This window comes from Lepidochelys kempii, chromosome 6 (genome assembly GCF_965140265.1).
Source record: "Lepidochelys kempii isolate rLepKem1 chromosome 6, rLepKem1.hap2, whole genome shotgun sequence".
NCBI lineage: Eukaryota > Metazoa > Chordata > Testudines > Cheloniidae > Lepidochelys > Lepidochelys kempii.
The window spans coordinates 117,413,331-117,557,509 of NC_133261.1; the positions used below are offsets into that span (position 1 = coordinate 117,413,331).

Here is a 144,179-nt window from a genome sequence, read left to right on the forward strand (position 1 = left end):
TGATAGAACTTGAAACTAGAAGGATTCAAATTGGGTAATAAGACACCAGGTTTAAGTAGAGAGTATAATTAACCATTAGAATAGCTTGCCAAGGGATGAGGTAAATATTCCATTGCTTGAAGTCTTTAAATCAAAGCAAGGGCTTGTCTACCCAAACAATTAGACCATGACAAGCTGGGGTAGGCATCTACCCAGCACCCAGCACTAGCTTTCCATGAACTAACTGTGTGTGGACCCTGCTGACATTAACAGTTTGTTAACGCATTTTGAACTGGTCCCATTTCAGAGGACTAGATCAGACAATATCAACTAACTGGCGGTGTGGGTCAGCAGGGTCCACCTAGGCAGTCCATAGCAGGCTAGTGCAGGGAGATTCACATTCCAGCTTCCCATGAACTAAATGTTTGTGTAGCCAAACCCTGTAGTTCTGCCACAATGCCAAGTCAGGGTGAGTTGAGGACACGAAGCACCTATCAGGTTTAGGCTCAAAATTACATAGATTACCGAACAAGTGAAAACAGATCTGGAGCTGAAAGGGAAAGAGCCAAATTTCTCCTAGTGTAACCACTGAAGTCATTGGACCACCACCAATTTATACCATCAGAGAATCTGGCCCAAACGATGGAAAAGAAAAATTTCTCGTGAGGAAGCACTATTTATAGACAATTCAAATGGATAATTTTTAATACATATAATCAACTGTGAGAAAGGGCATAGCATGTTGGAAGTGAGATAAGTGACAGAAATGAAGCAGAACAAAGTGATCTTAGAAGTGGATTAGGAGCCTGATTTGAAGCCCACTGAAAGCTTTTGACTTCAGTGTGTTTTGGATTAGACCCTATCAGAAGAAAAAAGAGGCATTTTCAGATACAGGTCTAGGCATTTACAGCTTCTTTAAAACCAACCTAAAAATCAGGTGTGGGGTTTAAAGACATAACTAATGCATCATCACAAAAGGATGCCTGTGCCGGAAAGCAACACGGAGGTCTACATTATTCCTCTTTTCACGATTCAAATAACCCTTTCATCACTATCAAAAGAGAGTAATTTTGGGGAGGTGACATTTTTATATCAGAAAGCACATTACTTACGGTAACTGTGGTTCTTTGAGATGTGTTGTCCAAATGGATTCCATTCTTGGCGTACACATATGCCTGTGCGCAAAACTGGATTCTTTTGGCCAGCAGCGTCCACTGTACCTGCCCTTTAGATGCCCTCATGCCCCTCACCTGAGGGAAAGGTGGAGCAGGCCCAACCATCGCTCAGTTCCTTTGCCAATATACAATTCCAGAGGAGTCGGACTCCATAAAAGAAGAGAGGACGGGTCATGAAATCCACATGGACATCTTAAAGAATCAGTTGCTGTGGGGTAACTAACTGTTCTTTCTTCTTCGAGTGATTGTCCACATGGATTCCACTCTTAGTGGGGAATAAGCCGTTGTTGGGTTTGTTTGGAGGTGAGTAGTAGGAGTCCTACTTAAACAATGACTACATGACATCCAATCTGGAAGCCTCTGCCAAAGAGCAGTGTCTTGTGATGGCATGGAGTGAGCTGCACATAGCTGCCATAGAGAGTTCAGAAATAGAGACCTTCTTTATAGTGGAATGAGCTCTAATATGGCTATATGGATCTAACTTGGCTAGATCCATAGCATGTTATGCAGTTGGAGACCCACTTAGATAATCTATTTGCCCCAAAATTCTCTCTGCAAAGGGCAAAATGTAAAAAGACATTGCTGGTTCTATATCAAGTGTAGTTTCCCTGAGGTTGAGTGAGGTGTCGGGAAGAATATTGGGGGATGAACAAATTGATTCAGATGGAATTCTGAAACAACTTTGAGCGTGCACTTGGAATGAGGTCTGAGAGTGACTGTGTCCTTATGAAACACTACGTAAGGGGACCCAAGGTGAGGGCCTGAATCACCCCTATCTTTTGAGCTGGGGTAATGGCCACTCAAAAGGTCTTGCTGCCACGGGTGGCCAGAAGGAACTGAGGGATGGCCCATCCCCTCCGCCCTTTATGCCCTCAGGTGAAGGGGCGATGAGGGCATCTAGGGTGCAAAGGCAGCCCCAACAAATACTGCTGGCCACAATAACCCAATCTCCCATGTATATAGCACATGTGCACCAAAAATGGAATCTATGTGGACAATCACGAAGAAAACTTTATAATTTTGAATTTGTCCCTACAATGGGGACATGCAAACGTAATGGAAGAATTTTATAGCTAGTTTATTAAAGTAGGTGAAAGCTTTAGTTATGAAAAACAACTCTCTCAACAATTTGATGCACCATATATATTCAGTAACAAGTCCAATTACTATAAGTGTATGTTAAGCCTAAGACTTGCCGTGCAACCATCACCAAAGTGACTGAGTTATCTGATCAAACTTATTTGTCAGTATTGGTTGGTGTACAAATATGCCTCATGTGCGCAAGACTGGATTCTTTTGGCCAGCAGCGTCCACTGTACCTTCCCTTTAGATGCCCTCATGCCCCTCACCTGAGGGAAGGGTGGAGCAGGCACAGCCATCGCTCGGTTCCTTTGCCAATATACAATTCCAGAGGAGTTGGACTCCATAATAGTGGGAAAAGAGAACGGGTATTATTCAACATTTATTAAAATTGAGAGAAAACTTTAGTAAACACGTTCACTTTCAGGTGGATACAATGAACAGCTGCTTGCTAAGATGGTTTACAGTATCTTTACTTTCATGCAGAAACTATTAATTTGCATAAAACGTATAGCCTCTGGATTCATGGCCACTCTAGATGCTTTATAGTCTTTCGTTTGTTGACTTTTCTTTTTCCATTTTCATGTAATAGGCTCTTTAGAAAAGTCCTTAATATGCAAGTTCCAGTTTCCTGAGCAATCACATTAACCAATAAATTTGACCCTGAGACACTTAGGGTCAAATCCCAGCCCCACTGAAGTCAACGGGAGTTTTGCGATGGATTTCATGGGGGGGGCCAGGATTTCACGCTACATTTTAATTTTAAAATCTAGAGAGTCTATGATCAGTTTTTTTGTATGCAACTCCCCCTCCTGCTTCCCTACCCATATCAGTGATCCATAGAACAAAGAGGAAGTCATTTGTCAAGTTAGAAAATCATGGTGCTCATTTTATTTTTTCAGCGGCCCCAGGGCAACATTGCTTTGGAACCACATGAAGCTGAAGATAACGCCCATTGTCTTAGGGAAATGCTCATCAAAAGCAAATTTCATGGAGTCTTGTAAAGGTACTTCTACAACTTCAATCAGCTCTCCCTCTTCAGGCTGGCCTCCACCTTCTCCAGTTTTCATCTGATCTGTTACCTCTGCATAAAATAAGGTTTGCTTAGAACCAGTCACACCAACTCCGGACCTGGAAAAAAAATAGAAGAGGAAAAACTTCACATTTATTTAAGAAAAATGTTATTTTGTACCTATGAAACTGGGTCCCTGGTCCTCAATTAGTGCCCCTGAGCAATACCAAAATAAAAATAATTAATTATTAATGAATTTTAAGTATTCAAAATGACAATTAGAATCTCTTTTTATTCATAAAAAGTCAACTAAAATTGTCAGTTAACTAAAATTGAGTTCAGTTCCATTTTAGCACAGATATATCTACAACTACATTCTGTGGCTGCACCAAATGTTTATTTTGAAAGGAGATGGAATAATTGATCTAACAAATGGAAGATTCTTCAATTTACTTCAGTGGGAGTTGGTATGGGCCCTGATCTATAGAAACCTGCAAACAATAGGATGAAGCTCCCCAGGGTATCTGAATGTTACATTTGTTTGCTTATTTTTATAAGAAATTTTAGATTTCTGTTGCTTAAGAAGATTAGGTCTATTCACAGCTGGAGACCTCTATTCACATCCTGGATAGGTGCAAGAATGGAGTGGCAGCGTGAGATTCTTTTCTCTACCCCGCCTAACCCTTTTGCCTTGACCCAGATGGACCACCCTAAGAATGAATGCATCTGAAGTAATTCAGCCTCTCAGCTAAATTTGTTATCATGGATTTACTTTAGGATATCTTAGATTATGCAGTCTTTCTTCAGCTAGACCACTTGCTGTGTGTTATACTTCTTATTTGTTAATCCTCTATTTCTTAAGAACTATTTCATTTAGATTTTTTAAAAATAAGAGATAAGTACATAATCCACTCACTTGGTCCTTCCAGGAAAATAGTCACATTGCAATTGCAACTTCTGCATTTCCTGTTTTAACAAATTACTTTTAAGGCATATTGGGGGCTGATCCAAAACCCACTAAACTCTAGATCAGGCCATGAATGCTGAAGAATTAGTCTCAATATTACTGTACATAGGATTCAAAGATTTGTAGTAGATTAAAAATTATTTATTCAATATATATAGTTTCTAATAAAATAAAAATCTTATAGCATATAAACCCTTTTTACTCAATCTCTAGATAACTAAATCTCCCAGTTAATCCAAGGTAAATCAGATCCCCAGCAGGAATTCAAGCCAGGCTGTATTCTTTCAATCTTCTCAAACAAATCTATTTATTTTGGCTGGACAACGAATATTAATTAGTCAGTTTGTTGCTATATCAATAGCCACAATCTTTTTTCTTTCTGAAAACAGAATTGGGAGTCAGCAAGCTGCATTCTCTTCCTAACTCTCCCACTGATGTACTGCGTGACCTTGGCCAAGGCACTTCTGTGCCTCAGTTTCTGAATCTGTACGAAGTGGACAATGAAACTTACTTATCTTTGTGAAGAGCTTACGAGAGACTAGGATGAAGGGTGCTATGTATGTATTCTATCTATTCTCTGCTTTCTCTGTGATTGTACTATTCTTCTGATACATTCCTTGGCCAAAGATAATGTGACCTAGTGGGAGGCAGCAAGAGAACAGGCTAAGGGGCTTCCCATTTTCTCTCCTCCCTCTTGCTGAAGGATGTGACCTGCTTTCTCAGTAAAACTGAATTACTGTCTCTAATGACCTGGTTTTTGCAGCCACTGTCCTCAGCGTTTGTATCCTATTATGGTGGCTATCACTGCAGGCTTGTCAATAAAAACGCTATCCAGCACTGACAATGATTCACAGACTTGATGCACCACTGGCACAAGATCAAATGCCTTCTCTGGACTCCCCCCTGCCCTTTGCATCCTTTCCCCTTCTCTAATGGGAAGCTGCTCGGAAGAATAACCCCATCAGGCATGCTGCCACTCATCTCAGTTGCAAGTGACGATCCAACTGGCAGAAGACACAATAGAAACGCAGTCTTTGAAAGCAGCAGGATTTACACACTGAGCCCACCATGCTGGTTTAATCATTCTAATCTCATTATAAAGTAAGGTAGACCCATTTTTCACAAAGTTGCTACCAGTACCCGGTTTTCTAAAGTTGGAATGTCATTTTTTATGCTAATATGCTATCAGTGTGCTTTCTGCTGTAATGACGACAACACACTTCTATATATTTTCTTGGTACTAATAAGCAATAATGCATGGTACTAAAAAGGAACACAGGAGATGAATCACTGATTAAGAACAAACAGGGTTATTTCAGAATCCATCACAGGAAAGTCCTTTAAATCCTAGGAGGAGTCCAAGTTGTTCTGTAAACATGCTGGCCCCAGTTTATTCACCTTGTTTCATAGGTGTAGCTTTGGGAGGGAAAGTAAGAGGGTTGTTGCCCCCCCACCCCCAACAACAAGCCTCGGGCAAGCATGGAATTTGCACCCGCCATGCGCAGCCCCATTGGCCTGACTGGAGCGGTCTCCCCAAATACAGAAGTCAAACTATGCCTTGGCTTGCTTTCCACCACTGAGCTCCACCCTGAGTGCTATCAACTTTTCCCAATCCTACCTCAGTCTAACAAAATTGTAACTTAAAAGACTTATTTGCCATGGAATATTACATTGTTTTTATATAACATTTATTTTAATTCTTGGCCCTCATTTTCCTATCCCTTTCTATTTGTGATCTGTGTGTTGTTTGTATGAGGGGCACTCTGTTTTTCACAGTCTATAAGAGGTGGGGATATTCTTTTTTCTTGCTGTTCTTTATATAGGGTAGGATTTGTTCTTCATCGATTTTTTTTGAGAAATTGTGTTTTTAAAAATTACAAAAGCACATAGAGCCTGGGATTTGGTATTTTTAAGTAGAAACCTAAAGAAATTAAAATAAATGTTGGATTTATTTAGCCCGCATGCTAATCTCTGTATGTGCCATGGTAAATTACAGAACTACATAGGGGTTTAATAATAAATGAATAAATAAATAATAAAATATTGCTGGTTGCTCTCTCACCTTCTGATCTTGATTTGCTCTCACCTCAACTTGATTTACACACATTCTTTTTAGGACCAGTTCTAGCAATTTGTATCATATTATATTTCACCCAAAAAATAACAAGTGGGAAAAACAGTTTTGAGTATTAAAACATATCCCCTTCCCTTTTAACCTGTTTCTGAAGTTCATGACCTTTTTCAAGAAACCAAATTGGTGCAGATCTGTAGTTAGACAATTAAAACATTAGATGTAACCTAGTCAGTTTGATATTATGCAAAGGATCAGTCTGCAATCCAGCAAGTTTAAAAACATATAACCCTTATGTAAAAGACCCTTCCATACAAACTCTCTGCCTTAATTATTTACAAGGTAATCTCTTCCTATGCTATCCATGACCTTTTACTTTTGAAACAGCTGCAGCTGTGGAAATCACTGAGTTCTCCCACCATGTATCTTTTCTTTAGCATAAAAGAAAATTGTTTCCTGAGTCACAGCATCATGAGAGATTCAGTTTCTTGCCTCAGGATCTCAAATAGCTTATTGGTTTCACTTCAGGATATTATTACTTATATGTTTCAGAGTGTTAGCAGCCGTGTTAGTCTGTATTTGCAAAAAGAAAAAGGAGGACTTGTGGCACCTTAGAGACTAACAAATTTATTTGAGCATGAGCTTTCGTGAGCTACAGCTCACTTCATCGGATGGATTCCTTACTCAACATATCAAGACTGGCTGTTATTCTTAAACTTAAAATGTTTTTAAATGATGTTTGGCCTGGATCTCATATCTTTCCTATTCTATAGTACCTGGAATTGCATGCAGTTTGGGTCATATCTTGCCATCTAACTATGCATAGAACTTGCCACTGAAATCAGTGGAACGTTTGGGATAAAAAAAATTGTGGTAGGATATGGCCACAGGTTCATTTTGTTTGTTCTTTTATTTGTATTCTCTCCATTCCGTTTTAAGACAACCTTAAATTGCATGTTGAGCTATTAGTTTTAAAATAAATATCTGCCTCCAAATAAGCTATATACAAGAACAAAGGGTCTGATAAATGCTTTTCACTGCAGTTTATTTTACTCCTCTCTCTAAGACTTTATATTTGTAAATCTATTTATATTCTAATTCAACAGCACGTCTCAATCTTAAATTGGATAACTTTGCACACTTAGTATAACATTACATTATCTACTGTATAACAAATTGACTAGGTTATGCCTAATGCTTTCATTGTTAAACTATAGATCTGTCTCACTTTGGTTTCCAAAAAACATCATCTACTTCAGGAAGAGATCAAAAGAGAAAGCAATATATTTTGCTGCACAAAAAGGATCTATTTCCAGTATTTTCCCACTTGCTACTTTTTGTCTAGATCAGTGGTGCCCAAACTTTTCTTGCCGCGCCCTCCCTTACCAGTAATAGAATCTGTCCACATCTTCTTCCCCTCCCCCTGCTCCCATCACTGCATACAGTTGGCTCAGCAGAGGAGCTTGGGCTAAAAGCAGAGCTGACCTAGAGGCAGAGAGGGAATGAGGGCAAAACTGGACTAGGGGTGGAGCAGGGGGAGGAGTGGAGCTGAGGCTGTGGCTGGAGTGGAGCTGAGGCTGGGGCCAGACCTGGGCTGGGCGGCGCTTCCTCTCCATCCCCCAGCGGGGGCTGGCCTGGGTCCTGCCCCTCGAATGTTCCTCTCTGCCCCTCTAAGGGGGGAGTGCCCGATAGTTTGGGGACGACTGATCTAGATGATTTGGCTTTTTTATCTTCTGCTTCAGTTAAGTGTCATCATCTTCTCATGGATGTATGCCGATTGCCCTTTACTAAAACAGATATTCCTGAATATTGACCACTGCCATCTTTTACAATATTTCCAACCTGTCTTGCATCCTCTTGTACTCTCCCCTTCCTTAGAGAACTATCAAAAAATCACCACCAAAAATGTTTTATTTGCCTTGCTATTTCCTACAGAATTCCTAAATGCAACTCACATGGGCCTGTTATTTTGAAGCAGTTTTAACTGCCTCTTCTGCTCTGATGAAGTCATAAAGCATTTTAACATTCCCCTTTGAAAATGTATATTAGTCTCAGGGATGTGACCTTCAGCAGTTGTTTGTTTTTTTGTTTCTTTGGGGAGAGGTTCCAGTAAATAAGGAAAGACTTCTTTAGGTTTCTAGTAATATCAAACTTCAGTCATTAAACACTTTCCTTTTATCCGCTTGCATGGTTGTTTGCACTTCCTATACAAAATATTCCAATAATTTTGGTGTGCCTTTATTCTCTTTGATATTTTTATTTCAGTGACCTCTGCCACCTTCCTGCTCTATATACTGTCTACACATTGTTTTCTTCTTAGCCTTTTCCTATAATTTCAAATAAAAAAAATTGCTTTCCTCACAATCACACAGTGAGCCTCCTAAGAACAGAGATAAAAGCTGTATTTATTACTGACACACACAAGCATATATCTTAACTTGCCAAGCACTAACATGCTGTACAATGTGAGACAAGTGCAAAGTGAGGGGGATACAAAAATTATGAATGCAGGAAACTTATAATGCTGCAGGATTTGTTCTTTTGGTGTAAATTAGTCTGTAACATCAATTTCATAATTCTTTATTCCAATCTTAATAATTTTTTACAATAAAAGTGATATGACACCAAATGTGTGTAGAATTGAAGAGACTAGGACTAAAAAGAATGCAGTCCCTTAAAATGAGCTCTATGTACACAGATATAATCCTTTTTTTTGGACAACCAGTGTGGATGCTTGTATGTAGTAATGACACTATGTACATAGGTTGTGTATATCAGTTCACAAGAACCCTGGGAAATCCAAGCAACCCTTCACGGGCTCTTTCTTAACCATCTAAGTAAGTGAACAGCTCTGGATAAAGAGGTGGCTGAAAAGGAACTTTCAGGTTTTCATACATTCCTTTTAGGTTGTGTCTACACTTACAGTGGCATATGGGGTACAGGAGCTACGTGCTGTAGTGAAAGGCAGGCTGTAGCTACATTTATCGCTGCCGTGTGTCCTGCTGCTGGAGCCTTTCCTGGCTGCCTCCCCCCTGCCAGAGCCTTTCACTAGGGGAGAGGACGGGGAAAGGCTCCAGCAGCAGGGTGGCAGCGAGACACTGCACTGCTAAAAATAACGGTGTAGATGTGGGAGGTGTTGCTTAGGCATGTAGAGCCGTGTAGGGTATATACCTTGGAGGTTCAGGCATGCAGAGCCTGTACTCACCTAGACCACGTCTCACTGTCTACACTGCTATTTATACGTGTGCTAGCTGGGTATTCAGTGTCTGACCTCTACATGTGACCATAAGTGTAAACGTAGCGTTAGTTAGAGCTGTCATTTTCTTGAGTTTTTAAATCTTACTATGCAATATGTCACTTTCCACTTGTTCTATTTCTACTCTGCATGGAGACACTTTCTGGGTTATTTTTCACTAATTCTACCACCTCTCCTGGAAATCAAGGAAAACTTATCCACAATGCTTTCATAAACTTCCCAGTTCTGAGAAGAAACAGCAATCACCAGATGCTAGAGCCAATCATGCCAGCAGATCTTAGAAATGTAATTTTGGCTATATTTCAGCCACATCTTGTCTATGCTTCTTATTAGCATGTTGACATCTAATAGTTTCATCTATACTTGTCAAAGGAGCCAAAGTGAAGTAGGCATCCAGCACTCAGTGAACTTCAGTGGGATTTGGGTGCCTAAATCCCTTATGATCCTTTGAAAATCCCACTCATGTATCACTATGGGACAAATTCAGCAAAGACATAAGTGGGTGGAGCTCTTGGATGTCAATGGGAGCTGCATCCACTTTTGATGAGGGATGAATTTCTCCTGTAGAGTTTATAATCATTGCAACTGAATGTTATGGAGCTTACAAGCTCTGTTGGTCATCAAGTCACTAGTACTTGAAAAGCACATAAGAACATAAAAGTGGCCATTCTGGGTCAGACCAAAGGTCCACCTAGGCCAGTATCCTATCTCCTGACAGTAGCCAATGCCAGGTGCTTCAAAGGGAATGAACAGAATAAGTAATCATCAAGTGATCCATGCCCTGTCGTCCATTCCAAGCTTCTGGCAAACAGAGGCTATTGACACCATCCCTGCCCAACAGCCATTGATGATGTATCCATGAATGTATCTAGTTCTTTTTTGAACCGTGTTAGCCTTGGCCTTCACAGCAGTCTCTGCAGAAGAGTTTCACAGATTGTGCATTGTGTGAAGAAATACTTCCTTTTTTTTGTTTTAAACCTGCTGCCTATTAATTTCATTTGGTGACCCCTAGTTCTTGTGTTATGAGGAGTAAATAACACTTCCTTATTTACTTCCTCCACACCAGTCATGATTTTAATAGATCTCTATCATATTCCCCCCTTAGTTGTCTCCTTTCCAAGCCGAAAAATCCCAGTGTTTTATTAATCTCTCCTCATATGGGAGCTATTCCATACCCCTAAATTACATAAAACCCAATAATTTCCAGACAAAGAGCTTGTAAGATCTTCAAGTCCACTAGCCCCAAATTTTTCCTGTTTTGTTTCAGAGAAAATTAAAATACAGAAACCTATGTTACTTGTGGTAACATTAAAGTTCTGAATGCAAACACTTTCAAGTCAGGAAATTAAAAAAGTTGTGATTTTCACAGTAATGTTACCTTGGCACATGGCAAAAATGTTGTATTTTCTATTCCAAACCTGCATTTTAAGTGTGAACATTAGCATACTTGGGTCAAATAATGGCCTGGCCTCTACAGCCTGCAGGTGAATAAAGGTACGCAAGGCACCCTCTTATACCCATCTGTGGGTTACCCATACTATAGGGAACAGCACAGCGGGAGAGGAAGCTTCTGCAAATCCAGTTCATTCTCCCCACACATGGGCATGAGTGCGCTGCGAGGGTAGGGAATGTGTGAGGCCATAGCTAGAGAGTGTTACACATACTTCCCTCTCAGAGCAACAGCGAACACAGTAGGCATATTGCAAATCTAGTCTTCTCTTGGAACAGTGCAATGTCATGCCGCCCCTTGCTTAAGGCTTGTGGCAAAGCCACAACTGAGTCCTGAATATTTAGGTTGTTAAGTAATTCCATAAAATATACATGATGTGTATTGGAGCTGTCAGTGTTTCTCTGAGAAATGGGACTTTTCATTTTGTGACTTTTGTTTTTTTAAATAATTAAGCCTATATTAAATAAGTGTTATATTTTATTATACTCTATAACTAGGGAAATAGTATGTGATCACCTTTAAAAAATTTTTTAACATCGTGCTTGGAGACTGCAACTAAGATTGGGCCCAGTTGCTCTAGGTGCTGTACGCACACATAGTAAGAGTAAGTCTCTGCTCTGAACAGCTTATCATGATACATATATATATGGGGTCAGAATTCAAGATGTATGTTCACAGTTAACTTTCACATTTCCTGACTTTTAGGCATATGCAAACTTATTGCATTAACGTATTTTAATGCAACATATAAATCATAGCATCATAGAATATCAGGGTTGGAAGGGACCTCAGGAGGTCATCTAGTCCAACCCCCTGCTCAAAGCAGGACCGATCCCCAGTTAAATCATCCCAGCCAGGGCTTTGTCAAGCCTGACCTTAAAAACGTCTAAGGAAGGAGATTCCACCCCCCCGCTAGGTAACGCATTCCAGTGTTTCATCACCCTCCTAGTGAAAAATTTTTTCCTAATATCCAACCTAAATCTCCCCCACTGCAACTTGAGACCATTACTCCTTGTTCTGTCATCTGCTACCACTGAGAACAATCTAGAGCCATCCTCTTTGGAACCCCCCTTCAGGTAGTTGAAAGCAGCTATCAAATCCCCACTCATTATTCTCTTCCGTAGACTAAACATCCCCAGTTCCCTCAATCTCTCCTCATAAGTCATGTGTTCCAGTCCCCTAATCATTTTTGTTGCCCTCCACTGGACTCTTTCCAATTTTTCCACATCCTTCTTGTAGTATGGGGCCCAAAACTGGACACAGTACTCCAGATGAGGCCTCACCAGTGTTGAATAGAGGGGAATGATCACGTCCCTCAATCTGCTGGCAATGCCCCTACTTATACATCCCAAAATGCCATTGGCCTTCTTGGCAATAAGGGCACACTGTCGACTCATATCCAGCTTCTCGTCCACTGTCACCCCTAGGTCCTTTTCTGCAGAACTGCTGCCGAGCCATTCGGTACCGAGTCTGTAGCGGTGCATTGGATTCTTCCGTCCTAAGTGCAGGACTCTGCACTTGTCCTTGTTGAACCTCATCAGATTTCTTTTGGCCCAATCCTCTAATTTGTTGAGGTCCCTCTGTATCCTATCCCTACCCTCCAGCGTATCTACCACTCCTCCCAGTTTAGTGTCATCTGCATATTTGCTGAGGGTGCAATCCACACCATCCTCCAGATCATTTATGAAGATATTGAACAAAACCGGCCCCAGGACCGACCCTTGGGGCTCTCCACTTGATACTGGCTGCCAACTAGACATGGAGCCATTGATCATTACCCGTTGAGCCCGACAATCTAGCCAGCTTTCTATCCACCTTATAGTCCATTCATCCAGCCCATACTTCTTTCACTTGCTAATCATCTAATCATTATAATTTAGTCATAATTTTAAACTTTCCCTGTTGAGGAATTTGCAGCACTGCACAATAAATGTAAACTGGCTTTGTTAGCAACGATGAGATTCTGTATACAATTTCATTCATAAATCTGGTATGCAGTATATAAAAGCCGAACTACTACTTTCTTAAACAGTGATTCATTTTAATTTTACAATCATTCAAAGTGCTACATGTTCACATTTAAAGCTGGCACACATTGACTTCTTTGTACTTTAAATGTACATAATTAAGGTGAAGTTCTCTACGTGGAACGTATCTATTTATAAAATGCAACTTTTATTTGGATGCAGAATCTGGTATGTAGAGAATACATACCGTCATGTTTACAAGTAAATACAGTATCTCAGTGGCCTTTCTACTGCATTCCAAATCTACTCAGATAAACTTTGTGCAGTTTCCACTGTAATGTCTTAAGACCTTTATACAGTTCTAATGTTATAAGCAGCAGGTGCAGGAAAGAAAAAGAATAGACGCAATTAACACAAAATTATATTACACAGTACCGTCCACAAACAGGTGCACTAGCAGGTGATCCTTCTAATCATAATACATTTTATTGTACCACAGCTATTCATCACAATGCAATAAGGTAAAAATGGATTGTATGCATAGGTTACTATGTAGAAGGAATAATGCCTTTGAAAATACTATAATGCACAATACTAGCTCCATAGGATAAGGGCTATGTTCTTTCCTTTACTCCTTCTATTTACTGGTTTCAGAGTAGCCCACGAAAGCTTATACGCTAATAAATTGGTTAGTCTCTAAGGTGCCACAAGTACTCCTGTTCTTCTATTTACTGTAAATGTTCACATTTGGGAGGAACGTGGGGTGGGAGCAAACTTGTACCTGGTCCTTAAAGAACATTATATATGGGGATTCTGATGTAAGGGCCCAAACTTCTGAGACCCTCCAGGCCGAGGTAATCGCTACCAGAAAGGTGACCTTTCAGAGGGCATGATGCCAGCAGGTCAAAAGGAGGGCCCGTGAGCCTTGACAGGACCAGCTGAGGTCCCATGGGGGAATGGGTTCATAAATTTGAGGGTAAAGTCTCTCTAAGTCCTTGAGGAAACAAATGGACATTTAGTGTGAAAAGACTGACCTACCATCCATCAGAGGGTAGAAGGCTGAAATTGCCACTAGGTGCACCTTGATCGATGAAATGACTAGGCCCTATTGTTTCAGATGGAGTAAGTAGTCCAGCACATACTAGAGAGGTGACTGTGTTGGTGAGAGGCCTTTTTGGGATGACCTTCCAGAGAAACACTTCCACTTGGGAACTTAAGTAGCTCTAGTAGGTTTCCTACTACCTAGCAAGACCTGGCAGACTTGTTCTGAAAAAGCCAGCTCTGCCAGATTTAATCATGGAGCTTCCACACAGTCAGGTGGAGGGCCTTGAGGTTCAGGTGGAGCAATCAGCCATGATCTTGCAAGATCAGGTCCGGGAGGGGAGGGAGTGGCAACAGGATCGCTACTAATAGGTCCAATAACAGGCCGAATCAGTGTTGATTCAGCCATGCAGGGGCTATAAGAATAATCTTTGCTTTGTCTTGCTTGACTTTCAGTAGGACCTTGTGCATAAGAGGAATTGGGGGGAAACGTGTACAACAGGTACTTTGCCTGTGGGAGTAGGAAGGCATCTGTTCAGTGAGCCCAGGCTGCAACCGCGGAGTGAGCAAAACTGCTGAGATTTCCTGTTCTGCGGTCTACAAAGGGACACCCCCACCTCTGGAAGATGGACCTTGTTATATTATGAAGGGACCACTCATGGTGAGAAGAGAAAGATCTGCTGAGATGATCTGCCAAAATGTTCCAGGCTCCCGGAAGATGAGAAGCTTCAAGGTAGATGGGGTGCTTTGTGCAGCAATCCCACAAGCCAATGACCTCTTGACGCAGGATGGATGTGTGTGCTCCTCCCTGCCTGTTGATGTAAAACATGGCTACCATATTGTCCATAAGTACTCGCACAACCTTGCCTACAATCTAGGGTAGAAACACCTGGCATGCTAGGTGGACCGCTCTGAGCTCTCTGATGTTTATATGCAAGGAGAACTCCTCCTGGGACCACAGCCTTGAGTCCTGAGGTGCTCCAGGTAAACTCCCCAACCTAGATTGGATGCATCCGAGATTAGGACTACTGCTGTCTGGGGAGTGATACATGGAATGTCTGATCCCACCAACTGGCTTACATTCTGTCAGATTGGGGAGTGAAAAATGGTGACGGTTCACTGAGTACACCGAGGCCAGCCAAGCTTGAAAGGATCTGAGGCCCAATCTCGCATGCTGCACCATGTAAGTGCATGCCACCATATGACCTAAAAGTTTGAGGCAGAAACAGGCTGTTGTAATGGGGTGGGTCTTCACTTGATCTATCAGAGCCAACACTGTCTGGAAGCAAGCTAATGGGAGGAAGGCTCTGGCCCAGGTGTGATAAAGCACCACACTGATAAAAATCTATCCTCTGGACAGGGATAAGAGTTGACTTCTGCTCACTTATTAATAGGCCCAGGCCTCAGAAGGTAGCTTGTAACAGACCAATGCTGGCTCTCACCTAGGCTTGGACCAGCCCTTGATCAGCCAGTCATGGAGATAAGGGTAGACTCACACCCGGCGCCTTCTGAGGAAGGCCACCACCACTGCCATGCATTTTGCTGACAGGCCGAAGGGGAGGACAGTGAATTGGGAGTGTGCCTGCTTCACTAGGAACCTGAGGAACCTTCTGTGGCCCCAGAAAATGGAGATGTGGAAATAGGCCTCTTTCAAGTCGAGGGAGGCACATCTGTACCCTGGATCCAGGCAGGGAATAATGGAAGCCAGGGAGACCATGTGGAACGTCAGCTTCTTGAGATAACTGTGAGGCAATGCAAGATGCAAGAGGCGTCAGAGATCCCTTTGGCCTTCAGGATTAGGAAACAGCGGGATTAAAACCCTTTCCCTCTCAAGTTCTGATGCACCTCCTTCACAGCCCCTATCCAAAGGGGGGCTTGCACCTCCTGGACTAGAAGTTGCTCATAAGAAGGGTCCCTGAAGAGGGATGGGGATGAGGGGGAGGGTGGGTGAAGAAAACTGAAAGATGTAACCTTCCTCCACTGTACTCAGCACCCAATGGTCTGAGGTGATGAGGGACAATACTGGCTGAAGTAGGAGAGTCAGTCTGAAAACAAAAAGGGGATCAGGATCCGGTATGGGAACCGATATAGTGCTCTTGGGCACCCCTTCAAAAGTTCTGCTTGGGGCTGCCCGGATATCTGTGCAGACCCAGTAGAGAGGCTGAGGCAGAAGAGGGAGATTGCCTGCACTTATAACCCCTGCTTTGTTTCTTAAACAGGTCTTGGCGTGGTGGCAGAGCTGAGAAGCAGACTGGTTGTTGAGGTCTGAAGTGCTTCCTCAAGGAATCAGGGCACAGAGGCCCAGGGACTTGAGGGTGGCGTTAGAATCCTTCAGGTGATGGAGGTTTGCTTCCATCTGTTTGGAGAAGAGGGAAGTTCCCTTAAACAGAAAGTCCTGAATGGACTGCTGAACCTCCGGTGGTAGTCCTGCAGATTGGAGCCAACAGCACCTTTGCATGACTACCACCAACACCATTATTCTAGCAACTATATCAGTTGCATCCAGAGCAACCTAGAGAAAAGCCCTGCCTATAGTCTTCCCTTCCTCCACCAGAGCGGAGAATTCCTGTCTGGACTCCTGCGCCAGTGAGTTCTTGAATTTTGACAGAGAGTCCCAGACATTATAATCATACCTCCCAAGCAAGGCCTGCTGGTTGGAGATGCAGAGCTGCAACCCACCAGTAGAATAACTCTTTCTACCAAATAGATCCAGCTTCTTTGAGTCCTTCGCTTTGAGGGTCATGTCCTGCAGCCCTTGCCTGTCTCTTTCATTGGCCACTGAGACCACAAGGGACCTGGGAGGGGGATGGGAATATAGGTACTCATACCCTTTGGTGGGACAAAATACTTTTTCTCTGGTCTTTTTGAAGTGAGGGGCAGAGAGGATGGCATCTGACATAGGGATCTGCCTGGACACATAACAGCCTAATTGAGGGGTAGGCCCACCTTTGACAGGGCTGCTGCAGCCAAGATGTTGATCAGGCTGTGAGAGGATTCTTTAAGCACCTTAACTTCCAGCCCTAGGTTAGATGCCACCCTTTTCCATAGCTCCTGATGAGCGCTAAAGTCACCGAGCTCCTCAACCCCCACATAGCTTCATCTCAGGAGGAGGAGGCCTGCACAAGGGGGTCTTCCTCCTCTTCTTCTGCACCGCCCACATCACATAGCCTCAAGTCCTGAGTATTGGTACTGGGTTGAGTACTAGAGTCAGGGTCAGGTGTTGGATGGTGTGGTGGAGGGGCCTCTCTCTCAGACACCATCGAGTATGAATGGCTGGAAGTTGGTCCCAGTACCGTGGGAAAACCCCACAGATTCTGAAAAGGCCACTGGACCTGCATAGGCTACAGCCCACTGGGCCAAACGCCTGGAGGGGTACCCACACCAGGATGTGACAGAATGTAGGCCTGAAGCACCTGGCATTGGCCACTATTGGAAGACTGGATACTAGGCTACATGGATCTTTGGTCTGACCCAGTATGGCCATTTTTATGTTCTTATGGGTATCGGTATCAGGCCCATGGCTGGATGCATGACTCCATCTCAGACTCCGATGACAAGTCAGGTTGTGGGGACCTGGGGATCATTAATGATCTGGAGGATGGCGTGGACTGCACTCTCAGCAAGTTTGCAGATGACACTAAACTGGGAGGAGTGGTAGATACGCTGGAGGGTAGGGATAGGATACAGAGGGACCTCAACAAATTAGAGGATTGGGCCAAAAGAAATCTAATGAGATTCAACAAGGACAAGTGCAGAGTCCTGCACTTAGGACGGAAGAACCCAATGCACAGCTACAGACTAGGGACTGAATGGCTAGGCAGCAGTTCTGCCTAAAAGGACCTGGGGATTACAGTGGACGAGAAGCTGGATATGAGTCAACAGTGTGCCCTTGTTGCCAAGAAGGCTAACGGCATTTTGGACTGTATAAGTAGGGGCATTGCCAGCAGATTTAGGGACGTGATCATTCCCGTCTATTCAACATTGGTGAGGCCTCATCTGGAGTACTGTGTCCAGTTTTGGGCCCCACACTACAAGAAGGATGTGGAAAAATAGGAAAGAGTCCAGTGGAGGGCAACAAAAATGATTAGGGGGCTGGAGCACATGACTTATGAGGAGAGGCTGAGGGAACTGGGGATGTTTAGTCTACGGAAGAGAATAATGAGTGGGGATTTGATAGCTGCTTTCAACTACCTGAAGGGGGGTTCCAAAGAGGATGGGTCTAGACTGTTCTCAGTGGTAGCAGATGACAGAACAAGGAGTAATGGTCTAAAGTTGCAGTGGGGGAGGTTTAGGTTGGATGTTGGAAAAACTTTTTCACTAGGAGGGTGGTGAAGCACTGGAATGGGTTACCTAGGGAGGTGGTGGAATCTCCTTCCTTAGAGATTTTCAAGGTCAGGCTTAACAAAGCCCTGGCTGGGATGATTTAACTGGGGATCGGTCCTGCTTTGAGCAGGGGGTTGGACTAGATGACCTCCTGAGGTCCCTTCCAACCCTGATATTCTATGATTCTATGACCACAGGGAGGTAGTACCCCTTAATTCCACTGGCTGGTGTCGAGGGTCCAGGGAATGGTGCCAGAATGGGGAAGCCTTTGCTGACATCATCAGGGTCGGTTTCCCTCCAGAGGACGCGGTGCTGGATAGGATCTCAGGGCAACATGCTCCCTTCTGCTTGCCATCCTCACCACTCTGGGATCTCGCCCTGCCGTGGTCAGTAGTACCAGGAGTGCCATCAGATCCCTGGCTGTGGCAAATGCCTCTGGGGTGGACGGCACCATGATCCCACTGGTGCCACACTGTCCCCCCGGTGTCAGCAGTTGGTCCTGCACCAGATTAACGGCACCTGTGAGCAGGTCAGTGTTGACACTTTTGGGGCAGAGGCAGAGAAGTGGCCTGACACAGGTCTCACCCTGCTTCACTCCCCATGCTTGTCCTTCCTCAGTTCCCTCTTGAACTGCTGCTTTTTGTACTTCTTCCTCAGCACCGGTGAAGGGGAATGGTGCCAAGAGACCCGTGCTGCTGGAGGAGCACTCCGCACCAATGCTAAGGTACTCGGTGCAGAGTCTGACTGGCTTGGCTCCGACGATGGTCTGACTGCGGATTCCATCAGGATGGACCTTAGCCTAGCCTCACTGTCCTTCACTGTTCAAGGCTTGAACTGGTGGCAGATCTGGCAATGCTCTCACATATGAGCTTCCTCCAGACACTTCAGACAGCTGGAGTGTTGGTCACTCACTGGCATGGACTTGCCGCAGGAGGCACTGGCTTTGGAGCCCGGAGACCAGGGGCATGCCAGGCCTCAGGGCAGAGGATGCCCTCTAAACAAATGTGAGGGTCCAACTATTTACACAACTACTAAAAGAAATAAACAGAAGACAAGAAAACTTGAAAAGAAAGAAAGGAGGGAATAATAAGAACCACTGATGAACGCCTTGCCAAAGCAAGAGAAGATGTTCCAGTGACCATCACGGGCTGGAAGAAGGAACTGAGAGGGTGTGGGGCCAGTCGGGCCCCTTATACCAGCACATGAGCATGCAGCAATATAGGATGCTAGAGACAGCCTGACGGATACCACGGAGGGAAAAATCTCCAGTGACTGTGCATGCGGTGTGTACGCACACCTACGATGGAATGGACATGAGCAAGCACTCAAAGAAGAACAACCAGTAATTTGTATCTTGTTCTGCTGAATTATTAAAATCTAAAAAGCACTCTACAAATATTCTTGGAAGACTTTGAAAATTTTAAAACTCCTGGGAGTGGTAGAACTTAATAGATACCTTGCAATCAGGAAGAAAAATTCCATTATTTTTTCTTCAGTAGTGCAATAAAACAAGGCTTGAGCATGGCACTGAGGGTGTTGCAGCCTAAAAAGCTAGTTCACAGGTGAACTTCATACAAGTTCAAATTTGAAACCATAGCCACCCACGTGGGGACTGGGAGGAAACTTGTCACCATCTAATAAAAGGGAAAACACAAAAGACCTGGTCACTCATAGGACACAGAAAAACTTATTTCTTTTATAAGATTATCATCATAATTTTTTCTGCATCCAATGGAATACAGGTCTTATTCTCTTACACGCCTCTAAAGTACCTAGCACAATGATGGAGCTATAAATAATGATACACAAAAACACCACCATGTTAAAACACCATTTTTAAATTGCAAAGCCAAGCACCCAAAAATTAGTAAATGAGTGGGATGAGACACTTTGCGAGTGGGTTTCATAGGAATGCATAGGAATGGTGAAACTCAGACATCATGGGTTTCGTTCAAGGCTCTGGAGGGGACTGCATTCTAGTGCTCCAAAGCATCGGGGTGCTAAAGTTTCTCAAAGAAGAGGGCACCAGAATGTTTTTGAACATAGTCAAAGCAAAATTGTTTCACTAGCCTGGTTCTCAGAAATGGTTGAACCATTTTGGCTGGAAAAAAAAAATCAGCCTGATGCAGACACTCAGCATATAAAATTTCAGCCCAAATGCTTAAATTTTGGCAAAATTATAAGCAACCAAAAACAGAATCTTTATAATGGGAACTGTCAGGCAGTCTTAGTAATAGGTGCGGCTACCAGCCCCAACTATAATACAGATAGCATAAAGCTAGACTGACTATGCAAGCTGCCCTGAGTAAGAGATGATACATAACTCCAAAGCCCCCAGAGCAGAGCAAACCAGACAATACATTTTGTCTCTAAGAGCCATAATTCACTTCCTGTTACACTCATGCTCCTGGACTATAACAACAGCAGATTACTTTCTCCTCTGTTCTGTATCAGCTGTGATGGTCAGCATATCAGGAGGGGCAGAGTAAAAGCTCTGCTCACAACCCCACCCCCCACCCTCCTACTCCCCTCCCACCTGCGCAAGTGTGGGAAGCCCAGGCAGGGGATTGATCTTAAAACTTTATAACCTCTGACTGCCTATGTAGGCCCATAGGGCAAGCTGCAGTCTCACCCACAATAGCTGTCATACTGTTGGGCAAGAAGGTGTACTGATTGCATAGTTACTTTTCTAGTCATAACTTTAAAATGTTCCTAATTTTATTGTACTAAAATAGTGGCTTCACTTATGAAAACAAATAAAAACTAGATTAGATTACTGTTCACTGCTTAAATTCAAACTTCCACAAGAAGGAAATTCAGAATGAGCACTGACATGCTACTGTTTACTATATGTCCAGACACCTTCCTCTTAGTTCACATCAAACTGATTTCACAAGTGCAAGTCTGTTGAGATCCTTCCAGGAACAAAGCAGTGGGGACTGAAAATGCAAGGCTGTACAATGTGAAGAACTCTGCACAATACTGACCTGCAATATTGGGTCAATAAATACTTAATGGAAAAATTGTTATATAGATCACTGCGATGATATACTATAATAATGGATCTGATTAATGTACTATATGTTAATCCAGAAATCACTGAACGAACACATACTAGCCATTATAATGTCTTATGTCAGCATTTTATATTGGCTATTAGAGGGTTGATAAAGATACTATCTAGAATGCATTTCAACAATCTAAAGAACACTATTTTTTCAGACATTGATATTGGTATGTTTAGTGTTCTCCCCACTTCCTCCGGAGGTACTCAATGTCCCTGACAGAGGGGACCAGTTCTCATATTCTGCCTTTACAGCCAATACTCAAGGCCCATGTTGGACCACCACACTGCAAGCTGAGGAAGAGTGAACAGGACCCAGACACAAATGATGCAAAAGCCCTTCTCCCTAACAGGAGCTGAACATATTCCTTCTAAGGGAGCAGGAACACAGGATTTGGAATCAATTCTGTCTCCCATGTGGCAGTGCAGCGTTATAAAAAATCCAACAACAGGTGACCTAAATACATTAGTTTTTAATTGAAACAAACCACCAACACCCTATTCCAAGGTGAAAAATAAATGCCAGAAAAATATCATTTTAGAGCCACAATCCTGCATTTTGATTTAAAAAAGTGAATCACTCCATCTGCCTGGAGCCCCATTCGATAGACCTTTGCACAGGCTAACTGCTGTGCCCATAGGGACCACAATGCAGGACAGGGGCCTTAAAAATTAAATCACCACACTAAGTGTATTTTATCTGGGAGTCACACTGCAAGTAAAACCTGTGTAACTCAACTAAAAAAATATTCTGTAAAATGAAAAGACATTTGTTAACTGAGAATGTATGTTGTTTCAGCTCAATGGGAATTCTTACTATTGAGTCATAAACCCTAAAAATGGAGGGTTTACAATGGAAATAGGGTCACAACTTATTTTTTGAAAGATTTTTTTTAGGTATCTGTGTCGGTACAGCACATCAATGTCACACAAAATACAAAATACTATGAACAGCTTTTGTTATTAATTCTAGAAAGCACGGTTTCTTTCAGTAGAACAAACCACTAATCTAGTTTCAAGGAGTTGCAAGAGACAACTCCTATGATTCACCCCTCACACCCTCCTCCATCAGAAGCGTTGCTTGTTAATCCAGCAGGAAATAACATTTGCCAGGATTGACAGCTGTGGATTTGTATTCAATTCCCAAATTAAAAACCAATGACAGGGTCTAGTTCAATAGAGCTGTCAAGTAAAAATGAAGTAAAAAAACCTGCAGCCATTCTCTGTTAATTTGTACATGTATTTTGGATAATGGTAACAGATGTCTTTAACAATGCTACAGCCTGGTAAGGAGATATAATGGCAATAAGGCTGTGAAAACATTTTCTTCTGAAATTATTTAATTCTTGACATTTCTTTAATTCCAAACAGCACAAATATTATTCTCCTCTTATTTCTGATGTAATTTATTGAAATATTTTACACTGAAATTAAAAACGTTCATAACAGCGTCAGCAATAAAGTGATATAAAATGTATCCTAATACATATTTCATATAAGCTTCAGTTATGGCCCTGATCCTGCGAACAAATCCAGTGGCACAAACCCTGATGCTGCGGTCCCATCAATGTAGGCTCAAAGCCCATGTTGTGCGGCTCAGTTTTTAATTAGAACAATGGAAATCAGAGATGGAAAAGATCTAATAGGTCAGCTAGCCTATCATCCTGTGAGTATAGGATTGTTTCTTACAATACACTTTCTAGCACTTCAACCACTCAATGTTTAAGAGCCCCAAGCAATGGGTTTTCCACCAATTCCCTTGGGGTTTTCTATTCCCCACTCTAATAGTTTTTACTAGCCCAATTTTCCTCAGTTTGAATTTCATCTCATTAATCTCAGGTCTATTGCCCTTTATATCTCCCTAAATTATTCCTCCTCTTCTTGGCGTTTACACCCTTAAGCAATCGTGGATGGCTGTTTCTCCCAGCTCATTGCTTTGGCAAGGAAATTAATTTACCCCTAGGCAATTCTAACAATTGTCATTTGAAAAAGGTTAAATACAAAGCATCAACTTGGCTGCTATTTACCTGAACGAAGTGATTTTCTTCAGGTTTGTAATGGGAACGTCATAACCACATTCTTCTAAGACTTCGTTGCATGCAATTTCCTCCAAAGAAAGTCCTGGCTTGTCTACTATGCCAGCGCAGAGTTCATAGGTCACGCCTTCTGTAGCTGGTAAGGGATCCAATAGAGGACACCAGCTATCCTGGTCTTTACTTTGAAAGTCTTGAGGCCGGTGCCGTTCCATTTCACACATGTAAACAGCTTTAAAAAAATGCAAAAGAAAAAACAACTGTGCTTGGAAAAATCTACTCTTACCATATCATTTCAAGTGGCATAAAAAGACCCCTTACTCACAGGGAATTTCACCATGCAATTTAAAACAAATCCAACTAATAGACACAATAAATCATGTAGGGCTACATTCTAAAAGGTGCCTGCATTGGTGTGTGTGCAAAAATCACATTCACACACAACTTTTGCACATTATTACTTTTACACACCAACGATGGGTTTTGTGTGGATAAATTCTATGATTTGCATACCAAAGTGACAGGCCACAATAACTACCCACAAAAGCGACTGGAGCATGCAATATTTCACACCTTGGAAAATCTGTTTCCACAATATATCATAAAGGTACACAAGTGCTTAATTGTGAAGCATTTACTACTGATGGGGCAATCAATAGTTGATTTTTAGTAAAATTGAGAAAAATTAAAACAGCAGTGGAATTTTTGTTTTCTATTTCATTTCTGTGAAATGGTCCTTTGAATATTAGTTCTGCTTATATTGATATGGAAGTCTCATACATGCTACCAAAACTAAGCGCAGCTGGTTGAACCTAAAAATCTATTGTTCAAAACAGCTTCCATTTGTTGGCCAATGTACATATCAGGGTTTATTTTAATCTATGCATTTATCTCTGCTGGGAAGTTGGTCTGTACATTCTGTACCATGTGCACAATGATGAATCTTTCAGCCTGTCAACTCAGCTGTTATTTGAACAGGGTTATGAAAAGCATGTATGTTTGTTTGAAAAATCCTCTTTTGAACATATAGTTCCTTGCACAGATTCTTGAGTGGAATTTGCAAAGGACCTTTTGCATTAATCTAGAAACAGCTGTCACTGTAATAGACTCCTAAAGGAAATACTAAGGGCCAGATTCTACAGTCTTTAGTCAAAACTCTCACTGATCTCAGTGGACATTTTTCCTAAGTAAAGTCTGCAGGATTGGGTCCTAAAACACAGAGAAGCACTACCAAAAATATAGAGCCATTCAAACTTTCTTTTACAGATGTAGCTCCGTTTGTCTCTTCTTTGCAAAGTTTCCCATTTTCACCCCCTTTATTTTATTAACAAATCTGATACTAATATATGAAAAACATGTTACAAGATGCCCAGCATGAAAACTGCTGTTTTATCTAATAATCTGTGACAGTTATACCTTAATAACGTTTAAAATATACTATATAAGTGTAACATGGGTTTCATGTAGAAAAAAAAGTGCATATTTATTGTTTAAGTCTCATTCCAAATATTAAAACTCTGTTACATAAGAGAGTACAAATTTAATGGACAAATTTAATGTTAGCAACTGAACTTTGTCCAGTGTTTCATTGTCCCTTTTTATCGTTGGTTATAAAGGAATATTACTCCCAAAGAAGTAGCCCACTACTGAGGGTACTTGGTTTAAGTCAAGGAGATCCTGAAGACACATCCTTAACTGGTGTAAATTGCCATAGCACCGAGAAGTATGACAATTTACCGAAGCTGAGGATCTGGCATTATTTGTTGGATCTTACTGAGCAAATCCGGGAGAATTTTTAATGTGTTTGCTCTAACATCCAAAATCTGAGTTTGTCTCAGATGGTTAATATGGGAAAATATCCAAAACGTTTCTTTCTTTAATTGGGAAAATGCCATGATGTGGTTATTGAGGTCAGATTCCACCAGTCTTGACTTCAGACAAGGCAGCTAAATACCTCCAATACACACAACCGCAGTTCAGCTCAGAATTACTCTAACAAATTTCGCAGGTCCGTGATGCGTTTTTCATGGCAGTGAATTTGGTAGGGCCCTAATCATGAATCTTGACTAATGATCCAGCATGTAGGCAAAATCTGTGGATTCTCATAGTGGAAAGTCCTAACTATGCGAGTTCTTTCCTGTGCAGCTGTGGCACAGGGAAGAGAGTTGAACTGCCTTAGTCAAACCAGGTGATATTGTTACCCAAAACAAGCCCGTTCAAGTAACTGAAACAAAAGCTTTGCTTGCGCTCCAAGGAAAAAGAATGGGGAGTCAGTAGTACAGATTTGGAGAGGCTTCTGGAATTTAGCAGCTCAGGGAGGGAACTGGTTTGCTGTTTAAACTTTTGATTTCTTTTTGTTTTCACCAATTGTTTTGGGAGCCCTCTGAGGTAAAACCTGGCTGGTGACAAGCCTTGTGTGCAATGTATTTTGAGTCACTGGAACAGCAAATACGTACAATCCAATTAAAGGCTGTTATACGTTAACTTGAAAATCCCATGGTGTATGTTTAGTGTTACTAACCCAAGTCTTCTCCAGTTACATACTGTTTAATCGTATTTGGAAAGATGTGGTCCGTTGACTATCAAATTAATGATATCTAGAGTCTCTCAATGGGGCATCTGTAAGGGACTAAAGTGGAAACTACTGCAATATTCTTTTAGATTTTCATTTTAGCAGAAGAGTTAATTAGTCCTAACCTCTTGTCTGTCTGAGGAGGGGCAGACACAGGTATACAACAGTCACACTTGTAGTAGATACACCTAGTGATTTAAACTGCTGCTTATCATCCAAATACTCAAATATCCATAGAAATGTTCCCTTCCCCTATCCTCTTTCTGTTGGGATTCTGACAGGGGAGCAAATAGGACACAGAGAGAGAACCATCACTTAATTTATGCATTTTTACAGACAGTATGGCAGATCATCCCCAGGCAATGGAAAGCTAACCCTATCACAAATACTCTGGTGGGAGTGGGTATGAGCAGTAGCTGCACTGGAAACTTTGACTGCCCATTTGCAGAGAAGGCCAGTCATTCTGAGCTCAGTCAGGGCCCTCTCTGATCTCTGTGAACAGAACACCAAAACAGAAGGCTTTTTGGAAGACTAGGCCTTCTAGAGCCAGCAGAATCTGAGATTTCCATGGAGATGGCACATTGGAGGTATCCACTTGGCCAGAACACTTAGAGTATTACATTTAGTCAATTTTCTCTATTCCCTTTGCTTATGGACCAACCTAATTTCATATTATCTAGCAGCTTAATGTGTTTCTCTTGTCATGAGAAAGTCATCCTGAAAATAATCTATTTTATTACACTATATATTACAGTATTTTATTTGCAAAAACAATTAACTTTATTATGCATTAGACCTGATTCAAAGACAAAATGTGCCCAGCTCTGTCTTGCATAGTACTAAAAGGCTAATGTGTGCACTGAGCCTTGTGCCCTCTGCACAAGAGTGAATTTCGTAAAGTTGTTAAAAAAAAGGCATCATGAAAGATATTTGCAGTTAGAGCCGCCTAAGAATGCCTCAAAGAGAGTATTAGCCACACTAGCAGTTTCTATTTGGTTGCAAATAAAAGACATAAGGATTTTAAATAAGCATATAAATAAATCCTATTCCTTACAATAGGCAACAGAGTGCTGAATGAAAACATGAGCTACAAGTTACAATATTATTGCTTTCCACTGAACTGCCTGTCAATCACTATAGGCAAGTGCGAATGGTAAGACACTGCACCAGAAAGTTTCCAGTGACATCTACCAGAATGGTCTTGAAACAGTCTCTTAGCAACAGAGATAAAAAGAGAGAGAAATATCTTTTAGATTCTCTCTCTCTCTTTTTTTTTGGTTAAAACCAACATGCTGAGGAAAAATACATCTTATTTTTAACCTCCAAAAAATAAATAACTGTCAGAAGTTATAACAATCGACACAAAAACATTAAAATTAATTTAGATAGATTCTTTCTTAAGGTATCAACCCCTCTTACAAGTAAGAGAGCCAATAGTCTACCTATTACATTGCAGAATACAATAAAGCAAAAATATATTTGTGCACAGTGTATCAATAGCCCCTAATTTTGAGGTCTGTTTTAAATTCCCAAGCATATACTGCCTCACATTAGATAAGATTTTTTTTTTTAAATAAGGAACATAACACTAAATGATTCAGGGCATAAGCCATCTGCTAATTACCATAGGTCAAGAAGAAACTTCCTAAAGGAGCAGCTTATTCCATAATTGCTCACTACAGGGCTGTTTGGAAATTCCCCTGAAGCATAGCAGTAGCTAAAGCCAAAGACAGACTAATGGACTATCTGGATCACTGGTTTCATCTAGTAAGGCAATTCCTATTCTGTGGAATGCTGATCTAGAGAATAGAGTGGGCTATAGTACAAAGGAATAGAATATGGAACAAAGATTTTATCACAACTATCTGTACACCCCCCAACTTTTAACTGCTAAACCCTTAATAGCTTGCTTCACTTGAGAGCAAAAGTAAAGCTAAAGAAGAGGATTACCTGGGCGGAACTGCTTCACCATAACAAAGCATTGCCGAGAGGAATTAAATATCAGGATTGAGACACTAAGGAAGAGGGGGAAAAAAACAAATCAATGCACTCTGAATAAACCAGTATGGATTAATGCAGTATTATTAACCTTACATCCCATGACTTTTATTTTTGACTATATAGACATGTATGATGTTCATTAACAGTTCAATGCAACAAGGGCCTGATACAAAATCCATTGATTTCAGTGGATTTAGAATCAGGCCCCAAAACACGGGTGACTTTATCCACTCTTAAGTCACTTTGCAGAAAAAAAAAAAGACTAAGAACACAGTTATTAATTGTAACAGCAGGAAGAGCTTCCAAAATCAAGTTATTTCTGATATCAGGGACACATATAAGCTATAAACCTGGAATCAAATCTTCATGTGTGCACCCTAGCACTCAGAAGGAGCCCCATTGAAGTCATGGACTAAAAAGTCTATCTATTTGCAAAATCAAGTCATAAATAGTTTCAGCTACTACCAGTTTTTTGTGGTTTCACAAATTTTTTTAAAGATTTTTCTCCGGTTTCTATACGAAAGACTCACATATAACTGACTAACTCACCATACTGGGGAAACAAACTGATACTTCACAGAGTACCGAAAAAGTAGAGAATTATTTTTCTGTCTCTAATTTCTTTCCATTGTAGTAATCTTGGGTTTTATTTGTAACACACAACAAGTTAACATTTTCAGATGAAACTGTGATTGCTAATTGGTGTCCCTTTAAAACTCACAAAAGCAAGTTTATACCACTCTCATCATCATGGTGTCAGCCCTTCATCTGCAATGCCTAGGTGCAGGTACATATCACTGGAAAGATCATTTATTATTCAATGAATCATACAGTTCTTCAATCCAGTGGGTTAAGTTAATGATGGAATATTTGCAGAAGTATTCAACAATATTTGAAATATAATGATGATGTCTATAGATTTTTACTATGGATTTACTAACAAACAGTTGCTACTAGGTTTTTTTTTTTTAAACTATTACGAATATAAATAACTGAAGGGACAACTAAGATACAAAATCTTTATGAAACTTTAGCAGTATTTTAAAATTCTATCTAATGTCAAAATCATTATTCAGAGCATTTCTATACCAGGAGTAAGTTATCTATATAGAAATCTATTTTAAACTAGACCCTAATGTACATATTGGGGCACTAGGTGCTGGAATTTGGCTGACCCCTGTGCAAGGACATAAGAGGGCAAAAACAACTCCGCACCCACACTGATTTTAATCCCATTTGGAAAGATAACGTAACTCCAGCAACTAATGCGCACCTCCAAATCTACAATGTTGTGCAACAAAGAAAAAAAAATCGCCTTATACTCCCAGTCAAGAAGTCCAAATCTGGGCAAAATGCACCTTTTTCACTGCTCTTGAAGTCTGTAACTGTGCAAACCCACCTGAAACATGCAAGCGCCTATAGTGCAACCATAATGTAAACGCACACTTACAGGACGTAAGTAGAAATGTTCAGTTGTCACTGGAGAAAGTTGATGGTAGGCTATAAAGAGGGACTACCCGCAGTGAGTGCTGCTGCTCCCACTAGAAACCTGCGCTTGGCTCAGCTGAGGCGATACACAGAGACCTCTGTTGGATACTGATGGCTCCTGCCCCAGATGTCATTTGCAGGGTAATTTAAACTGAGGGACACAGCTTTTTTGGGCTATTGTGCAGGGCTGGATATTTTTTTTCTGTTTACAGATAGAGATTCTCTCTCTGGTTGAATATTAGGCTATCAGCCAAATATTGTGTAAAGAGAGAAGGACTGAATTTAAGTCTGAAGCCGTAAAATATTTCAGTTTGCTGGACTGCGGTATATTATGTGATCTTCCACAGCATTGTTCTTTGACTATGTTTAATTTCTCTTTCTTTTTTTCTGGATACTATTCTGTCCCTATAAGAGTAATTTTTTGTTTGTTGCTCTATTGAACTTCTGTGATGTACTGTACCTCAAATAGCACCCTAAACCCCAATATTCACCACTATTATATGATTATGTATGTGTTACGATATGTTTTGTACAAAGTATGTCTTATGAGGTATCATTTGGAAAGTTATAATCTGTTGAACATCACTGTTTGGTGCAAATGTATCACTGTATATGAAGTCATGAAATTTTACTATATGTTTGTTACTGAAACACATTGTAAGACTGGGAAATGCCCACAGACTAGCTCTTCAGTAGCAACAAAGGAGTGACCAACATCCAGCCAGGTGTTAAGCAGCCATCACCGGGCCTTCACCAGCACGGGAATTGTAAACAAGAGATTTACAATTCACATGAAAGACAGTTGCTTGAGCACATACACCATGGGGCTGCCTAACCACCATGACACAGCAAGGATGTTTCCAGCACCTGGAAGAAAGTATAAAATAAGAGACAATGACATCACCACTTCACCTCTCTTCCCTCACCTACACTGAAGGCAGAACAACAAACTAATTAATGAGCTTTCATTGCTCAAGAAAGTCTTGAGCAGCGTAGAAGGCACATTTCTGGTGCAAGGCTAAGGCTGGGGCTGGCGGGAATTTGCTGGTGTCTCCTGTATGCAGTTCATGAGTGGCTGGGGAGAGGATTCATGTGCTTTGCTGGGCGTGCCTCTGCATGCTGATGGCTGAGTGAACAGAGCCTGTAGGGTTTGCTGTTCACTAGCATAGTAGTGTAGGAGACAGCCTGGGCTGGAGAGTTAAAGGGAGCACAGTGGTTCCATAGTCCAGACTGCACCCTGGGGCATGTCACAACTTCCCTTCTTTTATATTGTGGCTACAAAACAGTATAAGTCACCTGAGAAGCTGAATCAACAGCGTAAAGTTAGACGGGATAGTGGAGACCCTTTGAAGGATAGACTAGCTTCTGAGGTTGTATAGCCTTTCTTACACCCCTAATGCAGGTCTAACCTTTACTTTGGTTGGGCCTCCTTAGCATCTGGAGAGGAAGATATCACATTAAATAACTTGCATCTACTTAGAAGGATCAGCTATTAGACATTTTCCTAAGATTCAGTCATCTGAGATATCTATGGAACAGATGGGAAACTTGGAAACAATCTGTCAAAATTAAGGAACAAGATCAAATTAAACTGGAATTGAGTAGTACCAAGTTATTACAATTGTCAGTCTCTCACACCATCTTGAGACGAAAAGGCACAGAGATGCCACAGATTTGTAGAACATTTTTCTTCATTACTTTTAATTTTCTCAGAGACTGACAAAATTCTGAACACAATGTTTAACATTTATAGCTTTTTTAAAATTACGGCAGATGAATTCTAATGTTTCCTTACACAGATTGAGAGTCACAACCTAATAGGTTAAGATTTAAATCTCTCTGAGATGCATTTGCTACAATAAGAGTGCAATTTGGTATGATTTTTTTTTTAATTCATCAAACCTCATCCTTGAGACCATGAAATATACTTTCACAGCTTATGATGAGGCTTGTACCTTTTTACTTGTGAAACTCCATGCTGCTAAAATCAGGGGATCAGGTATTTGAAAAATCCACTAAGTGGAGGCCAGATCATCCAACTGGATTTTCATGGGTAGATCCCTGAGCCCACAAAGAGCCCCCACTGAATTCAATGGGACTCCATGTGGGTACAGCAGCCATGTGTGTGGATTCAGATGGAGAATCTGGCCCTCTAAGGGTACAAAAAATCCTTAAGCATGCATATATTATCATATAAGAGAGAGAGAGAATTTATTTTAAAAAATTACTCTGAAAATTTTTTTGGATGGTATATGTATGCTGTGGAATGGGCCTAATGTGTTGTAAAGCCAGAATTGTAAAGTCTTTGATTGGCCAAATACTGTAACACATTTATATGCATGTTTGATGTTTCATAGCAATTTCCTAAAAGAGCATTACAGTTAACCTTGGTTTAAAGTAGTCTATATACAATATAGACTTTAAAATGATAAAAAGTAAAAATGGAAATGTACACAGCAAACCTTGTGATTAATGGTTGGCAGCATAATACATAAAAAATTAACCCAGCCCAAGTTTTATGTTATGAGAGCAATGACACAGACCCACAAGAACAGGAAAACTGTAGACCTTCTTTGGAATGTACGAGGTCTGCACAGAATTTAATCCAATATTGACAACAAAGATCCTAGTCTAACAATAGATTTGGTGTGCACACATGGCTAAAAGATGCATAGGATTTATTTTTGTTGTTTCTTTCCTGGAAAATTTAATGGTCATTCCCAAGGAAAACTCATTCCAGGTGTAAGACGGTAGCTCCAGAACTGGTCTCTTATTTCAAAACAAGCTACAGAGTGAACATATGACTAATATACTGCCCTCGCTCACCCTGTGGAAGGAGACTACAGGAAAAGAAAACTCCTCAAAATGCTCCCAGGATCAGTCCAGGAGCAGGCTAATGTTTGCTTCCCCTCAGAATGAGATACCAAGCCACACAGATCACCTTGGATCTGAAAGAGGGTTAGGATTCTTCACAGTAACTGTGACTGCAGCTGCCCTAAGGACTAAACTTAGCAGAAAGGAGTGGCAGAAAAGGTATCATAAGCTAGTACAAGTGATGACTGCAGAGTTGGTGGGAGATCGCATGCCCCCTTCAGCTGCTCATGCCAAGTGTCCATTTCCCCTGTGGTTCCCAAGAAGCAAAGCTGTGCAGGCAGAAAATCATCTGTTCCACGTGGGACAGATGAGTTATGCCCAAACAAGGTTCCCCCTGTGTGCAGGGTTCCCTGGGATGGTCTGGGCCACTGGTTTATTTTTCCATAAATATATGAAAAATTGGTGGTGGCTTTATTATGATCTAGGTTCATTTGATCCTGCCTCAGCACAGGGGACTGGACTTAAAATAAATGATGCTGTCGACTTGGACTCAGTGTTTAATATGGCATTTGTTCAGAGAGAGACCAGTATTGACAGGCCAGTAATGACATTTATACAGCACCATTCAGCCAAGAATCTCAAAGCTCATTAGAGTCAACCATTTAATACTCCTGAGGGCATTCTGTGCCAAAAAATTAAAAATTCTGCGCACAATATTTTAAAATTCTGCAAATTTTATTTGTTAAATAAATTTGGAGACTCCAACATGCCATTGGGGAGCATAGGCCACTGGTTGCACAAAGGTGGGAGATCACTGTCCAGCTCTGCCCTGGGACACGGACACAGCTGTGAGGCTGCACCAAACCCTGACATAGCACAAAGACCGAGTCTGCCCAAGAAACACCCCACGGCCCTGCCCCTCTGTGCCAGGTGCACCAGGTGTGGGTAGGCAGGTTCAGCAAGGCAGGAGCCAAGTGTGGAGGGGCTTAGAGAGGGGGCTCCAGGGTTGAGAGGGTTTTGTGTAGGGCAATCTGGGAGCAGGTGACTCAGTGGGGGATCTGGGTGCCGGGGAATCTGGATGCACGGAGGCTTGTTGGGGGGGGGTTGGGTGCAACGGTAATGGGTCTCTGCAGGGGAGTCCAGGTGAAAGTGGTTTCGGTTCAGCGGGAGGGGGGTGTCTGGAGGGGCGATAGACCTGGGTAAGCAGGTATGTGGGGCTCAGTGGGGGGTCCAGATGCTGCAGGAGTGGGGCTCAGTGGGGTGGGGATCCAGGTGCAGCTGGTTGGGGCTCAGTGGGGTGGGGGTGTAGATGGCTTGTCAGGGTGCTCCAGGTGCAGGGGAGTTGGGCTCATCGGGGAGGTTCTGAGTACAGAGGGGTGAGAGTTGGTGGGATGGTCTGGGCATGAGTGGGTCTGGATGCACTGGGGTTGGGTGAATTGGGGAGCAGCTCCCTATACATGGATGCCTCCCCCTGCAGCTGAGGAGCAATGGGTGTAGGAAGTGTGTGTGTGTGTGTGTGTGTGTGTGTGTGTAGGAAGTGTGTGTGTGTGTGTGTGTGTGTGAGAGTGTGTGTGTGTGTGTGTGTGTGTGTAGGAAGTGTGTGTGTAGTTTGCAGAGCTTCCTGCAGCTAGGGGAGAAATCTGGGGGTGGGTCTGACCCAGCCCCGGATGCCATGCAGGAGAAGAGGAAGTCCCATCCTCCCCAGCCAAGCCGGGACTAGCAGCTGAACCCAGTGCAGGGTAGGAGCTCCCAGCTGGGTCTTCCCCAGTCCCGCCCTCTGCCCCAAAGTGATTTATCTCTCTGCTGGCTGCCCTGATCACCTGAAACATACTACTGGGAAGGGTCACATGACCATTCTTGTGGTTTCCCCGTCAGAAAGTCATTTTTCTGCAAGAAGCAAAGAAATATGCAGGGACATAAATTCTGCACATGCACAGTGGCGCACAATTCCCCCAGGAGTAACATTTTACATTTCACATCATCTGAGACAGGCAGGTATTTTGCTTCTTATTTTAAAAAATGGGTAAATTGAACTTAAGTTACTTACCCGTGGCCATACAGAGCTGGAACCAGAACACAGGAATCTAAAGTCCCAGTCCCTTAGTATAACTCTTTAAAAAAAAAAAAAAAAAAGATACTCCCAAATTTAAGACTCTTTTTAATAGGAAGGATGTTCACTCTAAATGCACCTTTTATTGTCCAAGAACTTCAGCTATAAATTTTATAATTGTATTATTGGGCAAGAAAACTTTTTGAGTTACTACCTTAACAAAAAATCTGGCCTAACTCTAAATTCCTTGTAATTGTGGAAGTTGACACATTTTATGAGACATTCCTAGAAGTCGCATCTCCAAAGGGCTATAAAAAAAAAAAAAAAAAAAAAAAAAAAAAGGTAAAGATCTACTTGTCCGACACTAAGAGGAATACAAAGTCTGCTTAGTCCATTCCGCTGGAGTATGATTTTTTCAAGTGCAAAACTCAAATCCATGAGCATATTTTTTTCAGGATTGTCAGTATGTTTTTTGGTATGGGCACAATTTCACCATATAGTAATTTGCTTCGTAATCTGCTATCTTGATTACTTGGGTTACAGTTCATCCATAAGCAATTGCTAGCATTTACTAATTGCTTTTCATAAATTGGAAACAAAAACTTGAAAAACCTCTTAATGGAAGAAAGGCCTTTAATGGCCCCTAGGTATCACATCAAAGGGAACTTTAAATGCAAATGTGCACAAATATATAGTAAATAATAACAGCAGCTAAAAGTAGCAGGGTCAGTGATGGCTCATGTCTTCATGAGACTGAAACAGGATTCCCAGAAGCTGGAGACCAGGTTTCTATAGGAGCTTACACTAATACTATATTAAGTAGTTGATGAGATAATAAGGGCAAAGAAACTGACCTTTCCGTAACTCTAATCATTATCAAGGCACCTCAATAAGCACATCCCATAGACATCTAGGATAATCGGATCAACACGGAATGATCCAAGCTCCCCCAGTACAAAAACATTTAAAGCAACCACTTACTAGTTTTCTTCCTCAGACACTCATGACTGTTTTACTAAAAGGTTAAGAATCCAGTAGACTTTTGAATTGATAATGAATATGATTCTTGCAGGCCACTTGCAAATAATATTCTGAAGCACCTGGTAAGGGCATTAGGCAGAATATATTACTTTGAATATTATGGAGCATTGTGTGGGCACTCAGTTGGCATCGGTCTGAGAAGAGAACAAAAAATTGTCAGAACTGAAAATGCCTAGGAAAGAAATACCGAGATGACATGCAGGAATAAATAGGGCAAAGAATGGAATCAATCAGAATCTCAATTCTCAAGTGATATCCAGTGTTAAGAATCTTCTTGATATAGTACACAGAAAAAAGCCAGGCACAGCATGCAACCACACAGATCTTTGTAGAAATGACCTTTTATAGACGTGATCCTGGTGAAGCACTTCTGGATACAAAAAAAACACATGTAAAATGTTTTTGCCTAGGTCGGCTTGAAAGGGAACCAACATACCAGCACCAATAAAACAGATAAGAAATAAAAACGAAGGGGAAATGAAACATTTTAGTTTTGCTTCAAATATTTCAGTTTTAAAGCATGATCTTGTTTTTTCTTAAAGTTTCAAGACTTTGGCTTTCTTTGCTCACCCCCATATCCGAAGTGGAGCCCAAATTCTCCATGTTGTTCTTCCTATTGAGTCCATCTTTAAATTTAGTAAGAAATAAAGTAGCTTTGAGAAGTAAGCTACAGTCAGAGAGAGGGAAATGAAGAGAAACTGCATCATTTTACCGTTCAGCTAAGAAATGTGTATACGTGCAATTGTAAAACTATTTCTTTAAAAATGAAATTAGAATTTCTATTGAGGTTCAACACAATCCAAAACCTGTCACATTCTTAAGTACTTTTCGGGGTATAGACTTCAAAGAAGCTCAGTTCATCTAGAACAATCTATCCAAAAAATATTTTCTTTGTGAACACAAAAGAGCAGGCAATTGCATGCAGACCCTAGGTTACTTCTCAACTCAAATTAACCCTTCATTTCTTCAGAATATGATTTGGAATTGCCCCTGAAATTTATAATGGGATATCTGAAGTGGTATCTTCTTTCTTTTATCAGGCACCTAGAAGTTTAAGCCAGAGAAAAAACAGTCTTTAAATTTTCAGAAAACTTTAATAAAGCTACAGCCTTTGATTTATCCTTCGATGCAACTCCTTTAGTTTCCCAGAACTTTAACTGTAATACAGAAAGCCTTGAGATTGAATGCGTGTGTGCTTGCATAATCTTTATTGGTTCATTTAAATCTTCCTTCAAAGCATTTTTACATTTTTCAAAGGCCGACACCAATCCAAACAGCTGCTTAAAATGCAGCCTATCACAAAAGCAAAGCTATAAGCTCTTGACAAAAACATTCAGCCTTTCATACTAATCACAAATAAAGTGGATTTGGCAAAAGATAATTAGAGAGGTCTAAAAGACTAATGTATTCTGATGACACTTCCAAGCTATTTTCGAACATCGTTTAAATGTAGTTAATATTAAGTAAACTCTGTATAAAAAATGAGACAAGCACATTTAAGAAAACAAACATTACTTTGGAAAAAATGAAAAGAAAGATTTGTCTCACTTTAAATCTAACTGTAGCAGGAAGTTGCTCATGATACCGTAAAGTAGGAAGCATATGTTTGGTTAATCACCAGGCTGGTGGGCGAATGAATTGTAGCAATTATTTAAGATGCGTTAACAATTCCATCAACATATACTTTTGAAATATAGATTTTAACTACAGTACCTACTTGTTAAGCACCAAGTTATACACAATTTTTTAAATCAGTCCATCTAAGAATGATTTTCAGTAGAATTTTTTAAATGTAAGCGGATGCTCACTACCACCCAATTCCCACATAATAAAGGAAAACATATATATACAGTCAACAACAAAATTAATGAAACAATTGTGGGTGCAATTTTACCTCATTACAGTGACCTAGCCGGATCTGAGGATGTAATCAGGTGCTAGCCAAAGCATAGCAACTGTCCTGTAAAACTGCAGGCACATAAACAGAAGCCCTACCAAGCCTCAGCTGAAAATCAGGCCCTAAGTACATGTTATTTGAGAAGATCACAGGCAAACAAATAATATAATTATCTGAGCTGAAATATGCACCACCTTCTGTACCATCACTTGAAACAGGATAAAGAAAATGCCTCTAGTTATAGTCTGGCAAAACTGAAGGCATTAAATTAGAGAGAAAAATATGATTTGTGGTATAGCAGTATGACATGGCACACAGCAGCATGTCAGCCAGCAAAAACATATAACTGTGATGTATCATATTAGTTTTCATGTTAAAATACATTAATTCTTATATAAAAAGAAAGACAAGTGAAATTTCACAATATATCATAATACATTTGTACATAACATAGGAAATACACACGGGATGAAACTAACTTCATTCACACACAGCACCAGTGATCTAGCACAGGGAATAGGCAGAGGGACGGTAATTTGCTCCCATAATGTGCTCAGAGTATATGGCTGCAATGCAGTCTCCACAGCTGCTTGCTGCAGCCAATGGGCTGGAAAAAGTGACCACAATTCCTCCATGGCACTTGTGTAGTTCTAATGACCTGTAATCTGGTCTACCCTCATGGCACAAAATGGGTGCAGAAATCTCCTAGCGAAGCTGTTCTTCTGGCAGGTTCTCTCTGCATTGCTCAAGGCCACTGCAGGGCTTGGTGATGCAAAGGGGCCAGGTCAGACCCCCTTCACTGAGTTAAATTTAAAGCATGTTGTAGTGAACTGAGTACATATCTATTTTTTATCTTCCCATCTAGAATAGCTTTAAGAGTATGTTTCAAGAACCTTTTTCTCCATACATAATAGCAGTTGAGAAGTGCAGACTATTTCTGTGGAATCTGCAGGAGACTATTGAGTATAATGCTGATTTCTTGGACTTCCTACAGACCTGGCAAATCCTTCCCTGCAAGCCCTTCAGGAAAACTGTATTTTTCAGCAGTCTTTACAAAAGTAATCACTATCTTACTTGATATATTTAATAAAAAGTCTCTATCCTTTAGCTGCTGTAATCATAAAGTGAATTTATCCCCTACTGAATTCTAAAAGAAGGTGATATTTTTCCCCCTCTCTTAAAATGTTCAGGAATGACTTCATAAGATTTTCCAACAAAAACATATATTTAATACAGGGACGACTAATGAGCCATTAATCAGTGACATTTGACTTGTGTTTAGGATTTAGGTAGGAGCCACAAGAGTACTGGTAAGAGAATGGTCTATATTGCCTGTCTCTAGTCACATGACATTGTTCAGGGTTACAAAAGACTATAACCCAGTTACGTGGCAATATCCACAGACTCCAGTGGCTAACGTTACAGTGACTTCAAAGTTTTTCTTTTACATGAAGTGTGCTTTATGTTGATTTTTCCCATCTGTTTAAACTGATAAACTTCCATCACCTTTGCTTTATACCAATTCACATCATAACCTGAAAGCTATTCTCTTACTTGTCAACCACTGCACTGTATCCTTATGTTCCAATTCTACGTCTCATACACTACATTATTTCTTATTCCTACTTTTATCACTGCATATTGACCTTTATAAATTCTTAAATTCTGTCTTTTTAAAAAAATCTTGGATCAGTTTCAGAGAAGTCATTGAAACCTGAAATGAACTAGGTATATTGTTCTACAAAGTTGATGAACACAAAACTAAAGTATTACATTTCAAACTCTTAGTGTACTAAATATAGCAAAATTAGGGTGAGGGATGATCTAAATGGAAACACCGATCTAGTTTTATTACTTCAGTTTATTTTTACAGGCATCAATTATTAATTCGTATTATTTTAGCTGTTTGTATTTGTATTTTAGCTGTTTGTGAGAAAGCCATTACACTTTTGTAAGAGGGACACTTTCAAGACAATTTATGGATTTGGGAGCCTAATTTTACACACTTTGGGTGAAAAGCTGACCCCATTTACGTCAACGAGGCCAGAATTTCACTCCTACTTTTGAAAATCTTGTCGTTCATTAACAATAATGAGCCTTACAAAAAACCCTGGGATGACTGCTAACTACAAAGATCTATAAGTAATGCTAGATCTATAAGCAATCCTGATATTTTAAAAAAGCAATTCTTTCTGATACAGCCCCCATTAAAGAGTATCCTGAAATATAAACAAAAAATCCCATTAAAAAAACCCCTGTATATATGTTTTCCCCATTGTTCTCCTGTTGATGCTTACAAACATTTTTCTAGAAAAGAAACTAACAGACAGACAACACAGAGGAAAAATGAAATGACTATGAACTATGTGCTGTCAAATGCACAAAGTTTAGATTAACTGGACAGGAATTGTCATTTACTGTATGTACTGGGCCTACCGCAATGAGTCCCAGATATAGTTGAGCCCCCTGGGCACTACCACAATATAAATGTTAAATAAAAACAACTGAAAAAAATTAAAGGATTTTTTTAACCTAACTTCTTTCAGTCACTGTACACTTGGGTGTTATTTCTAAATTATAGGACTCAATCTCGCAATGAGATCTGCTAACATTGACCCCGCCGCTTCACAAAGCCCTGTTACCTTCAAGGTAACTCCACAGGGGTTTGCACTAGCAGATCTCACTGTAGGATCAGAGCAATAGTAGATTACAATATTTTCAGATAGAAAGGTGGCTTTCAAGTTGTTAGGTTTCCTTTAAAAGTTGTCAGTAAGAAACCGAAATACTGAATAAATACATTTAAATACTTGTACATATGTATATTTGATGCACATTAAACTCATGCTTATCCTAATTTCAGCAGAACCCTGTGAAGTTCTCTGGGGCCCCACCTGAGCAAAACATTTAAGCACACGCTTAAGTCCAGCTCTACTCAGCAAGGAACTTCGCTTTAAGCACATACTTAAGTGCTTTGCTCAACAGGGATGGAATGACATCTGCCTATGTATTTGTACAATGCCTACTAGAATGAGGCCCTCATTCTGAATGGAGCCTTTGGGTTCATCCACAATATAAACAGAACAATTTCCTTTTATATTTAGTTCCAATTTGCTTTATTTATGTTATAGTAGTGCCTAGAGACACTAGGGACTAGAGCCCCACTATGCAAAGCAATAGTCTCAATAAGTGGACTAACATTTAAAAGTGCCGAGCACCCAACAGGTCCCACTGACTCTGATGCAAAGAAATAAGTTTCTAGCACTTTAGAAAATCAGGCCCCAATTTTAGAGAGCACCTAAGCACTTGTCTAAACATCCTTCCTGAGCAATGTTGCTTCCCTGAAACAGGGTCATTTTTAGAGGCCTACATATTGATTTGCAAAAAGAAAAGGAGTACTAGTGGCATCTTAGAGACTAACCAATTTATTTGAGCAGCTCACGAAAGCTTATGCTCAAATAAATTGGTTAGTCTCTAAGGTGCCACTAGTACTCCTTTTCTTTTTGCGAATACAGACTAACACGGCTGCTACTCTGATACATATTGATTTGGGAGCCTAATTTTACACTCTTTCGGTGAAATCCTGACCCCACAATAGTTAATAGGAGTTTTGCCATTAATGTCAATGGGGCCAGGATTTCACCCCTAGTTTTGAAAATGTCCTTCATTAACAATAATGAGTCTTACAAAAAACCTCAGGATGTCCTCTAACTACAAAGATCTGTAGGCAGTGCTATTTTAGTAACATTACAAAGACACTGTTATAACATTTTGAGCTTATTTAAAAAGGACTTCCTATAGTTTATAACTATTCTCTCCCCTCCCCCTTTTTACAGTTTTATTCCTTCTCTGAGCATCTGCAAAACAGCTTGGTACAGTCTGAGACATTAGAGTTCAAATCTAAATGTACAGAGACTAGCAAAGGGAACCCTTACTACAAATATACAATTATCGGTTTAGTTACAATCTGTTTTTTTGGTGTTTTTATTCAATTTTAGAATATTATACACTAATTAAAAAAGCACTTTTCACAATATTAGTGACATGATAAAAAAGAACATTCCCTCCCTCGCACACAATTTACAACAAAATAGAGCACATTTATTTTGTGCCACAAAAACAGAGACAACCAAACAATTACACATTAGCAACAAATCTCCAACTATAAAGAAAAGCTTAGCCATACAACCAGCACAAACATCCACAAACTGTTCTACTAAAATAAGGTAAAATAAAAGTTTTCAGTCAATTTACAGCATTTTGAACCCGTTTATGACTATGATCTATTTGACCATAATTGGTCTCATATTCATGGATAGGGCTTATGTAAGAAAACTGAAATCTTACAAATAAAGGAAGCTTTTGTTGTTCCTGTGAAATGACAGAGGTTGAATTTAAATTGTTTGTGAAACTAACATTATGCATTCTACAGTTTAACACAGTAATCACTAAGAAGTTAGGATGGCAGCTGTTGTACATGTTAAGCTAACAAATGTTACGTGACCAGAGATGACTGGCGTGACATGTGGCTGTAGCCCTTTTATGCAGTCATGTTACCAACTATTTAAAAAATGTTCACAAAAAGTCCTTTAAAAATATTATTCTCAAGAAGTTCATGGAAAACTGGTCCTATAGTAAAAAGAACAGGAGCACTTGTGGCACCTTAGAGACTAACAAATGTATTTGAACATAAGCTTTCATGGACTAATCCACTTATCCAGCTTATCCTCGAAAGCTTATGCTCAAATAAATTTGTTAGTCTCTAAGGTGCCACAAGTACTCCTGTTCTTTTTGCGGATACAGACTAACACTCTGGTCCTGTAGTATTTATCCCCATCCAGCTGTTTATCATTTTGTTAGTATGCACAATCTAAGATTTACATTAAAAAAATAATCAGACAAGAAGCAATTGCCTTCCAGAAAAAAAAATCAACAACACTATGACCTGAAGCGGGACTAGTTTGTCTGGAACCAGAGGGCAAGTATTACATGTCCAACAATCAATTATCAGTCCAAACTTTTGTATCTATGATCATAAATCTACACACATCCCCATAAGTAAGTACAGACAGAAATCTGTTTGTCCTCTAGACAGATTCCATCAGTCAGTGTGAACTGTAATATTTAAATATCAACCCCTTTTATCCTCATCCTCAAGTATTGCAAACACTTTTTTTTTGATGGATCCAGATATGTCTGATTTTCAATATTCTTTCTGTAACTCGTACCTTTGTATCCTCCATTTTGATAAAAATTTATATATGCAAAGGCCTGCCTGGTTGCTGCTACCACTTCATTCATCTCTCAAGTAGCTACATATGACGCCATTTACTAGAAGGGTCCAACTGAGTCTAACACTGGACAATTTCCTGAAAGCAATTGTTTTACCTGATGATCTCACATCATCAAAGCAGCTTCCCATTTGACTTCCATTAAGGTCAGTTCAGTAAAACATTTATTACTTTAAAAAGAGCTGGGAAAGCTATTTATAAAGAACAATTCATTAGTCTAATTTTACCCTTATTTTTTATTCATGAATTTTTCAAATATCAGACCTGAATTTTACGAACTTGTTGGAAATTACTCAATGAATGTTTAAGCAATGGACAGCTCATGAACTGGGTCTGCTGAATGTATTCTCTATTTGTTATCACTGTGATGTGAACTGGGTGGCAGGATTAGGGAATTTTTATGACGTTGTAATCTTTTCTTTTCACGGTCACTTGAGGTAGGCCTTGCCTGATACATCATTGCTAGATTAATTAGGCTACTGTAATAATAGGACTTGATCAGACTTAAAATAGAATTTCTTACATCACATGTAAACCAAATAATGCACATAGCATATTTTCAAACAGCATAACGTTAAAGCACACTAGGGACCTTTAGTGAGCACCAGCAGGGTCTACATGGACCAAAAGTGTGCTTCAGAATTCACACCCCCATATAGTGCATTACCCTATTGTGTAGATAAGGTGTTAGAGAATAAAAGAAGTTTAAAAAAATCTATTGTCTTAAACTGTGGGTCTGAGAGGGCATTTGACTGAAGGTGGTTAGTATTTGCAAGCATCACAGGAGGAGTGGGCCTTTAGAAGGGATCTAAATGAGGAAAAAAAGGGGATCTGGTACACTGGGATTGGGACTGTTGAAGATAATATTGAATGAAATATGACACATAGATAAAAGAAAATAGACATGAGCTCATTTGTTCAGGTTTACCTGTCATGTGTCCTCATAAAGTCCCAAAACTTCTTAGTGCCATTCTAGAAAAAAAAACAAAAAAACCTCATCAATACAATTAGTTCCCAATGAAAATTGGCTACCTGAAGTCAAACATCATTTTAACAGCAGCAACTTCCTTCTTTGGCAAAGCTGGCTGTATCTGGAATATATTTATTGATTTTTGACCACAAACAGTAGTGTTGCAGGTACAACTATTTAATTTTCAACTAGAAACTGGAAAGGGCTGAGGAAGGGACTAAATGCTTACCTACCACTTTGTAAGAGCAAAGGCAAATATGTTGCAAACATGTGCCTAAAATAGGTACCTAACTCTATATGTAGGCACCTAAATCAAAGATGCCTGATTTTCAGAAGTACTAAGAACCCATATCTCCCAGTGACTTCAGTCTATTCTGATTTAAGTACCCAGGAGTACTTAAGTACCTTAAGGAGACTGGCTTTAGGCACCCAATGTTTGACAATCTAGGCTCTAGTTTCCAGCAGAACGATGTTCACTTACAAGAATATGCTACTGAATAGTTTCATCCGGATTGATAGATGGCAAAAGCATGCACATAACAGCTAAAAATATTTGCAACAGAATAAAATCTATTAAAACTGATAATCTACTGTGCTACCTACCATTCACTTGTTTACTTCCAAGATAATCTTGGACCAAATTCAATAGACTTGTGCTTCCAACATCACAGCTGAATTTGACCCCCTAAACTGTAATAATTTCCCCCACAGATTTAATAGATATGTTGACACTTGTTTTAGACATATAAATTTCACATTGTATAGTCTATGGTATATCTATTAAGACACTTCAGATGAACTCAACACAAGAATAAGCCCTTTTCCATCACCTTAAATACAAATTCTCAGATGGTGTAAATCAGCAAAGCTCCATTGAAGTCGAATAGAACTATTCCAATTTGCATCAGCTGAAATGTGGCCTACAGATTTATTCCCTTAAATCACATTTTGGGTTTACATGATAAATTGGGAGCCACCTGAAGGAATCACCTCTTTTGGTAACCACCTTTCTTTAATTGGACATGCAAGAGGTAGACCTGTTGAGGACTTGGATATCTAAAAGATACTGTGATGGGGTGTGGCCCCCTGCTGGAGAACCTGTGGTCCTACTACATCCCACCCCAGGAAGGAGCAAAGAAGGTGGGTCCTCCAGGCCTTCCTATAGAGGCCTTGTGGAAGCAGCCAATCAGAGCCCAGCAGGCTCAGCTAAAAGGAGCTGGAGGGGCTGAGAAGGTCAGTTCCTGGCTGGGGTCAGTGGGGTAAGAAAGAGTGTTCCTTTTCTCTGGCCGCAGGAGATTGACTGGCTGCGCGCCCCCGCCCTCCCAATTCCATCGCCAACTCATCTGCGACTAGGGACAGCGATGGTTGAGGCCTGGAGAAGGGTACTCCTGCACATACTGCTTGCAGATCAAACTACCACCGGAGGGACTCGAGGACTGGAGGAGTGAGTGAGACCAATTTGTCTAGGTGGTCTTGGTTCGGCCTGTATACCAAGGTTAGCCAAGCCTGAAGGGGATGGAGCGGCAGCCTGGCATGCTGTACCACATACGTGCAAGCAGCCATATGGCTGAGCAGTTTCAGGCAATTTCGTGCCATATTACGGGGGAATCTTCTGAGATCCTCTATGATGGCGCCCATGGCGAGGAAGCGAGATTTCGGGAGGAATGCCCTGGACTGACCTGAGTCTAGGAGAGCTCTGATGAACTCTATCCTCTGAGTGGGAGTTATGGTTGACTTTGCCACCTTCAGAATGAGGACAAGCCTGTGGAATGTCATCCGCAGCTGGCTCACATGGACCTCCACTTGGGCCTGATTAGCCAGTCATCTAGGTATGGAAATACTTGCACTTATCACTTCCGCAGGAAGGCTGCCATGACTGCCACACACTTGGTGAACATCCAAGGGGGCCACTGAGAGGCCAAAGGGGAGAACTGTGACCTGACAGTGGGTGTTTTTGACCATGAAACAGAGGAACTATCTGTGGGACGGAATTCTGGACACATGAAAGTCTTCATCCTTCAAGTCGAGGGGCGTACCAGTCTCTGGATCCAGGGAGGGAATAATGGAAGCCAGGAAGCCCATGAGGAACTTAAACTTCTTCATGAATCTGTTTAGGTTTCGCAAGTCTAAAATAGGCCTGAGCCCACACTTGGCCTTTGGGATTAGGAAATACCGTGAGTAGAACTCCCTGCCCCTGAATTCCAGAGGGACCTCTTCTACTGCGCTGAGTTGTAGAAGTATTTGCACCTCCTGCACTAGAAGTTGCTCTTCAGAAGGATCCCTGAAGAGGGAAGAGGAGGGAACAGAATTGGAGAGAATATCCCAACTCTACTGTGCTCAAGACCCATTGGTCTGAGGTGATTCGGGATCTGAACTGGTGCGTCACCCACAGGCACACCTTTAAAAGTTCGGTTTAGAGGCTGAGGGCTGCTTTGCTGCACCTTGGCCCTGGGTTAGTGGAGTACTGAGAGGGCCTCCATCTATTACTCCTGCTATAGTCCTGTCTACGAGGAGCTGAGTAGAAGCGTTGCAGCTTAAATGGCTTTCTTTGGTGGGGTGACATATGAAGCCCCAAGGACTTCAAGGTTGCCCCGAGTCTTTCAGGCTGTGGAGCTTAGTGTCCGTTTGCTCCAAGAAGAGTCCTAAACAGTCAAAAGGCAAGTCCTGAATAGTCTATTGGACTTTGTGTGGGAGTCCTGACACTCGAAGCCATGAGCTCCATCTCCTGGCTATCGCAGTTACTATCATATGGCTTGCTAAGTCCATCAAGTCAATGGAGGTCTGCAAGGAGGTCCTCATGACGACCTTGCCCTCCTCCAGGACAGCCACAAACTCCAAATGGGAGTCCACCGGAAGCAGTTCCTGAAATTTGGACAGCATGTTCCAGGAATTATAGCTAAAGCAGCTAAGGACTGCCTGCTGGTTGGCAATGTGAAGCTGGAGACCCCCGGTAGAATACACCTTCCTACTGAAGAAATCCAGCTTCTTCACCTCCTTGGATTTAGGAGTCAGCCCCAGTTGTCCCTGCCTTTCCTGCTGGTTGGCAGCCTCTACCACCAGAGTACCGGGTTGAGGATGAGTAAACAGATACTCATACTCTTTGGAGGGCACAAAATATTTCCTCTCCACCCCTTTTGCTATGGGAGGGGGGGAAGAGAGGAGGGTTTTTGCTACAACACCTTAGTGGTTTAATGTATAGTCTTAATGAGGGGCAAAGCCACCCTCAAAGTACCTTCAGGGACCGAATGTCAACCATAGGGTCAGTCGGTCTCTGACACCTCGTCTACCTAAGCCACCCTCCTGAGCAAGTCTTGGTATGCCCTGTTGTCCATGGCAGGCAGTGTGGTGGAAATGCCCATCACCACTTCATCCGGGGAGGATGAGGAAGATGCCCGTGGGGGCACTGGGTCTTCCTGACCCTCTGGTTTGCAGGGATCCCCTTGTGCCGAAATGCTGTGCCAGGAGTGCTGCTGATTTCCGGGCCTGCACCCTTCTTGGTACTGGCCCCGTTGCCAGGTTCCGCAGTGGTGTCAGCCTGCATGCCCATCTCCTGCCCTTGCGGAGGTTCCCAGGTTGTCAATGAAGGAGGGACCCGTGGCTCCAAAGCCACCAACAAGGATTTAGACCCCGGCCCTTGGGCTTGTTGGAAGGCCCACAGGGTCCAAAAGGGCAACTGAGCCGGTGCTTGACACTGTGGAGACCAGGACATCATGGGTAGCTGCTGCCCTTCCTCTTGTCTCGAGCAGTGCTGAGAGCAGTGATGGCTTCACCTAGAGGCATGCAACTCCACCTCCAAGTCCAACGAGGACTCTGACAGTGCAGAGCGGTGCCGTGGTGAGGGCGAGTGGTGCCTCATCATCATCGGCTTGCCCCAGAGGGCACAGTGCCTCTTTGCTGCACCAGTGCCATTGTCAGTGTGGGGGACTGCGCTGTCATCGCTATGAGGTCCCATGCCGCCTCAGAGGTATCCTCCCAACACTACCACACGTGGGAGTCCACTACAATCGGACTCTATAGATGTCCCTCTGAAGCCAGAGTCAACGGTGCTGGCTGAGTCAGAGCCAGAGCAGGGTGTCCTGGCACAGGACACACCCCACTGGTGCCTCCTTGGTCCACTACTTTAATGGGAGAGCAGTATACCTTAAATGGAACCGTCATGCCTTCATTTATGCCCCACACTATTTTTGCTCACCCCAGGAATCTCTTTGAGGAAGGTGGATATTCAGATTATGGAGAGGGAGAACAGAGCCTGAATTAAAGTTTATGAAGCATTAATTTAAATGTAGGCAATTAATCCCTGTGGGATTGTTGAGATTATGCTTTGAGGGTGCAGCAGTCCTCTTGGCCTCCTGTGCTTTGCAAATTACAGAACCTGACTGCCATGAAACACTTATAGAAGGGTTTCCACAGAGCTGAGGAAAATTATACTATGGAGCTGGTATCATGCTCTCCTGTGCCCCCAACACAGATGCACCAAATCTGAATCCCCTCTGATCACATATGCCCCCATTTACAATAATGGGATCTGGCCTATGAGCTGTACATAACTCCTTTATTTCGGAGTCTCTTATTTTCTGTTTAAAGTTATCAGGATAGGAAGTCCATGTTTTCTGTGAAAATGACTAGCATTTGCCCACATACAGTTCATTATCTAGATGGTAAATACATTGAAAGGTTTCATTATTATTACTGACTTTTTAATGTACAGTGTCACACCCATAAAAGGGTTAAACTAATTTGCATTGGGTCCTTCAAGGTGCTGTTCATCATCATGCATTGATTGGATAATGCTGTAAGTGTATCTTGTGGTTATATCTGAATAATAATCCATTTTATATATCCAACCTGCACCTGTCCAAATAAATAAATCAATAAACAAATGAAACATTCCAACATTCCACTGTTTACAGTGGCAAAAACTCAAATGAGCACCATTCACTCCTATTGTCCAAGTCTAATGTAATTTGAAGTCAACTGTATAGAGCTGAGTTTCTATTGTGCCAAATGCCTGGCTCTCTGCTAACAGACTAGCATAAAGGCTGCTAATTATTAATAGCATGTAAACAGTTACCAATGGTTCCTATACTGCTCTATGTACTTTACAGTACATTAAAATCTAACCAGCTTTGTCCAGCAGTAAGTAGTATCATTTTATTGAGTTCTTTCCTCTGTTTAACACAAGATATATATTCACAACATAAAATGGTGCATAGTTTTATACATATAGAAGTCATCCTAAACAAGCTATGTGCTACACAGACTGTAGTTTAAGTTGCACTGATGAAATAGGTCACTTTATTCTTGCTTCTCTTTGTGTGTGCAAATAACCCATTCCTGCCTTTGATGGTGTTCTGCTACCACGGCTGCTGTGGAGTTTGGGAGAACTGAAGCACTGATAACTATGTTCATTGTCATTCCAACAGAATAATCTTTCCATGAAATTAAAAATATATCACACTTCATTTTATTAAAACATATACACACATTTATAAAATAGTGCCATTTACAAAGCTTATCAAAGACTGATCAAAATATCTCTCAATGGTATATATTAGTTATTACAGATTTGTGCAAGGTTTAAACTCAGATGCTATGAAAAAGAGGAGTACCTTAAATCTGAAATATATTTAAACAATTATTGTTAGAACAGGAACATAAGAACGGCCATACTGGCTCAGACCAATGGTCCATCTAGCCCAGTACCCTGTCTTCCAGCAGTGGCTGGTAAACATGTCTTACACCGAAAAAGATATACTGTATGTTATGTTAGCCTTTACCTGTTTCCAAGTGGCAGCTCTGGCAGTCAAACAACATCCTAGGATAATATATATTATGTGAATTGATAAATCTCTAAGCACAAAGTAACCATATCCCCTTTCTGTATTTAGTGATCAGGCTCTATTGTGGTGCAATACTGCACTCGTGCACATGGTATGTTTAAGTCAAGAGTTGTATTTCAGGAAAGCTAGTATGCGAGACAATTTCAGTCTCATATTACTTGAAAGAGAGATTATTTACATAGGGAGAAACTAAATAGTCTGTTTTTTCCTGGAAAGGCAAGTCTGAATGAGAACTTTAGCAGTGTGAAAACAATTATTTAATAAAAACCCATTATAAATAAAATCGTCACAAGTTCAAAAACCAGAGCACAAATTTGGGTCAGTCTTTTACTTTTTTAAATCCCTTTCATAGGGGGGAAAAAATCAAAATATTAGTCCTTTTATAGTTTACAAAAAGAAATAACTGAAATTAAGAGGTTATTTAAATCCTTTTAAGTATGTAATGAAACTTATGGCCTCAGACTTCATGTCACAAAAGATATAGGCTGGGATTTTGAGAGGGATTTCAGCATTTTGACTGCCAATCTCCATTAGTCTCCTTTGGAAATCACAAACAAAATAAATGATGCCTCCCTAACTAAAGGTATAGTTTGTTTTCTTAAAAAATAATATAAAATAAAAGTTACCCAGAGGAAGAAATAAAATTTTCCTCATTTCCAGGAGGATGAAGGGACAGGTTCGTGGGTGCTCCAGGACTGGAGCACCCACGGGGAAAAATTGGTGGGTGCTCTGCATGCACCAGCAGCCAAGCTCCCTTCCCCACACCCCCGCCTCACCTCACCTCCACCTCCTCCCCTAAGCACACCGTGTCCCTGCTTCTCCCCCTAGCTCCTAGTGCTTGCTGCCGTGAAACAGCTGTTTCGCGGTGTAACAAACTCCGGGAGGGAGGGGGAAGGAGTGGGAATGTGGCTCGCTCAGGGTAGAAGGCGGGGAAGAGGCGGGGCCGGGGCGGGGATTTGGGGAAGCAGTCCAATGGGGCAGGGAGGAGGCAGAATTGGGGCAAGGGGGTGCAATGGGGGCACAGCAGGGGCAGAGTCGGGGGGGCCGAGGCAGAGGCGGGTCGAGCATCCACCGGCACCAACAGAAGTTGGTGTCTATGGACAGGTGTGAACAGAGGAGAAGAGTAATGGTAAAAATCCATTCCAAGACTAAGGCAGAAACCACACTTGCTTTTGGCAAGCTTCCACTTAACCATACAATCTTGGTTTCTCAGCTTATGCATTTGGAAAGGAGAATTTGAGGAACTAAGGCCCCGAGACAAAGTCCGGTGAAGTCTATGGAAACCTTTCCACTGAATTCAAGCAGGCTTTGAATCAGGCCCTTCCCTGTTCCCTATTTTCACCTGAACCTTCATCCATTTCCTTTCTCCCAACTCTCATGCTAGTCTCATGCAGGCTCTAGAAACATATATAAACCGAAAAGAAATATTCATAGCACTGGGAATTTAACCACATATATACAATTATCCTTGCTTAAATTCCCAGGCAACCCAGCACAGTACACGAGAAAGAATGGTTACCAACCCTTCTGAGATGTGTTGCTTATGTCCATTCCACGTTAGGAGTACGTGTGCTGCGTGCACTGTCGCCAGAGATTTTTCTGTCAGTGGTATCATGGGGACGACTCTAGCATTCTCTGGTGCCATGCGCTCATACCTGGCATCATCTCTAGCCTGCTAGTGAGATGAAAGAGTATGCACCAATGATCAAGTCACTGCCCTACAAATATCCTGGATAGGGACCTGGGCCAGAAATGCCACTGAGGAATCTTGAGCTCTCCTCAAGTGGGTAGTCAAGACAGAAGGAGGTGTGGCACCTGCCTGCTCATAGCATGTGCAAATGCAGGAAGTGATCCAGGATGAAATTCTTTGGGCCGAAATTGACAGGCTTTTCATCCTATCTGCTACTATCACAAAGAGCTATGTGGAGCCTCCTGGCTGAGGTAATCGCTACCAGGAAGGTGACCTTCCTGTAGCCCAGAGCCCCAGCTCAAGGAGGCCTGGGGGTGCAAAAATAAATCACAGGCAGCAATCTCCAACTCCAGACCGCTAAAAGTGTTGCAGTGCAGCAGGGCACCCAGGCAGGCTGCTAGCACAGAAGCAGCTGCCTCCCAGACCCCACACCCCCTCCTACACCCCAATCCCCAGCCCCCTCCTGCACCAAACTCCCTCCCAAGAAAAAGACTTGTATACAGGGGCCGCACAAAATCTAATAGCCCCAGGCCCACAGGAGAGTTAATCCAGCCCTGATGACAAGGGGCACGACGCCAGCAGCTCAAAGGGAGAGCCTGTGAGTCTTAACAGGACCAGATTTAGATCCCATAATGGAACAGGTTCATGAATATGCAGGTAGAGTCTCTCCAAGCCCTTGGAAAAAAAACAAAAAAAACAACCTACAATCTACCAGAGGAGAAAGGTGGGAATGGCCATTAGGTGTAACTTAATCAATGAAATAGCTAGGCCCTTCTGTTTCAGATGAAGCAGATACTCTGGCATGGGACTGGATAGGTGACCTAGGAGGTGAGGGGCCTCATTGAGGCCACACAGAGAAACGCTTCCACTTGGCGAGGTAAGTGGCTCTAGTAGATGGTTTCCTACTATCTAGCAATACCTGGCGGACTTACTCTGAATGGGCCCGCTCCGCTGAGTTTAACCATAGAGCTTCCACATGCTGAGGTTAAGGGCCTTGCGGTTCAGATGGAACAATCAGCTGTGATCTTGTGAGATCAGATCTGCGAAGAGAGCGAGTGGCGTCAGGGTTGCCAGCAAGTCCCTGGTCTCAATGAATGCCTCTGGTGTAGACAGTACCGCAATCCTGTTGGTGCTGCTTTGACCCTCCAGTGCCGAAGAATGGTCCAGGACAGAATTCAATGGTCCTGCCTACGAGGCGGAGTTGATGGTGCCGCCCTGGGAGTGGGGGCAGACGAGTAGCCAGATTCAGGTTGGACTCCACTGTGCTCCCTGTGCTTGGCTCTCTTCAGAGTTGGGGAATATTCCCTCAAGGCCAGCTGCTTCTTATGTTTCTTCTTCGGCATTGGTGAAGGAGAATGATGCCGAGAGTTTCTCCCAGCAGCTCTCGACTGGGTGCCAGGTTGGACCAGCTTGACGCCAAGAGGTATGGAGCACCACCTCCATTAAGAGGGACTTCAACCTGGCCTCCCCGTCCTTGATACGGGTCTTGAAGTCTTGACAGATCAGGCAGCGGTTCCTGATACGACTCTCCCTCAGGCCCTTCAGAGAACTGAGTGCAGGTCACTCACAGACATGGACTTGCTGCAGGTGGCACAGGGCTTGAAACCCGGGGCATGCCCAGCACCAGGAGCAGACGAAACTCCAGTAGGGCGAGAAGTGCCAACTAACTATATACACGTAATCTACAACAGTCCAAACGGAGAAAATAAAGAACTGGGATAGGGAAATCAGCAAAAAGGACTAAACTAAGACCACTTAGTAAGAGTTTGTTGAAGCAAGAGGAGCTCTTCCAGTGACTGTCATGGTCGGTAAAAAGACACGGAGATGGTGTGGAGCTGGCCAGGCCCCTTATACCAGCGCAGGAGTGCATGGCACCAGAGGGCGCTCTAGCCAGCCCGATGCATACCACTGAGGGAAAAATCTCCAGCAACTGTGCATGCAGCGCACGCACACCTAACGTGGAATGGACATGAGCAAGCACTCCATGAAGAACTTTGCCTTTAATGATAAAAATGTGTCCAGGTAATAAAATTTTATAAGTACACAGATTTAGTTCTTCCTGCTCTCTCTACCACACCACCATGCTACAAAAGAAAAGTTCATACATAGAGCCAAATTCTGCTGCTATCCCTGGGCAATGCCACTGAAATTAATGGCATTGAAGATCAGTGTAATAGAAAGCAAAATGTGGCCTATTATATCAATAGCATCTACCCCAAAAGTTGTGCTGCACTGTATTTTTTTTTATTTTTTGTAGCCTGAAACATTTAGGAACACTTGGGATACAACCAGCATGGGTCATGTTAGAGCAGCATTTTCTTCTAGCACGTTAACAAGGACATTCTAAACCAAACTTGCAAAAAACTGCACCAGTTGCAGTTAACTACAAGCCTTAGACCCTCCTTATTGAACACAGCAGGTCACTTTTGTTGGGGAGCGAAGAAGGTGGGTGCTCATTGGAGGCTTGTGTGTTAGCCCTGTTGCTTGCCTGCTTTGCTACATACTGGGTAAAATACACTTTTAAAACGTTTTGTTCAAAATAATTCTCTAGATCTTTAATTTAAATTATTGTATGCAGATTTCTTTTCTATCCCTCCCTGATATCTCAGCTGATAAACACTGTTCATTTTACAATGTAACTTCTAGTGACACCTGCACTAGAACAGGGATAGGCAGCTACTGCTGTCCTTAACTTAACATTGTGCGCCCAGACTTGCAGTGAATATGAAAATATGTAAAATATGGAATGAGTAAACATATCACACAGTGGGTTGAGTCAAAGATGGAGGGGCCAGAAAACCAGTACAGGTTGGTCATATCCAAAAGGTATTTGGTGGCCTATGTGACATGAGTTTGGTGGTTTCCACTAGACAAGTACCCACATCACAAAATCATGTTCAAAACTGCCATTAGTTGGCAGTCCTAGTACAGGCTTCAAGGATTGACTGAGCCATGTAACCAAGAGATCAGTCTTGCAGTACAATTGCTGGGCCATATGGGGAAGCTTGCACTGATGCAGCTTATGCTATCCTGTAGTGTGTGTGTGTGTGTGTGTGTGTAAAGAAAGAGATTCAGTCTTTAAGGTTGTAAACCCAGCAACTTCCACATAAGCAAATATATAGTAAGAAAGTAAAATTGGAATTTAAAGTTTAAATGTCTTAGTCTTTTTGGAAGTTACAACTTTATGTATAAATTTATAGCAGTATGTACAAAACAGGAATAATTAAAGGCAGCATTTTAAATATGTTATATGCCATATAATTGCTAAATATTATTAGTGTCTATAATCTACTATATTATAAACCCTAAATATTTAGCGATGAGACACTAAATTCCTCTCTCATTTGCTTTGGTGGAAATCAAGTACACTACCACTGAAATCAAGAGTTATTTTAAATTTCCACTGGTTTGAAGAAGAGCAAAACTTGACATAATGTGTTTTGGACAAACAGTTATACAATTTTGTTTCAACCACATTTAGCCAAACTCTGGGTAATTACTTGGGGCTTCTATTTTATTGGATATACTTATGGTATTTAACAATCAGGAAAGCTATTGGATTGAAGGCACTTGTCTATTAAACCTGTGTTTAGTCACCGGAAGCTGCTACTTGCACAGATTAACAGAAAACGTCCACAGAATGTACCCTCCTACCAGTCTGCCCCAACATCAACAAGAAGGTTTCATACTCCATGCCTATTCAAACCTTGGCCTCTTTAAAGAGGCTGGACAATCAGGGTTACAGATAGCGCTGCTTATGATGGTGGGATTTTCTGTGTTGTGGACATACACCCAAAATAAACTGCTAAATTAATTTCACATAAACCACAGAGAAATCTTCCAATGGCAATTATTATCTATTGTTTGCATTACAGTAACATCTACAGACCCAAAGATCCAGGCACTAAACAAATATAGTGGGAACAATTCCCGCCCCAATGACTTTACAATCCAGTTAGAAGGCAGACCCAAGTGGGTATAAACAGAGGGAGTGGAGGCGGGAAGGCAAATATATTCTGGTACAGATTGCCTATATGGACAAATTGTGAGTAGTGAGCTTCTTATGACAGAACCAGTAGTGGCCTTTTGGTCTCTACCAATCTGGACTGGATTCAACCAAGTGATCTAGAGATGAAACATTCCATATTTCTGTAAGCCACTTAGTCTTTATGAAGTTATCATAAATTGTGTTCTCACTGATCCACTTATTCTCTTTGCAGGGTTATAAAAAACATACAGGAAGGTAATGTCCATAGTGCAAGGAAATTATGGTAATCTTTCCTACAATAAAAGTGAGACTCTAAATTAAATCAGATAAGAGAATGAATTGCCAAATAACAGTCTCAAGACAAAGTCAGTGGTGCCAAACCCTGTTTAATCCCCGGTAATCCACCTTCTAGAGTTTTAGAGCTTTGTTACATGTAAATGGTTAAATTTTGCCTTATTCTGTTCTCAATGTTCCATTAAGATTTGGAGTCTTACTTCTCAAATTGTACATATCTGAGCACTTTTTCTTGCAGTTTATTTCCAAATGCAAGCAGTTTGCTCCAGAGCAGTAGTTCTCAAACTAGGGCCGCTGCTTGTTCAGGGAAAGCCCCTGGCAGGCTGGGCCGGTTTGTTTACCTGCGCGTTCATGGGTTCGGCCAATCGTGGCTCTCACTGGCTGCAGTTCACTACCCCAGACCAATGGAAGCTGCAGGAAGGGCGGCCAGCACATCCCTCAGCCCGCACCGCTTCCTACAGTCCCCATTGGCCTAGAGCGGCGAACAGCAGCCAGTGGGAGTCGCGATCGGCCGAACCTGTGGACGCGGCAGGTAAACAAACCGGCCTGGCCCACAGGGGCTTTCCCTGAATAAGCGGCGGCCCTAGTTTGAGAACCACTGCTCTAGAGAGCTAATCTCTTTCCATAAAGTTATCTACACTAAAGTGTGGTGTTCAGAGTCTGGGCTTTTTGCATTTGGACACTCTAAACTTGCACCACATTGACCTCCTTGCGGTAGGAGCCAGTGGCAGAGCAGATGAGTGACTATGCTTGTGTGGCCAGTCTCAAAGAAAGCCAAAATCCACAGGAACAGGGCCAGTTAGTTCCTGCAGAACTTAATCACCAGGGAGCCTAGAAATCCATTTGCCACAGAAAAACGTGGGAATTGCATTTTATAGAGAATCTTTAGCTTTTACATTTTGTGAAAAAAATAAAACCATATACAATAGAATCCCGTTTATCCAAGCCTCCATTATTCAACTACACATGCTGTTGTGAAATCTGTATAAATCAACAAATTATATACTGAAAGAATGACACAGCAAGCCTGGACTTGTATGGGTGTAGCAGAATTCACACCTTGCACACTATTGTAGTAATCTTTTATACAAGGCATGTCTTGTAAGGTATGATTTGAAAACTCACAATTTGCTGGTCACTACAGTCCTGATAAAATGCATGACAACACTGCATGTGAACTTGTAAGATTTCCCTCTATCATGTTAACACATGTTCCAAACCCCACAGCCCTGCACAAACAGAGCTTGGCAAACAGGTCAGTTCTGAACAAAGGAATATATGCTCTGTTTAATTTGCATTTAAGCAGTACACAGAGTCATCATGCAGGAAGAGAAACAAAGAAAGCTCAAACAGGTGAGAAAAAGCCAACAGGGAACATCTTTCCACACAGACTGAAAATATAAAAAGGACGGACAAACATCCCAAGACACCTCTCTTTGCCCATTGCATTCACTGCACCTGCAGAGACAAAGGAAGCATTTGTTGGACTCTGGGGGTGGGATCTTGACCTACAGGGTTTGGTCAGTAAGACTGCTTGAAAGCATGTGGGGAGAAACTTTGATTGAATCTCATATAGTTTAAGTTTGGTATTAGTAAACATCTCATCTTTATTTTTCTTGAAGCCATCTCTGATTTCTATGCCTCATTACTTATACTCAATTAAAATCTCTTTCTTTGTAGTTAATAAAGTTGTAATTAATAAACTGTTGTGTCAGAGGGGAAATCAAATCAATATCTTAGATGTTTGTATACTAATGCAAGACACATGGGGAATAAACAGGAAGAACTAGAAGTACCAGTGAATAAACACAACTATGACAGTTGGCATCACAGAGAGTTGGTAGAATAATACACATGACTGGAATATGGGTATAGAAGGATACAGCTTGCTCAGGAAGGACAGGCAGGCAAAAAATGGAAGAGGCGTTGCCTTGTTTACAAAGTTGTATACACTCGCACTAAGGTTGAAATGGAAATAGGAGACAGATTTGTTGAAAGTCTCTGATAAGGACAAAAGGGGTAAAAAACAAGTGTGAGGTCATGGTAGGGTCTACTATAGACCACCTAACCAGGAAGAAGAGATGGATGAGGCTTTTTAAACAACTAACAATATCATATAAAGCACAGGTCTTGGTGGTAATGTGGGACTTCAACTACCCAGATATCTGTTGGGAAAATAATACAAGAGGGCACAGATTATCCAATAAATTCTTGGAATGCACTGGAGACATTTTTTTATTTCAGAAGGTGGAGAAAGCTACTAGGGGAGAGGCGGATGTGTATTTGATTTTGACAAACCGGAAGGAACTAGTTGAGAATTTGAAAGCGGAAGGCAACTTGGGTAAAAGTGATCATGAAATAATAGAGTACATGATTCTAAGGAATGGTAGGTGGAAAAACAGCACAATAAAGATAATGGATTTCAAGAAAACAGAGTTAGCAAACTCAAGGAGTTGGTAGGTAAGATCCCATGGGAAGCAAGTCTAAAGGGAAAAATAGTTAGAGAGAGTTGACAGTTTTTCAAAGAGACATGATCAAGGACACAAGAACAAACTATGTCACTGCATAGGAAAGACAAAGACAATGTATGGCAAGAGACCACCCTGGCTTAAACAGGAGATCTTCAGTGATCTTAACCTAAAAAGGAAAAAAAAAAAAAAGTCCTACAAAAAGTGAAACGAGGTCAAATTACAAAGGTTGAATATAAACAAACACCACAAGTATTTAGGGACAAAATTATAAAGGCCAAGTCACAAAATGAGATTAAAGTAGTTAGAGACATAAGGGTAACAAGAAAACATTCTACAAATATGGAGCAGGTCCTCAAAGAATCAATCCTGAAGCACTTGCATGAGAGGAAAGTGATCAGGAACAGCCAGCATGGATTCACCAAGGGAAGGTCATGCCTGACTAATCTAATCGCCTTTTATGATGAGATTACTGGTTCTGTGGATGAAGGGAAAGCAGTGGATGTATTGTTTCTTGACTTTAGCAAAGCTTTTGACACGGTCTCCCACAGTATTCTTGTCAGCAAGTTAAGGAAGTATGGGCTGGATGAATGGACTATAAGGTGGGTAGAAAGCTGGCTAGATTGTCGGGCTCAACGGGTAGTGATCAATGGCTCCATGTCTAGTTGGCAGCTGGTATCAAGTGGAGTACCCCAAGGGTCGGTCCTGGGGCCGGTTTTGTTCAATATCTTCATAAATGATCTGGAGGATGGTGTGGATTGCACACTCAGCAAATTTGCAGATGATACTAAACTGGGAGGAGTGGTAGATACGCTGGAGGGGAGGGATAGGATACAGAAGGACCTAGACAAATTGGAGGATTGGGCCAAAAGAAATCTGATGAGGTTCAATAAGGATAAGTGCAGGGTCCTGCACTTAGGACGGAAGAACCCAATGCACAGCTACAGACTAGGGACCGAATGGCTAGGCAGCAGTTCTGCGGAAAAGGACCTAGGGGTGACAGTGGATGAGAAGCTGGATATGAGTCAGCAGTGTGCCCTTGTTGCCAAGAAGGCCAATGGCATTTTGGGATGTATAAGTAGGGGCATAGCGAGCAGATCGAGGGACGTGATCGTTCTCCTCTATTCGACATTGGTGAGGCCTCATCTGGAGTACTGTGTCCAGTTTTGGGCCCCACACTTCAAGAAGGATGTGGATAAATTGGAGAGAGTCCAGCGAAGGGCAACAAAAATGATTAGGGGACTGGAACACATGAGTTATGAGGAGAGGCTGAGGGAGCTGGGATTGTTTAGCCTGCAGAAGAGAAGAATGAGGGGGGATTTGATAGCTGCTTTCAACTACCTGAAAGGGGGTTCCAAAGAGGATGGCTCTAAACTGTTCTCAATGGTAGCAGATGACAGAACGAGGAGTAATGGTCTCAAGTTGCAGTGGGAGAGGTTTAGATTGGATATTAGGAAAAACTTTTTCATTAAGAGGGTGGTGAAACACTGGAATGCGTTACCTAGGGAGGTGGTAGAATCTCCTTCCTTAGAGGTTTTTAAGGTCAAGCTTGACAAAGCTCTGGCTGGGATGATTTAACTGGGAATTGGTCCTGCTTCGAGCAGGGGGTTGGACTAGATGACCTTCTGGGGTCCCTTCCAACCCTGATATTCTATGATTCTAAATATACTAGAAGCAAGAGGAAGACCAAGGACAGGATAGGCTCATTACTTAATTGGGGAGAGAGGGGAAGAGAACAGAAAATGTGGAAATGGCAGAAGTGCTAAACGCCTCTTGTTTCCACTTTCACCAAAAAGGTTAGTAGCAATCAGATATCTAACACAGTGAACACTGGTGAAAACAAAGTGGGATCTGAGTCTAAAATAGGAAAAGAACAAGTTAAAAATTACTTAGACAAGCTAGGTTTCAGAGTAGCAGCCGTGTTAGTCTGTATCCACAAAAAGAAAAGGAGTACTTGTGGCACCTTAGAGACTAATGCTCAAATAAATTTGTTAGTCTCTAAGGTGCCACAAGTACTCCTCTTTTTTTTGTAGACAAGTTAGATGTCTTCAAGTAGGCAGGGCCTGATGAAATACATCCTAGAACACTCAAGGAACAGACTGAGAAGATATCTTAGTGATTATCTTTGAAAACTCATGGAAGACAAGAGAGATTCCAGAGGACTGGAAGAGAGCAAATATAGCGCCAATCTAGAAAAGCGATAATAAGGACAACCTGCGTAATTACAGACCAGTCATCTTAACTTCAGTACCCAGAAAGATAATGAAGCAAATAATCAAGCAAGCAACTAAAAGGTGATAAGTAACAGTCAACATGGATTTATCAAGAACAAACCCTGTCAAAACAACATAATAGTTTTCTTTGATAGAGTAACAAGCCTTGTGGATGAGAGGAAGTAATAGATGTGGTATATCCAGGGCACTGGTTTTCAACCTGTGGGGGTAGTGGACTGTGTCTAAGGGAAAAGGAGTACTTGTGGCACCTTAGAGACTAACCAATTTATTTGAGCATGAGCTTTCGTGAGCTACAGCTCACTTCATCGGATGCATGCCGTGGAAACTGTAGCAGACTTTATATATACACAGAGAATATGAAAAAATACCTCCTCCCACCCCACTGTCCTGCTGGTAATAGCTTATCTAAAGTGATCATCAGGTGGGCCATTTCCAGCACAAATCCAGGTTTTCTCACCCTCCACCCCCCCCCCTCCACAAATTCACTCTCCTGCTGGTGATAGCCCATCCAAAGTGACAACTCTTTACACAATGTGCATGATAATAAAGTTCGGCCATTTCCTGCACAAATCCAGGTTCTCTCACCCCCTCACCCCCCTCCCAAAAACCACACACACAAACTCACTATCCTGCTGGTAATAGCTCATCCAAAGTGACCATTCTCCCTACAATGTGCATAATTAAGGTGGGCCATTTCCAGCACAAATCCAGGTTTTCTCACATCACCCCCATACACACACACAAACTCACTCTCCTGCTGGTAAAACCCCTTCAAAACTGACCACTCTCCAAGTTTAAATCCAAATTAAACCAGAACATCTGGGGGGGGGGGGTAGGAAAAAACAAGAGGAAATAGCCACTCCCAGTCTCTATTTAAGCCTAAATTAATAGTATCCAATTTGCAAATGAATTCCAATTCAGCAGTTTCTCGCTGGAGTCTGGATTTGAAGTTTTTTTGTTTTAAGATAGCGACCTTCATGTCTGTGATGGAGAACACTTCAATCTCTCTGGTCACTCAGACTGGTTTATGAATGTTATAATTCTTGACATCTGATTTGTGTCCATTTATTCTTTTACGTAGGGACTGTCCAGTTTGACCAATGTACATGGCAGAGGGGCATTGCTGGCACATGATGGCATAGATCACATTGGTGGATGTGCAGGTATATGAGCCTCTGATAGTGTGGCTGATGTTATTAGGCCCTGTGATGGTGTCCCCTGAATAGATATGTGGGCACAATTGGCAACGGGCTTTGTTGCAAGGATAAGTTCCTGGGTTAGTGGTTCTGTTGTGTGGTATGTGGTTGTTGGTGAGTATTTGCTTCAGGTTGCGGGGCTGTCTGTAGGCAAGGACTGGCCTGTCTCCCAAGATTTGTGAGAGTGTTGGGTCATCCTTTAGGATAGGTTGTAGATCCTTAATAATGCATTGGAGGGGTTTTAATTGGGGGCTGAAGGTGACGGCTAATGGCGTTCTGTTATTTTCTAAGGGATCCATGAAAGGTTGTTGTTACCATAGAACAAAGCGGTCTGCACCTCCATTTGAAAATTTTTAGGGGTCCACAAATGAAAAAAAGGTGAAAACCACTGGCCTACAGAAGTCGTGGAATCTCTATCATTGAAGGTTAAACAAACACCGGTCAGGAATGGTCTAGTTATTACATAGACCTGCCTTGAGTGCAAGGGATTGGACTAGATGACCTATTGAGGTGCCTTCCAGTCTTAAATGTCTATGATTATCTAATTCAGTGTGTTTAAATCATTGTCTCAAATAGTTATTCAGACAATCAACTACCATATTATTCCCTTAAGAATTAACTTAAAATATTTTGTACTATCCAGGACAGTGCGGGGCAGTTCAGGACATACATTTCTGTGGGGAAAATCTGGGACTGGGGGTGCATTGGGGTCATCCTGCAGTATAACTGAGACCGGTGAGCGCCAGAGTGTAACCTAAGTGTGGCAGGCTTGCAAACTGCAGTTACACACACACACAGGCTTGAATGCTGTCTATGAGTGGCCCAGGTGGGAGCTATTTCAGCAAGACATTCTAAGGCACCCAAGATTGCCAGGCAAGGGAGACAGAGCTGCTCATTAGTCTGGATTGAACCCTGGTATGTCACAATGGGTTTCTGTATAACAAAATTATACACCACTTTCTTTCCTATGTTAATAGATTAATCACAACAGTAAAATATTTTTAGGATTCAAACTTATTTTTTCCTTAAAATGTACACTTTGTACCATATGTTTATAGATTATAAAGAGCTGACAGTAATAGGTTCCAAGGAGTTCTGGTCTTTCATAAATACTGTTCAGCACAGGAATATGCACAGAGAGCTGGGATAATCCCAAATCTCTTTACTCTTTAGCTGAACAAATAATTCTGTGTTATGGAGTATTGATGTATAATCTAACTTTGTCTTTGCTTACTTTTAAGCATTTAATTTGTGATATGAAGTGTGATAGCCCTTCACTGCGTTTAAACATATTTTGTATAGTAGGAGTCTCTTCACTTCAAAACCTCAGGATGGATTCTCAGATAGCATAAATCAGTGTAGCTCCATAGAAGTCAATGAAGCTATGTCAATTCAGACCAAGTGAGGATCTCACTCCTCATCTTCTTTTGTTTCCTTTTGAAGATGTGCATCAGAACTAGGAAACTGTTACAGAATTATCAGTCCCATAATTAAACAAGAAAATCAATTAAGTTAGTAATGTTCTTATAGACCATGCTAAATCTGAAAGAACAATTCAATAACCAGATATATTGTTTACCCTCTTCCATAACCAATTTTACATATTTAAAACTTGCTACAGTATGTCTGATCTAAGTTTCTCCTTTTTATCCTTGGGAAAACCATACATGACATATTAATATGCTAGTTTTTTGACGGATCTTATATTAAACAAGTACAGTACTCTTGACCTATCTGAAAAGACTTCAGAGTGACAGGAAACCTCTGACCAGAAACAGCTTTAATCAGAGTTGCCAAGAGACCTGCACCATTCAGTGTCTCCACTCACTTACCTATTTGCATCACACTGCATATGCTGGGGTGAATTAAGCCTCATCTTCAAAAGCAGTTTGTAGAATTAAGTAGTGATATCAAGGAACTATTTCCTACTAACAAGTTTCTAAAAACAAACTTATTAGGAAGAATCAGGAATTTGTTTCTCAGAATTATGGCGCAACAAAGTATTTTTTGTTTTTAGTATGTACTACAACAGTCAGAGGAAAGGGGATTTCCAAAGTTTCTCTAATTCCGTTAATGAAGTATTGAGAACCATTACTTAAAAAAAAACAACAAAACAAAACATACTACTAACAACAGAAAAATGTGTTTTGAATGCAAATTCCATACAGAAAAGCAAGAATGCCAGAATGGTGGAACTGAGAAACCACTTGAAATGATCTCTTATAATTAAGAACATAAGAATGGCCATACTGTGTCAGACCAAAGGTCCATTTAGCCCAGCATTCTGTCTTCCAACAGTGGCCAATGCCAGGTGCCCCAGAGAGAATGAACAGAACAGGTAATCATCAAACGATACATCCTGTCACCCATTCCCAGCTTCTGGCAAACAGAAGCTAGGGACACCATCACTGCCCATATTGGCTAATAGCCATTGATGGACCTCCTCCATGAATTTATCTAGTTCTTTTTTGAACCCTGTTATAGTCTTGGCCTTCACAACATCCTCTGGCAAGGAGTTCCACAGGTTGTGTGTTGTATGAAAAAAATACTTCCTTTTGTTTGTTTTAAACCTGCTGCCTATTAATTTAATTTGGTGGCCCCTAGTTCTTGTGTTATGAGAAGGAGTAAATAACACTTCCTTTTCAGACCTCTATCATATCCCCCCTTAGTCATCTCTTTTCCAAGCTGAAAAGTCAGTCTTATTAATCTCTCTTCATGCAGCAGCCATTCCATACCCCTAATCATTTTTGTTGCCCTTTTCTGAACCTTTTCCAAGTCCAATATATCTTTTTTGAGATGGGACGACCACATCTGCAGGCAGTATTCAAGATGTGGGCTTACCATGGATTTATATAGAGGCAATATGATATTTTCTGTCTTATTATCTATTCCTTTCTTAAAGATTCCTAAAATTCTGTTAGCTTTTTTTGACTGCCGCTGCACATTAAGTGGATGTTTTCAGAGAACTATCCACAGTGACTCCAAGATCTCTTTGAGTGGTAACAGCTAATTTAGATCCCATCATTTTAGATGAATAGTTGGGATTATGTTTTCCAGTGTGCATTACTTTTCAGTTATCAACACTGAATTTCACCTGTCATTGTGTTGCCCAGTCACCCAATTTTGTGAGATCCCTTTGTAACTCTTCACATTCTGCTTTGGACTTAACTATCTTGAGTAATTTTGTGTCATCTGCAAATTTCACCACCTCACTGCTTACCCCTTTTTCTAGATCATTTATGAATATGTTGAACTGTACTGGTCCCTGTACAGACCCTGGCGGACACCACTATTTACCTCTCTCCATTCTGAGAACTGACCATTTATTCTTACCCTTTGTTTCTTATCTTTTTTCCAGTTACCCATCTATGAGAGGACATTCCTTCTTATCCCATGACAGCTTACTTTGCTTAGGAGCCTTTGGTGAGGGACCTTGTCAAAGGCTTTCTGAAAATCTAAGTATACTATATCCACTGGATCCCCTTGTCCACATGCTTGTTGACCCCCTCAAAGAATTCTAGTAGATTGGTGAGGCATGATTTCCCTTTACAAAAATTATGTTGACTCTTCCCCCATCACATTATGTTCATCTATATGTCTGACAATATTGTTCTTTACTATAGTTTCAATCAGTTTGCCCAGTACTGTAGTCAGGCTTACCAGCCTGTAATTGCCCGGATCACCTCTGGAGCCCTTTTTAAGAATTGGCATCACATTAGCTATCTTCCAGTCATTTGGTACAGAAGCTGATTTAAATGATAGGTTATAGACTACAGTTAGTAGTTCTGCAACTTCACATCTGAGTTCCTTCAGAACTCTTGGTGAATAACATCTGGTCCTGGTGTCTTATTACTCTTTAGTTCATCAATTTGTTCCAAAACCTCCTCTAATGACACCTCAATCTGGGACAGTTCCTCAGATCTGTCACCTAAAAAGAACGGCTCAGGTTTGGGAATCTCCCTTACATCCTCCGCCATGAAGACCAATGCAAAGAATTCATTTAGTTTCTCCGCAATGGCCTTACCATCCTTGAGCGTTCGTTTAGCATCTTGATTGTCCACTGGCCCCACTGGTTGTTTAGCAGGCTTCCTGCTACTGATGTACTTAAAAAAAATAAAAATTATGCTCCTTTCTATTTTCCTCATTAGGATTTAACTTCCACTTTTTAAAGGATGCCTTTTTTCCTCTCATTGCTTCTTTTACTTTGTTGTTTAGCCACAGTGGCTCTTTTTTGGTTCTCTTACTACGTTTTTTAATTTGGGGTTACATTTAAGTTGAGCCTCTGTTATGGTCTTTAAAAAGTTTCCATGCAGCTTGCAGGGATTTTACTTTTGGGTGCTGTACCTTTTAATTTCTGTTTAACTAACCTCCTCAGTTTTGTGTAGTTCCCCTTTCTGAAATTAAATGCTACAGTGTTGGGCCGCTGTGGTATTTTCCCTGCCACAGGGATGTTTAATTTAGTTATACTATGGTCACTGTTACCAAGCGGTCCAGCTATATTCACCTCTTTGACCTGATCCTGTGCTCCACTTTTGTGCCTCTCCTTTTGTGGGTTCCAGAACTAGCTGCTCCAAGAAGCAGTCATTTAAGGTGTCAAGAAACTTTCTCTCTGCATCCCTTCCTGAGGTGATATGTATCCAGTCAGTATGGAGATATTTGAAATCCCCCATTATTATTGAGTTTTTTATTTTAATAGCCTCTCTAATCTCCCTGAGTGTTTCACAGTCACTACCACCATCCTGGTCAGGTGGTCTGTAACATCCCCACTGCTATTCAAGCATGGAATTACTGTACATAGAGATTCTATGGTACAGTTTGGTTCATTTAAGATTTTTTCTTCATTTGATTCTACACTTCCTTTCACATATAGTACCACTCCCTCCACCCCTCGTCCTGTTCTATCCTTCCGATGTATTTTGTACCCAGTTATTATCCTCATTCCACCAAGTTTCTGTGATGCTATTATATCAATATCCTCATTTAATATGAAGCACTCTAGTTTGCCCATCTTTATTATTTAGACTTCTAGCACTGGTATATAAGCACTTTAAAAACTTGTCACTTTTTAGCTGTCTGCCATTACATGATGTAATTGAATGGGACTTTTTTTTTCTTTTGACTGTTTCTCATCAGATCCTACCTGCATTTTATCATCTTCCATCCTCTCCTCCTTATTAGGAGGACATAGGGAATCTCCATTTATAGATCCTCCCCTAATGGTATCAATCCCCAAATGCAATATTTAAACAACTTAAGCTGTAAAATATAAAGCGAATGCAGATGAGTAACCTAGAGGTTTAACCAATTAACTGATGGTAATTCAGCAGTCTACATGAAAGGAGCCTAGTTCACATCCAAATCACAAAAACTTCTGCTACAGCTGGCACTTATTGACAATTATAATGACCGAGACCAGGGATGGAATAGATCTTGGAGGCTGAAGTATCCCTACAGGTGGTCCCACCAGTGTAGTTGAGACTCATTGGTACTGCAGTTTTGGGCAAACTAACACTGTTGTGATCTGTGCAGCACCTATTTTGTTTGTAAGTAACTTGAACAAGAACTAAGGGTGCTCTGCTCATTGCTAGATCAGACCTAATCTGATGCGTGGATGTGATTCTGTATCTCACATTAGTTTGAAGCCATTAGCCAGCTAAGTTACTTCTTAAAGAAGTCATAGTATACATCAGTAGAGACCTCATCAGAGGAGCACAGAAAAACACACAACCTAAGGTCAGAGACTATCATTTTTTACAACCCATATCAATTTTTCTCTTCAAAGCGAGAGTTTAGTGGGAGTTCATAATGAAACTGCAGCCAGATGGTTACAGTAGTAGAGTTTACTGTTCAAAGGTGCATTTTTTCACACTTTAGGAGGTAAAACAAACAGTTGAGAACACACATTCGTTTATTCAACTATTAATGCAATAGCTGGGCCAAGCCACTTCATTATTTCATACCTATCAACTGCCAGTACAACTAAGATTTTTGATGTGTAAGTAAAGCTTCCCTTATAATCCATGGGAAGTTTGCTTTTCAGATACACACAGAAGATAAATTGTGTACCTTTCCAATAATGTAGTGGCTGAAGTTTAGTTTTGCATATGCCTACTATTGCTATCAATTAAATTTGAATGAAATACAAACGTGAGAATTGACCAGGGTTTTTTTTCTTATATTTAAATATATGCTAAATTCAGTCACATTTGCAATATAACATTGTAATTAAAATCAACTGCTCGTTACATACAAAACATACTTAATTTCCAAGCATATTGAAATCAATATTAGGAGTCGGGATGTGGTGCTTGCACTAAGAAACATGATATATTTGCAGGTCAAACTTATGACTTTTTTCACTAACATCATTTTACACCATCAGCTCAGCATATAAATCAAGGTTATAACCTGTGATTCAGACGTGGCTCTTCTGGCACCATGTTAACTTCTGATAAATTCCAGCAAGTCACCAATTGCAAAGTTACACAGTTTGCTTTAGAAAACTGTAATGATATTTAATATATAGGACAGAATTTAAATTGAATATTAAACTTCATAGCATTTTGACTAATTTCCTAGCATTTAGAGCTTGGCTGCAAATAGATTGTACCCCATTTTCAGTGTCTCATAACTTTCCTATACATTTATTTTTGGTGCTGATGTTTTCCATACTGATTTACACCCCACCCCCAAAAAATGGGCAAAATGGAAGGCAAGGATGAAGGGGAAAATACACTTGGTTTAAAAATTTCTGACCACACATTTTAGAAAAACCTAAATCAAAACAGCTGAAGTTTGAAACTTGGTCTGGACACAGTACTCATGAGGAACAAATGTCTTTGCATAGTTTGAAATAAAAAAAATGATTTAAGAGATAACCCTTTGAAATCTATGCACTGAGCATGTGGCTTTGAACAGTGTATCTGTAAATTTACAGAGGCACACTAAAATACAAATCTATTGCATATGTGTGGCACAGATAATTACATGTGTACTTGCTGAAGAACTTACAAGCTCTACTGCTGAAAGGCTGCAGAGCAAGGGACTTACTACAGCTATTGCCTTCAGCACCTCCCTCTCCCCCATCTTATACCTTTTTTCTTGACAATAAACAAGAAATTAAACACAGTCTAGAATAATTTCAATTTCAGTTTGCAAGATCATAAGCTCCAGACAAACAAAAAAACCACACCAAAAACTAGGAATTTTCAAAAATTAAGACTGTTCAGTTAATGTAAAGTCAGTCGCATTACATGTTAAATGTTAGCCTTAACATTAACCTCAACTCTCACACTCGGTGGGCCCGTTTATGAAAGTTGTTAAGCAAAAGCTTAATTTCATTCAGTTCAACAGGACAACGCACATGCATAAAGTTAAGCATGTGCTTAAGTGTTTGCAAGATCAGGGACTAAAAGGGCTGAGATAAATGCTTTTAAAACAGACATTTGGAGTTTTGTGCTCAATCTTCATTAAGATTGCCTGTAACCTATCTGGGTGAGCAGAAATGATAACCAGGAACTCTCACATTAAAAGCAAACCTTTAACCCCTTCCTGCTATACAGAAAGAAGGCAGAGTACTGAATCTGTTCTGGGGTGGGGTTTTTTTGTTTTGTTTTTTTGAAAGGTTCATCAATTTCAGGGCCAGAAGGGACCACAGCGATCATCTAGTTTGAACTCCTATATAACATAGGCTACAGAACTTTCCTAAAATAATTCCTAGACCATATGTTTTAGAAAAAACATCCAAGCTTAATTTTGAAAATTGTTGGTGATGGAGAATACTTGGCAAATTGTTCCAATGTTTAACTACTCTTACTGGTAAAAATTTACACCTCATTTCCAGTCTGAATTAGTCATTGGATTGTTATAGCTTTCTCTGCTAGACTGACAAACCCATTATCAAATATTTGTTCACAATGTAGGTACTTACACAGTGTAATCAAGTCACCTCTTAACTTTCTCTTCATTAAGCTAAACAGATTGAGCTCTTTTGAGTCTCACTATAAGGCATGTTTTCTAAACCCTTCATCATTCTTGTGGATCGTCTCTAAACCTGCTCCAGTTTATCAATATGCTTCTTGAATTATGGACACCAGAACTAGACACAGTATTCCAGAAGTGGTCATTCCAGTGCCAAATACAGAGGTAAAATAACATCTCTACTCCTACTCAAGATTCCCGTTTATGCATCCAAGGATCCCATTAGCTCTTTTGGCCACAGCATTCCACTGGGAGCTCATGTTCAGCTGATTATCCATCATGACCCCCAATTTTTTTTTTTTCAGTCACTGCTTCCCAGGATAAAGTGCCCCATTCTGTAATTATGGTCTAAGTACTTTGTTCCTGGATGTATACATTTAGTCATATTAAAACACATATTGTTTGCTTGTGTCCAGTTTACCAAACAATCCAGATTACTCTGGATTAGTAACCTATTCTCGTCATTATTTACCACTCCAAGTTTTGTGTCATCTCCAAACTTTATCAGTGATTATTTTGTTTTCTTTTAGGCCATTGATAAAAAAGTTAAAAAGCATAGGGCAAAGAACCGATCCCTCCAGGACCCCACTAGAAACACAACCTATCAATGATTTCCCATTTAAAATTATATTTTGAGACCTGTAATTAGGTTGTTTTTAATCCATGTAACGTGTACCATGTTAATTTTATTTTGTTCTAGGGGTATTTTTAATCAAAATGTTGTGTGGTACCAGGTCAAACACCTTTCAGGAATCTAAGTATATTACTTCAACACTATATTGCATCAACATTATTACCTTTATCAACCAAACTTGTAATCTCATTAAAAAAAGATATCAGGTTAGTTTGACAGGATCTATTTTCAGCTCATATTTTACCTACAATAATTTATATTCCTTTCATTTGGCTTTCCATTTCTGAAGGATCTCTGTTGGGCTTCATTAACTACTTGTGTCTTCCCATTTAACCTTGCGCAATACTTTGTTTTCCTCTTGAGTCCTTGCAACTATATTATGCAGGCAATGGTCACAACTCCCTAATTAAACTGAAAACTTCTGATTCAACCTTAACAGGAGCTTTAAATCTTTTTATTTTATAGAAATCTCATGGAAATGGCAAACACAAAAACCAAGACACAGAACACAAACTATGAGTATTTGAATTTTTCCTGGTGTCTTGATGAAAATGAATTGATATAGAGAGAACAAGAGCACAAAAAAATCACCTCTCTGGCAATTTCCCCCCCCCTTGATTTTCTTACTTTTTTTTGCAACCCTTTTGTAAGAAGTCTAACATGCTCCAAAGTTTGTTCTTCGTCTACGTTATTGCTCTTCATGTGCCAATTGCTCAAATATGATTTATATGTCAGTAATGTTTGTCTGTAGAACATTTTTTAGCCCTAACAAAAAATATGTGCAACAAGTTGAACTTACCAGCATACAAAAGACAGGAACTCACCCCTTCTAACTTATTCTTTAAGTTCCCATGACATTTACCATCCTTATTATTGACTAAAGCCAGGAATCCCAACTAAGGCTGCTGTCAAGTACAACTGCTGAACAATCACCTTCCAATTTTGTAAGCAAGCTAGCAGAGGGTGTATGCAAAATCACAGCAGGCAAAAAATCCAAGTGACTAAAATCAAGGCAAAACCCAAAGGGATGCAACCATCTTACAGACTGAGAGCTATTCAGATCGATCTCCAGTTAAGTCCTTACGGTGTTCTGTGTGGATGTTCAGTCTATATTGATTCGCACTAATTATATTATCCTCCCTTAATATTTATTGAGTCTATTATCTTGTGCAGGATCAATGTCAGACTGATAGGCCTATAATTACCAAGGTCATCCACTTATCCTTTAAAATATTGGCAGATTAGCTTTCTTTTAGTCTTCTGGAACTTCGCCAGTGTTCCAAGACTTATTGAAAATCAATGTGAATGGTCCTGTGAGCTCCTCAGCCACCTCTTTTTAAACTCTTGCATGCAAATTATTTGGACTTACTGATTCTGAAATGTCTAACATTAATTGCTGCTGTTTAACAGTCTCCTAAGATAACACTCTTTCCATTCCATAGTATCATGATACTACTACATCATTTTTTTTCCAAATAGCAGAAATTTTTATTGAACACCTCTGCCTTTTCTGCATTATTATTGATAATTCTGTCACTTCCATCTAGTAATGGACAAATATAATTGAGAGTATTCTTTTTATTCCTAATATAAACTCCTTCTTTTCCTTAACTCTGCTGGCCACAGACTTCTCCGTGTCAACCTTTGCTTCGTTATCAATTTTCTACAATTCTTAGCTTCTGATTTATATTCAGTACTACCAACTTTCCCTTTCTTCCAATTGTAATAGCTATTATTTTTTATAGCTAACTTCACTTCCCCTCTAAAGCAGTTTTTTTTAAATCAATACAGCCTTCTTCCTCAATTTGTGGGACTCTGGCTGTTTTAGGCATCTAATTAAGTGTTCATAAACAATTCCCAATCATCATTCATATTTTCTGATTAAATTTTTTCTCCCAGCTAACTTAACAATTGTTTTCAGCTTTGTGAAGCTGGCCCTTTTAGAGTACCAAGTATATACATTATTGCTCTGGATTTTATTGTTTATACATTATGAACGTGATCAAATCCTGATCACTTTACCAAGGTTACTATTAATTTTTATTTCTGTGATCAGTTCCTTTTTATCTGTCAAGATGAGGTCTTACATGGATTTCTCCTATATTGGATACAACCACTTTTTCAGTTAGGAAATTGTCATCTGTAATAGTCAGAAATTTTAGAAGCTTACTGTGTATATTCCACATCCAGTGAGCACAGTAAAAATAAAGATGTAGGGTACAATTTTCCAAAATCTCCTAAATCCCATTCACTTTCTTTCAGGGGTAGGTGACTTTTGAAGATTTTACATGCAAAGAAGAAAATCTCCTGGATTTCTGAGGCTCATTTTATGTTCTTTGTAACAGGAACTCCTTTATCAGTCTCTTCTGTTTCCACTGGCAGCATGCTCATTTTGGATGCAGAACTAAAGAGACAAAGGGTGTCCTTGGAGAATCTCAGAATAGTGATACCCAATGACAGACAGAGGAAATCATTTTACACCTGACATAGTACATCTAGGCCTGCCATAGATGAAGTGTAGATTGAGAGACAATAGCAACTATCCACACAGAAGTAAACAAAATCAAAGAGACCGCATTGAAACAGAAGCCTGAAGGGGTAATCTTTTCAGAATGATGCACACAGTCAAACTCTTGCTCTGCACAAGTTACACCCTGGCAACTTTATTCCATTTACTCTCCTGGGGCTTCAGGGGTATAAGGTAGAGAAGAAACTGTGGTTGTTGAAGGATAAGACCTTGTCTCAGTCTGATCCAGAGCTGCTTTAATTCAGTGAGTCTTTCCATTGATTTCTGGGGGCTTTGCGGGCGGTTCTCACTGCATTTGAGTGCGGGTAGCTAAGAACAACCTGGCAACCAGCAGACATGAGAATAGTTTGCAGAGTGAGAGAATGAACCCTAAAATGATCAGTCCCAAGTCTACTACCACACAAATGAAATCTCTCCTTTCATTCCAGTCTTTGCTGCCCAGTGTCAAGACCCTCATTCAAGAGAAGGGAAGAAACTATCCTTTCATCATCATTAGACCCACTTAGTGTGCCATACAAGTTTTACAGATCTGCAGTGGCTGCATCACACGAGGATGGAAGTAGGAAAACAGCACTGAGAACACAATAAAACCATGGCTTAAGCTGTCACTAACGCTTTAGGAAAATGTCAACAACAACCACCATTTGCTAATATTTCTTATTCCTCTTATAGTCATTTTGCTAATGAATGCCACGGTCTCTTAAATATTGCCCATTTTGAATTCTCTGTGAACTGCTCTTTTCAGCAGTCTCTCCAGAAGTCCTATGATGTGACGAAGTGGGACTGTTCTTAATGTTTTCTCTGAATATTGTGGAGGTGCCTCAGTTTCCCCTACGCAGTTCTTAAGTATCTAGGTGGTGGGATAAGAGTGTATGATCATTGCACAGCCTTACAGGGCAGGTGTGTGCAGGGGTCTGGACGCAGAGAATGGCCAACACCCTGTTTCCTGGCCACTGATGGCCTGGCCCTTCCCCCCTGCAAGGTGAGAGCTAAAGGGTTGGAGAACAAAGGAATCAGGTGCCCTCCTGGCCCGAGAAAGGGACAAAGCCCAGAGGAGGAGGGGTTGGAGGGGGAGTCAGTTGGGGCTGGCTGGGGACGTGGAGTGAAGTGCAGATGTGGTTGTCTGGCTCACTGTCCCCCAAAATGGACCTGGCTGAGGGGTCCTGTTCTCTGTACCTACAAGCTCTGTGTTAGACCATGTTCCTTCCAACTAATAAACCTCTGTTTTACTGGCTGGCTGAGAGTCCTGTCTGACTGTGGAGTTGAGGGGCAGGACCCTCTGGCTTCCCCAGGACCCCACCTGGGCGGACTCGGTGTGGGAAGCTCACGGAGGAGCAGAGGATGCTGAATGCTCTGAAATCAGACCCAGGAAGGTGGAAGCTGCTCCCAGAGAGGAGACCTCACCACAGTCCTGACTGGCTTTGTAGGGAGCAGTTCCAGAGTATCCAGGGACTCCGTGACAACTGGTGGCAGTGGTGGGATCCAAACCCACGCCCCCGAAGAGACTGGAGCCACATCACTACAAAAGGTTTTTTCCGCCCCGCTCTCCTGCTGGTAGCTCACCTTAAGTGATCACTCTAGTTACAGTGCGTATGGTAACACCCATTGTTTCATGTTCTCTATGTATATAAATCTCCCCACTGTATTTTCCACTGAATGCATCTCATGAAGTGAGCTGTAGCTCATGAAAGCTTATGCTCAAATAAATTTGTTAGCCACAAGCACTCCTTTTCTTTTTGCGAATACAGACTAACACGGCTGCTACTCTGAAACCTGTCATTATGCAAGGCACTGAATTTAGCCGTATGGAGTGGAAATCTATCAACTTCATGAAAAAACTCATACAGATAGACAGACAGACATCATCTTCCTTTCCAAATGCAAACAGATGGACATCATACCAAAAGGACTGAAGGTACAAAATCCATTACAATCTACATACCATACAGACTATGCTGACAGCTTGTACCACACACTCTCAAAGAAACTGTGCAACCACCTGATCAACATCCTCTACAGCAAACAGGGAAAGATTAAGAATCAGCTCTCAAAACTGGATACTCTCACAAAAAACCAACCTTCCACACAAACTTCCTCGTGGCTGGACTTTACAAAAACTAGACAAGCCATTTACAACACACACTTTGATTCTTTACAAAAGAAAAAGGACACTAAACTATCTAAACTACTACATGCCACAAGGGGCCACAACAGAGGTTCCCTTAACCCACCCAGCAATATTGTTAATCTATCCAACTATACTCTTTGCCCAGCAGAAGAATCTGTCCTATCTCGGTGCCTCTCCTTCTGCCCCTACACCCCCATGAACACGATACAGTTCTGTGGTGACCTAGAATCCTATTTTCAACGTCTCCAACTCAAGGAATATTTCCAACATACCTCTGAACAACATACTAACCCACAGAGACCTTCCTACCAAGACTACAAAAAGAAGGATTCTGGGTGGACCCCTCCTGAAGGTCGATACAACAGACGGGACTTCTACATAGAGTGCTTCTGCCGACGTGCACGGTCTGAAATTGTGGAAAAGCAGCATCACTTGCCCCATAACCTCAGCTGTGCAGAACACAGTGCCATTCACAGCCTCAGAAACAACTCTGACATCATAATCAAAAAGGCTGACAAAGGAGGTGCTGTCGTCATCATGAATAGGTCAGAATATGAACAAGAAGCTGCTAGGCAGCTCTCCAACACCCACTTTCTACAAGCCATTACCCTCTGATCCCACTGAGGGTTACCAAAAGAAACTACACCATTTGCTCAAGAAACTTCCTGAAAAAGCACAAAAACAAATCCGCACAGACACACCCCTGGAACCCCGACCTGGGGCATTCTATCTGCTACCCAAAATCCATAAACCTGGAAATCCTGGACGCCCCATCATCTCAGGCATTGGCACCCTGACAGCAGGATTGTCCGGCTATGTAGACTCCCTCTTTCGGCCCTATGCTACCAGCTCTCCCAGCTATCTTCAAGACACCACTGACTTCCTGAGGAAACTACAATCCATCGGTGAGCTTCCTGAAAACACCATCCTGGCCACTATGGATGTAGAAGCCCTCTACACCAACATTCCACACAAAGATGGACTACAAGCTGTCAGGAACAGTATCCCCGATAATGTCACGGCAAACCTGGTGGCTGAACTTTGTGACTTTGTCCTCACCCATAACTATTTCACATTTGGGGACAATGTATACCTTCAAATCAGCAGCACTGCTATGGGTACCCGCATGGCCCCACAGTATACCAACATTTTTATGGCTGACTTAGAACAACGCTTCCCCTGCTCTCGTCCCCTAATTCCCCTACTCTACTTGCGCTACATTGATGACATCTTCATCATCTGGACCCATGGAAAAGAAACCCTTGAGGAATTCCACCACGATTTCAATAATTTTCATCCTACCATCAACCTCAGCCTGGACCAGTCCTCACAAGAGATCCACTTCCTGGACACTACGGTGCTAATAAACGATGGTCACATAAACACCATCCTATACCGGAAACCTACTGACCGCTATTCCTACCTACATGCCTCCAGCTTTCACCCAGACTACACCACGCGATCCATTGTCTACAGACAAGCTTTACGATACAACCGCATTTGCTCCAACTCCTCAGACAGAGACAAACACCTACAAGATCTCTATCAAGCATTCTTACAACTACAATACCCACCTGCTGAAGTGAAGAAACAGATGGACAGAGCCAGAAGAGTACCCAGAAGTCACCTAGTACAGGACAGCCCCAACAAAGAAAATAACAGAACGCCACTAGCCATCACCTTCAGCCCCCAACTAAAACCTCTCCAATGCATCATCAAGGATCTACAACCTATCCTGAAGGACGACCCATCACTCTCACAAATCTTGGGAGACAGGCCAGTCCTTGCTTACAGACAGCCACCCAACCTGAAGCAAATACTCACCAGCAACCACACACCACACAACAGAACCACTAACCCAGGAACCTACCCTTCCAACAAAGCCCCTTGCCAACTGTGTCCACATATCTATTCAGGGGACACCATAATGTGGCTGATGTGATTAGGCCCTACTATCAGAGGCTCGTTCACCTGCACATCTACCAATGTGATATATGCCATCATGTGCCAGCAATGCCCCTCTGCCATGTACATTGGTCAAACTGGACAGTCTCTACGTAAAAGAATAAATGGACACAAATCAGATGTCAAGAATTATAACGTTCAAAAACCAGTCGGAGAACACTTCAATCTCTTTGCTCACTCGATTACAGACCTAAAGGTTGCGATTCTTCAACAAAAAAAACTTCAGAAACAAACTCCAATGAGAGATTGCTGAATTGGAATTAATTTGCAAACTGGATACAATTAACTTAGGCTTGAAAAGAGACTGGGAGTGGATGGGTCATTACACAAAGTAAAACTATTTCTCCTTGTTTATTCCGCCCACGACTGTTCCTCAGACATTCTTGTCAACTGCTGGAAATGACCCACTTTGATTATCACTACAAAAGGTTCCACCCTCCCTCCCCCCTCTCCTGCTGGTAATAGCTAGTCTTAAGTGATCACTCTCGTTACAGTGTGTATGGTAACACCCATTGTTTCAAGTTCTCTATGTATATACATCTCCCCACTGTATTTTCCACTGAATGCATCCGATGAAGGAAGCTGTAGCTCACGAAAGCTTATGCTCAAATAAATTTGTTAGTCTCTAATGTGCCACAAGTATTTCTTTTCTTTTTGGTCTCCCTCTATTAAAACCAATAGTAAAAGGTTCTACAGTCATAGAAATAAGAAGAAAACAAAGAAAGAAGAAGTGGGAACGCTAAACACCGAGGATGGAGTGGAGGTCAAGGATAATCTAGGCATGGCCCAATATCTAAACAAATACTTTGCCTCAGTCTTTAATAAGACTAATGAGGATCTTAGGAATAATGGTAGCATGACAAATGGGAATGAGGATATGGAGGTAGACATTACCTATTTGAGGTAGAAACAGCTTAATGGGACTAAATCGGGGGGCCCAGATAATCTTCATCCAAGAATATTAAAGGAATGGGCACATGAAATTGCAAGCCCATTAGCAAGAATTTTTAATGAATCTGTAAACTTAGGGGTTGTACCGTATGATTGGAGAATTGCTAACATAGTTCCTATTTTTAAAAAAGGGAAAAATTAGTGATCCGGGTAACTATAGGCCTGTTAGTTTGACATCTGTAGTATGCAAGGTCTTGGAAAAAATTTTGAAGGAGAAGGCAGTTAAGGACATTGAAGTCAATGGTAAATGGGACAAAATACAACATGGTTTTACAAAAGATAGATCGTGCCAAACCAACCTGATCTCCTTCTTTGAGAAAGTAACAGATTTTTTAGACAAAGGTAACGCAGTGGACCTAATTTACCTAGATTTTAGTAAGGCATTTCATACCGTGCCACATGGGGAGTTATTAGTTAAATTGGATAAGATGGGGATCAATAGGCAAATTGAAAGGTGAATAAGGTGGATAAGGAACTGGTTAAAAGGGAGACTACAACGGGTCCTACTGAAAGGTGAACTGTCAGGCTGGAGGGAGGTTACTAGTGGAGTTCCTCAAGAATCGGTTTTGGGACCAATCTTATTTAATCTTTTTATTACTGACCTTGGTACAAAAAGTGGGAGTGTGCTAATAAAGTTTGCGAATGATACAAAGCTGGGAGGTATTGCCAATTTAGAGAAGGACAGGAGACCCTACAGGAGGATCTGGATGACCTTGTAAACTGGAGTAATAGTAATAGGATGAAATTTAATAGTGAGAAGTGTAAGGTCATGCATTTAGGATTAAGAAGAAGAATTTTAGTTATAAGCTAGGGATGCATCAATTAGAAGTAACTGAGGAGAAGGACCTTGGAGTATTGGTTGATCATAGGATGACTATAAGCCACCAATGTGATATGGCTATGAAAAAAGCTAATGCGGTCTTGGGATGCATCAGGAGAGGTATTTCCAGTAGGGATAAGGAGGTTTTAGTACCGTTATACAAGGCCCTGGTGAGACCTCACCTGGAATACTGTGTGCAGTTCTGGTCTCCCAAGTTTAAGAAGGATGAATTCAAACTGGAACAGGTACAGAGAAGGACTACTAGGATGATCCCAGAAATGGAAAACTTGTCTTATGAAAGGAGACTCAAGGAGCTTGGCTTGTTTAGCCTAACCAAAAGAAGGTTGAGGGGAGATATGATTGTTCTCTATAAATATATCAGAGGGATAAATACCGGAGAGGGAGAGGAATTATTTAAGCTCAGTACCAATGTGGACACAAGAACAAATGGATATAAACTGGTCATCAGGAAATTTAAACTAGAAATTAGACGAAGGTTTCTAACCATCAGACGAGTGAAGTTTTGGAATAGCCTTCCAATGGAAGCAGTGGGGGCAAAAGATCTATCTGGCTTTAAGATTAAACTCGATAAGTTTATGGAGGAGATGGTATGATGGGATAACATGGTTTTGGTAATTAAATATTCATGGTACATAGGCCCAATGGCCTATGATGGGATATTAGATGGGGTGGGATCCGAGTTACCCAGGAAAGAATTTTCTGTAGTATCTGGCTGGTGAATCTTGCCCATATGCTCAGGGTTTAGCTGATCACCATATTTAGGGTCAGGAAGGAATTTTCCTCCAGGGTAGGTTGGAAGAGGCCCTGGAGGTTTTTCGCCATCCTCTGTAGCATGGGGCATGGGTCACTTGCTGGAAGATTCTCTGCTCCTTGAAGTCTTTAAACTACGATTTGAGAACTTCAATAGCACAGATATAGGTGAGAGGTTTTTTGCAGGAGTGGTGGGTGAAATTCTGTGGCCTGTGTAGTGCAGGTCGTCAGACTAGATGATCATAATGGTCCCTTCTGACCTAAATATCTATGAATCTATTCATCTCCCATTAGCCCAGTCCATCAACTTAACCTAAAATGAGTCAATCAGCCCCTGAAAACCCAGGGCTTGCAGTTTTCCTTTGTCACCCTGTCAGTTTCTTGGAGGCAGCCTGGTGTGGAGCTGTTGCGCCTCTGCTATCCCAAGCTATTTTGCACCCCCATCTCTCACTGTTCTCCTTCCTTTATAGCTGGGCTTGTGTTCCTTATTGGTCCCAGGTGGGGATGCATGCCTCCATGATTGGCCATTCTGGCACCTGTGCTGTGGGGTGGTCAGCCTGATTCCCTACTTACAGGCACTCATTTCCCTTCTGCTCAGTATGAGGCTTGTAAACCCCATTACATATCCACCCCTCAAGGCTGAGGCCCCGCCTTGACTGGCAAAGGCTACTTCTCTTGACAGAAAAATCAGCACTGCAATGCAAACTTCCTGCCAGCTGTTGCAATCATATGCCTTCCGGATACCACAACAGGCACCATCTCACGATCCTCGGGTTTGTCTCTTCCAGTAAATTCAGCCTGCACAAGGGAGCATGATCTGTAACTAATGTGGATTCATTCCCCAGGACCCAGTGCCATAAGCTTTCTATTGCCCACTTGGTGGCCAAGCATTCCTTCTCTATCACCAAGTATCACCAAACTCGTGAGGAAAGAGTTTCTGGCTGATGTCCACTATTGGGCGTTCTTCTCCACCTACCTCTTGGGAAAGGACCACCCCTAGCCATACATCCAATGCATCCATTTGCAATACAAATTCCTTCTTGAAGTTTGCATCTGGGTATCCATAAGACCTATTTTGAGGTGGTGCCCTTAGCTATGTTGGTTATTGCGGCTACTATGATGGGAAAATGTGATATGAACCAATGATAGTAGCTAGCTAGACCTAGGATGGCCCGAACTTGCCTTTTGACAGTTTTATGTGCCTGTAAGGTATGAATCTTATCCACCAACAGGTGGATTTTCCCTCCACTGACCATGTAACGGGCTTCCTGTTTTCCTATCACACACTGGCTGGGTTAGTTGTTAACCTGGCTTCTCTCAGTGACTGGAGAATGGCAGCTATTTTATCCAGATGGGAATCCTTTCTATAAATTACTATGTTCTTCCAGTATGCCGCTGCATATTGATTATGCTGTTAGAGTAACTGGTCATTCAAATGTTGAAAAATAGCCGCCATTTTGTGTAACCTGAAGGGCAAGCAGCGTTAACCTTTCTGAAGTCTATACAGAAATGCAGTGAGTCATCTGGCTTTGGAACCAGCACAACAGTACTCATCAAGTCACTTTGGGATTCCTCTATTGTCCCCGAGTTCTAACATGGCCTTGAGTGCTCTCAACAACCCTTATCAATTTGTTGGGGATTGGTCAGAGCTCTTCCCATATTATTTCACTTGGTTCCCTATTACTGTGATGGTGAAAAAAGGACCTCTCCCCAGGATGGGCTGAGAATACCTTTGTAAAAGTGGCCACCAGTTGGAGTGCCTGTTCCTTTTGCTTCTGGTTTAAGTTCTCTCAAGGGGCACTGAGCTTTCTTACAGGCAGTTGTTAATTTGGGGTTCCAGTTCTGGTTTCTCAGGACATGGCATGATGAAGAGACCTTCCCTGGCTTTCGCAAACTTACCCGGCAAATTTGGGGAGGGCGTGCCCCTTAGTTGTCTGATTAAATAGTGCATGGTCCTACCTTCTTTACCACCTCATAAGGGCCTGGGCCATCAGCTTTGATTCAGAGCTTGGAAAAAGCAGTAGAACTCTGTCACCTGGCTGGAAGGTGCATACTTGTACCCCTTTGTTATAATGTTACTGTCATTCCTGTACTTCTTTGAGGTTTTCTTTAGTGTAAGCCCCCATAGTCGCCAGTCTCACACATAACTTTAAGACATATTGTACAAGGTTTTCAGCTCTTGGACCCTAGTTTTCCCATATCTACTGAACCAGGTTTAGTATGCCTCTTGGCTATCACCTATATAGCAGTTCAAATGGTGAAAATCCTGTAGAAGCTTGGGGTAGTTCCCTAATGGCAAAGAATAGGGCCATGAGTAATTGATCCCACTGTCAAAGAGTCCAGAGTAATACATTTCCTAAGACTTCTCTTTAGCATCTGATTAAATTTTTCCAATAAGCCGTGTCTGCAGATGATCCTCGGATGTACATAATACTTTAACTATCAGTAGACCACAGACCTCTCTCATCAGCCAGGACATGAAATTTGTTCTCTGATCTATCAGGGGCTCTTTGGGAATCCCTTCCCATATAAAGGCCCTCTGCTGCTCATTAGTGATAGTCTTGGCATTCATTGACAGGAGTGATATGGCTTCTGCATATCAGCTGGTGTAGTCCACAATAACATGTGTATGCTGGTGTCTGGAGGTACTTCTCTAGGAGGCCTATAAGGTTGATGCCTATTCGTTCAAAGGGGGTCTCCACCAAGGGAAGAGGTACTAGTGGAGCCCATGGAACTCCTTTGGGGGCTTCTAATTGGCATTCAAGGCACAATGCACAGAAATTCTCAACTTCTTTAAGGACCCCTGGCCGAAAGTATCGGGACAGGGTCCTAGACTGTATCTTATCCTTCCCAAGGTGTCCCACACATGGGATTACGTGTGCTAGGTGTAGAAGCTCACAACTGTATACCTAGGGCACTAGTAATTGGTCTGTTTCTCCTGCATTGGCTTGTCCTGGTCTACGTGATACAACAAGTCCCACTTAAAGACAAAATGCCTTCACGGGGTCTGTCACTGCCACTTGCTCAAGTCTCATGGTTTCTTTGTTCCATGCAGAAATCCTAGAAGCCCGTTAGCCTCTTTGGGTCCACACAGAGATGCATCTTCTGCATCTCCTGGATTGACTACAGAGTCTGTTGTCTCCATTATGTGTATGGAGGGGGTAGCCTCTCACTTCTCTCTGCTCTTTCCTGTCTATCCACTTCTCTCTAGGTAACTTTTTCCTTCTAGGCCAGTATTTAAATACATTAGGGTCCTTAAAAGGGAACAGGAGCTCTAATGTTTCTTTTGGAGCACCTTCTTCAGGCTCCTGTGTTAAGGCAAACTTCTGTAAGAGTTCTGGAAAATACAGCCAGTCTCAGGCTAATATCACTGGGTAGGGGTAATCTGGAAACACATATACCTTCATATGACCTTGGCTCCTGTCAGTAGTCAATTTTACTATCATGCTGGGATACCACAGAATATCTCCATGGATGCATTTAGGGGCAACTTCCTCCTTTGCCAGCTTCCCTACTGTTCCCCCTATCTGCTCCCTGAGAAACATCTGGTCACACCCTGTGTCTATGAGGGCCAATGTTTCTGGGCCATTCACTGTCCCAGGGTTTTTGCTGGGCCCTATTCTCTTTGTCCACACCTGCCCGAAATTACATTCCATGGAGGGACAGTTGCAAAACCTGTCTCTACCATTGATAGGAGTAATACACGATCAGGTTCCTACATTGGTGTGGGGCATGCTGTACATGGATTGTTTAAAGTTGTAGGCTTGCTGTCTCAGGGGAATCTTACTCACAGACCCTGAGAGGCACGTCTGTCACCCATAAGGCCCAACGACCTGTTAGGGGTCTGTGTTTTCTTGGGGTTTACCCAAAATGGGACCCCCCCACCTTTGGAATTTTATTTCCTTCTCCCTTATGCATGGAGCAGGTATTTCTGAGGCAGAGGGCCTCTGGATGGCTTGAGCAGTAGAAGTCAACGAATGGCTACGCAGATGGTGTCGGAGAGAAGGCTTTGGATTCTTTGACCATGGGGTGGTGTTCCATGAAGGAGAAGTGCTGGGCAGAGACAGGCTCCATCTTACGAAGAGAGGGAAGAGCATCTTTGCGAGCAGGCTGGCTAACCTAGTGAGGAGGGCTTTAAACTAGGTTCACCAGGGGAAGGAGACCAAAGCCCTGAGGTAAGTGGGAAAGCGGGATACCGGGAGGAAGCACAGGCAGCAATGTCTGTGAGGGGAGGGCTCCTGCCTCATACTGAGAATGAGGGGCGATCAACAGGTTATCTCAAGCGCTTATATACGAATGCATAAAGCCTTGGAAACAAACAGGGAGAACTGGAGGTCCTGGTGATGTCAAGGAATTATGACGTAATTGGAATAACAGAGACTTGGTGGGATAACTCACATGACTGGAGTACTGTCATGGATGGTTATAAACTGTTCAGGAAGGACAGGCAGGGCAGAAAAGGTGGGGGAGTAGCACTGTATGTAAGGGAGCAGTATGACTGCTCAGAGCTCCGGTACGAAACTGCAGAAAAACCTGAGTGTCTCTGGATTAGGTTTAGAAGTGTGAGCAACAAGAGTGATGTAGTGGTGGGAGTCTGCTATAGACCACCGGACCAGGGGGATGAGGCTTTCTTCCGGCAATTCACAGAAGCTACTAGATCGCACGCCCTGCTTCTCATGGGTGACTTTAATTTTCCTGATATCTGCTGGGAGAGCAATACAGCAGTGCACAGACAATCCAGGAAGTTTTTGGAAAGCGTAGGGGACAATTTCCTGGTGCAAGTGCTAGACGAGCCAACTGGGGGGGAGCTGTTCTTGACCTGCTGCTCACAAACCGGGAAGAATTAGTGTGGGAAGCAAAAGTGGATGGGAATCTGGGAGGCAGTGACCATGAGTTGGTTGAGTTCAGGATCCTGACACAGGGAAGAAAGGTAAGCAGCAGGATACGGACCCTGGACTTCAGGAAAGCAGACTTCGACTCCCTCAGGGAACGGATGGGTAGGATCCCCTGGGGGACTAACATGAAGGGGAAAGGAGTCCAGGAGAGCTGGCTGCATTTCAAGGAATCCCTGTTGAGGTTACAGGGACAAACCATCCCGATGAGTCGAAAGAATAGTAAATATGGCAGGCGACCAGCTTGGCCTAACGGTGAAATCCTAGTGGATCTTAAACATGAAAAAGAAGCTCACAAGAAGTGGAAGGTTGGATATATGACCAAGGGAAGGTCATGCCTGACTAATCTAATCGCCTTTTATGATGAGATTACTGGTTCTGTGGATGAAGGGAAAGCAGTGGATGTATTGTTTCTTGACTTTAGCAAAGCTTTTGACACGGTCTCCCACAGTATTCTTGTCAGCAAGTTAAAGTACGGGCTGGATGAATGCACTATAAGGTGGGTAGAAAGCTGGCTAGATTGTCGGGCTCAACGGGTAGTGATCAATGGCTCCATGTCTAGTTGGCAGCCGGTGTCAAGTGGAGTGCCCCAGGGGTCGGTCCTGGGGCTGGTTTTGTTCAATATCTTCATAAATGATCTGGAGGATCGTGTGGATTGCACTCTCAGCAAATTTGCGGATGATACTAAACTGGGAGGAGTGGTAGATACACTGGAGGGGAGGGATAGGATACAGAAGAAGGACCTAGACAAATTGGAGGATTGGGCCAAAAGAAATCTGATGAGGTTCAATAAGGATAAGTGCAGGGTGCTGCACTTAGGATGGAAGAACCCAATGCACAGCTACAGACTAGGGACCGAATGGCTAGGCAGCAGTTCTGCGGAAAAGGACCTAGGGGTGACAGTGGATGAGAAGCTGGATATGAGTCAGCAGTGTGCCCTTGTTGCCAAGAAGGCCAATGGCATTTTGGGATGTATAAGTAGGGGCATAGCGAGCAGATCGAGGGATGTGATCGTCCCCCTCTATTAGACATTGGTGAGGCCTCATCTGGAGTACTGTGTCCAGTTTTGGGCCCCACACTACAAGAAGGATGTGGATAAATTGGAAAGAGTCCAGCGAAGGGCAACAAAAATGATTAGGGGTCTGGAACACATGACTTATGAGGAGAGGCTGAGGGAACTGGGATTGTTTAGTCTAAGGAAGAGAAGAATGAGGGGGGATTTGATAGCTGCTTTCAACTACCTGAGAGGTGGTTCCAGAGAGGATGGTTCTAGACTATTCTCAGTGGTAGAAGAGGACAGGACAAGGAGTAATGGTCTCAAGTTGCAGTGGGGGAGGTTTAGGTTGGATATTAGGAAAAACTTTTTCACTAGGAGGGTGGTGAAACACTGGAATGCGTTACCTTGGGAGGTGGTAGAATCTCCTTCCTTTGAAGTTTTTAACGTCAGGCTTGACAAAGCCCTGGCTGGGATGATTTAATTGGGGATTGGTCCTGCTTTTGAGCAGGGGGTTGGACTAGATGACCTCCTGAGGTCCCTTCCAACCCTGATATTCTACGATTCTATGAGCAGTCATGTAGTCCCCCATAAATCAGGTTGTGTCCACTAGGACTACTGGTCTGTGTCTGCAAACACAGTCGTAGCCCACCAGTGGAAGAATCTGTACTAACTGCGTGTTCTGCTTTCTGGGGTCCCGTTCGAAACTCTGGCTTTAACCAATGCTGGCAGAAGTCCTTTAGTCTTTGGGCAGTTGTCTGTAGCTAAGCTTTTGGGGGGTATAGCTTATAGCAGAAACGCTGACAGATTTCTTCATCTAGACCTAGCTGATACAATATGGCAGCCTTCACCTGTTCAAAGTCCTGACCTGCTGTGTCTTCAAGTCCCCGGTATGATGCTTGGGCTTCCCCAACAAGGAATGGAAGGAGCTGGAGTCCCCACTGCACTGGGGGCCATTGACAGGCCATGGTCACCCTTTCAAAAGTTACCAAGAATGACTCCAGGTCATTATCTGTCGTCGTCTAAGAGAGCATCAGGGTCAGAGTAGTTCGCTGAAGTGCAGGGGACACATTCCCCGTGGCGGGACCCTGAAGAGTATCTGGTATCAGGTCTGCCATCCATTGCAACAACTGTTGCTGGGGCAATGCCATCTGTTCAAACAGTTGTTGTTGCCTCGGTTGTTGCTGTGCTTGTGAGTCAGTCAACTATTGCAGGGGCTGATTCACCTCCTAGCACTCGGGTATATATCAGCAAAAAGTTAAGAGATTTTGTGTTGGTTGCTTGGATTTTTTTTAGCTTTTCTTTCTGCAGGGACCATTAAAGTCAACCCGACTTCTGGTACCACTTTGTCAACAGCTCTTTTGAGCAGTCTCTCCAGAAGTCCTAGCTTTCTCCTAACTGGTCTCCCTCTGTTCATCTCCCATTAGCCCAGTCCATCAACTTAACCTAAAATGAGTCAATCAGCCCCTAAAAACCCCGGGTTTGCAGTTTTCCTTTGTCACCCTATCAGTTTCTTGGAGGCAGCCTAGTGTGGGGCTGTTGCACCTCTCCTATCCCAGGCTGTATAGAATCCCCATTCCTCTCTGTCCTTCCTTTATAGCTGGGCTTGTTTTCCTTATTGGTCCCAGGTGGGGGTGCATGCCTGCATGATTGGACATTCTGGCAGCTGGGCTGGGGGGTGGTCAGCCTGATTGCCTGTAAGTGGGGAAAGACGCTCCTTTCCCTTCTGCCTATGCTCAGTATGGAGTTTGTAAACCCCATTATACCTTCCTCAGCTGAAGAGTAACCAGCAGGGAAAGAAACAACCCCTTCCATCCCCTGTTCTGTAACCTGTTTGAAAATATGATAGACCTGCATTCAAGAGTCATGAGACAGGTGAGTGAGGATACTAGTTTCAACAGCAATATTACTTTTTTACTGCAGCCAATAAGCTCTGTCTTGATTTAATCACTTCACTAAATCACCTGCAGCAGAATGTTCGACTGGGAAAAGCATGGTACCTGTCTGTTTAGTCATGGATTATTAGAAACTGGATTAGAAAGCAGTATCTGTGATGTATGGATTTCTCTTAGGCCACACAGTTTTGTAAATCCACTTGCTAAACCATCAGCATGTGATATGTAAATTTATTTAATAAAGTGTCTGTTTGCTAATTATTATTTAAGCCCTGTAAGAGAAAATGTTTTTAGATTCACAAATCAAGTCAATGCAGGAGTGCAGCTCAATGAAATATGCCTTGCATCAAATACAGATATGGTTTTGGTCAACAAAGAACAAGTATTAACAAGATTAGCAAAGGTTATCAAGCAATACACAAACTCCTGTAGGCCCTTAGTGAGTTCCAGTGAAGTTGGGAACAAAGCCAGTTGCTGCACCTAGGTATCTCCATGATGCAAGGAAGGTAGAGAAGTCGTCCTGCTCTGCTTTAGAATCTCAAGAGAAGTCCAGCCAATCAATTCTACCCCAGGTCCTTTTATAGTGAAGGCCTAGGAACCTCCAGCTAACATTGCAGCATTCTGTATATCTCCTCAACAACACAGGCTCCTGCACACTCATCAAACCTGTCCGTTGCTCTCTCCACTTGCTTCCAAGGGACTAGAAAGTCAAGGTGTCAGTCCTTATCTTCCAGGCATTCAATGGCCTAAGCCCAGCATAACAAAAGAGCCTATGGTTCCACAATGAAGACCATGGTCAACATCTCTGCTTCTCAGGCACAATGGACCTTTTTACTGTAAGGGTAAAGCTCACCCATGAAGGGGACAAGAGATTTCTTCGGAGACCAACAGGGACAAACTCACCCAGGAACTAAGGGCTATCACTAACTTTTAGCTCTACCTGCAAGGCATACTTCTTCGACCTGCCTACTCTAACACACATATAGCACCATGTACATTTGAAAAAAAAATAACAAAATCCACACTGTATACACAGTTCTCCCCTTGGAGATGATGAGGGAGAAAACAAACCACACCAGACAGATGTTCATCACATCCTTCAATTCAGTACTGGAAGGCACTCACCTAGTATAGAGATCTGGGCTGTACAAGAGCCTATATAGAATAGAGGGGAAGATATCACATTGGCAAAATGGTCACTAGTTTTATTAAACAATGATAAAGTGAAAAAGAGGGAAATTAAAAACAAAATGTTCTAGTTTTTCCTTTCTTCTGATGAAACATTTTCCCTGATTAGGCTGTTGCCAGTCCTAAACTGCTGGGTCTGATAAGACTATCTTTAAATTTTCTCTCATTTAACAATGTTTACATTGGACAATTAATAGCACTTTTATAATATTAATGCTGTGCATATTGGTACACTAGAAACTCTTTAAACAGTAAGTAAGATCAGTGATAAATATCCAGTAAGCAGTTATTCTGATCATTCTTTTGGACTATTGTCATAAATATAAAGGGAAGGCTAACCATCTTTAAATTCCTCCTGGCCAGAGGAAAAGCCCCTTCACCTGTAAAGGGTTAAGAAGCTAAGATAACCTCACTGGCACCTGACCAAAATGACCAATGAGGAGACAAGATACTTTCAAAGCTGGAGGGGGGGAAAACAAAGGTTCTGTCTGTGTGATGCTTTTGCCGGGACCAGACCAGGAATGCAGGTCAGAACTCCTGTAAAGAGTTAGTAAACAATCTAGTTAGATATGGGTTAGATTCTGTTTTGTTTAAATGGCTGATAAAATAAATTGTACTGAATGGAATGTATATGCACCTGTTTTTGTGTCTTTTTGTAAATTAAGGTTTAGCCTAGAGGGATTCTCTATGTTTTGAATCTGATTACCCTGTAAGGTATTTACCATCCTGATTTTACAGAGGTGATTCTTTTACTTTTTCTTTAATTAAAATTCTTCTTTTAAGAACCTGATTGCTTTTTCATTGTTATTAAGATCCAAGGGTTTGGGTCTGTGTTCACTTATGCAAAATGGTGAGGATTTTTATCAAGCCTTCCCCAGGAAAGGGGGTGTAGTGCTTGGTGGGGATATTTTGAGGGGGGAGACGTCTCCAAGTGGGCACTTCCCCTGTTCTTTGTGTAACACTTTGGTGGTGGCAGCTTTTAACCTAAGCTGGTAAGAATAAGCTTAGAGGGTCTTTCATGCAGGTTCCCACATCTGTACCCTAGAGTTCAGAGTGGGGAAGGAACCTTGACAACTATGATGATAGGTTTTCTGCTGCTCCAACTTGAGAGAATGTCAAGATTCTCATGGACCTGCCATTGACTCATCTAAGCACTCCAACTCGGACAAGTTATTGATCAAGCTTCAAGGTGTATTAAGTCTTTAAAACAAACATATGCCTTGCAGACAAAACACTCTAGCAAATGCTCCATTAAAAAAAAAAATCATACACATGCGAAGAACTGAAAAACTTTGATTGGTGGAATTATCAAGAGTTTCCTAAGGTAGTGCTGAAAGGCTCTTTTCATTGAAAGCGGTCTACAATAGTCCACTTATTAAATTAATCACAATATTTTACGAATACCATGATTGTGATAATGCCAAAAGCAAAAAGAGTCCTAAGTGCAGCTGCATACATAAAAAACAACTATGACAGACCTGCCGGAAAACAAGACTTCTACACACACTGCTGCTCAATGTTGTCGCTTCAAGCTCAATATGCTTTTAAGCAGCCATCAAACAATCACACAGATCTATACTAAAAATCAGAAAGAACTGAACTATAGTCAGCAGTTTCATTCCAATTTTATTTTATAAAGGTGATTTTCAATTTGTTTGCAATCAGCTAAAAGTACCTTTAATAGCAGAAGTATCTGTATATCTTACAGACTTCTAATAAAATAATTATTGAGAATAACACTGTTAGTAACACAGTTTAAGAAGTTATACTATTTATTTTATTTTCTCCAAGTGTTGAATTAAAGCTTACTTTGTTACTAAGTGTAGTTTCTGGTCACCCCCTAAGGACACTGATGATCCCAATGGCAATAATTCTATGTTTGCTTTCTGAAAAAGTAATTCATTAGCTAAACTGTTTTGGAGTTTCCCTCAGAAAGGGATTAAGTAAAATCATGGTCCCACTGACTTTTATATATAAAAATATACAGTAGAACCTCAGGTTTTGGACTTTAGTGTATTACATATCTGTTATACTACGTAGTGTTTTTAAACAATATGAAGCTCAATAAAACATCCTATTTATTACTTCTCAAGTTAATTGTACTCATTACCTAATGATAAAATACCTGCCAGGGATAAGTAAGTTTTAAAGGTTCAAGTTACAACCAGAGAAGATTTGTGGATTCCATAATTAGTTTCACACAGATTTTCAGAATACATTTACACATCTTTATGGGGGAAGGGTGGGAGAGAAGTGATGCTTAATGATTATCCAGTATTAGAATTAAGCATAAAGTGATATAATTTGTAATGTAGATATTATTAAGATACTTATGATAAAATGTTACCAAACTCTCAATCTAATTTTGAACAAGGTACCTTTCTATTTCCTCCTCTAAATATGAGATTGTCTGACACTGATGTCCTTAGAGACTTTTTACTATTAACATATTAGGACTTTCTATACCATTTCTATTTTTCTTTAACCACAGCATGTGCAAAAATCCACTCACTGCTATGGCCACTTATGTTACTGACAAGAATTGTTTTCTTAATTAAGAATGTGTGTATAAATGAAAAATCACTTCACTTGCTAAAACTCTACAAAAACTTGTGAATTTAGACTGAAACTTTACAGGAGACTTTTGCAATTGCAGTATGGAAAAGGACTAGTGAATAGCATAATGGAATAGGTGCTTTTTGTGCTTACTAATAAAGTATTTAACAAATCACTGTTTCATATTGTAGAAAGGTACCTCTGTATTAAATTATGTTTGTTTATTAAATGTATACATTGATCTTGAGCAGCCTTATACACTACAGTATGCATCTTGCTTTGAAGTAGAAGGCTCAGACTTTTAAACTCTCAGTAGAAGTGTTATTTTCTATATGCACTGATCCCTTTTTTCTATTCAGAAGGTATCAACTATATAGCGCTAAAACACTGACATCCAGAATATTTTTTTTTAAAGGGGAGGGGGTTGAAAATGGACAGAAGCAGGTTCTACAGAAAATACTTACAAGGTTATTTACTGTGTTTGACATATACAATATCCATATGTATCTCTCACAGAGTACACATACGAAATATTTTTATATACTGTATTACATAGAGTCAGAGAAACAACAGCTAGATATTTAAAAGATTCACAGATGTCAGAATTTGAAGGTTCAGATATCTTCAAAGGCATCCTTGAATATATGCAAAGCATATTAATTTGAGATTTTACTTTGCATTTTAAGCGGGTTTTTTTTAATACATGTCCTTCATTCATGCAAATGTAAAGAACTCCAAAATATATAAAGGAATACAAAAAATATGAAAGAGGTACTTTTAACACAGGATCCTCAGCAGATGACAAGCCATTAAGCTTTCACCTTTGAGTAATTATGATGACTGTGATGTCTCTTTTGTATCTCCATTTTTTAATTAGAATCTTTAATGTGTTTAACAAGCAATTCTTCCATCAACCTTTGATGTGTTTTACTTGTAAAGCAATGACAGTTTGCAGTTCAGTCTCCTTAAAGTTCCAGAGAAACCATTTTCCACTCACTTGCTTTGAAAGCCATTAAAATAACTTGATGAAGAACAGCAGCAGGGGGCTAATGGAAGCCAAGGCTTAGTAACAATCTTTAGATTTCCCCCTAAGACTTTCTCACAGGCACTTCTCACAAAGATCCTTAAGACCTTTCATCCTCCTGCCCTCCCCCACTATCAACAAAACCAGCACACAGTTAACAGATGCAACTAGATCCATGTTTTCATATTTTCTTATTACTTTTACCTTTTAATTTAAAAAAAGCTAAAACTTCATCTGTTTTCTGTAACAGAGACTGACTCCTCATCTTCCCATTTGAGAAAGCTGAAAATGTAGAAAGATTCAAGAAGTAGCTTCTCCTAACTTACACCTATATTGAAGATATGGGTACGAAACAACACATCTGCTACCTAACAGAGAAATATAAATGACAACTTGAACTTGAGTGACTTGCTTAAGTATTTTGGGAACCTTCAGGACAAAAGGCTCTCTATAAATGCAACATAATATTTTAAATACATAGATGTATTCCAAAGAAGCAATACTGTCAAATGATCTCTAAGCAGCAGAAACAAACATTGAACCCTAAGGCAAACTGGGAGTTTTTCAGATTGCGATTTGGTCCAAATGTAGCAATAGGGTTATGTTGAGCACTGAAACTAAACGATACTAAAGCATACTTTATCTGTCATACCATTAACTTAGGTTTGAACAGAGACTGGGAATGGCTCGGTCATTACGCTAATTGAATCTTATCCCACCATCAACCTCAGCCTGGACCAGTCCACACAAGAGATCCACTTCCTGGATACTATGGTGCTAATAAACGATGGTCACATAAACACCACCCTATACCGGAAACCTACTGACCGCTATTCCTACCTACATGCCTCCAGCTTTCACCCAGACCACACCACGTGATCCATTGTCTACAGACAAGCTCTATGATACAACCGCATTTGCTCCAACTCCTCAGACAGAGACAAACACCTACAAGATCTCTATCGAGCATTCTTACAACTACAATACCCACCTGCTGAAGTGAAGAAACAGATGGACAGAGCCAGAAGAGTACCCAGAAGTCACCTAGTACAGGACAGCCCCAACAAAGAAAATAACAGAACGCCACTAGCCATCACCTTCAGCCCCCAACTAAAACCTCTCCAACGCATCATCAAGGATCTACAACCTATCCTGAAGGACGACCCATCGCTCTCACAAATCTTGGGAGACAGGCCAGTCCTTGCTTACAGACAGCCACCCAACCTGAAGCAAATACTCACCAGCAACCACACACCACACAACAGAACCACTAACCCAGGAACCTACCCTTCCAACAAAGCCCCTTGCCAACTGTGTCCACATATCTATTCAGGGGACACCATCATAGGGCCTAATCACATCAGCCACACTATCAGAGGCTCGTTCACCTGCACATCTACCAATGTGATATATGCCATCATGTGCCAGCAATGCCCCTCTGCCATGTACATTGGTCAAACTGGACAGTCTCTACGTAAAAGAATAAATGGACACAAATCAGACGTCAAGAATTATAACGTTCAAAAACCAGTCGGAGAACACTTCAATCTCTTTGCTCACTCGATTACAGACCTAAAAGTTAAGGAGTACTTGTGGCACCTTAGAGACTAACCAATTTATTTGAGCATGAGCTTTCGTGAGCTACAGCTCACTTCATCGGATGCAAGTACTTGTGGCACCTTAGCTCACGAAAGCTCATGCTCAAATAAATTGGTTAGTCTCTAAGGTGCCACAAGTACGCCTTTTCTTTTTGCGAATACAGACTAACACGGCTGTTACTCTGAGACCTAAAAGTTGCAATTCTTCAACAAAAAAAACTTCAGAAACAGACTCCAATGAGAGATTGCTGAATTGGAATTAATTTGCAAACTGGATACAATTAACTTAGGCTTGAATAGAGACTGGGAGTGGATGGGTCATTCCACAAAGTAAATTATTTCCCCATGAAGAAAAGGAGTACTTGTGGCACCTTAGAGACTAACAAATTTATTTGAGCATAAGCTCATGAGGAAAGGGTCCTGGACTGCACAGTTGTTTCCCCAGTCGGTGAGTTGGCTTGCACTCTCACATCTTCTCAGTTTCTACCCTGGCTTAATGAGCCTGTGGTGCCTTCTACAATCTGGGGAAATATTTTATTTAGTGGGACAACTGCCTAGAAGTCTGGAAACAAGCTGTACTGATACCCTCTTGGGTACCAAAGGCTCACATACATTTCCACACATTTCTTCTTCTTGATAAACTAATATATTACTTCAGTTTCAAGTTTCAATAACTTTTTTAGGCCTCAAATGAAAGTGGCAGAAGTACACGAGTCAGCATCCAGGTTTTTTAGGAGCTACACAAAGAACATATTTGCCAGTCCTTTGGCTTTGCCAAACTGGCTATATCATGAACAGAGGAAATGGATCCAGCCAGAAGTAGCAACAAGAATCATAGTTTTGTGGCACAAAAAGCCCAGGAAGTGCCACACAGTTATTCTGAGAAATAATTGTAGATATCTGCAACATAACCCACCACTATGTTCTGTAGATACCATGTACTGCAAACAAATTAAAAAGCATCAAAGAATCATCTAAAAAAAGCCACTACTTCCATCTCTTCTTCATTTTAGGCTGTCAAAATAAGTACCTGTGATATTATTGGTTTACCAGTAGGTGTGCTGTAGTTTGTTAAAAGTATCACTGAAGAACAAACATTTAATAAAGTCAAAATCAACAGCTGTATTCCCTCCTTTTCTGCATTATTTTTCAAACAAACTGGAATGTTTTGTTTTTTACGGACGGGTGAATCTTTCCCACATTTATATTTAACATTTTTGGAGAAAGAACAGCCCTCACCTTTAGGAGTTTTGCCCTCATTTCCCTATAATGTATTCATCACCACTCAGCACATCTGTCCTAGCAAATCCTATTTCCTGTTCTATTCATGAGGCTCAGCAACCTGGAGCTTTAACGATTGCTGCCACACTTTTCCCATGGCCTTCTCACCTCTCGGTCCCCCCACCCAAGTACCCAGCTCCCATTGTTTATCATCTGTTCTCCCCTGCTGCAAACTGCTGTCAGATGTTCACTTATCCCTAATCTTACTCATTGCCTTTGATATTCTTTCTAATCCAACAACCTGTCAACTGGGGCATCAGCCCATGTCCAGACCAGCTGCTCTGTCACAGGCCTTAAGGTTCCCTCTCAGCTTCATATGCAACATTTAAAGGATTTTGACACAGCATGCACAATGTGAAACAGATAATTAACGTTGTTTTGATCAGCGATCATGGCTTTCGTGTGACACTAGTTGACCACTAATGAAAAGTAAGCTTTAGTTTGTTTAAACTTTAGTATTACTATATTAACAAGACCTTGGTCTATGTTTAAGGGACAATATGTTGAAATCTAAGTTCTTGGAGATCAGGGAATGCTGCTTTATTTAGCTATAAATTATGTAGAAAGACTAATTCACACACAAATTTAAGTCAGACAGTTGTTTTACATATTCTGTGGAATAAAAAAAATATAATGTCCCTGTTTATGCTAAGTCATCATTTTCTACATAGTGTTTTCAAAGCAAATAATTACAAAACATACGAGTTGCAAAATGTAAAAAATGCATATTCAATATCACTAGCCATTTATATGTAATTTCTTATTCTTTAAGCTGTGTTTTCAAGGTATAATCACAATGTGCGATACTCATTTAATATAAAGCATTAAAATCTGTTTTCTGTCTTTACATTCTACAAAATATTCCCACTTAGAGAAGATTTTTATAACTTCATAACATCCAAATCCACTGTAAACATTTGTACACTACTGCTCATCATCTGTATTAAAACGTACACTGTATGTATACTTCTACATGTTACACTGCTTCAGATAACAGAATTTTTTATATTGGGAAACAGGTAGCCATTTTTACTTATCTCTAACCAGACATGTATTTTTAATCTCAATTGAAAAATTACAGACATATACAGGTACATTTCTCCGAGCTAGCTCAATTTATAAAAAAAATAAAATAAAAAAGAATAATAATTTAAACAAAAACACAAATTAAAGATTGTACAAAATATGTGACGAGAATACTACTAGGAGTATACAAAACACCAGTTTTTTTTTTTTTTTTTAAACACAGCAATTGTAATAAAAATCTACATTAGATGTGGTAAAGTGGCTCATTTTCTCTGGACCTGATTATTTCCACCCTGGGGCCTGTGTACATGGGGACACTCAGGAAAATTAATTCAAATTAAAGGTGTAAATTTAAAGTGGATTAGTTAAACCTCATTAAACCCATGTGCGCACTCTCTTTCAGCATTCAAGTGGCCTTAATTTGGTTTAATTTACGGTATATCTACAGTACAGCCACTACAGTGGAACAGCTACAGCACTGCAGGTGTCCTGCTATAGTGTAGATGTGTGTAAATGCTTGTAGTGTGGCATAGGGCTTGCCTACACTTACATTTTATAGCACTAACTTGCTGGCTCAGGGGTCTGAAAAATCACCTCCAAGTGCAGCAAGTTTGAGTGCTTTAAAGTGCTAGTGTGGACAGGCTCCCAGCACTCTGAGCTAATCCCCTCGTGGAGGTGGATTACCAGGAGCGCTGGGACTCTCTCCCAGTGCTCATGTGCAACCACACTTGCACTTCAAAGCGCAACCGTGCGAGCGCTCCCGCAGCAGCGCTTTGAAAGTTTCCAGTGTAGCTATGCCCATACTTTAGATGCTTCCTACGTTGACAGAAGGAGTTTTTCCTTTCTCTATTGTCAGTCCAGCTCTCGGAGACATGATAGCTAGGTTGACAAAATAATTATTCTGTTGATTTAGCTGTGCCTACACCTGGGTTTAGGTCTACGAAACTATGGTGCTAACGGCACAACATTGTTCACTGCCCTGAGCGACATAGCTAGGTCGATCTAATTTTTAAGATTAGACCCAGCCTTAATTTGGAAGTGAATTAAGATAAACCCAATTAACATCATTTTAGTTTTGAATGAGAGTGTACACACAGGAGTTTAATGCAGTTTAACAAACCCACTTTGAATTCACACCTTTAGTTCATTTGGATTAATTTTTCTGCATGTCCCCATTTAAAGAAGCCCTTAGCAATCATTATTGTGAAGTGGAATAACCCAAGCTAACCATAGCATACTGGTGAAATACATTTACTAGCACTCAACTGCAGTTATTTCTGAGGAAGTGAGCTGTAGCTCACGAAAGCTTATGCTCTAATAAATTGGTTAGTCTCTAAGTTGCCACAAGTACTCCTTTTCTTTTTGAGTTATTTCACAGTTATTCTAAACTTTGGAGTCTGATTTACATAAGTGCATGGCTGTTTCTCAATAACCAATATGCCAGTTTCTGTGCTCTGGCTACTAATGACCTTTGGACATTAAATCAAAACACCATTGTTTACTTAATTTATTTCTAAAATGTAGACATACTTGTAAAAATTGTATACAGAGAATGTATATCGCAGGCTTGAACCTGCATTATTGTAATTACTGGCACCTTTGCTACTGACTTCAATGAATGCAAAGTGAATTCCTGCTCTCTGATCAGCTGTTGCCCTCATAACTCCACACCCATATGTCCACAACAAACAATGCTACCTCAGTTTCTCACTGCCTTCCCAGCCTATCGTTCCCAACAATCTCTCAACTCTCACATTAAGTTATCTCACTACACTCACACAAGTACACTTATTTTTAATATTTTTATCTTTATAATTTAAGATTTCTGCTGCCTGTTTGTAATTAAGTAACATGAAAAATGATTGTACTCCATTGTATGCAGATTGCAATCTCTTACATGTAGAGGTTGTATCTTCTTACTGTTCTGTAAAATGCCTGCCATTCTCTTGGGATTATACAATTAAACAGACACAATCGATGGAGTTCAGTTAATTTGTTTCATTCAGTTGCATACATGAAACCATTAGGAGCAAGATCCCCAATTTAAGATGATATTTACTGTTAAGAATTTGTTAAAATTAAGATAAAGACTATGCTTAACGTAAAAAGCTGGAAATTTCTGTCACTGCTAACCACTACTCACCAATCTCTACATTACCAGCCATTACCTTCTAACTGTCCCTAAGCTATTTCACACTAGGAACAGGTGCAAGCTTGGTGGCCAAAGTATGTTGAATGAAAATAAACCTTCATTACAGCACACACAAAAATACCTTTATGTTTCCCTTCTACTACTACTCTGACTTTCCAAATTTTCTTCATGTTTTCCCTTCAGCAACTCCCAACCACATCTCACGCTAAAATAATTTTGAAATTTGAATAGCATTACATCAGAAGTCTGTGGCAGTGCCATGAATAGATCCAGGTCCCCTCACTTCTAGTCCCAATCCCGTGCCTTAACTTCAAGACCACCGTTCATCTAAAATACAGTGTATGCTCATGCTGCTTGTGAAAACTGTCACTTCAAGGTTCCTTATGTTTATGCATACAATATGCTATATGATGTCATTTCAGCCAAAATGCTGTCTTATTATTTTTGCATTTAATATTATGAGTACTAGAAAGGTTGAACGAATTCAGAAAAAATCTGCAAAAGAAATAACACCATCATCCATAACATGATTGCTTTGACAAATGAACACTTCTTAATACTGGAGTCTTTGAAGATTCAACAGACCAGTGTTACTTGTTTGAACAGGTTATCTAAAATTCTGTTTATTATTTTCACAGCAACATTTTAACTGTCAAACTAGAAAAGAATGTTCTATGTTTACCAAAAAGCAGAATGAAGCTTCAGCAAATGTTTTAGGCAGCTGGGAACACTCATGCTACTATATAAAAATTAGTTCTAAATGTGGAATTAGTTGGTACAGTATAATAAATAATAATTATTATTAATAACAACTTAGTGCTTTTTTATCTCCAAAGTTCTCAGGCCATTAATGAGGCCCCAATCTTGCTTTCCCTGCATGGAGTTCCTTGCAGAATTGGATCTTAATCCTCATGTCCAGTGAGATAGGTAAATTTTAAATCGCATTTTAAAGTGTGGAAACACAGAGACTAAGGGGCTTGCTCAAGGCCACAGAGGAAATCAGAGTCAGATCTCTTAGAAATCAGGAATCCTTGTTCAAAATCCACTGTTAAATTACACCCAACTCCCTTTTTACATGGGGCATTTTCTGCTCACTACACAGTACACAACAGATTCAGATCCACAACATTCTCTAAAAAAAACCCAAACTTTTATAATGTTAATAACTTTAAATGTTTTTATTCCCTTAAAAGTAAAAGAAAAGGCCACACATTAAAAAGATTTTTCCCACTTCCATTTCATTTTTTATGTATTATATGTTTAACTCAGGAATGAATGACTGGAAACCTTAGTTAATCAATATAGAACAAAATGACAAAGCCAAACACTAAACCATCTGAAGCTCTGAAAACAGTAAAGCTCATATAAAAATAAAGTTTCTTGTTACAATCGGTCCCCTTATTTGATAAAACTTCATTAGATTCTAACTGGCACCATAGAACAATTTTTCCGGTTTGTCATAAGAACATAAGAGCTACCATACTGCGTCAGACCACAGTCCATCTTTCCCAATCTCCTGTCTCTGACAGTGGCACGCACCAGAACTTCAGGTGGAGTGTACAGAACAGGGCAATTATGGAGTGATTCACATGTCTTCCATTCCCAGCTTCTGGTAGTAAGAGATTTAGGGTCATCCTGAGCATGTGGTTACATCCCAGACCACCTTGGCTAACAGCCACTGACGGACCTATCCTCCATGAAGTTTTGAACTTATCTAGTTCTTTTTTGAACACAGTTATACTTTTGGCCATCATGACATCCCATGGCAATAAGTTTGAATGTCCTGCCATCATTCAAATAGATGCTTGTTCACCATTCCACTCTAGCACAGGCTTGCCCACATATACTAGAAAATGTAAAATTGCAGTTTATATTAGTCTAGCCTGTACACTTCCAAAAGTTCCTTGACAGATCATACACTAAAAATTAAATGGTAGGAAGCAGTGATGAGAGCTGTCTTGTCAGAACAAGCTTCTAAAACAAAGCCCGTGTCAGGTAGTCAGTGTATGAACTAGGATTAGAAGTCAAGAGATTCTGGTTCTCTGCTTAGCACACTAGACCACATCTCTCTCGCTTCAAAGAAATCAAATCATAAGAAATATATAGTGAATAAATGTACTATACTGAAGGGAATATAGTCCCCAAGGGAAACCTCAATTTCTGAAATACATCAGGGCAACTTTCTGCATCAGATATTTTTGGCCTTGGTTACACTATGAAAACAAGCAAGTTCAACAATGGCTTTTGAGCATGGCTATGGCCCTACTGGTTTAAAACTAAATGTGGTCCAGCCTGCCTGGACAAGGCCATACCTACAGGCTAAATTGTAATGCAAGTCATCTAGACCTCAATTAAGTTTAACCACTGTTGTCTGACTTGATGGTTTTGGTTGTGAAGATAGGATCAGAAAGATTCAGGAATTTACAATTGAATCTCCAGCCAAATACTGTAATCTTTAAAGATTTAAAGAATTTTAAGAATTAAAGATCACTAGTGATGTCTTGGAGGTACCTAGAGTTCATCAATATTTAAAGGTAATCCATTATCAGAAACTTTATTTACAAGAATTCTTTATATTTTCTATTTGTGCAGGAAGACACTATTTGGGATATGCAGAAGTTCCCAACTTCAAAATGTTCCCTCCTACTCTGTCCCTGTCTATTTGATCGCCTCCTGCTTTTCCTTTTCCAACACTTTAAGACTAGGAGTTGAATATATCTCCTCCACACACACCTCCTCTTCCTTCCTTAATGAATGTGTCTAAGGGCAAGTCTTCACTACAAAATTAAGTCGACTTAAGTTATGTCGACGTACAGCCACCACAGTAATTACTGCGGTGGTTCATGTCCACACTATGCCCCCTCTCCTGGTAGTGTATGTCCTCACCAGGCCACTTCCACTGACTTAACTGTGTGGGGCATTGTGGGGCACTGACAGCTGGAGTCCTGCCTGCTCTGGGGCCCACACGGGGCTGACAACCAACAGGTGATGTAAATAACACAGACACTGCATCACCCTAACTACATCAATCTAAATTCTATGTCTCTTATTAGGACTTATTAGGTGAGTCTAGTGGGCAACTTACATCAGTAGAAGCAACACAATAATGTAGACATTTACAGAGTTAGGTCGACATAAGCTGCCTTACAGTTGACGTAACTCCGTAGCGTAGGCCAGGCCTAAAACAAACCCAAAAAAAAGGGTGAAGCAGAATGAAGAGAAGTAGCTTGGCATTGCTAATTTCTGCACGCACAGGGTTTTCCTGTATTTGCTACAGCCATGGAATTGCAATGAACAAATGGACCTCACTAGGCCAATACTGAGACTGGAGCGACCACTACAGTACATTTAATTAGAGAAACAACTGCTCTTCATACAGTTAGAAACCTATTTACAGAACAGATTCTGAAGGGAAAAAACACAAATATGTTACATTAGCAGACACTAATCTCATTTTATCATGTGTACTCTTTGTATTGCTGAGGGCTCTAATTCTCAAGGATCATCTGAAAGGAGATTCATGTTTGTATTGACATTATAAGGAAAAGGATTTCCTATTACTACTTCCATTGCTTCCCACATGGGTGCTGTAAAGTTGGCTGTACATGGCAGTTTCATCATTTTTGATGATCTAGACAATCATTCAACTTTGCTCCAATTACTGCAACTAACTGACTATGATTTGACATGACATTACTCAAGAAGCAAGGTCCAAATGGGTTAGTATTTAGTGAGACCTGCAAAGAAAATTAAGTTGCTGCAGACAGTAGTGTTTCAGCCCTAATCAGTACCAAACCAATGCCCACGCACTGGCAATAGGGGGCACTATAATTCAGTCTTTCAGATGAGAAATAAAACCGAGGTTCCGAGTCTGACCACCGCATACATGACCACTTGCAGTCCTTTACAAAACCCAATGGTACTTTTTGCAAGGGCAGGTGTGTTTTGGCCTATTTCCAGTTTACAATGAAAGTACCAACTTCAATCATATATGAATCTTAGAATATCAGGGTTGGAAGGGACCTCAAGAGGTCATCTAGTCCAACCCCCTGCTCAAAGCAGGACCGATCCCCGACTATGGTATCTGCCTTCACTTCCAGTCCTAAACTATTATGTAGTTTGCTGTGTGCTGTTAAACAACAGCCGCATTCTACCCCCGAGGTGACTGTATTTCAGTGGCAGGTGGATCAAGTGGTTCCTGTTTACACAGCAAATGTAAAGTGCTTGGGGATGAAAGGTACTGTATATATGACTGGATTCATAGAAAAGATCATAATTGACAAGCATTATAAGACTACTACTGCACTCTTCAGGACAATATTACTGCTGCCACATAAAGACCACAAGCAATCCTAACCATGACAAACCTGCCCCCTGAGAAGAAATTATGATGGGACACTCGTGCCTTGTTCAGCTATGGGAAATGATGTAGAACAACTAAAGTCACCTCTTCTGGTGTTCTGTCGCCCTCATTCAGATGTCGGTTCTTTCCAATCTTCCCCCCTCCTCCTGATTTGAGGCAGCTGGGAGAACAAGGAACCCACAGAGACAAAGCCCGACGTCCGCAGGACTGGCAGGGGCGAGGAAGGGGGGCGCAAGGGAGCCTGAGCGGAGTGGGACCCTAGGGGCAGGGAAAGATTTGGGAGGGGCCGAGCGCGAAGGGGGCGTTGGTGAGGACTAGGAGCAAGGGGGCTGGCAGGCCACGGGGGCAGGTCCGCAGGAGGCTGCAGGGAAGCGGGAGGGCACCATACAGCCCCGGGCCAGGCCGCATTTCCTGGCAGGGCAGCGCACCGCACCGGCGCGCTCGTAGGCCCGGCTATAGCCGGGGCTTCCGCCCGCCGTGCCGCGGGAGCCGGGACTCACCTGCCGGTAGCGGAGCCGGAAGGGCCGCAAGTACTGGGAGGAGGCGCAGGGCGCCAGCGCCAGCTCCTCTATGGCCTCCATGTGCGGCAGGAGCGGCCCCGGGCAGCCTGCGGCCGCTCACCCCGGCCTGCAGACTAGAGCGGCGTCGCGCGCCGCCTGCGCGGCAACCGTCCTCGGTAAGGCGAAAGGAACCTCCCCCGCGGCAACCGCCCTGCTGACCGGGAAGGAACCCCTCCCCCCACCCCGGTCCAGCTAACGGGGAAAGGCGCCCCCCCCCCCCGGCTGTCCGCAACTGAGGGGAAACTGCCCCCCCCCACCCGCTAAGAGGCCAGGACCCCCTCCCCCACAAAACCGTCCAACTAAGGGGGAAGGGGTTTTCCTTTTTCCTCTCACACTCCCCCCAAGCCAGAGGGAAGTGAACCCCTCTCCCTGCACCCAAGCACACGTCTACATGCCTGGTGAAATCCTTGGCCCGCAGGGCGGGGGTCAGGTCAATGGCAAAAAATCCCCTCCGCTTCAGTGCAGCCTGGATTTCAGCTGCTGTGTTTTCCTGGCCCCCTTCCTTCACTGGCCAGGGGCACGTCTACACTGTGGACACGAGCCTCTGCAGTGTAGATCAGTGGTTCTCAAACTTTTTTTCCCCATGGACCACTAGAAAATCGCTGAGGGGCTTGGCGGCTCACTTAATGGTCTTTCCAAATGTTGTTTGCACCGGGAGCTAACCATTGTAAAGCACTTTGAACAGAAGCGCTATGTAAAAAAAAAAAAACAACTTAATAATAAACTTTTTTTCTTCTACAAATAAAAGCACACTACTCATATTTTAATATCAGCAGTCTGACCTTTCTAATGCGATGGATGTGCTCTCCCCTGCTGCGGCAGCCCCCCAAGCTGGGGCTGGGAAGGAGTGGGGGTCTCTCCCCCGCCACAGAGCTGGGGCTGGGAAGGAGGGCCGTCTCCCCCACAGCAGCCGCAGCCCTGGAGTTGGGGAAAGTCACCTCTTTCTCTGGTCACTGCAACCCCACACATCCCAAATTCCCCCCACCCCCTCTTCTCACCCCACTGCTCCCTCCCACCTACCCTCTATTCCCCCCAAGGCCACCACCTCACCTTACATGTGTGTCTTCTCCAGAGTCCAGGCACCTAATTAGTAGAGCCACGCCTGCACAGCTCTACTAATTAGATCCGCGGCCCTTTATTCTCTCATGTGTGGCCACTCAGGCGTGCACCTTAGAGGGAACTATCTGCGGACCACCTGAATGGAGCTCGCAGACCACTGGTCGTCCGTGGATCACAGTTTGAGAACCACTGGTGTAGACACTTCCTGTGTTGCTGGAAGTGGTTGTTCCATGGATGTAGGACCTACTTAGGTAATCCACCTCCTTGAGCAGCGGTAGTCACCTCCCTGATTAATTAGGTCAGTTTAGCTCCAGCATGCATGGGTGAATTTTTCACACTTTGAGTTCTGCAGCTAGGTCTAATTAAATGTTAACTATAGACAAGTCCTCACATGAGTACCCCCACTGAAATGGCCTAGTGCTTAAAATAAAATGTTTGTATTTATGGGAAATGGGATCAGGTCCCCAAGCTGTACCCCCATACAGTACATGTTGCCTTCTGAAAAGTACATCTCCACCCCAAGACACAACACGTCATCTTCTCACAAACATCCCTTCAAAATACGCACATTCCCATGCACCACTGATTACGTGTCCCCAAAAAACAAAGATATATTTCTCTGCTCATTTTCCTTGGATATAATCCCCACATCCCAGGCTAAGCTGGTTTTGAGCATTCTAACACAGCTATGCATCTTGATAATGAATATATTAAAAATTGCTTCTGTCTCTTGTGTTCCTTAATCTCTGAACAGACTTGTGAATATCCATATCCTATGTGCAAAACAGGGATGGAGACCCAGGGCGGGTTCAATCTTATACTCTTATGGGTCACAAAATGTAATACTTATTTGTGAAGTAATTTTTTTAAATTGATGTTAAATTTCAGAACTTAGTATTTTGGTATCCCCGCTTCATTTTGTCACCTTTGTATAAAATGGAAACGTAGGCCCTGATCCTGCAAAAACTAGCACACGTGTTGTGTTTAACTTTGCACACAAAGGCCATGTCTACACTATCAATGCAGCTGTGCGGTTGTAAGATTGCTCATGTGTTGCTCTATGCCGACGGGAGAGAGCTCTTCCATCAACATAATTAAACCAACTGCAACGAGCATCTCGCACCAACATAGCACTGTCCACACTGGCACTTCTGTCCGTGTAACTTACGACACTCAGAGGGGTGTTTTTTTCATACCCCTGAGTGACATAAGTTACACCGACAAAAGTGCTAGTGTAGACATAGCCTAAGTACAATGAGAGTATACATAGCATTTTGGGAAATACAATCAGTAAACATTAAGATGTATTAACTAATGAAAATTGTAGCATTTAGTTAAATAAAACAAAACTGTAACCCATGTCTGTGTGCGTAATTGTATATACCAAGTAAAAATATAGATAAGAAGACTACAAGCTATCAGTTTGTGTCCAAATGAGAATAGCAAAAATAACTACAGCCCTGCTCCTATAATTGGATCTACACGAGTGAACACTTGTACACGTTCAGAATTTCAGTGATTTCATTAGGGTTATAAGCTGTTACAAGGGTCCACCCCTACAGATTCAGTTGGAGGGCTGAGGCCTAAATTACCGCTCTGGCAAACACTGCTCTACCAACCTTAGATACCATTCCTGCAACTATAACCATGTGGGCAAGCTCCTGTGCCTGCACAGAGATCTATTGACTTCATGGGACTCCATGCAGATACCAGGATCTGTCCATGTAGATACAGCGGCAAGATCAGAGCTATAACGCTTACTATAATGAATAAAAGGAGGACTTGTGGCACCTTAGAGACTAACCAATTTATTTGAGCATATGCTTTCTTGAGCTACAGCTCACTTCATCGGATGCATTCAGTGGAAGATACAGAGGGGAGATTTATATACACAGAGAACATGAAACAATGGGTGTTACCATACAAACTTTAACAACAGTGATCAGGTAAGGTGAGCTATCCACTGTTCCTCAGACGTTCTTGTCAACTGCTGGAAAAATGGCCCACCTTGATTATCACTACAAAAGTCCCCCTCTCCCCCCGCTCTCCTGCTGGTAATAGCTCACCTTACCTGATCACTCTCATTAGAGTATGGTAACACCCATTGTTTCATGTTCTCTGTGTATATAAATCTCCCCACTGTATTTTCCACTGAATGCATCTGATGTAGTGAACTGTAGCTCACAAAAGCTTATGCTCAAATAAATTGGTTAGTCTCTAAGGTGCCACAAGTCCTCCTTTTCTTTTTGCGAATACAGACTAACACGGCTGCTACTCTGAAACCTATAATGAATAATACTACTGAAGTCAACGGGGCTATTCACAGCAGTTGGAAGTAAGCTTGATGGAATGTTTGCAGGATTAGGCCCTAATTCTATGTCCCACCCGGTATTTCCAAATCCACACATTCAAAAGTCACAAGTGAGGCCCCCAAATATCATGAAACTGGCTTTAGAATGATGGTTTTTTAAAATATAATAAATATTGGGCTGTTTTTATTTGCCTGCTGCTTTTGACTTTTCAGGTCACATTTTCAAGCTGTTCTCCTCAACCACAAGGGCTAGAAACGTACTTGAAGGAAAGAAGAAAGAAAGAAAGCTGAGAGTCTCACCAAATAACATGATTTCAGCTTAAAGCTGGAGCTTTAAGAAAAACTCCACATATTGCAAGACTTGTGGTAAAATTGCTGCCTACTACTGGTAAATTTATTGTACTTTAATTACAAGATTAATGTGTAAAAAATCCATTGCCAATTAGCCTAAAAGCTGGATCTTCCAACTAAGTAAACTGTGCATTTCATAAAAAGAAAAGGAGGACTTGTGGCACCTTAGAGACTAACAAATTTATTGGACCATAAGCTTTCGTGAGCTACACCTCACTTCATTGGATGCATTCATGCATTTCATGTCTCTGACATCTTTGCTTAAGCCTGCACTTAATTTTTTGGGGGTACAAGTGTCTTCCTAAACAGAGCTTATTACTTTAAGTGTTACCAACACCAAAGCCAAAAGTTATGTTTTAGCTAGTAAGAATGAATTATGCAAGTGACTGTATAATTTGCTAGTTTACTTCAGTGTCACAGTCCACATAACCTACCTCGTTTATTACATTTTTGCAAGTACAATACAGGCAGAAATATCTTAAATTCTTCACTGCAATGCAATGGTTAATATACACATACAATCAACCAATAATAAATTCAAACACTAATTTCCAATTTGTCAGCCTTTTTATATGCTACAATGTTGTGATGGTGATTGTGGAGTAATGACAAAACTTTATAAATAATACTACTTGATATTTGTACTATACAGTTATTTTATTTCAAAGTATTTTATAAACAGAAACTTTTTCCTTTACTGATATCTATTTTGTCTGATTTTTTTCTTTCTAATTCTAAGCAGATATCATTGGTTTTATGGCCTATATACTTCATAAGAGTGCCCCATATTTACTCACTATTTTTGTTACTGTGCATTGGACTTGTAACTTATTTCAGTAATATCATCACCTCCAGTTCATGTTATTTTAATTTATATAAGTGTATTTATAAAACATACTATCTGGAGCCTGTGTGATTTTTAAAAATAGCTTACACTGGATGACTCTTGGTCCCCACTAAACTATATACCACCCTCAGACTCAGCACCTGTTGGCCAAGAAAAGAAAAGGGCCTTACACAATGCCTTTGAGGTCAGCAGATGGGTTTCTGCTGCTTTGGGAATTACGGGCTTGTGATTCATGTACAGGACTAGGAGTCAGGACAGCTGGATTATTACATTCCTTGTTCTGTCGCAGTCTTGGGGCAGATCTTGAGCTGATGAACATGGTCATAGCACCATTTACCTCAATGGCACTATCCCAATTTTGCCAACTAAGGGTCTGCCACCCGGTGTGAATTATGGACAGAATTTACGGCCCAGTCCTATTCTAATTGAATCAGTGGCAAAACCCCATTGACTTCAATGGTGCATGAAATGTCTCAGCCTCAATTTGTTCATGTATAAAATAGATAATAAGCATTGCCTACAGTGTAAGGCTGTTGTGAGGCTAAGTTTGTTAATATTTATAAAGTTGATAGGGTTCTTTAAATGGAATATGAGCAAAAATATTATTGCATTTGTACTTTCTTGCTTGAAGCTATTTAATTCAAAAACATGTTTCAAAAACTTCTGCTTTGGAATAAAAAAGACTAACAATATTGCAAAAACTAAAATATCTTCATATTCCCTGAAGTGTAAAAGGCAAGGTAATAAAATTTCATTGTTATTAAATATAAAATACCTTGTTGTTGCATGTGAAATGGAAGTAACATAAACACCAATCTTCTCTGGTAGAAGAATAAATGGAAGTTTTATTAGATTCATAGATTCCAAGGTCAGAAGGGACCATTGTGATCATCTAGTCTGACTTCACTATTCCCATCTACCAAAAACATTCTTATTAATCATCCTTCTCATGTTTTTTTAAAGAGATCATCATTAGATCTGAAGGTCTGCTGGTTTTACCAGGAGTTTGGCTATCAATGCACAACAGAAGGCTAGGTTCTCTTTCATGTTTTTGATACTCTCAATACTGATTTAACAGCATTACATTTTTGAACAACAGAAGCTCACAATTTGTCATGGTTATTATCGCTGTGATTTATGTTCACTTTCCATACAACCTTAAAGCAGATGTCTGTGTGCACAACTATTCTGCAATCACCCCATAACTCAAACTATTTTGTCAATATATTGATTGCACTAGGACAATATTCTGATATGCCAGCCATCTGTTTATTTTTGCCTTCTAATCTAATACTTTTTTGTTACATCATCTACAAAGGTTATTGCCATCTCATATAATAGTAAGAACCTTACCAATATGACTAAAATGAGAGGAGTCTGCTATTATGACAGGTTTCAATCGGTCCACCGAGTCTCTAGGGGGTGATTGAGAGCTACGGTCCCACTGGCAGGCCTTAGTCACACCTTTCAGTCACTGGAGAATTAGCGGAGAAGGTGCGCTGGCCAGAGTCTGTGGCGCGCCCGTCAGGCAGGGGAGCGCCGGCACGAGTCTGCGGCACGCCCGTCAGGCAGGGGAGCGCCGGCACGAGTCTGCGGCACGCCCCTCAGGCAGGGGAGCGCCGGCACGAGTCTGCGGCACGCCCCTCAGGCAGGGGAGCGCCGGCACGAGTCTGCGGCGCGCCCGTCAGGCAGGGGAGCGCCGGCACGAGTCTGCGGCGCGCCCCTCAGGCAGGGGGAGCGCCGGCACGAGTCTGCGGCGCGCCCCTCAGGCAGGGGGAGCGCCGGCACGAGTCTGCGGCACGCCCCGCAGGCAGGGGAGCGCCGGCACGAGTCTGCGGCGCGCCCCTCAGGCAGGGGGAGCGCCGGCACGAGTCTGCGGCGCGCCCCTCAGGCAGGGGGAGCGCCGGCACGAGTCTGCGGCGCGCCCCGCAGGCAGGGGAGCACCGACACGAGGATGCGGCGCGCCCCGCAGGCAGGGGAGCGCTGGCAGGAATCTGCGGCGCACCCCTCAGGCAGGGGGAGCGCCAGCACGAGTCAGTGGCGTTCGGGATTCTGCTACCCAAGGCGGGTTGGCCGGCGTAGGGGAACGCAGGCCCACCCAACTCCACTGCATTCCAGCCCAGGGCCCTGACAGTGGCGGGAGGAGAGGGTCCCGCCACTGGGTCAGCGGGGAACCATCCGCGCCACGCTGACCACACCGCACTGTGCGGTTCTGCCCCTGGGCTACTTTCTACCCGGTCTCTCAAGCGGGCCTCTCCGGTCCCTCCAGCTCGTCCAGGTATTCAGCTGCTGGCAGCTCCAGCTCCCCCTCTGTGTCAGGCTCACGCTGGCCCGGGTTGCAGCCTGGCCCCTCCAGGTCCTCCGGGTACTCAGCAACTGGCAGTCCTGGTCGCCTCAGTCCTTCCTCCAGGCCAGGTTTCTTCTGGCCCAGGGCCTCCCCTGAGTCGGCAGCAGGGTCTGGAGGGAACAGCCAGCAGCCTGTGTCTGTCTCCCTCCCTGGTGCTGCCCTCACTGGGCAAAGGGCCTCGCCCTTTGTACTTCCGGTTCCACCCCTCCTCGTCCAGGGATTGGAGTAAGCTTGGTCTGGCCCCACCCACTCAGGTTGAGAGGGTGGCTCTTTACCCCCTGACTCCCTAAGTATCATAAAATTTACTTAGTGATAAATTATTTATCTTTTATATTTCAGAGCCGTTACCATCAATTCTAATAAAATCTTAATATTTTGTCGCTCATATTATGGGACTGAATAGTATTATATTTTAAAGTATGTATGTTGTAATGAATAAACCACAGTGTATTATTAGTTGATTTACTTGGATTATATAATTTGAAAAATATGATAATCCCTGTCATAACTCCATTTGTGTAAATGGAATTACACCAGACATGAATTTGTCCCTACGTATCCCTTTGGTCAAAATAATCTTCAGATCATTCAAAACTCCAGTGAACTGTAACTAATACTTTTATTTTAAAATTACTTCAATTTTCCCAGCCCAGTTGGAATATAAACACAGTTCCAATGTGCAGTAAGTTTACAGTATCACTGTATACTTATATTAAAAGTTATAGAGTATCTGAATCTGTTCAGCCAATCAGATTACTCTGTGAAATAAACATTGTGACCCCACTTTACATTTGTTTTGTTTTGTTTTAGAGAGAGATCATTGTGTATAATGGATTGCTCATACCATTCTCTGTGCTGTACAGGAAGCTTTTAGAATTTTAAATTTTAAAATATATATTTATGACCTGTGATACTTCATAGACCAACTTCTACAAACACACATGTTCCTAACTTTATGTGTGAGGCATTGAAGTAAATCATCTTTGATAATAAATGGAAGTTGAATGGGAAATATATTTGAGAAAATTCTCACTGAAAAAGCCATATGTTTTTTGGTGTTGTGGAATTGCGGTTGTAATCCAAAGAAAAGGAAGTCTTCTGATAAGGAATGAGGTTTACGATGTTCTTCGCGAAGGTACTAGCTAAGCTAAGGATCTAATGAGTAAAGAGTGAGTGGCAGACCTTACATAACATGCTCAGAGTTATCATTATGTAGTCTGAAATCTGAGTGAGCAAATGAATAGAAAAATGTATGCAGTGTAGAAGAGCTCAGTGTGGCTCGAACGTTTGTCTCTCTCACCAACAGAAGTTGGTCCCATAAAAGATATTACCTCACCCATGTTGTCTCTACAAAAAAATATGACATGAGTGGCAGAACTGACTCAGAGCAGCTGGGCTTGGATTTCATTAAGCTTCTTCATTAAGGGCTAGATTGAGCCTTTGGGCTCAGAAATGGGTAGGGCCTAGCATTTAGTGTCTCTAGCCCAGAAGCAGTGCTGGGAAGGAACTGTGACTAAGGCCTTGTCTACACTACACGGTTTTGTGGACAAAAGTCAGCTTTTGTCAACAAAACAGTGGGGGTGTACACACTGCACTGCTCCTCCCGCCGATTTAACTCTCCTGCTACACTGACATAATAAAACCACCTCGACTAGAGGAATATAGCTTTTAGCTACAAAGTTAGAGTGACACTGTGTCAGTATAGACACTGTGCTTGCTTATGTGTTGCCCTAATTGGCCTCCGGGTGGTGTCCCACAATGCCCATCTTGACCACTCTGGTCAGTAGTTTCAATTCTGCTGCCCTGAAGCCAGGTACACAGGCATACACCCCTCCCTTTTTAAAGCCCTGGGAATTTTTGAAATGCCACTTCCTGTTTTCTCAGCATTGACATAGCATCTTCCCATCTGACCATGCTGGCTTTCCGCAGCAAACATGCTTCTGCCTGGAGTACACCGGAGCTGTTCGATCTGCTGGGTCTGTGGGGAGAGGAGGCTGTGTAGTCACAGCACCGCTCCAGTCGTAGGAACTTTGATACCTACAAGCAGTTTGCTCGTGGCATGGAGGACAAGGGGCACGAAAGGGACATGCAGCAGTGCCAAACTAAGCTCAGGGAGCTGAGGCAGGCACACCAGACGGCAAGAGAGGCCAACCATCACCTTGGTGTGGTGCCAAAGATATGCAGCTTCTACAAGGAGCTGCATGCCATCGTTGGCAGCGACCTCACCTCCACCACCAAGAGCCCTATGGATACTTCAGGGGAACTGGATGAACGGCCAGCCGAGTCAACCCTGAGGACAAAGTGGTGGACAAGGAAGTGGAATTGGAGGAGGATATGGGACAGGGTCATGTGGTGGCGTGGTAAGCCAGGACCGCTTTTTGACTCCGGAGGGGTCTAGCCAGTCCCACTACTTGGGCTCTGGCATGCCTAAAGCAGGAGAGGGGAGCTCCGGAAAGTACTCATTTTGCTTTGATACTGCAGGGAGACATGAGGTATAGGTCTCCTTTATTTTGTTACATTGTACAAGTGGGGAAAGGGATAGAAATTAACAGCACTAGGACAGTTTGCATCTGCTTCTCATTACCCTGTGCAGCTGCACAAGTGAGTGCCCTGCAGAAAAGTTTGTTATTGCACATGGGGATCTCCCAGGAATCCTCTCTAGAGATCTCAAGGTACCTTTCCTGGAGGTACTCTGCAATCCTCTGCTGAAGGTTCCTAGGTAGAGCTCCTTTGTTTCTTCCCCCACTGTAGGAAACATTGTCGCGCCAATCATCAATTACTTCTGCAGGAGTCAAAGCAGCATGCAGGTGAGCAGCATACGGACCCAGTCTGAAGCTGCACGCATGCAGGAGATGCACCCTTGCATCCTCGATTGTTCTTAAGAGAGAGATACCAGCTTTGATCACCCCTGCCTGTGGCAAACAGTGCCAATATTCAGAATAGAGTCCCTAGGCGCATGTACTGATCCCCTTTTGAAGCTCTCGGACCCTGTGTTGTATCTTGCCCCTTCCCTCCTGGGCCAAACTCACCATGGTTAGGGCACTTGCCATGCTGTGTGCAGGCAAAGGAAAAGTGAGAAAGAGGTGTATGTAACTTTTATGATTCAAGGCTGTGAGTGCACTCCCTATACTGATAGTGTGTATTGTTTCTTTTGTTTATGCAGATGTGCCCTTGAGGTCCAGCTCCTACACACCGGCGGAGCGCCTCCATCAAATAAAGAAGCAAATAATGAGGAGTAAGGAGGATATGTTTAGAAAAGTGCTGCAATCATCTGATGCTGCAGATAGCAAGCACAGAGTGTAGAGAGAGACAATCCACAAAAAAATCAGAATGGATAGCCGGAAGAGGAGACGGGTAGAAGAGGATGATAGAGGGGCAGGAGCGGATAATAAAGCTGAGTACCAAACAGAGATGGTGAGGTCCCTGATTGTGCTGCAGTTGGAACACATCTGTGCTCAACTCCCCCTGCAGCCCATACAGAACTGCATTCCAGGCCCTCCCCAAGCTCCTCCCCCACATTCATTGCATGTTCCTGGCCCGACCCAGTACCCCTTGCACTCCACCCCTAGAGACATGTTTCATTAGAAGTGGAAATCTGTGTATTGCTGTTTAATAAAAATCTAGTCTTGAAATAGAATGATTCTTTTTTTGTGTCCTACACATGGTTGTTGCTGCAGAAATTCATACAAAGTGGCAATCAGCACATTTTCAGATTACAATTAACGCTCAGGCAGCAATCATTAGAAGGGTCATTCAAGGCAGCAAGTAAACAATGCCAGACTGAATGCATTACAGAAAGACACATTACTGGAGTGCATTGTCAAAATGCTGCTTCAAAGCCTCCCTGATTCGAACAGCTCCCCCCGCCCCCTTGAGTCCCCTCTAATAGCCCTGGTATCTAGTTGCTCCAAATCAGCTGCCAGGCAATCCACCTCAATGCTCCACCCCTGGGGAAAATTTGCCCCTTTAGCTTCACAAATGTTATGCGGAGCACAGCAGGCTGCTATGACCTTGGGAATATATTCCTCATTGAGGTCTAACCTGCCAAAAAGACAACACCAGCAACCCTTTAATCTGCCAAAAGCACATTCAGTGGTCATTCTGCATCTCCTGAGCCTGTTGTTGAAGTGCTCCTTGCTGCTGTCAAGGTTTCCGGTTGTAAGACTTCATGAGCCATGGGAATAAGGGTAGGCTGGGTCTCCCAGGAACACAAAGGGCAATTCCACATCCCCTATTGGAATCTTCTGGTCTTGAAAGAAAATCCCTGCGTGCAGCTTTCTATACAGGCAGTGTTCCTAAAGATGCCATCATCATACACCTTTCCTGACCACCGCACATTGATGTCAGTGAAATTACCCTGGTAATCCACCAGCGCTGGCAATACCATAGAGAAGTAGCCCTTTCTATTGATGTACGTAATCGCAAGATGGTCTGGGGCCAAAATTGGGATATGCATGCTATCTATCACAGTGCTGCAGTTAGGGAATCCTATTGCTGCAAAGCTATCCACTATTTCCCGCACATTGCCCAGAGTCACAGTCCTTTGTAACAGGAGGCGGTTAATGGCCCTACATACTTGCATCACCACAACCCCCACAGTGGACTTTCCAACTCCAAACTGTTTCACAACTGACCAGTAGCAGTCTGGAGTTGCTAGCTTTCACAGTGTGATCGCCACTCGCTTTTCCACCATGAGGGCAGCTCTCATTTTGGTGTCCTTGTGCTGCAGTATAGGGGCCAGCTCCACACACAGGTCCAAGAAGGTGACTTTGTACATCTGAAAGTTCTGCAGCCACTGCTTGTCATTTCATAGCTGCATCACAATGCGAACCCACCACTCAAAGCTTGTTTCCCGATCCTGATGGTGATGGTCCACTATGTGCAGCTGCTCCATGAATGCCAACATCAATCTTGAATTGTTTCTTTCCATGGCACACAGAATGGCAGACATCACAGATTCTTTTTCAGATTTCAGCTCATGAAATACTGCAGGATCAGCCATGTTGTGTTCATAATGCTCTTCACAAGAGTGGAGAGCAGTGCAGGATCCATGTTATCAGGCAGAGATGGCAAACACGCTGTTTACAGGGGCAGCTGAAAAATGGCATGAAACATAGTCAGAAACCCATGGAATGTTGGGATGTAGAAAACTGCATGAGCCAACCTCCATGATGCACTGCAATCCATTTCCAGAACTCCTAGTGGCAGAAGGTGGCAATTTGCAGTGGGATACCTACACATGGCGCACTGCTCTCTCTGTCGATGGTAGAGCACCAACACGCACAAGGAGCATTGTGTGAACATGCAAAAGTGGTGTAATTACAGCAATTTATGATTGTCGACATAACTTAAGTTGACTTAACTCTGTAGCGTAAACATAGCCTTAGAGTCACAGTTCATCCCCTAGTACCACGTCTTCCTTTGGAGGATGGGAAGGGGGAATTAACTTGCTGCAAGCTTTAAAGGGATGATGTTTACTTTCCCACCAGTGTTGTGCTTGGCTAGCTACTTTGACCAGCAAGTTGCAGGGGTAAGGGAAGACACTAACCAAAGCTACACCTCACTATCTACCTACTTGCTGACAAGGGGGAGTCTCTGGGGACCATGGGCTGCACACTGCACCAGACCTGGACTCAAGGACCTACAAGGCCGAGAATGAAGATGGAGGTGAGTTTCACTTCCCCATATGTGAGTAAAACACACTATCTAGTCGTGATTAATAAAATGCTATGAGACTGTAAGTATCAATGTGCATATACAGGAAAAGCTTTGTTATCTGACATGTTGAGAGAATGGAAGGTACTGGTTAGTCAAAAATTCTAGTTAACTAAGAGTTATACTTACCAATGGAATACCAATTTTCAAAGAATTAGAATACAATAAAATGAATAATGTATAACAGGGATCGGCAACCTTTGCATGTGGCCCATCAGGGAAATCCACTGGCAGGCCGGGCCAGTTTGTTTACCTGCAGTGTCCGCAGGTTCAGCCGATCGCAGCTGCCACTGGCCACTGTTCGCTGTTCCAGGCCAATGGGGGCTGCAGGAAGCAGCACGGGCCGAGGGATGCGCTGGCCACTGCTTCCCGCAGCCCCCATTTGCCTGGCACGGCGAACCGCGGCCAGTGGGAGCTGCGATCGGCCGAACCTGCAGATGCTGCAGGTAAACAAACCGCCCCGGCCTGCCAGCAGATTTCCCTGATGGGCCATGTGCCAAAGGTTGCCGTTCCCTGATGTATAAAATGGTATACAGGTACTCACCAATCCATTAGTAGTACTGCACTGCACAGTGGTTGGTTTCCTGAAGCACCTAGGTGTATACAGTTAAAGTTTTCTATACAGTAGGTTATCTTATACACTACATATCACTATAGGCAGTGCATGGCATACACCCAGATCCCTAAAAATACACTTAACACTAAAACTATACTGAACATAATTTAATCTCTCTTTGATAATTCAGGAGGCACTTCAGGATCTTGCAGTGCCTCAGGGTCATCATTATCAGCATCAATTATTATTGTAGATGTAGAAGTGTAGGAGCTTGGGCTGAATCTGTAATGACCCCATGACACACCCTGGAAGCTGCTTTTTTGAATAAATCCCTGATATCAGCTTGCTTACTTGTCTTCTGCCTCTTTTACATAAAAGTAAAATGCAGAATGTGCAATTGCATAACCTCCTGGGCAGTATACTAGTACCGATTACTAGACTGAAGATTTGTATTGGGTGATATCAGAAATGCCGGTTAATAGAGCTTTCTGGTTGATAAAGTGCCTGATAACACAGCTTTTATTGTACCTCTTCAGTTTTAAAATGCCATCTCTACGGAGGGCATACTCAGCCTGAGGGGAGGAGTAAGTGATGTGGACATTTCCAGCCACTACAAGACCTCTTTTCCTGCTCTGGACCAATGTTGAGATGCTTTGTAGGGAAGTGAATCCATTCAGCCAGCTCTTGGCTGGAAGAAAAGGTCTTTCAGATGCAGGTCCTGGGAGGAATAAAGGAAAAAATGGATTAATCCTGAAGGACTTGCACCTGAACCCCAAAAATGCCATCGATACAACAGCAGACATATTGATCATAGGTTAGAATAACTACTAGATTTAGGTTTCAGAGTAACAGCCGTGTTAGTCTGTATTCTCAAAAAGAAAAGGAGTACTTGTGGCACCTTAGAGACTAACCAATTTATTTGAGCATAAGCTTTTGTGAGCTACAGCTCACTTCATCGTGAGCTGTAGCTCACGAAAGCTTATGCTCAAATAAATTGGTTAGTCTCTAAGGTGCCGCAAGTACTCCTTTTCTTTTTACTAGATTTAGCCCTCACCAGAGTGCCTCACTTACTATATTACACAGTAACTCTCAAAAGAGCTCAGCATCACAATCACCTCTCTGTCATGTGGCAAGTAACATTTATTTGAACACAGCAGAATAACAGAGACAGTGGCAAGCAGAATAATCACAAGTAAACTTTGCGAGTGGTGTAGCATATTAGTCTGGACACAGGAATATGCATTTGAGTTCCTGAATTCTAATCCCAACTTCTTCCGTGGCCTTGACCAAGGCATATACCCAATCCTAAGAGATAGTGCACACCCTTGAACTCCCATTAGTATGAATGTCTTGCAGGACAGGACATTTAGCCATTCAGTTTCCCCACCTGTAAATGCATACCTTAGCTTTCAGTTTGCACAAGCTACACAATGAATTGTTGACATGACTGTGAAATATGTACTCTGTGCCATCCGAGGGTATGTTTCATTGTTAATCCTATTCCCAAAAATTTGTTCAGGAAGGGGTCAGAATGGACAGTTTGCCGTTTCCAGTAAGAGCTACATTTCTTTTATTATTATCATATATGCTACACTCCTTCCCACTTCACATCTAACTTTCCAACTGTTGCCATAACTGCTTTCCCCAAAAGTTCTTTAATTTCCTGGGCCTACAAATTAAAAAAAGCAAAAAGAAATAGGACGGACTGTGGCACTATTGTGTATACGTGGGAGCTGCCAATTTGTTACCCAGCTCTTTAGTCTCAGTGCAGGAAAATATCCCACTGAAATCAAGAGGAGTTTTGCCCACATAAGTGCTGAAGGGTCAAAGAATTGAGTGATGTGACTGCATCGAAAACAAGTAGGCAATGAAAGAGGAGTGCAGGAGGAGTGTATTTGTCCTTGAGGGGATATCAACAAGATAGGAGCCACTGGGACAAGAGGAAAGGAATCCTTGCTTCTCTCCTAGGAGTTGCACCTTTGGAACCCAGGGACTTTTTAAGAGGGACTTCAGAGGCACACTTGACACTCACTCACCTGCAAAGCACAGTGTATGCTCTATTGATGCCATGGAAACCACGTTTGTTGCCAGAAATACATCTAAACAACATTATTCTTTTGGTTAAGCCCAAAGTGTGTGGTTTCAGCAGAGACTCTGCTGTTGCCCCATCCCACTGTTTGAGCAAGGGCTCTGCATCCCGTTGCTCTGCAGAGGGTCAGGTTGCATCATTGTAAGAAGCGTTTGTTTTATGGCTGTTTGCTTTGGGACATAATGGGTCTTGCTGCTGGGGAATGTTTCCCGCGCGAGCCTGGCGCTAGACATCCTGCTGCCTCTGCCCTTCTCCCGCCTCTGGCAGCTGCAGGGTCTCAGCGCACCCGCCCATCTGCACCTGCCTGTGTGAGTGCAGTGAGTCAGCGCAGCCCTCTGCTGTCTGCCTTAGCCCTTGCTCAGACAGCAGCCTGATGTTTACCTTGGACACAGAGGAATGTCCCTTGCAACACACCACTTCCCTCTTCTTGCTGCAGCTTAGCCAAGTGCCGGAGCTGCCCATTTCATTCATGCCCAATCACATTTTAACTGCAGCCTTTTTGTTAAGTTTTTAACTCTAAGGTGAAATAGGGTCTCTCTACCTGTTGTCTCACTTGGCTGGCAGGCAAGCAATTACATATGACCACCATGTCACTGTGATCCGGGCTATCCTTGCATATCAACTGAGGCCTATGCAGTGCGGCTAACTCTGGTGATTTCATCTGGTGATTTTTCTTAAAGCCTCAGCTCCTGGAGTTATATGATTTTAGAAAGAAAGTACATTTCTAACCCATATGGTTGTGGAGAAAAGCTGGAAAACATAATCCCTAAAGGATCAAACACCAGAAGGTGAATAAAAAGGCTAAGAACAATATATGTTTTTAAACTCTCATGATTTTGGGTGGTGCTGACTCATGATTTTTGAACACTTGAAGCTGGTATTATTGAAGCATCTTACTGTGTTTGGGGCCTTCTGTGCATAACAAGAAGCATCTGCTAGAACAGCTTTCTGGGAATGAGACACAGCTTCTTTCCCTAGCTTATTTCAATAAAGGTGCTGCTCTAAAGCTTGCTTACTGAAGTTTACCCCTTAGGCGGCTGTTGAAAAGCAAGCCCAAAGCCGCCAATACCTAGATTTTAATTATTATTCTGTTCTGGGGTGTAACCACCCTGGTTATATCCATAAAACTCAGAATCATGCTTACACAATTCCTCTGGCATTGTAAATAGAAACCTGGAGCATCTTGGATTTGTTTTAGTGGTGGGACTGGTGATTTTTATTTTAGTTTGTAATACCTGTTCCTTTCCCATTACAAAGTACACAATCAGAAGTCAGCATTACAACACATACCATTATAGTCCAACAATTTCATAGGTGCCCAGTCCTGCTTACATTAGTCACATGGTTAGACCCAATCAGAAGAGTTCAGCAGGACTACTCGTGTCAATATGTGCAGAATCAGGTTCATAGGAACTGGACGCTTGAGTAAGGCAGGTAGTATGTATGGCCTTTGCCATGTATAACATTTTGAGCTGTGCCTGCTTTAGCTAGAAGACTATTGCAGCCTGATTTTATTTTTACGTTTGGGCAGTTTAAATCCATAGGATTTAGTCAGCATAGTCAAAATGTGCCTTTTTTAAATAAGAAAACACCGTTTAGTTCCCAGTCCTGCAAAGATTTATGCATATGCTTAATCTCCAACATGAGTAGTTTCCTGCTGATTTCAAATGCATTAAGTTAAGCAAATAACTTTGCAGAATAGGGGCCTTAATTTATCCATCAGCGCATTGGGGATGGGGGCAGATGAAAAACCGACCACTATAGTGCATATCATCATTAAAATCCTTACACAAAATGAGTTAAGAAAGAAGAAACTAAAAGCCATGCAATGTAAAAATAAATATTGGCATGATTACACACAAAAATTCAATCCTGCTCAAATTTGTCAGAAAAAAGGTTCTCAATATAAATATATATTTCAAACAATCAATCAGAACATTTACAAGAAATTATTTCATAATACAGTATGACAAATTATTATTTGATACAACCTAGCTGTAGGGAGGGAAAATATAGGAAGCAAAATCTGATTGCTGTATTTATCATGACTAAGTTTTCTTGCTTTTTAAGGAATGAACAAAAACATAGCTTGTGAAAAACTAAGAAGCAATTTGCATACAGAATTCAGATGCTGTTTAAATTTTTTTAATTACTGTCCAGCAAATGTAGCCTGCAGCTATCAAAGAACATTATTACACAGAAGACTTCAATTTTTCAACATACTCCACTTTACTGAGAGAGAAAAGAAAAAGATAAGAACAGACTGTTTTTTTATTTTGTTTTACAGTTAGAGGCTGGAATTAGGTTCACGGCCTCACTATACTAGGACATGTCCATCACAGGTTAAAAGACGGTCTCTGCCCTTAAGAGATTACAGCCTAATTCAGACAAAGGTACAAGAGAATGTAACACACAGTAAGAAGGAAAAGACTGCTGTGTCTGTGTTTTCTAGGGTTACCAACTTTCTAATTGCACAAAACCGAACTCCCCTGCCCTGCTCCTTCTCCAAGGTCCTGCCCTGCCCCATCTAGAAAGCCCTGCCCACTACTCACTCCATCCCCCTTCTGCCATCGCTTGCTGTCCCCCACCCTCACACACTTTCACTGAGCTGGGGCAAAGGGTTGGGGTCCGGGTGGGGGTGAGGGCTCAGGTGGGGCCAGAAATGAGGGGTTCAGAGTGCAGGTGGGAGCTCTGGGCTGGGGCAGGGAGTTGGGGTGTGGGAGGTGGTGAGGGCTCTGGCTTGGGGTGCAGGCTCTGGGGTGGGGCCAGGGATGAGGGGTTTGGGGTGCAGAAGGGGACTCCGGGCTGGGGCTGAGGGGTTTGGAGTGTAGGAGTGGGCTCAGGGCTGGGGCAGGCGGTTAGGGTGTGAAGGGGGATGCAGACTCTGGCTGGGGGTGTGGGCTCTGGGGTGGGGTGGGGGATGAGGAGTTAGCAGTGCAAGAGGGGGCTCAGGACTGGGGCAGGGTGTGGGGGTGCACGGTGCAGGCTTTGGGAGGGTGCTCAGGGCTGGGGCAGAGGTGCAGAGTCTGGGAGAGATTTAGGGTGCGGGAGGGGGTTCCAACCTGGGGCAGGGGGTTGGGTGCCAGAGGGGGATCAGAACGTGGGCTTCAGCCGGACGGCGCTTACCTCCAGCAGCTCCTGGTTGGCAGCACAGCGGGGCTAAGGCAAGCTCCTTGCCTGCCCTGGCTCTGCGCAGCTCCCGGAAGGGACCCCAGGTGGAGGGGCCAGGGGGCTCTGTGTGATGCCCGCGCCCGCAAGTGCCACCATCACAGCTCCTGTTGGCCAGGGTTCCCAGGGTCACGGTCACCTGCCAGCCCTGCGGGGTCCGGGGTCAAGGATGCTATCGCCCAGTCCCAAAGAGTCAGAGTCCGGGGTTGGCATCGGGGCTGCCACCCAGCAACACAGGGTCAGGGTCTGGGCTGCCACCCAGCTGCCCTGCCACCTGTCCCCATGCGCTCGGGTCCAGGGTTGGGGCTGCCACCTGGCCCCCTGCCCAGGGCTCCACTCCTGGCCCCACTCTGTGGAGGGATCTTTGGGCGGGAGGTGCTGGGTATAGTGGTCTGTGGGAGGGTTCGGGGGGGCATGCTTGGTTGTCAACTTGTGGCCCAGGTAACACATTGTGGGCCGCATAGCTTGAGAACCACCGAGAAAGGGAATTCCATTCAGGGAAGGATTTTGATATTTTGAAATCTGGTTGTGTTCTGATTTGGAATAAACTCCCCAACTTCTGAAATGCTCCATGTAAGGAGAATGGAACTCCAGCCCTAGAAAAGTCCATCTGGATGCCCTTCAGCCATGGACCCTGGACACCCTAGAAAGCCCAGCTGTAGGGCAGACTGCTGGGGGCCTTAGAGGTCTGAACTCCCTGTCAGCCCACCAGGTGGACTGCCACGGAGTTGGGCAGGTGAAGCCTTCCTGGTTTCTGGAACGAGTTGTATCAAAATTGAACCATCTCTGTGAAGCATTCAGATTTTGGTGAATAGGCCCAATTCTAACAAAAAAATGTTTCATCAGAATTTCTCTGACCACCTCTAGTGCACAGCTAGATACATTTTTGGCTGATACATTTTTTAAAAAATTAAAAATACATTCTAAGATATAAATATAAGAGATCCCTACTGGTCACCGTCCTAGCTCATAGTTATTAATTATATTATTATATTTATTATTTGTCTTGAGGTAGTGCCTGGGAGCTCCAGTCAGGGCCAAGACAACATAGTGCTAGGTGCTGTACAAATACAGAACAAAACCCCCAAAGAGCTTAGTTGGCAGTTTCCCCATCGGTATCATAGTAGAAAAGAATCTAGAGGAGAGATCCAAATAAGGACAGGGTAAGGTCTCTACAGACTCTTTCCAGGATGGTGTTCCATGCCGTAGGGACAGCCAGGAACAAAGTGCAAAGGTGCTTGCAGGAAAAGTTGATAAAGCAGACAATGAAAGCTGGTGTCACAGGTGCAGTGGGGAGACAACAGGATACAAGAACAGTTATTAGGAAGGGGCAAAATTGTGAAGCAACTTGAAAATAAACTCTGGAAGCTTGTATTTGATACAGCGGGGAAATGGAAGCCAAAGGAGGTACTTGGTAAGGAGGGGTACCAGGGTCAGAATGATGGGCCTGGAAGATTATCGTAAGAGCCGTATTTTGAATGGGCCTGTTGAAGTAAGGTAAGAGTCAGGAAGGCTAGAGAGGAGGAGACTGCAGCAGACACGATGGGATGAAAATGATCGTGATTTGGATGAGAGAATGTTGGCAGTGTGGACAGAAAGGAAAGGCAGGAAATGTTATGGAGATTTGGACTTAGTTTGGATTTGCAAAGTTTACACCCAGGTTATGAGCTTGAATGACAGGAAAAAAGGTGGTGTAGACAGTGATGGAGAACTGGAAAGGGATAGCTGGGGAGTGTTTGGGAGAGAAGAGAAGGAGTTCAGATTTGACCATGTTAAGTTTAAATTGGCAGGAAGGCAACCAGGAAGCGAGGTCAGACAGATGGGCCAAAATACAAGACTAGATTGAGACAAATTAAGAGTGATATGGAAGCTCTGTAAATCATCAGCAAAGGGATGGTGCTAGCATATGAGCAGATAAGGTCACCTAGGACCTGCTCTGGGAATGAATCCGGGGTGTGTAGTGAAGAAGACTTGTCGGTAGGACCCTTGCTTCATTTATGGCAAAAGTTGGAAGGTGTTCAGCGAATGAGGCAGGGATTGCTGGAACAAAAGGGAGGGTCGCATGATTAAAACAGTTGAATGCTGCCCTGGAGATTTGGATTCTATCCTTCTGCCATGGAGTTCCTGTGTGATGTGGTGTTTGATGCTGGGCATGTCACTAAAACCAAACATTTCACTAATCCTCATTTTCTGGATACCTGACTTGAGATCCCGGGGTCTGATTTGTAGGTGTGCTGAGTACTCACAGCTGCAGAGGAAGCTATTGGGAGCTGGACTTTGACCATTCAAAGTGCTATCTGTCTGGATGCCCTGGAGCTGTGTACCCTGGAACCTCTAGTGAGCCTGGCTCAGGGGCGGCCAGCCTGGGGGCTTCTGGAAGTCTGAACTCCCCATCAGCCCACCAGGTGAGTTGCCAAGGAGCTGGGCAGGCAAGCTGGGCACGAGAAACTTGTCTGATTTCTGGAACAGTTTTATCAAAATCAAACCATCTCTGTGAGACAATACACTCACTACTCTGAAAAATCATGTCTTAGTTGTCTCATACTGGGCACCCAAAAGATAGCTTTGCTCTCACATACCTGAAACACCCATTTAATCCAGCCTAGACTGAGGACAATTGAGCAAGACTGCCAAGCCACTGGGGAGTCTGGGTCAGAAGGGGGGTGCGCTCCCTCCAGGGGGGGTAAGTGTTTTTAAAGTTACAGGGGTCACCAATCTTATTGCTTTTTTCTGTTATTAGTTTTGTTACCCCCCTGTGGCTTTAATAATAATGAGATCAACTGCATGGAGAAGACCTCTCTCCTTCACCAGATCCAGGTAATATATATTGCTTTAATAACAACTTCCAAAAAGTGACTAATATGGATTCTTACTTAGCAGTTTATACATATTGCTAATTTATATATATATATATATAATCCCCAGTGGTTTGGCAGTCTTGCTCAATTAAACATATAATCCTTGGTCTAAATATGTATGCGCATGAGAATCTGTAACAGCTCACAAAGGGCTAGCCTTCGGCATAAGCAAAACAAGCAACCTCAGGAGGAGATGGTTTCAGTGTACTTGGATGTATAATATTTCTTCATTTTAAACTACTGCCTAAAGGCTCGATTCTGCAGTCTCTGAAACTCTGGGTGGACATAAATGTCTGTACTGATGGATCCATTTGCAGGGCAAGGGTCTAATTAAGTATTTATCTGACCGAGCTGTTCTGTTTTGTACCTAACTAGCCATTCCAGTGCTTCAGGTTAAACCAATAATATACAATTAGTCATTTCTCATAATAACAGTTTTATCTCTTGTTTTTACATGAGGAAGGAAAGGAAATTTTAAGGGAATGCCGCCATGCTGTCCTTAACTCACATTTGACCAGATTCTGATCTCATTTATCCCCACATCAGTCCAGAGTAACTCCTTGAAGTCAGTGAAGTTAGTGGAGATTTACACCAGTGTAAATGAGATCAGACTTGGGACTTGTTTTCTAGCCCTGTCATAACTGAGAATAAAGGTTGGAGTGTCAGCCTCACTGACTTGCCTTGCTTTGCTCAGTTTGTCACAAAATGAACATAATTTAACCTTTTTTAATTTTTATTTAACAGAAAGAAAACCTTGATGATTTTTTACAGGAATATAAATATTAAAAGTCATTTTTCCTTTACACATGATTTATGAAGCATAATTCACTTGAAAGGACACTATTATATACTCAGCACTGCATTTGTTTACCCAATTGAACAGAAGTGCATTTGCTTCAGTTTCAAAGTTAAGCCAATAAACATTTATCTTTGTATTGTGGCAGTAGCGTCTGACAACTGGATTGGGCAACACCCATTTCAACTTGAGGTTATTTTATGGCACTTACAGAGGAAAAAATGCAAGTCCATTTTCACTTTCTTGCTCTACTTTTGCTACAACTTGGATAGTAGGCAAAAGATGCTGAAATCATTTATTATAATAATAAATACACAAGAAATAATTCTTCCACTCTACACCATGCTGATTAGGCCTCAACTGGAGTATTGTGTTCAGTTCTGGTTGCCACATTTCAGGAAAGATGTGGACAAATTGGAGAAAGTCCAAAGAAGAGCAACAAAAATGATGAAAGGTCTAGAAAACATGACCTATGAGGGAAGATTGAAAAAACTGGGTTTGTTTAGCCTGTAAAAGAAGACTGAAAGGGGACATGATAAAGGTGTTTGAGGCGCAAGTGGTGTTCTTGTCCATCCTCCCCGTGGAAGGAAAAGGCCTGGGTAGGGACCGTCGAATCGTGGAAGTCAACGAATGGCTATGCAGGTGGTGTCGGAGAGAAGGCTTTGGATTCTTTGACCATGGGATGGTGTTCCATGAAGGAGGAGTGCTGGGCAGAGACAGGCTCCATCTTACGAAGAGAGGGAAGAGCATCTTTGCGAGCAGGCTGGCTAACCTAGTGAGGAGGGCTTTAAACTAGGTTCACCGGGGGAAGGAGACCAAAGCCCTGAGGTAAGTGGGAAAGCGGGATACCGGGAGGAAGCACAGGCAGCAATATCTGTGAGGGGAGGGCTCCTGCCTCATACTGAGAATGAGGGGCGATCAACAGGTTATCTCAAGCGCTTATATACGAATGCACAAAGCCTTGGAAACAAACAGGGAGAACTGGAGGTCCTGGTGATGTCAAGTAATTATGACGTGATTGGAATAACAGAGACTTGGTGGGATAACTCACATGACTGGAGTACTGTCATGGATGGTTATAAACTGTTCAGGAAGGACAGGCAGGGCAGAAAAGGTGGGAGAGTAGCACTGTATGTAAGGGAGCAGTATGACATCTCAGAGCTCCGGTACGAAACTGCAGAAAAACCTGAGTGTCTCTGGATTAAGTTTAGAAGTGTGAGCAACAAGAGTGATGTAGTGGTGGGAGTCTGCTATAGACCACTGGACCAGGGGGATGAGGTGGATGAGGCTTTCTTCCGGCAGCTCGCAGAAGCTACTAGATTGCACGCCCTGGTTCTCATGGGTGACTTTAATTTTCCTGGTATCTGCTGGGAGAGCAATACAGCGGTGCACAGACAATCCAGGAAGTTTTTGGAAAGCGTAGGGGACAATTTCCTGGTGCAAGTGTGAGAGGAGCCAACTGGGGGGGGAGCTTTTCTTGACCTGCTGCTCACAAACCGGGAAGAACTAGTGGGGGAAGCAAAAGTGGATGGGAATCTGGGAGGCAGTGACCATGAGTTGGTTGAGTTCAGGATCCTGACACAGGGAAGAAAGGTAAGCAGCAGGATACGGACCCTGGACTTCAGGAAAGCAGACTTCGACTCCCTCAGGGAATGGATGGGTAGGATCCCCTGGGGGACTAACATGAAAGGGAAAGGAGTCCAGGAGAGCTGGCTGCATTTCAAGGAATCCCTGTTGAGGTTACAGGGACAAACCATCCCGATGAGTCGAAAGAATAGTAAATATGGCAGGCGACCAGCTTGGCTTAACGGTGAAATCCTAGCGGATCTTAAACATAAAAAAGAAGCTCACAAGAAGTGGAAGGTTGGACATATGACCAGGGAAGAGTATAAAAATAGTGCTCAGGCATGTAGGAATGAAATCAGGAGGGCCAAATTGCACCTGGAGCTGCAGCTAGCAAGAGATGTCAAGAGTAACAAGAAGGGTTTCTTCAGGTATGTTGGCAACAAGAAGAAAGCCAAGGAAAGTGTGGGCCCCTTAATGAATGAGGGAGGCAACCTAGTGACAGAGGATGTGGAAAAAGCTAATGTACTCAATGCTTTTTTTGCCTCTGTCTTCACTAACAAGGTCAGCTCCCAGACTGCTGCGCTGGGCATCACAACATGGGGAATAGATGGCCAGCCCTCTGTGGAGAAAGAGGTGGTTAGGGACTATTTAGAAAAGCTGGACGTGCACAAGTCCATGGGGCCGGACGAGTTGCATCCGAGAGTGCTAAAGGAATTGGCGGCTGTGATTGCAGAGCCATTGGCCATTATCTTTGAAAACTCGTGGCAAACGGGGGAAGTCCCAGATGACTGGAAAAAGGCTAATGTAGTGCCAATCTTTAAAAAAGGGAAGAAGGAGGATCCTGGGAATTACAGGCCAGTCAGCCTCACCTCAGTCCCTGGAAAAATCATGGAGCAGGTCCTCAAAGAATCAATCCTGAAACACTTACATGAGAGGAAAGTGATCAGGAACAGTCAGCTTGGATTCATCAAGGGAAGGTCATGCCTGACTAATCTAATCGCCTTCTATGATGAGATTACTGGTTCTGTGGATGAAGGGAAAGCAGTGGATGTATTGTTTCTTGACTTTAGCAAAGCTTTTGACACGGTCTCCCACAGTATTCTTGTCAGCAAGTTAAAGAAGTATGGGCGGGATGAATGCACTATAAGGTGGGTAGAAAGTTGGCTAGATTGTCGGGCTCAGCGGGTAGTGATCAATGGCTCCATGTCTAGTTGGCAGCCGGTGTCAAGTGGAGTGCCCCAGGGGTCAGTCCTGGGGCTGGTTTTGTTGAATATCTTCATAAATGGTCTGGAGGATGGTGTGGATTGCACTCTTAGCAAATTTGCGGATGATACTAAACTGGGAGGAGTGGTAGATACGCTGGAGGGCAGGGATAGGATACAGAGGGACCTAGACAAATTGGAGGATTGGGCCAAAAGAAATCTGATGAGGTTCAATAAGAATAAGTGCAGGGTCCTGCACTTAGGATGGAAGAACCCAATGCACAGCTACAGACTAGGGACCAAATGGCTAGGCAGCAGTTCTGTGGAAAAGGACCTAGGGGTGACAGTGGACGAGAAGCTGGATATGAGTCAGCAGTGTGCCCTTGTTGCCAAGAAGGCCAATGGCATTTTGGGATGTATAAGTAGGGGCACAGCCAGCAGATCGAGGGACGTGATCGTCCCCCTCTATTCGACATTGGTGAGACCTCATCTGGAGTACTGTGTCCAGTTTTGGACCCACACTACAAGAAGGATGTGGAAAAATTGCAGAGAGTCCAGCAACGGGCAACAAAAATTATTAGGGGTCTGGAACACATGACTTATGAGGAGAGGCTGAGGGAACTGGGATTGTTTAGTCTGCAGAAGAGAAGAATGAGGGGGGATTTGATAGCTGCTTTCAACTACCTGAGAGGTGGTTCCAGAGAGGATGGTTCTAGACTATTCTTAGTGGTAGAAGAGTACAGGACAAGTAGTAATGGTCTCAAGTTGCAGTGGGGGAGGTTTAGGTTGGATATTTGGAAAAACTTTTTCAGTAGGAGGGTGGTGAAACACTGGAATGCGTTACCTAGGGAGGTGGTGGAATCTCCTTCCTTAGAAGTTTTTAAGGTCAGGCTTGACAAAGCCCTGGCTGGGATGATTTAATTGGGGATTGGTCCTGCTTTGAGCAGGGGGTTGGACTAGATGACCTCCTGAGGTCCCTTCCAACCCTGAGATTCTATGATTCTATGATTCTATGATAACAGTTTTCAAGTATAAAAGATTGTTACAATGAGGAAGGAGAAAAATTGTTCTCCTTTACCTTTGGGGCTAGAACAAGAGGCAAGGGGCTTAAATTGAAGCAAGGGAGGTTTATGCTGGACATTAAGAAAACCTTCCTAACTGTCAGGGTGGTTAGTTAAGCCCTGGAATAAACTGCCTATGGAGGTTGTTGAATCTCCATCACTGGAGATTTTTAAGAGCAGGTTAGACAAACCCCTGTCAGGGATGGTCTAGATGATACTTCGTCCTGCCATGAGTGCAAGGGACTGGACTAGATGACTTGTCGAGGTCCCTTCCAGTCCTATGATTCTATGATTCTAATTTATCTCAGGTACTAATATGGCTCCCATTTCTGTAGTAACTGAGCACCTCACAATATTTAATACTTTTGTGAGGTAGGGAAATGCTGCCTCCCAATCTATTGCAGGGGTGGGGAGAACTGAGGCACAGAGAGGCTAACAGTGGGATTTGCAAAACACCATGGCACCTAATTCCCATTCAAATCAGTATTAAGTCAGTTGTCCAGCACACTGAACCTAGATCTCCCAATGGTGATTCTCCATTGGAACAAACTAGCAAGGGAAGTGCTAGATTCTCTGTAGCTTGATGTCTTCAAATCAAGACTAGATACCTTTCAGGAAGCTATTCTTTAGTCCAGCACAAGTTTTTGTGCTCAATACTGGGACAACTGGGTGAAATTCTGTGACCAGAGTTATGCAGTAGGTCAGACTAGATGATTTAATGATATGTAAATTCATAAAGACCATAAGGGACCATTGTGATCATCTGGTCTGCCTCCTCTATAACACAGGCCACTTAATGCATCCGATGAAGTGAGCTGTAGCTCACGAAAGCTTATGCTCAAATAAATTTGTTAGTCTCTACGGTGCCACAAGTCCTCCTTTTCTTTTTGCCGTTACAGACTAACACGGTTACTACTCTGAAACAGGCCATAGAACTTCCCCAAAATAATTCCTAGAGCAGATCTTTTAAGGAAAACATCCAATCTGGATTTAAAACTTGTCAGTGATGGAGAATCCTCCACTACCATCACCACCACCAATGATTAATTACTCTCATTGTTAAAATTGTACGCCTTCTTTCCAGTATAAATTTGTCTAGTTTCAACTTCCAGACATTGGATCGTGCCAGAAGACAGGGCCCATTATTAAATATTTGTTCCCCATGTAGGTACTTACAGACTGTGATCAAGTCATCCCATAACCTCTTTGTTAAGCTAAACAGATTGGTCTCCTTGAGTCCACCATTATAAAGAATATTTTCTAACCCTTTAATCATTCTTGTGGCTCTTCTCTGAACCCTCTCCAATTTTTCAACATCCTTCTTGAATTGTGGACACTAGATTTGGACACAGTATTTGAGCAGCAGTCCCACCAGTGCCAAATACAGAGGTAAAATAACCTCTCTATTCCTACATAAGCTTAGCCATTCATGGATCACATTAACTTTTTGGCCACAGCTTTCCTTCTGGCCTTCAAACTAAGAATCTATGAATAAAATAGAAGACTTATTAGTGTCAATTATGCTCTTTTAAAGACAAATAGATTTAATTTGCATCATTTTTCTCAAATGTGTACTGTGCACCAGATGAGTGCTGGGAAAAGTGGCTAACAGCAAAAGTATTGCCAACATATAATATTCAGAAATCATAAGGTAGACCACTAAAAATAATGAGATTGGTTTTAATATGATGAGATATTTAAAAAACAAACAAAACCTTTTTTTATTTACCTTCTGGTTTTTGAGACTTTAGGTTTTCAAGTTTTTCTTCCACAAGCTTGAGGGCTAGAAATGAATGCTTTTAAAAGAAAGCTAAGATTGTCATATAAACACATGAGCCCAAGAGCTGGGGATATAAAAGACACATAAAATATCCCAAGACTCATGATAAAGTGGTGAGAGTTAGTAATATTGGATTATCTAATGCCTGGAGGATTTGGGGGGGGGGTTGGGGCAGCTAGAAGCAAAGGCATATTTGATTTTGAAAAATGTATAAATACAGTCACAAGCAAAATTTCATCTCTGTCTTATGAAAACCTACTTCTCACCTACACTCTTGCAATGCAACATTCCAGATCATTCAATTATGCAATATAGCAGTGTATGCAAATGTACAATCCAATTCTGCAGATCTTACTCAAGCATAATTGCCATTGAAAATAATGGGAAGTTTTGCTGGAGTAAAGATTACAGAATCCATCCCTTTAACAGTTTCACATTAGTTAACTAGGCAACTGAGCATGAAAGTGTTAAGGCTTCTTTGGGAAAGCCATAATGGGAGAGAAGAGAAATATTTTTACCTCCTAAGTCACTTGCAAATCAAGCACAAAATTAAGTTCTGTGACTTAGGTAATTTGTTTGTTTAATCTGAAAGATCTTTGTTAAAATAAGGAGTGTTGTCTGTTTCTTCCTTCAGACTGAAAACAAACATCAGCCTCTACAGTGGTATAAGAGCAAATATTTGGTGCTAGGCAACTTGATTAAAGTGTATCCCTTTTAATAAGTGGTTCCTCCCTTATCCTGCCATTGTTGTCATACAAAAAAAGTGGGGGCGGGGGAGAGGGGAGGGTGGGTCTGCCCTTTCCCATTGTATAATCACATTTTCCGAGTTCAGCCAAAAGGACTGAAAAAGAGCTTTTTCTTTTTTTTTAAACAGATTAACTTTGTCATTTTGCAAACCAGTGAGAATACTCTTAAGTCAAAGCAGTTTTTAACGTTTTGCATATTGGAAAATTGCTGTATATAGCGTTTGGCCAAACTAACAGAGGAGGAAGATGATAATGATAACATTTAACCCCATCCTATTCTCTATCTCCATCATGTTACATCAGACCTTGCTCCCAGAAATGAAGCTGAATTTTATTTGAAGTATTGGGAAAGTTTTTAAGAAGATGTGTTTTGTGGCTGGGCCATCTAGCACTGCTTGTGCGCTAACAATAATACCAATTGTAACTCAATTGACTTTAATCGGGTAGCCCTTAGCCTCCCTGGGTCAAATTTGTCATTGTCCTGCACTGCGTCACCATCACTGTGCAAAGTGGGTATAAAACACCAAATCAGAAGTGCTTGGCACCTTGCATTGGCCTTAGTGATAAAGTGAAAGCCAACAGAGAATCAGGCCTCATCTTGGTCTGAAATAGCCCTTCATTCTTTAAAGATTTTTCTAACTTGTTTTGATTCACGATAGCCCACCAACTCTGGGCCAGCTGATCGATGCTTGGCCCAGGTCTAGAGTGAGGAATGAGCAAATTTGGCACCTTTGTTATTGCCAGCCCCAGTCCACAACACAAATAGAGAAGTTCTGCCTCTAAAATCCTGGGCCACCTCTTGCCTTGATTCCTGCAGGTTCCTTCTCTCTTGATCCTTCCAATCTCCCCTGGCACCTCAGGCTATCTGAGCATATATAATGCTGATGAGTTGAAATGTTGTTCTTTTTAGCCTGAAGATCTCCTCTTCCTAGCTTTAGAACCCCTTTTCTGCCATCAAAAAAGAAATACTAAGAGGGACTTCTCCTTAGCAAGGCCCCAAAAAATTGAGTTTCTAGGACACGCCATTTTGGATATATGGGGCCTCATCCTCAGCCGTATTCCATCTGCTTCATGCCACGTAAATCAGTCTTAAAGGGCCAGTTGTGGATTTTCCCATCTGTAGGGATACTTGGATGGCATAGGGTTGCTGTAAGTAGCTCTTATACCACCACCACCAAGTCCTTGCGTAGCGGGGTGTAGCCACTGAAAAGGAGATATGTCTGGGACACCTCTGCATATGGCCAAACATTGGCTGCAGGGTTGGCTTCTGTGGGCTTCTGGCAGCCAACATAAGATACAGCAGCCTATAGGGCAAGGATTTTAGAGGGATGGAGAGGAATGGAGGAGTTTTAGAGATGTTATAGAGGAAGAAGAGACAGGAGCTGGCAAAACCCTGGACATGGTTTGAGAAATCTGACAATGAATTAAAGTGGCCAGTTGAGAGGGTGGTGTCAAGAGATATGAGGGAGGATTTGGGAAGCCAGATGGTTGTTCTGTTTTTTCCATGCAGAGACAGAGATGATAGAAGGACATCCAGAAAGAAATGCTGGAGATGCAGATCTAGAGCGAGTCAAAAGGTGAGGTAAAGAAATGGACTTCAGTTCTTTGGGGTTGATACAAAAACAAAGCACCAAGCCATGCTTAATTTTTAATATAACCGAAGGACCAATATTGGCCAATTCTCCCTGAAAAAAATCTAACAAGAATATGAAATTTTTGACATTTCCCCTGAAATGGGCTTGTCTGTGTATTTGAAATAACAGTGGTCCAAACGTGGCCCTGCCTATGCTAGTGGTCCCACCACTGATGCTAGCAGAGGAGCTCCGCTGGTACAAGTGATGATGGGAAGTTTTTCAGAAAAAAAATACTAGTGTGAAGGAATCCTTAAGGTGTCACAGGAAGTCTAGCAAATTTCATTCCCGCAACACCCAGACAAGAGAGGGTAAACATCTTGGCCCAGGGACATGTCTGCATTAGCAAACTTCACAGCAGTAATTCAAAGCCAGCAAAGCTCCTCTGGTGGCAGAAATGGTGGAAGCTGTGGTGTAGACATGGCGCAGGCATTTTTAGGGTTAGGCAACACTGTGGTAAAAATATCTGACCCCTTCCTGCACTACAACTCGCCCATTGCTTCCACCAGTGGGTAATTACATGCCCTCCGACTCTTCCTAGAGACTATTCAAGGTCATCCCCTAAAGTTCTCTGAGCCCTGCAGAGCAGCAAAACAAGATGCAGAAAAGTGCTAGAAGCTAGAAAATAACATTATGTTTTAATGATGTCTGTCTATTATTGGGTTTCTCCTTATGCAGTATATTGCATACACAGTTCCAGGCTAGACATAAAATGAGAGTTGCATCATTTCATTGGACACATTTTTATACAGAATGACTATCAAAATACTTTCAACCTTAAAAAAAAAATCACTTGGCCTAAGGCTAACACTCCTATTATAACCAGTAAGGTTTGCTCTGTTACTACAATGCATCAAGAAATCCTGACTCCTGGCATTAAATAGTTATGAACTATTGGATACCAGAGTAATAAAAACCTATTTGCTTTGATCTTGTAGTTAAAAAATGATTAAAGTATTGAATTGCATGTGTCAGCATTAGACCTCCACCCACAGACAGATGTAAAGCCATTGGGAAAAAGAAAAAGTTGAAAGACACCATAAATATAATAATTCAGAAATCTAGCTCCTTTGTTTATTTCAACATCTTTGAAACTAAGGGTAAAGTTTTTTAAAGTCTTTGTGGTAGACTAGATCTAAGAAGCCTTTCCCAAGATAGTTCTTCCTGCATACAACCTGCAAGCTAAAAATTACTGAAAAGAACTAGAGCCCTGGATAGCTGCCTTGAAACATTTCCTATAAATCTAATAAATGAAACTAATCTAGAACAGCAAAATCACAATTCACTTAATTTAAAACTCCCTGCGCAAAGTGACCTTTACACACACTCCCCTTCTGTGCTGCAAAGAGAATGGACAATAGCATGCAGTAATATAAAATGGTTCACAAGGATTCACAGGGCATGAAAAGTGCTCTTCTCTAATTGTGACCATATTATTATCTCCCAGGCACATGGAATTACAGGAGTACTATTTATTAATTTACCGTTGTGTTATGAGCTGGTCCACTGATTTAGCTAACTGTTAAGGAAAACGGATGTGTTGAGTAGGGCCCTATGGTCCTGATCCTGCAAGCTGCAACATCCAAGTCACACCCGTATACCAAGGTGGAGACTTATTGAAGTCAAGGAGTCTCTTATGTTTGTGTTAGCATCTTCTAAGCAAATATAATAAAATACATTAACTTAGTCTAAGATCAATGTCTCTTCATCTGCTCAGTCAGGCTTTGAGGTGTTTTTGCAGCAATGGCAGAGCCAACGCAAGGGTGTATTTGATCTTGCAATGTCCTTGAATATCTTTGATAATTTGGATTCTTGATCAAATTACAGTCCTCCAACCTTATACTGCCACTGTCTGGGAGGAAGGGAGAGTCTTATTTTACAGGAACTCAGTGATTCAGTGAAATCAAGTCTGCAGATCAGGAGGGATTTTAAGGTTTAAGGACCACACGTTTCAATTTTGTTGAGTTCAGTATCCTAAATTTCACATTTCTGATCAGAAGTCACAGCTGAGTTTTGTTAGGCAGTGTGTAACTGTCCTGAAGTAAAGACAAGGAAAACACACAGCATCATCCCTGTGACACAAATTACAATGAGACAAGAACACCATTACAAAAGTCAGCTTTTTGGGATCCTCTTTTATTTACATATAAATGAACGGTTTTGGTTTTTTTTACATTTGCATTAGTCCCATGTTTGCATGTTCCTGCTGTTACTATCATTACCTTCACAGCCAGATGGTTGTAACTCAAGCGTAAAATAGTCTCCCTCTTATTTTTAAATAAGCAATAGGATAAATGCTACTTTCTGGCTCTCCGTGTTTTGGTACATTTTATTCTACCTGATATCAAACTTGTGTATAATCCACCTGAGTTTGACAGTAAGAGAGAAACACGAGAATCACCATGGCTCTACAGCCAATAGAGATCAATTTTTCATTCTAATAGGACCTACCTCCTATCAGAACCTACCTTGAAGACTATGTTAGTCCTTGGACAAGTCACGTTAACCTCCCTGCACTATAGCTTCTCCATCTGTAAAGTGGGAGCCATACTTACCTTCCTGAAAGGCATACAGAGAGGCTTAATGAAGTAGTTGCAATTTGTAAAACATGATGAGATCCTCAAGTTGAAAGGTGCTTTAAAAGTACAAAGTTTTATCAGAGTGTGATGGGGTATTCACACTTCACCCTGGGATGGCAGGGGTTAAAGGACTACATGGGGCCCAGCTAGCCCCATCCCTTCAGCCCTGCAGAGCATGCTCCAAATGAAGATAGGATTAAAAAGGGATCAACCCAGCTCAGAAGGGGGCAGCTGGGGAGGAGTGCAGACGTATTCAGAAGGCTCCTACCAAAAAGAGCTGTTTTGGTTTCCTTTTTTTCTCCTCCCTCCCCCCAACTTATCTGAGGCCAGAAGCAGTGGTAGGAAGTGACCCAGGAAAGGCAGCTCAGAAGGGTCCCTCCCCTCCAGAGGTAAAACGCTGCTGACCTTGCTAGGGCCCTGGATCGGAGCCTGGTGGAGTGGGCAGACCCGGGCTCCCCTACCATTGCCCCCGCAATGAGCAGACGCTAACCACTAGGCTCCTCTACCCCACAGAGGACCCCATGACACAAGGTTTAACTCACCAGGCTACTTCACATCAAGGTTTCAGCTTTCAGTGGAAGTAAATCAACATGAAGGCAAGATGGTGACCATTCGCTTTCAGAACATGTAGAGCTCTCGTGTTTGGGTCCATCTCAGGTGCTGTTCCAGGAAGAGCCAGGGCTCTGGAATCAGGACTCTCTTCTGGGAGGAGAGAAAGTGTGCTGTTCCAGCATCCTGGTTTGGTGTGGGCTACACCATTTAGGGGCAGCTTGAGGAAAGACCTTAAGCACAGGCTTAAAGTTAAGCGTGTATTTAAAGTGGTCACCTGAATCAGCAGGCTCTTCTGAGTTGGGCCTTAAGCTCTGGCAATGGATATGCAGGAGCACTGCTGGGGAGGCTGCTGAAGGGTGCAATGAATCAGGGCATCCCCTGGCCATGCCCCCTCTCTGGTCAGCAACATGCCTGCACACATAGAATCACAGAATCATAGAATATCAGGGTTGGAAGGGACCCCAGAAGGTCATCTAGTCCAACCCCCTGCTCGAAGCAGGACCAATTCCCAGTTAAATCATCCCAGCCAAGGCTTTGTCAAGCCTGACCTTAAAAACCTCTAAGGAAGGAGATTCTACCACCTCCCTAGGTAACGCATTCCAGTGTTTCACCACCCTCTTAGTGAAAAAGTTTTTCCTAATATCCAATCTAAACCTCCCCCACTGCAACTTGCACATGCATTGGATGGGTGGAATAATGATTGCCCACCTCCTCGCCCAACACCAAATAAATAAAATGGGTAAAAGTTATTCATTCCCCAGAGAGAGGAAAGGATAAGGAGATCTCCAGGCACTGTGGGCTGATTGGAGATGAGGAACATGCTTTCCTGACTGAATACTATACCACAACTAACCTGTACCCTCACTGTAAAATGAAAGCTTTAGGTTTTGATTTTCAAGGGGAGCACCTGACTCCCTTAGGCTCTTTTGAAAATGTCAGCCTAATCCTCTGCTCTATTCATTGTTAGTTTCAGACTGTTACAATGCCCATTGGGGTGTTTTTGCAGCATGATCACTTTATCACCTACACAGCTTTATTTAAGGGCCAAACCATTTGTGACATAAATAAATAGGAGGCTCTTTAAATTGGAAGCAATAAAGGACTTCTTGGAATATGATGTGTAGAGTACTAAGCCCTTTCACTAAGAATAACTGACTGTTTATTGTTTCCCGTTGGGATGCTTGGCATGGGGCTATTGTACCAGGAACACAACATCTCCACCTGGCTTCTTGGGATAAAACCCATGGCAGGAGAAAGGGAAGCACTAAATTTCTAGGAACATACAAAATTAGAAAAAAAAAAAAAAGAAGAAGAAGAAGAAGAAAAGCCCATGTATACAAGGAGCATGTTTCACTGCTTAAGAGAATGACATTTCTCTGCCACCAGAAATATATATATAAAGAAAAGCCGTTCCAAAACAAACCCACAGCATTCCTTATATAAAGACAAACAAGCTTTTCTTTAAAAAAAGAAAAGGAGTACTTGTGGCACCTTAGAGACTAACCAATTTATTTGAGCATAAGCTTTCGTGAGCTACAGCTCACTTCATTGGATGCATCGGATGAAGTGAGCTGTAGCTCACGAAAGCTTATGCTCAAATAAATTGGTTAGTCTCTAAGGTGCCACAAGTCCTCCTTTTCTTTTTGCGAATACAGACTAACACGGCTGTTACTCTGAAAGCTTTTCTTTAAGTGTGATTTCCTGCATTTGTGATTTTCCTTGAAGGGTGTTTCAGCATCAGACTTTTCCAAAATAGGAAGAGAAATTTTGTTTTAATGGCCTTGGAGCCCTCTTGAAAAAAGTCACCCCTCCTCTCCAAGGCCAAGAGTGACTATCCTGTCAAATAACAATGACTGACTTAAAGACTATTCCAACTGGAGCTGTCGAGACTTGAATAGTGAGAAGAAGTTTTCTTAGGTAACATTTGTTAAAAATCTATCCATATTCTAAATACCATCTGTTCAAACTATTCTGTCTTTGGAGGGATTTTTAGGCTAAAGAATGGGACTGGCCATGAGCAACAAGGAGTTCTTTGTTTGTATGGTATCAGAATAGGTCCCACATTATTAAGTGTCATCTATTATAGCGGTTTCAAATTTTTAAAGGGAATTCTCCTAATTTACCAGGCTAAGGCTCTGCTCCTCCTCCATTTACACCAAGGTAAATTACACTAAGTAAATTACATCAGAACAACTTTCCAAGGGCTATGGTGGATTCTCCACCACCTGGAGTCTTTAAATCAAGAACGGATGTCTTTATGCTCTAGTTCAACTACAGGTGATTGGGCTTGATGCAGGAATTACTGGGTAAAATTTCCCGGATAAAATTCTCTGGCCTGTATTATGCAGCAGTTTGAACTAGATGAGCATAATGGTCCCTTCCGGTCTTAAAAAATCTACGCATTTATGAATCGATGAACTCCAGTGATGTCAATAGGTCATCCCCCCAGCCTACACTGGTGTAAGTGAGAGCAGACTCAGGGTATGTCTACACTGAAGCGGGAAGGCGTACATTCCAGCTCGAGCAGACATATACACCCTAACTTTGATGGAGGTAGCACCCTAAAAACAGAAGTTGCAGCTTCAGCGCCGCGAGCAGCTAGCTATTCCAAGCACCAACCCAAGGTCTCAGACAGAATCAGGCTCACACGAGCTGAAGCCTCCTGCCGCTGTGGCTACACTTCTCTTTTTAGTGCACTAGCTCCATCAGCACTAGAGCGGGGATGTCTACCTAAGCTGCAGTTTACATCTTCTAGCTCGTCTGCAGACATAGCCTCAGGCCCAGAGATCGTTGGTGCACATGTGCTGCCAGACCTTCAGTTCATTTCAGTGCACTCTCATCCACATTGGAGCTTGGCCTGTTCCACACCCAGTCGCAACCGCTTTTCAGATGCTGGAGTATGGCACAACCTAAGTTCTGTGGTGAGGACAATCCAGTGTGGGGGAAACACAAAAAACAAACAAAAATTAAGGTCCACGCAGAGACGGGCCCGTAACATAGAGAAGGAAGCCTGACTCCGTTCTCACATCAGTTTCACTCCAATGTAACATCACCGACTTCAACAGATTTACTTCTGATTTACAATGGTGTGAGATCGGAATCAGGCAGGTTGAGTCTAACATTCAAAAGACTGAAGTTTTAGTGGTGTTTCACATAGAGAGATCTACTTCTCTGTGCTACTCAGAGAGAAGCCTGAATTTTGCCATGGATTAAAGTAGATAGAGGACCTTTGAAAGATTTCTTTAGTTCTTCACACTCATACGATTTTCTCCATCAACGGCAACTGTCTACGGTCTGCATTAAAGTATTAGGGGAAGTAGCATGGCCTAGTTTACGGGGTTCTATCATGGTCTGTCATGGTCTGTTACTATGGTCTGTCCTATGTGACCTTAGGCAAGTTACTTCACCTTTTGGTGTCTCTTTCTGCTCCATTTTGACTTTAAGCTCTTTGGTGCAGGGACTGCCTCTCATTAGCCGTACGTACAGTGCCTTGCCAAGAGGGGCCCTGATCTCAGCCTACTGTAATACAAACAACAATAATTAGAAGTAGAGTTTACTGGAAAAAGGACAGTTAGTGACTCAAATCCTCTATAGCAGCTGTAGATTTTGCAACATAGTGCCAGATTTTGGAGCCGTTACTCACACCGGTGAGCATTTAAATAATCCTATTGGTTTCAGTGAGGTTATTCACACGAAGAACTGCTCACCAGTGTAAGCACAGCCTAGAGTGGATTATTACTACCCAACTGTGACTGAATTCCAAATCTGGTTCTGCTTTTATACAGCATAAGGTTCTCCTCCATCCTGCTGCCTCCAGATTGACAACTGTTTCATTCCAACCTTGAGGTAATAAAGGAAACATATGACTGCCTTGTCACTCTTCCGCTCCTCAAAGTGAACAACAAGGTTTCATGGCAGTCATATGTTTCCTTTATTATCTTTTTGTTTGCAGAAAAAGGACTTGCATGCACCTGACTGGGACTGTAGACATTGGATTAAACAAACACGTGTTATTTTAGCAACAGGATAATTAAGAAGAAACAAATAGACAGTCTTGTTTTCCTCTGGTTCGGGGGAAGCCTCAACAAAAGGCGTATTTAGTTGCAACTTTTTGCAACTTGCAAAAGGATGTCATCCAACTGATCAGGAAATAACTTTCCCCCTCCCCTTAGTTTCTAACATGAAGTACGGGGAATGTGCCCAGGGTCACACAAAGTTGGAATGAAAGGTATCAACTTATATTTCTAAATGCAGGTAGGGGAAAGACGTGCACAAAAATGGCAATTTTACACACAACAAGTCCGCCCCCCGTGCCACATTCAGATTCACATCTGTTTAGCGTAGTGAGCAAAAACACATTTTTTAAAATGCTTTTACTCCTGTCAGTGCTGCAGAGTCATGACCGCTGGGAGGAGTGATTGGGATTCTACTCTGAACTGTGCACCTCCAGTGGAGTTTTTTACTAAATTCCAACTACAGGACCAAGTTGCAGCTGTGGTTACGTGTTGAAAAGCCCACTGGAGTTGCAGTGCCGTTATATATTTATGGCGGATGATGATGCACAAGGCAGTTAGAAGACAGCTTGATTTTCAGATCCCAAGGTGAAGTTGCAGGGCTGCAAGTTGTACTTGGAAACTGAGCTAATTTGAGCTAACTTTTTGTCCTCAGCAGGAAAAGTTGATAACATCGCTATGCCCAAACAGAGAGAAACTGGTGATTTTTAATGTGTTTCGGGCATTGTTTTAGGTGTTTTGAACGTCATTAAGTATTTCAAAAACAGCAATATGTGGCAGGTGAGTGAAGGGGAAACTGATTTCCAATGTAGGATTTTATTAATGATTTGGGATTTTAAGCAATAATTTTATTTTTAAATGTAACAAAATATTTCACTCTTCTGTGATCTTTTCTGCCTCCCTTCCACCCCCTACATCTGTAGCCTGTTATAATGGCTCCTGAGAAGTTATAGAAACAATTTCACCAGCCTGTCTTTACGAGATGAGTCCAGGGAGCACCAATGAGAATGCAATTTCACTGCTCATTGTGTCAATCAAAACTTGCAGTCCTTGCTCCGTCAAAATGGCCATTGAGCAGTATCATTAAGAAATAAGGGCCAGATTAGGGCCAGATCCTGCCCAAGTAGACCTGGGCATGGTGTAGGGCAGTGATCTCCTTTTTACGCACAAGATCACTTTTTGAACTTAAGTGCAACCCAGGATCTCCCCAGCCCCTTCCCAGAGGTCCCGCCCCTTCCCCGAAGCCTCGCCTTACTCACTCCATCCCCCACTTTCTCCCTCGCTCACTCTCCCCCACCCTCACTCACTTTCACTGGGCTGGGCAGGGAGTTGGAGTTCAGGATGGGGTGCGGACTCTGGGTTGGGACCAAGGGGATCGGAGTGTGGGAGGGGGCTCTGGGCTGAGCCTGGGGCAGGGGGTTGGGGTGCAGGATGGGGTGCGGGCTCTGGGAGAGAGTTTAGGTGCAGGAGGGGGCTCCAGGCTGGGGCAGAGTGTTGGGGTGCAGGAGGGGGTATGGGATGCTGGCTCTGGGAGGGAGATCAGGGCTGGGGCAGGGGGTTTGGAATACAGGAGGGGATTCGGGGTGCAGGAGGGGGTATGAGGTGCTGGCTCCAGGAGGCGGCTCAGGGCTGGGGGTTGGGGTGCAGGCGCCTGCCAGGCAGCACTTACCTCAGGCAGCTCCCAGTCAACGCACCCCTGCGGCCCCTGGGGGGCGGGGCATGTGGCTCTGCGCACTGCCCCTCTCTGGAGGTGCCACCCCTGCAGCTCCCATTGGCCACAGTTCCCCATTCCCGGCCACTGGGAGCTGCGGGGGCAGTGGTTGCAGGCAGGAGCAGCATGCAGAGGGAGACCTCTGCCCGCTCCTTCCCTGGGGCCGTGGTGGCATGCTGGCCGCTTCTGGGAGTGGCACGGGGCCGGGGCAGGCAGGGAGCCTGCCTTAGCAGCAGCCCCGCTACACCACCGGACTTTTAGCGGCTGGAGACTGCGATCGACTGGGAGAGTTTCCAGGATCGACTAGTGGATTGCAATCGACCGGTTGGTGACCACTGGTGGGCATGCAGCAAGGGCAAAGCTGCAGTCACAAAGTGGCTCCTATGTGCGTCCCTCTTCTCTATTCAACCTAAATGGGCCTGAGATATGGACTGCAGGATTTCATCTGATGCATCCTCATGGCACGTGGCCATTACTGCATTGCCATGCCTCAAGTTAGCACATGCTGATCACACTTCTAAATATTTATTTGGAGAAATACAGGAATGTAGCACACACCTGTATTCCATGGGCCTTGAGACACTGTCTATGACACGCATCCCGAGTGCCTGCATGTTAGTAACAGCAGATTCTTCTCATGGCATAAATTATTACATTATAAAAATGGAAGCCTAGTCTGGCCTAGTCACTGAAAGCATCCTGATCCCCCTACATGCTAATAGCTAATGAGCTCAGGGGAGCATCAAGGCAAGGATTGGTAGGAGGACAATATTGAAATATTATGAAATATTGCAATTAACTAACAATAAAATCCTACTGGGTGAACTGTCTGCTAAGAATGAACAGAACAAATAAACATTAGTATGTCAGTGACAAATCACGGAGAAATACCGTGTCGGGAGTCTCGTCCACCAGGGTTACAGCAGCAGAAGGGGATCTTTATTAGGAGACACGAAACTCTGTGTCAGTTGTTGCACTTTTCCGAATCTTGTGTTGCTCAAGCAGAAAAGAGGCCTTTGTAGCAGGACCCAGTGTGTTTCTGCTAACTTAGGTGCAGCTTCATGTAAAAAATACAGTCATTCTAAAGGTGAGGTAGAGTGCTGCTGGCAAGTTAAAGTGGCATATCTCAGTGCTTCAATCTGCTCTAAGCAGCTTCCTGTCACCATCCACCATTATGTATCAGCAGGAAATTACACTTTTATGAGTGATTTACTTCTAAACAAACACTACTACACAAACAATATGGTATTGAATTTGGTTGTTAGCCTTTTAAGTATTACTGTGAAAGATTGTAACAGCTGTCTAAGCTGATAACTACCACCTAGGATAAGAATGTTGTTGACTGAGTTATTAGTCAATTGTTTAACTAAATCTAGCTGCATCTCTCTCTTTTTTTATATATAAAATGTGAATGTTATACAGTTTCTTTGAACAATATAGTTTCTTAGAACAGGCATATAACTAGTTCCTTGGGTGGGAACTTTATGGGTAAAGAATTGTCTCAAAATTCAGATCACACCTTTTTTTTTTTTTTTTTTGGCTCTTAGCTCATTCATGGTGGGAAGAATCTCCAATTAGAGCAGAAGCAAGTTTCTAAGTAGCTTTGTAGGCTTTGGAGATAGGCCCCTACCCCAAAGCTTGGATCCAAAGACCACTGAACTTTAGATCCAGATGTGAACTTAACAGCAGGATCCTTTTGCATCTTACACTGCCAGGGGAATGGGCAAAGACAATTTCTATCTATTATTGTGGCTGTCGAGTACTCCAAAACCCTAGGCTTCCAGTAGTGTGCCAGATGAACTGCAACTTAGAGGCAGGCACTGCAGGTGTTTCAGCAGCTAGGCCTTGTAGGCAGTAGCCCTGGTGGGTCCCAGTAATCTCTCAAACACATGGCTAAGAGAAAAGGTATTTTATTAGGGCTGGGAGGACTGGGAAAGAGCGCAGATCCCTAGACACAGAGACTTCAACAGTTACTGTTCAAAGAGAGCCATAGCAGTTCTTGTTTGGGTCCCTGGGCAGTCCAATCAAGCCTCAGCGTTCTTCAGTTCCTGGCATGCCGTCTCCAGTCCAGTCTCTGTTCAAGCAAATAGGAGCTTGTGGATTTCCAGGGCCAGTTCAGTTAGTGGTTCTCATTGAGCCCTCTCTGCATAGGGTTCCGGCCCAGCCACTGCTGCTCCCCCATAAATCCCACACAGACTTGCACCCAGCTCTGATGTCTAGCACTTATAGCCTGTTCCATATCGTCTCAGTCCACAGTTCCTGGGGCTTCTCTCCAACTTCCGGCTGCTATGTGCCTCCCACTCTTCAAAGAGAGCCCAACCACTTCCACGTCTAGGAGGAAGGGCATGTGCAATGGGAAGAGGGCTGATGGGAGTTGTAGTCGCCTACTTTTGCAGATCCATCACACTATCTTAGGGCCTCCATTACCATGGTGTCTGAGCACCTCTCACTCTTTAATGTATTCATCTCACAATACCTGTGTGAGGCAGGGCAGTGCTATTATCCCATTTTACAGATGGGGAACTGAGGCACAGAGACACTGAGTGACTTATCCAAGGTCATACAGGAAGTCTGTGGCCAAGCAGGGAACTGAACCTGGGTTTCCCACATTCTGTGCTAATACCTTGATCACTGGATCATCCATCCATTTAACGGGTCTGGTTTATATCCATTTACTATGATTCTTT

General features: G+C 42.4%; 1 protein-coding gene across 3 annotated transcripts; it reads right to left on the minus strand.

The window, feature by feature from the left end:
- Positions 1 to 3,093: 3,093 nt before the first annotated feature.
- NUDT14 (nudix hydrolase 14) lies at positions 3,094 to 103,048 on the minus strand. 3 transcript variants are annotated; one of them, XM_073349845.1, is made up of 5 exons: positions 102,950 to 103,048; positions 43,498 to 43,541; positions 27,941 to 28,005; positions 23,413 to 23,650; positions 3,094 to 3,365 (listed from the first exon to the last, which is right to left on the minus strand). In XM_073349845.1, the coding sequence occupies exons 2-5, from the start codon at positions 43,512 to 43,514 to the stop codon at positions 3,125 to 3,127; spliced, it is 561 nt and encodes a 186-aa protein (XP_073205946.1). In that variant the 5' UTR covers positions 43,515 to 43,541; positions 102,950 to 103,048; the 3' UTR covers positions 3,094 to 3,124. The 3 variants fall into 3 exon arrangements, with proteins under 3 accessions (XP_073205946.1, XP_073205944.1, XP_073205945.1); XM_073349843.1 differs by lacking the exon at positions 102,950 to 103,048 and adding an exon at positions 102,495 to 102,706; XM_073349844.1 differs by lacking the exon at positions 102,950 to 103,048 and adding an exon at positions 36,933 to 37,006 and having other exon boundaries at positions 43,498 to 43,517.
- Between the last annotated feature and the right edge of the window lie 41,131 nt (positions 103,049 to 144,179).

Bases quoted from the DNA above. Each gene is read 5' to 3' on its own strand.
- NUDT14 (XM_073349843.1), bottom strand. From the start codon at position 102,575: ATGGAGGCCATAGAGGAGCTGGCGCTGGCGCCCTGCGCCTCCTCCCAG. The intron at 43,542-102,494 runs GTGAGTCCCGGC...TTTTTTTTCTAG, and splicing joins TCCGGCTCCGCTACCGGCAG to AATGGCACTAAGAAGTTTTG. The intron at 28,006-43,497 runs GTAAACCTGAAC...CCTCTTCCTTAG, and splicing joins TTTATGAGGACACATGACAG to TGTCTCAATCCTGATATTTA.